Raw genomic sequence first — 126214 nt, 5'->3', positions numbered from 1 at the left:
AAAAAAAAAAAAAAAAAAAAAAAAGGCCGGGCGCGGTGGCTCAAGCCTGTAATCCCAGCACTTTGGGAGGCCGAGACGAGCAGATCACGAGGTCAGGAGATGGAGACCATCCTGGTGAACACGGTGAAACCCCGTCTCTACTAAAAATACAAAAAATTAGCCGGATGTGGTGGCGGGCGCCTGTAGTCCCAGCTACTCGGGTGGCTGAGGCAGGAGAATGGCGTGAACCCAGGAGGCGGAGCTTGCAGTGAGCCAAGATCGCACCACTGCTCTCCAGCCTGGAGGACAGAGCCAGACTCTGTCTCAAAATAAAAAAAAAAGAGGCCTTAGCCAATCGCGGCTGGGCAAAGACTTGGGAAGAGGGGAGGCCCCTTTGGCTGTGCCTTAAGCCCCCAAGGCCAGGATTTCTATGAGACCTGAGACCTGGAGCCTGTCATAGGCAACTGCAGTCAGAGAGGCCTCCCTGGCAGAAACCACTCCTTGTCCCCTCCCTGCCACAGGCCTGAAATGTCCATGTTATATGACTCTTGGTGGATGAGACCACCTGACACTTTCCCAGGGTACCCTGTGGCTAAGAGTAGAGTTGGGCAGGCAGTGCCCAGCACCACAGGGGGTGCTGCGGGCCTGTAGGCTTGGTTGGCCCAATTACTGCCCTAATGCCATAGGACAGTGCCTACCAGGGACTCCTTGTCTTGCCAAGGAAGGCCTTAGGCACTGTGCTTTAGACATTTCAAAGAGTTCTCATTCACTTGTGTCTCTGATCACACTAGAGTCCCCATTTCACAGACTGCTGCTCAGTGAATTTGTCATAGGTCACACAGCAAACCAGCAACTAAGCCCGCTGGTCCCCTAATCTGCCCCAGAAAGGTAGTTTCTCAACTGTTCTGAGCTTGACAGCATGACCATCCTCAGGAGCCACAGGCAAAGTGGGCTGAAGCTTGGCATTCCCCTCGAGGTCATCTGGCCATTCTGAATGCCCCTCCCCAGCCTGCTTCCTCCGGCTGAGCCATGTGTCCCCGGAACCCTTCTCAACTCTGTTGCCCACCCTTCCCTCCATCTGCGCCTTCAGTGAAGCAGTTTCTCAAAGGAGGGGTCCTTGGTACCGTGGAGGGACAGGACACCTCTGGGAATTCGTACCCAGCTGCGTTCATGCTGAGTTCTTCATGACCACTCCTTCCAGCCTCAGCTTGTGGATCCAGAGCTGGGTACTGAGCCGTACTGGACCAGTGGGCCCCCTCCTGGGATCGCTGGACTTGGAGCAGAAGAGTTCCTCCAGGACTGGACTGGACACACAAAACGTGGGAACTGTCAACTGCCCTGTTACTCACCTCGTGAAAAAAGCTGGATTTAAATGAGAGCGAATGGAGCTGACAATTCCCAGAAACTCGAATTGGGATGGTGAGATTTTAGTTCAGCCCAGGGCGGTCTCATGCGTGGGTGGTAAAGTTGAGCTTTGAGGTGGTCTTCAGAAGGAGAGGAATACCCTCCGCGGGCAGAGCTTCCCGGGTTCCGGGCCCTTTGGGACATCAACACAGGTCCAGCTGCCCTAAGGCTCCTCCGCACACCCTGGTTCCAATAATAAATCCCTTTCCTCTCTGCTGCCATTGGCCTGACTGGCTTCGGTTACTTGGCACAAAGAAACCTTGCCAAGCAAACGTCCCAGGTGCTGCTCCAAAGGAGACCCCTGTCCTCCTAGAAGCCCCTCCCTGAGGCCGGGTATACACTCGCCGCCCGCAACCCTCACCCTAGCTCCAGCTTCTGCTCCTTTTCCTGCCCACCCCGCCCAGTGAGGAGATCGGCACCCCTTGTATGTGTCTGTGTCTGCCGGGGTTCGTGCCTCACTGTCTCCAAGCCCGGCTTCTATTCCTAGTCCCTTCCTGTTCCCGCAACTCCTGCTTGCTTCCTTCTCCCCTTCCCTCCAGCGGTGGTTCCAAACCTTCTCTTCCATAAGACCCTCGATTCCGTTTCCCAGGGACCCAGGGGTACCCCCTCGCTGGGGGAGAGGCGCAGCCTGTAGTGGGTTTCCCTCCGCGCAGCGCGGGCAGTCGAAGGTCATTCCCGGTCACCTTGCCCGCTCGCTCCCATTGGCTCTGGGGATGGCACGTGACTCAATCCTGGCCAATGGCGTGGTGGGGCCTGTGGCTTGTAGCCGGGCAAGCTTTTGTTTCTTTTTTTTTTTTTTGAGACGGAGTCTCACTCTGTCGCCCAGGCTGGAGTGCAGTGGCCGGATCTCAGCTCACTGCAAGCTCCGCCTCCCGGGTTCACGCCATTCTCCTGCCTCAGCCTCCCGAGTAGCTGGGACTACAGGCGCCCGCCACCTCGCCCGGCTAGTTTTTTGTATTTTTTAGTAGAGACGGGTTTTCACCGTGTTAGCCAGGGTGGCCTCGATTTGCTGACCTCGTGATCCGCCCGTCTCGGCCTCCCAAAGTGCTGGGATTACAGGCGTGAGCCACCGCCCCCGGCCCGGGCAAGCTTTTCTAGGAGCTTCTGGAGGCTGTCCGGGGATCCTCGGCTGAGCGCAGCGTAGCATAGCAGAGATCCTGGGGACAACCAAGGTTGTCCCCAAGAGGGAGAGGCACCTCTCCTCTTGGAGGGAGGCAGAGGGAGACAACCTCTGCCTCCCTCGCCCCTTCCCCTCCCTGAAGGGGAGGACTTGGGGGAGAGGTTAAAGGCACCCGCTTTGGAGTCCCGCCCCAGCCTTGCCATTCACTAGATATATGACTTCCAGCACATTTCTATTCCTCAGTTTCTTAATCTGAAAAATGAACAAAACAACTAGCTTGGCAGAGCGCGGTGACTCACGCCTGTAATCCCAGAATTTTGGGAAGCCGGAACGAGAGGATCGATTGAGCCCGGGAGTTCGAGACCAGCCTGGGTAACATAGTGAGACCTCGTCTCTATGATTTTATATCAAATAATTAAAAAAAAAAAAAAACCTGCCTTTTAGAGCTGTGGGTAGAGTATGAAGTGAGATAACTTGTATAGAGGGCTTAGCACTTGTGTTCAGGGCACAGGCTCTGGGCCCTGCAGCCACTGAACTACAGCCCCAGCTCCTCCGCTCCCTAGCTGTGGGACCTCACCACACCAGGTTCAATTGGTAGCTTCACAGCCAACCTACTATGCAGTCATCAGTGCTGTGTGAACCTTCCTGCCCATCTCTTGGGGCACAAAAGTAGGAGTAAAATTACAGGGCCCTAGGGCCAAGTGCATGATCAGCTTTACTAGGTAATGCCAAAGTGGTTTCCAAATTGGTTAGCCCAAGAGTGTGAGAGGTCCTGCTGCTGCTCATCCTTGCCAGGACCTGGTACGGTATGACTTTTGTGTCTATCCAGTAGTGTGAGGTGGTTTCTTGCCCATTTCCCTGATCACGAATGAGGTCAAGCCATTTGTATTTTCTTAGACAAAACATCTATTTGTGACTCTGCTCCCTCTCCCTAACTCTTACTTTTTGCATTTGTCTTAAGAATAAGCGTTAAAAAGAAATCATTATGGGCTGGGTGCACACCAGTATGCCTGGCTAATTTTTATTTTTATTTTTTTATTATTTTTTTGAGACGGAGTCTCGCTTTGTCGCCCAGGCTGGAGTGCAGTGGCACCATCTTGGCTCACTGCAAGCTCCGCCTCCCGGGTTCACGCCATTCTCCTGCCTCAGCCTCCGAGTAGCTGGGACTACAGGCGCCCGCCACCACGCCCGGCTGATTTTTTGTATTTTTAGTAGAGACGGGGTTTCACCGTGTTAGCCAGGATGGTCTTGATCTCCTGACCTCATGATCCACCCGCCTCGGCCTCCCAAAGTGCTGGGATTACAGGCGTGAGCCACCGCGCCCGGCAACCTGGCTAATTTTTAAATTTTGTTGTGTAGAGAGGAGGGTCTCGCTATGTTGCCAGGACTGGTTTCAGACTCATCAAGTGATCCTCCCGCGTTGACCTCCCAAAGTGCTGGGATTACAGGCATGAGCCACCGCACCCAGCCACTCATTTAATCCAGCTTTTAATTTAATTGAAGGGTCTAGCTTGAGAAATTCTTAAGGTCAAGATATTCTCCAATATTTTCTTCTTAATTTGAAAAGGATCGGAGATTCATCATTTCTACTGGATGCCACTTCTGCCAGAAGTCTCCCAGGATCCCCGCCTCGCCAGCCACCGCGTGCTGTTTCCATCTCAAATGCCTCTGGGCCTGGTTCTGCCCTTCATCACTCAGCTCCCTCCTAGACGCGTCCTTTTAATTTCCATGTGGCCAGAAGTTGTGAAGTGTGATACCAATGAGTGGTTACCAGTGAAGTACTATAGTACCATTTTTTTTTCACAAGATTAAAAAAAATCAGCAATGGACGCTCAAGACTGTCCCAATGTCACCCTCTTTTTCTAGCATTTCAAAATGCCAGAGGCTGGGTGTGGTGGTTCACGCCTGTAATCCCAACACTTTGGGATGCTGAAGCAGAAGGATCATTTCAGCCCAGGAGTTCAAGACCAGCTTGGGCAGCGTGGCAAGACCTCATCTCTTCAAAAAGTTTTTAAGAAAAAATTAGCCAGGCGTGGTGGCATGCACCTGTAGTCCCAGCTATCTGGGAGGCTGAAATGGGTGCCGCCTGAGCCCAGTTTGAGGCTGCAGTGAGCTATAATTGTGCCACTGCACTCCAGCCTGCATGACACAGCAAGACAATGTCTCAAAAACAAAACAAAACCACATATATATGTATGTATACACACACACACAAAATAAAAAACGCCAGATAGGAAACCCTGCTAGCCTGACTTCACGTGGTTACCTAAACAGGTGTCGTCAGTACGTCGTCAAGGATGGCGGAGGCAATTACCAGTCCACACAAGGCCTGCCTCTCTGCACATCTTCAGAGTATGCCCAGAGGAGTGTGCATCATGGTAGAGAAAGGCTCTGGGGATAGGCCTGAGCTCCACTGGCAGTGCCCCAGGGTTCCACGCCCAGCAGGTCGCCTGGCATCACCTTTCTAGAAAAGCTTCTAAGCCCATGCCCTGGTGAAAATACATCCTGATTCTCAGAGGATGGCCCCCAAATCCATTAATCCTGGCCCCACCTTTTCCCAATTCCCCTCCCCTCCACCCACTGACCCAAGGCACCAGCCATAGTTCCCCAATGCCAGGTCCTTTGATGCCACTGCATTTCCGTATGTATTCATATGTACGTATGCACGCATGTATTCCTCTGCAAGAATTGCTCGTCTCCAGGTGCAAACTCTGACTCTTCCAGCTTTAACGTTACCACCTGTGGGAAGCCTTCCAGAAGTTCTGTGGCTGCTGCAGCTTCTGTCTCCCACCAGTGGTAGCCTGCTGTTCAGTCCCAGTGATGCTGTAGTCTAAAGAATCCATCTCCGTCTAGATAACCCTGTGGGTCCTCCCTTATCGTCTGACCCAGCAGGAGCTCAACAGGGGCTCAATCAAGGTGACCCGCTGGCCCTGTGCCTGCCAGGACACTGATGTGACATCACTGGAGTCAGTTCTGATGATAAGGTAATGCCGGAGAACCCTGCTAACACAGAAGGTAAGCTGAGAGTGAGCTCAGTGAGCCTTCCCTTTGAAGAAGGGGTGAGTGAATGGGAGAAGATTCAGGACAAATCAAGGGGTCAGGAGTAGTTCACTCAGTCCCCTTTCACTCTGAAGGAGCTCACCTCTCCCCAGTACTGTCCACTGGAAGGGCCACTCAAAGCAACAGAGAGACCTGCTTGTGTGAAGAGGTAGAGGTTTATTGAAATATAAACATTCGAGAACATGTAAGATAGAAAATAACCACAACATATACAGACACTTGCTGCAGGAGGACATCTGAGGTATTTATTCACTGCCTAGGCTACCCAGGTGCTATCACATTTTTCTGGTTAGAATACACATAAGATGGGGAGCAGGGAGGGGACAGAGCTGCCCTGGCTGATGGCACCTTCAGGGAAAGCTCTGCTTGGGCCAAGGCCCCACTCCTGGGGGTACCTGCTGGCACCCCCCATCACTCTCTGGGTGAGACCCTGCTGTTGTCCTTGAGGGCAGTGAGGGTCCACTCCAACGGTGTGGCCAGGCGAGCTGCCTGGGGAAAGCGAGAGGATCCAGTGACCAGAAGGACACAGTGTGTTGTCCCTGCATCCTCTGGGTGGGAAGAGTCCATCCTTTGTGACCAAACCCCTGAGAAAGACATACTGGCCAAATGTCTGAGACACCTTCACATGGGCCCAGTGCCAGCCAACTGGGCTCCTCACTGGCACCAGGTCCCAGATGCCCTTCTCTGCCCACACCCTGCGGGCTGAGGCTAGACGAGGTCAGCCCCCGGGAAATGGGGGGCGTGTGTGTGTGAGTGTGGGAGTGGGGGTGACCGCGTGTGGAGGGCTGAGAGAAGACGCAGTTGAGCAGAGCTGCAGCTTACCAGGCTGAGGTATCTGTTTGTGCCCAAGCTTTTGATTCCCTTTCCTCTCCTACACAGGACTGAATACAAGCTGCGCCACCACACACACACACGCCATGTGTGGTGTCTCCCACTGCCACAGCCCCATGTCCCAGTGGTGGTGTTCTGCTGAACATTCCAGGGCTTCCTCGACTGAGGTGAGCCGCACATAAGAACTGCCTTTTCTTTATAGCACAGGAGCTGCCTGCTCCCGCCCAGGGTTCAGGAGGAGCTGTGGAGTTCTTCATCTCCTCATACCCTGGGGCGGCTCAACCTCTGGCAAAGTCAGCAAGGACCCCAGCCTGCCTGTGCCCTGAGCTGGGAATGCTGAGTGATGGGGAGATGTCCTGCTGCCTCCCTGGTCAGCTGGGGGTGGGGGTGTGGCAGAAAACGGTCTTCAGAACTGGTGTGGTTTCAGGGCCCGACCAGCGTGAGAGCAGGCCTCTCCACTCCACGTTCCCGCCCCCGCGATCCCTGAGTCGTCTCCCCTGCCTGCCTCCACCCGCCTCCTCACTGGGCTTGAGGGAAGGGCCAGAGGGGCCGGGGTACCCAATCACTTGCTTGACTTTGGGGGTGATCTGTTTTCATTTCTTTGGTGCTACAACAACAATAAAAATTTTAAAATAAAAAAACAAAAGTCAGCAAAACACATATAAAAAAGATTTCAGAGATGCAAATACTTCCTGAAGACTCAAACATCAACAATTACAAATCTGAGGTATTTCAATGAACCTGACAGCGGCACATGTGGGGATGGTGAGGCCAAGATGGCCCCATAAGAAACAGAAGAGAGAAGAGGGCTGGGGAAAGGACGAGTGGGCTGTTCTTGGGAGAGCAGGCCGATAAGGGCAAGTGGGGAGCATGAGGTTTGGGGGGTCAGAGAAGGGTCCGTGTGAAGCAGGTGCCAGGGCTGGACAGCCCCAAGGTTCTGCCTTCTCATCAGCAGATGCCCTGTGGGCCCTGGCCCTCAACTGCCCTCACAGCCTCTTCCTTCAGATCATTAGAAGGGGGATCTGGGACCCTGAGGACTGATTCAAGACTTGCGTTTGAGGGACCCATACCCCAGGAACCTAACAGTAGGCAAGGTGGTCTGGAAGGGCCCCATCCCATGCTCAGCAGAGAAGCATGAAGGCATGCTCTTGGCTCCTAGCAGCCCCACATGGGACTTAAAAACAGGGGAAGAGACTAGTGGCCCTGGGGTCATGGCAGAAGGCAGGGGCAGGGAAATAAATTAAAGGGGAAGGGAAATGGAGGGCCTCCAGCCCTGTGTCGGCTGACAGATTGTCAATACACTGTGCCCCGAGCTGGGAGGTGGCTGGGGAACCCTGGAGGAAGCTGGACACCCACAGACCCCCACCCAGTTCTCCAGGACAATCCCTGATTGGACAACGCTGTCTGTCCTGCCCCTCTAGCCTCTCCCTGCCCCCAGAGTACAGCAGGACCTGAATGGAACCTGGACAGACGGGCACATCCAAACTCTCAATGTCTGGCCAAATGGTGCTCGTCGACGTGGGCTCCGTGAGATGAGGTAAATTCTGTGCATCAACTTCCTTCACTCTTGACAGGAGAGTGGCAAGTGGGAAGCTGGGTCCTGCCCATCAGAGGGACCAGCTGGTGGAGGGCTCTGCGCTGGGGGTGCCCCGGGATGAGGTAGGACTTGGTGAGCAGTGAGAGCTGCTGCTGCTGCTGGCGCTGCTGCCGAGGCTCTGGGGAGCAGACCCCGTGATGAGGTGGACCACAGGCTTCTGGGCAAACAGCACACCTTGGTAGGGGGGAGAGAAGCAAGTGTGGGCAGAGGAAGAGCGAAGGGGCGGGCCAGCTCCTTTCAGTAAGTATTCACTGCTGGCCTAGCCCTGTGCCTGACTCCGCTGTAGACACTGCATTAGGGGGTGATGGGAGAAGATCCAAATGCTGTCCTGCCTTGAAGTGCTGATGGGCTGGGGAGGGGGACAGATAGGTTGTCAGAGTAATTTTGCTAAAATGTCATAAATGCTCTGAGACAGGTGTACCCAGGGTACACAAAGAGGAACAGCAAGTCCAGGTGCGGTGGCTCACAACTATAATCCCAGCACTTTGGAACGCTGAGGCGGGAGAATAGCTCAAGGCCAGGAGTTTGAGACCACACTGGGCAATACAGGAAGACCCTTGTCTCTGCAGAAAAAAAAAAATTTTTTTTTTTTTTTTTTTTTTGAGATGGAGGTTCGCTCTGTCACCCAGGCCAGAGTGCAGTGGCGCGATCTCGGCTCACTGCAAGCTCCACCTCCGGGGTTCACGCCATTCTCCTGCCTCAGCCTCTGGAGTAGCTGGGACTACAGGCACCTGCCACCACACCCGGCTAATTATTTGTATTTTTAGTAGAGACGGGGTTTCACCGTGTTAGCCAGGATGGTCTCGATCTCCTGACCTCGTGATCCGCCGGTCTCAGCCTCCCAAAGTGCTGGGATTACAGGCTTGAGCCACCGCGCCCGTTTTTTTTTTTGTTTTTGTTTTTGTTTTTTTTTTTTCTGAGATGGAGTCTCGCTCTGTCGCCCAGGCTGGAGTGTAGTCGTGCGTCTCGGCTCACTGCAACCTCCACCTCCCGGGTTCATGCCATTCTCCTGCCACAGGGTCCTGGGTAGCTGAGACTACAGGCGCCCGCCACCACGCCTGGCTAATTTTTTGTATTTTTAGTAGAGACGGGGTTTCACTGTGTGTTAGCCAGGATGGTCTCGATCTCCTGACTTCGTGATCCGCCCGCCTCGGCCTCCCAAAGTGCTGGGATTACAGGTGTGAGACACCACGCCCGACAATGCTGTGCTTAACAAGTGTCAGGTGGGCTTGTTCCCAAGCTCATCCGTAAACCAATGAAATGGGAATGGGAAAGGGACTGCTGTTTTTATGAATACTAAGTTGTTTCTTTCTTTCTTTTTTTTTTTTTTGAGACAAGGTCTTGCTTTGTCACTCAGGCTGGAATGCAGTGGTACAATCATGGCTCACTGCAGCCTCGACCTTCTGGGTTCAAGTGATCCTCCTGCCTCAGCCTCCCAAGTAGCTGGGACCACAGATGTGCACCACTATGCCCGGCTAATTTTGTTTTGTATTTTGTAGATTTGGGATTTTGCTATGTTGCTCAGGTTGATCTTAAACTCCTAGGCTCAAGTGATCCTCTTGCCTTAGCCTCCCAAAGTGCAAAGATTACAGGCATGAGCCACCATGCCCAGTCATGAATACTAAGTTAAACCCTTGGAAAGACTCTGTAAAGGTGCGAAATCTACCAACCAACAAAACACTGTTGCCAAATTAGGTTTAGGAAGAGATAACTATAAAAGACTGGGGGGCGGGGACCTTAACAATGTAAGCTGATTCTGCTATACCGGGGTTCCTTTGCCTGTGTCTCAGTCTGCAAAAGGAAGAGAAGAGCTGAACCAGTCAGAGAAAGGCTGTGCATGAGAAGACGGGGGGATTGTGGGACACTGACTGACTGCTTCCATTAACGAGCCAACCACTGGTCTAAAAGGGTTAGGTGAAAGATTTCTGCCAAAGTGGGAGGGACCTACCATCCTGTTAACAATCCACAGTCTCTACGCGTCCAGAGGACCACCTAACCTTTGCAACTCTGAGACCAGGAAAAAGGAAGCCACCGTGGGAGGTGTTCAGACGGAGGGCAAGAGGCAGGGTCAGCCACAGAGCTGCGCTGGGGCTGGCTGCAGCCACGTGGGCCTCCCGCAGAGCTCCAGGGCCTCACCTGCGTAGGTGGTACCATCGATGTCCACGGACATGTTAATGCTCCCAATGCTACTCGTGGTCAGGTTCAGTGCTGCAGCCGAGGCCTCTGCTCTGTCTTCTGCTGGGGACAGGGAGACAGTGGGCCTGGTCAAGCCTTCCACAGCACTCCTGCTGTCCTCTCTGATGCTGCCTGGCCACCCCTGGTCAAAGCCTCACGCTGTCAGAAGGCACCTATGTAACCTTCTCCTGAGTGTAGGGTATGGCAGGAGATCCCAGTCTCGCTAACCTCCTGTTGCTGGCTTTTTCCACTGACACAGTTCATCTCCCCAATTCCCTCTGCTCCCAGAGCAAAGGAATCACAGCAGGCAAGGAGGCCGACCCCAGCCCCACCACTCTGCACTGGTACTTTCCACGTGATGGGCAAACCCTGAGCTACACTACACACCAGGCCCAGGAAATCAGAGATCAACGAGACCCAGCCCCAACTTTGAGGACCCACCTTGCCCCTTCTTTCCTTTGACTGAATCCCTCAAAGAGATGAGTCTATGTCCTCAGCCCCTCCCTTCCATTACCACCTGGGCAGCTGGCGTTTGTAGAAGGCTGCAAGTGCTGGCACACACGGCCTCTGCCTGGCTCACCCCAGACTCAGAATTCTTCCCAGTGAGCTGTCTTTTCTAACAGCCCTTTGCTTTGTGTAGGAGCAGGGCACCTGGCCCTGGGTGAGCTGTTACCTCTCAGTTTCTTTCTGCTCCCCAGGGGCAATGGGGTAGGGAGGGGCGGCCTGGGAATATGTACAGCTCCCTTCACACCTGGCTCCTTCCCACACATCTCATTCATGTTTGCTTTGAGATAGCATCAGGACCAGAATGGGAAAGAATGTGTATGAATGGGAAAAGGGGCGTGTGGCTTGGGGAAGAGAATGTGGGGCACTAGAACGACGTGAAGAGGAAGGGAAAGGATGTCAATTATGCTGCCAAACTTGTGTTTCCTCCTTCTCTTTATATTCCTGAGTCCCGCTGTCTAGCCCGGGGCAACCTGGCCCCTCGCTGAGCCTCAGGAACATGGGGTGTCTTCCTCCCCGACCTGCAGAGGGTGCCCTGCTCTTGCCTACATCCAGTGAGGTGCTGCGGTAAAGGCTGGTGGGGAAACGCTGCAGCTCTCTGAAGGCCTTTGGCTCCTCCTCTGTGAATAACTGCTTTTCCCTCTTATTAGAGAACAGAGCACCGCCTGAGGCAACATGTGGTCCCCTCTACTAAACAACCTCAGCTTGGTGAACTGAGATCTCAGTGCCTCTCTTCTGGGGGCCTAGAAGGCAGAACCTGGAGGGGCCTCTTCCAGGTCAGGAGTATGTGCCTCACCACCCCTGCCCCCAGTCTCAGGAGGCGTGAATGGGCGTAGGGTTTCCCAGTAAGGGAAGGCTCTGCCCTGAGCCTGGCTCACCCCTGCCGTTGATCCTAATCTTCATGGGGAGCTGTCGTGCCATGGTGAAAAAGTTGCGCTGGAAGGCCTGCTGCACCAGGCGCTGCTCCTCCTCGGACAGCCTTGACGCCTTCTTCTCAGCAGGCTCCCCTGACTCCAGCCGCTCCCTCAGCTGCTCCAGCGCGGCGGTCCGAGTACCAGCCTGCTGGTTTGCCAAGGTCACGGGCGCAGCCAGGCGATTTGGCACAGGCACTGTTGTCACTGGGGCTCCATCACCTGCGAAAGAACTGGAGCTGGACCAATCCACAATTGACCCTCTTGCCCAAAAACCCCAGTCTTGAACACAGGGAAACTGGCATCCCTTCCTCCCTTTCTTCCTTCTCCCCCAGGAGCCCTACTGACCTTTCCTGAGAGTGGTTGCTGGGGATATCCGAGGGCTACTGGTATTGCTGCCACTGCTGGAGCCAAGCCCAAGGATGGGAAAGCGGATCTTGGGTGGGGAGAGGAGGGCAGGGGCCCCGGCAGCAGCAGCAGCAGCAGTAGCCGCAGCAGGTGAGTAGCCAAAGAGGGAGGAGCTGTAGCTGGGCCGCCGGCCCTCCCTGCGGTTGCCATCAATGGCTGCCTGGAGCTCGGCTGGGGAACTCAAGGCTTTCTTCTCACACTCATAGGCATATAGATACTTCATGTACCTGGAGGAAAGGAAGCAAGCAGGAAGAATAATCCAAAACAGCACCAGAGATCACCCAGTTGAGGTTGGTGGATCTCTGGAAGCAGTCTCTGCTGGCCAGGACTCTAGGGCAAAGGATCGCAACCTTGGTGTACTTGGCAGAAAAGTCTGGGACGGCTGGACACTCTGCCCCAGCCTCCTCTAACTGCCACTCAATCCTAAATAGGCTCTACTTTGAAGGACCATTCATTAGGGGAAATAAATAACATCTTAGTTGGTGTTTCACATTTGTTTTGGTGCTTTTTTAGTGCCCTGGGAAAAATTAGGCCCATGTTTTACAAGGGCTTTCTGGCTTCTTGATCTTATTCAGAGCTGGGCTAGTCAGATAGGAGCAATTCTTCCTATTGTGCATGGGACCTAGACACTGTCATTCTTTGTGTCTTAGGTCCCAAGAAGCAGTTCTCTACCCAGGAACCTCGCCATTCTGGTTGTAGCTACACCATGCTACCTAACTGATGTCAGCTGTACATTGCATACTCTTCACAGAACAACTTCCAGAGTGCTCCAGAAGAACAGACTCCTCTCTGGCCCTCATTCTTCAGTGCTACTATTGGTTTCACCGCTTCCATCACCCATGTAATTAACTCAAATGCTGACAAAACCAGATCACCAATCCAAGGGGGCCTTCCTGCCTGCCTTTCTCTGGGTCCTCTGCCACTGCGTAAGCTGAATGTCAGGTAAGAGGAGCCACTGGGGTGGAGATGCTGTTTGGAAGACAATGTCCTGGAAGGGGCACAGGTCTTAGAGACAGAAGCTCAGGTCTGAATCTCAGCTCTCCCACTTACTGGCTGGTATGGCCTTAGCCAAATTATTTAACCCTGGAGACTTCATTTTTGTAATGTGGAAAATGGGGGCATACCTACTTTACAGGGTTGACTGTGAGGTTTAAATGAAATAGTAAAGTACCAGCACAGAGTAGACACTTGGTAAATGGCGGTTCTCATCACTACTTGGTTTAGTGAGGGATTAATCTCAGAAAGCTTCCCACTGTTTCGGGAATCCACTCATCTTGCTAACTATACAAAGGAATTTCCTTCCTTCCTCTCCTCTAGGTTACAACATCCCCTTTCTTTAGCCTCAGCTTCCTTCCCCCAGGCCCTGGCCACTCACTGGGTCCTGAGGGTGAAGGCGGCGCTGGTGATGGATGTGGGCAGGTTCAGGCCTTTGGTGATCTCCCTCCAGATCTTCTTGTTGATGATCTCCACCAGGCCCCCCTTCTCGGTCACCAGCTTATACAGCATGTACAGGTCTAGGATCTGCTTGGCCATGATGGGGATTCGGTTGATGGGGGTCCCTGTGGTTGTCCGAGAGAAAGAGACAGCGGGATCATCATCAGGCTGAGAAGGATTCCGCGTATGCCCACTTTAACTGAGCTGGAAACAATGCTCATGAATCTGTTTGGAAGTGTAGTTTAACTCAAACTCCCCAAGCCTGAAGACTCAGACTAGCTGTCAGGACAGGTCCAATGCACAGGCTATGTGGGCCTTTGGCAAAGCACTTAGACTCTCTGGTTCTGTTTTGCCGTCTGTAAATAAGAGGGCCAGACTAGATGATTTCAAAGGTGCTTGTTTTTTAGTTTGTGTGTGTGCGTGTTTTTGTTTTGTTAGCAGTATGATTCCAGACTATTCCTAGTGATCTGGCGACTTATCTCTGCAGCTTTCAGACTCCATTTAGAGGCAGCTTCCTCCAGGAAACCTTTCTCTGACTTCCTGAAGGGGAGCCCTGCCTAGTTACCCTCCTGGCAGCGCTCAGTGCTGCTTGTAAGAGTGTGCTCCTTGGCTGGGCGCCGTGGCTCACGCCTGTAATCCCAGCACTTTGGAAGGCCGAGGCGAACAGATCACGAGGTCAGGAGATTGAGACCATCCTGGCTAAGATGGTGAAACCCCATCTCTACTAAAAATACAAAAAAAAATTAGCCTGGCTTGGTGGCAGGCGCCTGTAGTCCCAGCTACTCAGGAGGCTGAGACAAGAGAATGGCGTGAACCCGGGAGGCGGAGCTTGCAGTGAGCTGAGATCGTGCCACTGCACTCCAGCCTGGGCGACAGAGCAAGACTCCCTCTTGAAAAAAAAAAAGAGTGTGCTTGTTTGCACATGCCTGCTTTCTCCTCTCCTGCTTGATGGAGAAATGGTTTCTTTCTCTCTCGTGTGCCCCGCTATGTCAAAGGAGCTGCTGGACACACCAGTCTCCAGGGGAATGAAAAGCCACTCAATTCTCTCCCCACACCAATCATTCTCCCACTCCCTGGCCTCTGAAAGGGGGAGGGTCAGAGCAGCTTCCGCCCAACGGCCTCGAGGGGAAGTGAGAGGAGCCAGGGACTTGATTAGGAAACCTGGCACCGAGCAGGAAGGGCTACTAATGAGCACCAGGGGACGTGGTAAGGGCGGGGCCAGTTCTTTCACAGCCAGCTGGGATGCTCGTCAGGAGGCGTGATGGATGACTGTCATTTGGCAGCCTCAGGATTAATGATCTGGAGGTCAGAGGGGAGAATTCCACAGGGAAGGGTCACCGTCCGGGGCAGGGTATGAGACTTGTTGCCTTTTGATGGCAAACTCCTTTTACTGTACACAGACTGCTGCTCCTCTGCCTTGCCCCCTCCCATTGCCCCAGTCTCGCTGAGGTCTCACTGGGCTGCCTGGTGGACCCTAAGCCAACCTGAGCAGGGAAGAGCTGTTTGTTTCTGCTCCATGAGCCTCTTTCCCTAAAGGCACAGCAGTTTTCTCAGCTCTCAATGGCAGCCTCAGCAACTCTTTTACAGGATGGTTCAAGCCAGAGAATGAAAAGGAAGCAATGTGGGCATGGATATGTGGGGCTGCTGCGGCAGGACCAGGCCTCTTCTTTTTCTTTTTTTTTTCAAAGATAGGGTCTCACTCTGTTGCCCAGACTGGAGTGCAGTGGTGCAATCATGACTTATTGCAGCCTTAAGCTCCAGCCATCCTCCCACTCAGCCTCCTGAGTAGCTGGGAATACAGGCGCACACCACCACACTCAGGGAATTTAAAAACATTTTCTGTAGAGACAGGATCTTCCTATGTTGCCCAGGCTGGTCTCAAACTCCTAAGCTCAAGCAGTCCTCCTGCCTCAGTCTCCCAAAGCACAAGGACTGCAGCGTGACCCACAGCACCTGGCTTAGGCCTCTTTCCTAAGTGTGGAGAGGGAGTTAGTGACCTTGAAGACCTTTACCTTGACCTGCTGGTCCTTGGAGGGTCAAGGACAAAGGCGTCATGGAATTAGACCCACAGATTCACAGGTAAAATAACAGAGGATTACCGGCATACTCCTAAGACACATAGCTCATGTGCTGGTTGACTTCTCCCAGTGCTGTTCTGGACAGTAAACCTTCCCCCTACCAGAAAGACAAAAGCCTGATGTGGGCCCCCAGCAGGACAGAGCTAACGTCGACCTCCTTTCAGAGGCCTGTCTGCCCAAACACACCCATGGCCTTGAGTCCACACCTTCCAAGGCATTACCTGGAGTGTCTGAGAGGACCACTCCCAAGGTCCCCTCACACAGGGCTCCTAAGCTCACATTTCCAGAAGCTCCTAGGGCATCTTCACCCATGTGACCCGTTTACTTCCAAGTCAGAATGTCTGTACTGGGCTCATCTTCATTCCCTTAAACTAGCTCCCTTTCCCCACACCTCATTTCTTCCCAGCAACACTACCACCCTTGGAAGTTAGGCAGGAAGGCAGGAACCTCGTGTCAGCACTGGCTCCTCTCCTCTCCCTATCACCCACTTTCAGGGTGCTAGAAGGCTTCATGATTCGTCCTTGGAGGTACCTCTCAAAGGCATCTTCCTTTTTGGCCTGCAGCCACCATCCTGGTCCAGGCCCTCTCTGGCCCACAATTAGATGCCTGCAGTAGCCTCTTATCCATACGATCAACTTGCACACTGCAGCCAATCTTATTAAAATACTACTTTTACCATATTACTTACTTCCTTGTTTAAAAACCTATGAAAACTCTTATTGCTTACCTAGCCCATCTCACATGTCCAATCGCATGACCCACGTTCCTCAACGCTCCCTTAAAAGATCACATATGAAGTATTCCTGGCATATCTGAGCAACTCACTTGCACTCCAACTCGCTAGGCCTTCTCCCTATTGCCCCCAAAACACGCTCTTTTCTGCCTCCAGTCAAATCCTCTACAATGTCCTTCCACATCCACTCCTTCCAGGAAGCATGTTCTCACTACCCCAGTTCATGTGGGTTTCTTCCCTCTCAGAATTTCTATCATGCCCCTGTAAGTTCAGCAAATTGTCCTTCTCTAATTGTTTCACGTCTGTTCATCCGACATCCCTGGAGGACTGTCAACTCTATGAAGGCAGGGGTTGTCTTTCCTTTACCATGCCTACCATGCCTTACAGCGTTTAATAAATTAACCTACCCAGCCATGTTTCTCAGAGTCGAAGCAACCAGCCCCATGGTAATTCAATTGAGAATCTTTTTCCAAAGTTTCTTTTTAGAGACAGGGTGTCACTCTGTTATCGAGGCTGGGGTGCAGTCGTGTGATCATAGCTCACTGTGGCTTGAACTCCCGGGCTCAAGCGATCCTCCCATCTCAACCTCCTGAGGAACTGGGACTACAGGGGCACACCACTATGCCTGGCTAATCTTTAAATTTTTTTGTAGAGACAGGGTCTCACTATGTTGCCCAGGCTAGCCTCGAACATCTGGTCTCAAGGAATCCTCCCACCTTGCCTCCTGAGTAGCTGGGATCTACAAGCTCCACTCATTGCACCCAGCTCTCAACTGGGAATCTTTTTTTTTTTTTGAGTCGGAGTCTCACTCTGTTGCCCAGGCTAGAGTGCGGTGGCAAGATCTTGTCCCATTGCAACCTCCGCCTCCCAGGTTCAAGTGATTTTCGGCTAATTTTTGTATTTTTAGTAGAGACGGGGTTTCACCATGTTGGCCAGGCTGGTGTCGAACTCCTGACCTTGGGTGATCCACCCGCCTCGGCCTCCCAAAGTGCTGGGATTATAGGCGTGAGCCACCGTGCCCAGCCTCAACTAGGAATCTTAAACACACTTCCCACACGCCTGTGACGTGCCTGCTGGGACCCTCACAATTGAGGCCAAAGGGGAAAACAGGTGTCAAAGAGCAGGCAGTGACCAGGTGTGTGACAAGCATAAGACAGATGTGGCGAGTGTTGAACCAGCATGGCAGGGCTTGCCCAGCTGAGGAAATGCTGTCCTACAGGTCACCTTGGACAGCTAGCTTTGAAACTCCATCTGCAAACAGCTTTCAGAGTTTGCACTATTTTCTTTTGAATCTTTTTTTTTTTTTTTTTTGAGATGGAGTCTCACTCTGTTGCCCAGGCTTGAGTGTAGTGGTGTGATCACAGCTCAGTGTAGCCTCAAAACCCTGGGCTCAGGTGATCCTCCCACCTCAGCCTCCTAAGTAGCTAGGACCATAGGTGCACACCATCTAGCTCAGCCCAGTTAATTTATTTTGTTTTTTATTTGTTTTTATCTTTTGAGACTGAGTCTTGCTCTTTTCCCCAGGCTGGTGTGCAGTGGGGTGATCCCAGCTCACTGCAACCTCCGCCTCCTGGGTTCAAGTGATTCTCCTGTCTCAGCCTCCTGAGTAGCTGGGATTACAGGTGAGTGCCACCACACCTGGCTATTTTTAATAATTTTAGTAGAGATGGGGTTTCACCATGTTGGCCAGGCTGGTCTCGAACTCCTGACCTCAAGTCATCCGCCAGCCTCAGCCTCCCAAAGTGCTGGGATTACAGGCGTATTTTTATTTTTTGTAGAGGTGGGGTCTCACTATGTTGCCCAGGCTGGTCTCAAACTCCTGGACTCAAGCAATCCTCCCACTTCAGCCTCCCAAAGTGTTGGGATGACAGGCGTAAGCCACTGCACCCAGCTGAGATTTTCTAGTGTGGTTCGAACCACCTCTGAAGGCAACTCCCCAGAGAGGAATTACAAATTCATTTTGAGTAGTCAATGGATTAACTGCCTGGCTATTTGAGATGGCATCTTTGAAGGACAACGTTGTTATAGATGTAGAAATTTCATTAAAAATTAGCCTCTTTATAGTCAAACACAAAGTGACTGTATTATATTAGACTGAGAGCTGCTTAGGGCAAGGGGGACACTGGCAGATACAGAACCTGAGGAGACAAGAAAGGGTCACAGTGGTGTCTGAAGTCAAGGTTGTAACCTAACTAATCAGTGACCTCTTCCCAGAGGGGAAAATGGACTCTTGTGGGAACTGTCATCATACCACAGAGAAACCGCAGGTAAGAGGCGCACTGGAAGCCGTGGTGGTGGCCCCTGCACCCTACCGTGTGGCCCAGCCCCACCCGCGGCATACTTCGGAAGCTGCTGTTTTCCTCACTCCACAGTGGACTCTCCTCACATAAGCCCCCATGCCCTGCTCAGGCACCCTGGTTCTGGAGATCAAGCTGATAAGGAGATTGGGAACATTCTTCCCTGTGGTTGGCCCTCTGTTAAACTGTTAAAGTGGCTCCCAGTGCAGGCTGGCCACTTGGTGCCATCAGAAACAAAGCGGAGGCTATGCCGAAGGCTCTCTCTAGATGACGCTGGGGCTTTCTCCCATCGGATAATCCAGACACAAAAGCCTGCTGTGTCTTTGATTCCTCTAACAACTGAGAGAGGCAGAATCTGCAGGGTGGTCTCAGCAGTTTGCTTTGTGCTTAATGGACCTGGTAGCCATTTCTCTTGTCCAAAGTAAATTCTACTATGAAGAAAGAAGGCCTTTAAGCTAAGTTTACCTGCTGAACAAGAACCAATAGGCAATTGACAGACTCAGGCCTCAGTTTCTGCAAATGTGAAGCGAGGAATTTGGACTAGATGATTTTCAGTTCTAAAGTCTATCAATAAAAAATTAAAACAAAATTCTGCTGATGTACCTTCAAGCCAGCAACATACAAATTGATAAACAAACAAAAATTGGTAGTTGTGATTATTACCAAAGGGAGAATGACTTGGTTTTAGGAACCTGCCTGAATGACAGAGTAATGTTGTCAAATGGCCTTGATACAGACGGTTTGAGATTTTCTCTGTGAAGGGCCCCTGGATTAAGACCAGATTTGTGAAGTTCACATCCACAAGCAATGGCTCCTTTCCCAGCCTTTGTGGGAGGGAGCAAGGGGCTCTGGCCTGCTCTCTGGACGGTTTTCTATCTTCCTCTAAGGAAGCTCTTCACCTGAGAGAGACAGGCCTCTGTCCACGATAAATGCAAAAGCAACCCGCAGAGCACTGGGAAGGAGGCAAACACCCATTGAAGAGAGTTCTTTGTGGGTCACTGGTGTTGGCCCTACAGGAGACCAAATCTCCACCCCCATCATGCCTCCCAGAAGAGGGTAAGCACCTGATGGGGAAGCCTGTGGACTGTCAGTCACTGCTATCAAAGCAGGAGCTAGGATTGAGGGTAATTAATCATGCTCTCTCTGACAGGAATCCAGGGCCTTATCTGCACCCCAAGAAGTGCCGCTGGTCTCCAGTTCCCTCCTCAATAAAGGAGACTGACAGTTGCAACAAAGAGGCCCCTTATCAGATTTCAGCCAGGGAGCCTGCAGCCCGAGGGAGGGACGGATGTAAAAGGCTTTTATGAGGGCCATGGACCCAGTGAAGCTGGCGGGACTCCTGGGGCTTTAACCCTTGTTGGTGGGAATGCCGCTGGGCGCTGGCACTAGCAGACCACAGCTGTGATCAGCAGCTTCCAGTGCAGATGTGGCCAAACAAAAGCTGCTCCCTGGTACTTTGTTTTCCTTCCTGCCGCTCAGACAACCAAGACAACCTGAGCTGGGGATAGGGGTGAGGGCAGAAGAAAAGATGGCCTCTTCTTGCTTTGGAGACAAAGATGAGAGATGGTAAGAGTGTTGAAGGGAAAGTCACTTCCTCCCCATTGCAGAGAACGGGCCGGTTCCAGGGAAGTCCAGAAGCAAACAGGGGCAGGGACCCCAGACAGACTCATATGGCTGCCTTCCTGCCCACTGTGCGGGGTGAGGGCCCAGGACCCAGGGTATGGCCCTGCCAGGGACCCTCACTGCTTTTTCCTGGCTTTGAGAAAGATCATTAATCATTTCCATAGCCTGACTGTCAAAGAGAGCTGACCAGAGAGCCTGGAGAAGTTAAAATCTGTGTTAAGCAGGGAATATGTGCAGGCAGGCAGGCTTCCTGAACATTCCTCTGCATCTTCATTCTTGCCCTGCTGCAGGCCTGCTCCAGGCCTGCTCCCCAGAAGCCAGTAGAGAAATGACTGCTGATTTTCCCCCATGACTTGTTCATATAGAGAATATCACAGCAGATACTGGCGACTACTAGAGGGGACAAGGGCTGAAAAACTACCTATTGGGTACTATGCACACTACCTGGGTGACGGGATCAATCATACCCCAAACCCCGGTGCCATGCAATATATCCATGTAACAAACCTGCACATGTACCCCTTGAACCTCTAACAAAAGTTGTAATAGGAAAGGAAAAGAGAAAGGGAAAGGAAAAGGAAAGGTCTCCCGCTGGGAAACCAGGCAGCAGTGTCTGGCAGTCGGCCATGCAGCTTGTAGTTGCCCTGTTCCACAAGACAGGGCAGAGGCAAGGATGTGCCAATATGCTAGTATGGACTGACAAGAATCCTTAAGCCTTCCACCTCCAGTTGCCCACTGAGTGGGTCTAACTTACATACAGTATAGTATAGTGCATTAACCTTAAACATACAGCTCGCTAGATGTGTACTTCCAAATACACCTCTGCAACCATCCCTTACATCAAAACATAGAACTTTTTTTTTTTTTTGAGACAGAATCTCAACTCTGTTGCCCAGGTTGGAGTACAGTGGTGTGATCTGGGCTCACTGCAACCTACATCTCCTGGGTTCAAGTGATTCTCCTGCTTCAGCCTCCCAAGTGGCTGGGATTACAGGCGCTTGCCACCATGCCTGGCTAATTTTTGCATTTTTAGTAGAGACGGGATTTCACCATCTTGGCCAGGCTGGTCTCGAACTCCTCACCACAGGTGATCCGCCTGCCTCAGCCTCCCAAAGTGGTGGGATTACAGACGTGAGCTACCACGCCCGGCCAAAATACAGAACATGTCCAGCACCCCTAGAAAACTCTCTCATGACTCTTTCCAATCAGTATCCATCCCTCCACCCTACCCACTCTGGAAATAAACTGCTATTCTGACATATATTTTTTTGAACTTTATATAAATGGACTCATATAGTATATATTCTGTGTCTGGCTTCTTTTGTTCCATATCAGGTCTGAGAGTCATCCTAGTGGTGTATAGCAGTAGTTCATAACTTTTTTTTTTTTTTTTGAGACGGAGTCTCACTCTGTAGCCCAGACTAGAGTGCAGTGACATGATCTCGCCTCACTGCAGCCTCTGTCTCCCAGGCTCAAGCAATCCTCTCACCTCAGCCTCCCAAGCAGCTGGGACTACAGCAGGTGCCACCACATCTGGCTTTTTTTTTTTTTTTTGGTAGAGATGGGGTTTCACCATGTTGCCTAGGCTGCTCTTGAACTTCTGAGCTGAAGTGATCCGCCTGCCTCACCCTCCCAAAGTGCTGTGAGTACAGGTGTGAGCCACTGCACCCGGCTAGTTCACAACTTTCTACTGCTGTGTAGTGTTCTAGTATGTGACTATGCTACATTTATTTATCCATTCTACTACTGATGGACATTGGAATTCTTTCCAGTTTTTGGCTATAATGAATGGAGCTGCTATGAATATGCTTGCCTGTATCTTTCAGTGAACACAAGCACTCATTTCTGTTGGGAATATACCCAGGAGTGCAACTGCTGGGTAACAAGGTCCAGGTATGTTTAGTTTTAGCAAACACTACCAAACAGACTTCCAAAGTAGATGTATCCCTTTACACTCCCAGCTGTAACGCATGGGAGAGCTGGTTGTTTTACAACCTTGGAGGCTAATTTTAAACTCATTACCTTTTTTGCTACTCCAGCTTCGACTAATCTCTTTAGGTGAAGTTCAACAGTAAATGTAATATTGTATTCTGCTATGCCTAATAATAAGATTATGGTGGCTGGGCGCAGTGGCTCACGCCTATAATCACAGCACTTTGGGAGGCCGAGGTGGGCAGATCACCTGAGGTCAGGAGTTTGAGACCAGCCTGGCCAGCATGGTGAAACCCCATCTCTACTAAAAATACAAAAATTAGCTGGGTGTGGTGGCAGGCGTCTGTAATCCCAGCTACTCGGGAGGCTGAGGCAGGAGAATCGCTTGAACCCAGGAGGAGGAGGTTACAGTGAGCCGAGATCGCATCATTGCGTTCCAGCCTGGGCAACAGAGCGAGACTCTGTCTCAAAACAAACAAAGAAACAAAAAAAAGATTATGGCTATGACAACTGCATTCAGAGAAACTGGCCAATGAGTCAGAAGGAGGTGGACTGCGGGGTCTTCCCTGCTTTGCCTGCCACTGGGCAGATCTGGCTGGCATCTCCAGGAGGGGAGTGGAAGGCTGGCTGGGCTGGGGCACACCTCATGGGCCTTCTGGCCTGAGCAGTGCATGGCTGTCTGAGTTTCCAGTGCTGTCCATGCCACTAGTCTCTCAAGACCCAGCAGAACTTCCCCATGGTGTAAGTAGGCCAAACACTCACTGTAATCTTTCCCTATACCAACTCTTAGATGATTTACTGAATACTGGCTCACTTTGGGACAAAAGAGGCAAAACTATCAAATAACTCAATTTTCCCGTGTGTTAGAAATACCAATAAAAGATTTTGAAGGGGAAGAGGCTGAATTTAATGACAAAAGCAGGCTATTCAAATTAATTGTGACTTTCTAAAACCAGATTCCCTTTCTATGTTTGTGGATAATGGGGTATTTATAGAGTATTATAAGGACTATTAAAAATGGAAAAAAACTATATATTTTTAACAGCAGCTGGGTCACTCAGAGAGAGAAAAAGATCTGGCCTCAGACAAAGGGCTAATCCAGACACTTAAAGATTTGCATTTTAGACTTTCATTTGGGGATAAAGTTAGAAAATGAAGCCCCAAAGCCTATTTCATCTGAAAAAGACAACATATTTTCATCTACCAGGAAGGTTGTCTAGGACACAGACCATTTACGGCAAGATACAAAGAATATACAAGAAATTGCCACCACCAAAAGGCAAAGCAATATATGTCATGAACATTTCCTTCCCTGAGATGGATAGATAAGCACACAACAGAAGGAAAAACACTCAAGTTGCACTTTGAAGCATACTAAGCCCTTTTCCCACAGTAAATTCTTTGTATATTCTGAAGATCCAACAATCCATTTGGGAAAACCAAGGTCAGTTTGCAGCCTTGAACAGAACTGATGGGGGCAGGAGGGCAGGTCTACAAGTGAGAGCTTGACAAAACTTGTCTTCCATGTAGCCAGGCAGTTCCTTAGCCTGGTGTGCCCAGATGGGGCAGGGGCAGGAAAAGAGAGCCTTGCTTGAGGGCATTCTGGGCACCTCCTGTGTCCCCCAACCCCTATCCCATCCTGCCTTGACAGATGGCAGCCTCTGTGCCACTCCGAGTTGTCACATCTGCCCCTCCCTATTTCTCTGAGAAACAGCCCTGATCCTGAGATGAAGACCCATCTTGCACATCAGGTTCTTCCCTGTGTTCATCAGCTAGATGCTCAAAAGCACTACTGGACGGTGGCCTGTGGAGGCAGGCCAGCACCCTCTTGGGGGCAGTGAATGCTGCAGAAGACACAATCCTTGCCTGCTGCCCCAAAGGGGAGTGATGGGGTTGCTGGCTCTAGGGAACAAGTTCCTCAAAGATAAGGCAGGAGAAGCAAAGCACACTGGCTTTGGAGTTAGGAGACTGCATGCTAAGTCTGCTCTGTGGCCTTAGGTGAGTCACTTAACCTTGGTCTGCTTCTTCAGGGTTACAGGTGATAACCTTTGCTCTCTCTACTTCACAGAGCTGGAGCTGAGGGGAGCAGGAGATCAGATAATGGGTTGAAAGGGTTCTGAAATGTGTATAGTATAATAAAGATGCAAGTAACATTAAAATCACCATTATCGTCATCATCATCCTGACTCTTTAATGAAACCACACTTTTGTTTCACTTCCTAGGGAATAAGAGAACAAGCTTTTCTTCCTCACTGATGAAGGAAAAATGAAATTGTTTATAATAGCCTTTGCTTACTAGACTTAGAAATTAGTTCCTCCCCTTCGGCACTGAGACTAAATGGAAAATCTATGAGGGAATGGTATTTCAGAAACTACCCACAGGGAGTTAAATTAGCCAGACAATTTTATTTAGAACTGTTTTGGCTTTACGTTTGACAAAGAAACACGTTTTTTGTTTGTTTTTTTTGACAGTCTCATTCTGTTGCCCAGGCTGTGGTGCGATCTTGGCTCACTGCAACCTCTGCCCCCCAGGTTCAAGCGATTCTCCTGCCTCAGCCTCCCGAGTAGCTGGAATTGCAGGCATGTGCCACCATGCCAGGCTAATTTTTGTATTTTTAGTAGAGATGGTGTTTCACCATGGTGGCCAGGCTAGTCTCAAACCCCTGGCCTCAAGTGATCCGCCTGCCTTGGCCTCCCAAAGTGCTGGGATTACAGGCGTGAGCCAATGCGTCCAGCCGAAACGTATGTATCTTTTGCACACACAAGGCAAAAGATGAGCCAAAAGGGGCATCACAGTTCTAAAACCTAACTAATCTTTTCTAGAGAAATACTCTGGTGGGAGTAGGGTGGTGGGGGACAATCAAGGGCAACGTGCTTAACTGAATTTGGCTTCAGTCAGCAAAAGAGGAAATACATTACACAGCAAGGACAGGAGAGAAGCATTTGGTCTCGGAGATTCCTGGTGTCGTTTCACATAATTACTTTGATAGAAAACTGCTAAAGGGGCTTTTCTTCTTTTGATTTTTGTTCATCAAGGGTAGCTCAATAGACACAATCATGGACACACAATACAGACAATAGAAACTTCCAAGACAACTTTAATTGAACCCTCTCATTCTATAGATAAGGAAACTGTGGCCGCCAGAGTGGGGAGGATGTGCTCAAGATTAGGAGAACGAATGTTAGCCCTGGCTTTGCAATATCAGTCCAGAGCTCTTTCCACCTCCACAGGGCACACTGCCTCATGCGACTCCATTCTTCTCAGGCTCCTTTATGGGCAGGCTGCTCTGCTGTTCAGGGAGGGGAGGGGGTCGCCAGGGTGTAAGTCACCCTGGTCTTGCCTAGAAACCAAGGTGCTGAGGGCTGAAAGGCCCATCTGTTGCAGTCAATTCGCCCAAACATGTTAACAAGCGAGAGACACAGCACAAACCAGCAGTTATGGCCTGTCCCTGTCTCCCAATGGACAGCCGTTTTATCACCTGCAGCTGCGGACATTTGGGGCGGCCTGCTGTGTGCTGCCTCCCTCAGAGCCGTCTGCTTCTTCTGTGGGCACAGCCTGCTGTGTCAAAGCTGCCGGTCCCTCTCACAGCCCAGTTGGGTGTCTCCAGGCCTTTAAAACTCAGGCTATTTTCTTTCTTTTCTTTCTTCCTTCCATTTCCCTTTCCCTTTTTTTTTTTGAGACAAGTTCTCACTGTTGCCCAGGCTGGAGTGCAATGGTATGAGCTCAGCTCACTGTAGCCTTGACCTTCCAAGCTCAAGTGATCCTCCCACCTCAGCCTCCAAAGTAGCTGAGATTACAGGCGTGTGCCACCACACTCAGCTAATAAAAAAAAAAAAAAAACGTTTTTGTGTAGAGACAGGGTCTCACTATGCTGTCCAGGCTAACTCAGGCTATTTCCAATGACTCCTGTGATATCTATTGCTTATCTTTCATATTAGCTATGGAGGCCAAGTCCCTGAACTGCTGCCGAGGTCTATGAGGCTTTTCCTTGGTCCCAGCTAACAAGATCTGCCTCCTGTGTCCCCCAGACACTCCACAAGTGACAAGTCACAAATGTCTAAGGGCCCTTGGTCTCACCATTCTGTTAAGAACAAAGACAGCCGGGCTCGATGGCTCACGCCTGTAATCCTAACACTTTGAGAGGCTGAGGCGGGTGGATTACCTGAGGTCAGGAGCTCAAGACCAGCCTGGTCAACATGGTGAAATCCTGTCTCTACTAAAAATACAAAAAAATTAGCCAGGTGCAATGGTGTGCACCTGTAATCCCAGCAACTTGGGAGGCTGAGGCAGGAGAATCACTTGAACCTGGGAGGCAGAGGTTGCAGTGAGCTGAGATGGTGCCACTGCATTCCAACCTGGGCTGCAGAGGAAGACTTCGTTAAGAAAAGAAAAAAAAAAAAAAAAAAGACAGGCCAGGTGTGGTGGCTCACGTCTGTAATTCCAGCACTTGGGAGGCTGAGGCACGAGAATCACTTGAACCCGGGATGGGGAGGTTGTGGTAAGCCAAGATTGACCACTGAACTCCAGACTGGGACTCTGTCTCAAAAGAAGGAACAAAGACAGCAAGCTTCACATGATTAAAAGTGTAATCTGAAGCCCAGAACAGTGTGGTGGTTCATGCTTGTAATCCCAGCACTTTGGGAGGCCAAGGCAGTTGCATCACTTGAGCCCAGGAGTTCGATACCAGCCTGGGCAACACAAGGGCCTCGTCTCCACATTAAAAAAAAAAAGGAAAACACAGAAAAATTAGCTGAGTGTGGTGGCGCACACCTCTCGGCCCAGATTCTCAGGAGGCTGAGGTGGGAGGATCACCTGAGCCTGGGGAGGTCAAGGGTGCGGTGAGCCATGATTGTGCCACTATACTCCAGCTTGGGCAACAGAGTGAGACCCTATCTCAAAAATAAATAAGATAATTAATTAAAATAAAGGTGCAATCTGTTCCCACCCCTCTTTTAAAATTTTCTTTTTTTTTTTCTGAGATGGAGTTTTGCTCTTGTTGCCCAGGCTGGAGTACAGTGGTGCGATCTCGGTTCACTGCAACCTCTGCTTCCCGGATTCAAGTGATTCTCCTGACTCAGCCTCCCAAGTAGCTGGAATTACATCTTCTTCTTCTTTTTTCTTTTTTTTTTTAATTATAGGTATGGGGTCAGACTGGGCGCGGTGGCTCATGCCTGTAATCCCACCAGCACTTGGGGAGGCCAACGCGGGCGGATCACGAGGTCAGGAGTTTGAGACCAGCCTGACCATCATGGTGTGACCCTGTTTCTACTAAAAAAAATACCAAAATTAGCCAGGCATGGTGGTGCATGCCTGTAATCTCAGCTACTGAAGAGGCTGAGGCAGGAGAATTGCTTGAACCTGGGAGGCGGAGGTTGTAGTGAGCCGAGATTGTGCCATTGCACTCCAGCCTGGGCGACAGAGCAAGACTCCATCTCAAAAAAAAAAAAAAAAAAAAAATTATAGGAATGGGGTCTTGCTATGTTGCCCAGGCTGATCTCAAACTCCTGGTCTCAAGTGATCCTCCCACCTAGGCCTCCCCAAGTACTGGAATTATAGGTGTGAGCCCCCATGCCCCACTCCCAATCCTCTTGAATCACTCACTCTAGTTCAGACTACCAGATAAGAGTTTTCTAGGAAGGAGATCGCTGGGAAATAACAACCTCTACACTATCTTCCTGCCTCAGTCTCTCCTTTCTAGCCCAACTACACACTGCCACAACAAGTTTCCTGAAAGCCTACGTTTTGCCTTCAATAACTTAGCTGTATCTATAGACTGAAGTACTAACTTTTTGGGCAAACATAGCCCTTCAGAGTCTGGTGCCAGCTGACCCATCCAGGATGGCCCCTGGCTGTGGGCCACCAACAAGGGTTCTTCCAGCTACACCAGGACCAAATGTGTCACAGCATTTTTTCCTCCACCTACATGGTTGGGTCTGATACACTAGAGCCACAGCTCGTCTCAGAGGCTTTCTGTGTACTCCAGCCCAGGGTGAGGTCCCAGCATTCACTCCTGTAGCACTCAGTCACAGGAAACAGCACTACCTGATATGGCTTGCTCTCATGTACCTGACTGAAGGTAAGATGATTTTCACAAAAATATTTTTTTTCCTTTTTTGATTTTTTTTTTGAGACAAGGTCTCACTTTGTTGTCCAGGCTGGAGGGCAGTGGTGTAATGTTGGCTCATGGTGGCCTCCAACTCCCCGGCTTGAGCAATTCGCCCACCTCAGCCTCCCAAGTAGCTTGGGACTACAGGCATGTATCACTTCGCCTGGCTAATTTTATTTTTTGTAGGGACAAGGTTTCACTATGTTGCCCAGGCTGGTCTTGAACTCCTGGACTCACCTGATCCTCCCGCCTCAGCCTCCCACAGTGGTGGGATTACAGACGTGAGCCACCACACTCAGCTAAGAGTTTTTCTTGCAGAGAAAATTTTACATCTTTATTCTCTTTCCCATCTTTCCATGCCAGAGGGTCTCAACAGGGGACAATTTTGTCCTCCAGGAGACATTTATGACATCTAGAGACATTTTTGGTTGTTGTGACTGAGGGACTGCTATTGGTATCTAGTGGATAGAGACCATGGATACTGCTAAACATCCTGTAGTAACCAGGTGCGGTGGCTCACACCTGTAATCCCAGCACTCTGAAAAGCCAAGGTGGGAGGATCACTGGAGGTCAGGAGTTCAATACCAGCCTGGGCAACATAGTGAGACCCCATTTCTACAAAACAAAGAAGTTAGCCAGGCATGATGGTGCCTACCTATAGTCCCAGCTACTCAGAAGGCTGAAGCAGGAGAAAGGCTTCAGCTCAGCACTTTGAGGCTACAGTGAGCTATGATCACACCACTGCATGCCAGCTGAGGCAACAGAGTGAGACTCTGTCTCAAAACTAAAAACAAAATCCTACAGTGCACAGGACAGTCTCCACAACAAAGGACTATCCATCCCAAAGTCAACAGTGCTGAGGCTGAGAAACCTTTTATTAAAGTAACAAGTAGCAGACAGAACCGTTTCCCTTCTGTTGGTAATGCCAGCAAATAGTGAAATACCTGACATAAGTGCTGAAGACAGGACAAAGATTTACTCAGGACCTGAAGAACCATAAACTGACATTATCAAAGGAAGTCACTCGCTCCTGCTTTGGGTTCACTCAGAAATATACTAGATGGCAATCTGGCAGTCCCAGTTGCCGCAGAACAGCAGGATATGCAGCAAAGACTGCTCTCTACTGCTGACTCTCAATTATGGGGCAGCTGGCTGAAGGACACAGATGCACCCAAACCTCAAGCAGCTTGAATACCCTGCATGTGGCAAGCTGAGCCGGGAAAACCAACAAGACTGCTCGCACAGCAAACATGTCCTGAGCACCTTCCTGCCTGGCCCTGTGCTAGCACTGGGGACATGAAAGAATGACAAAGTGGTCCTCCTTGAGGAGCTCCTAGTCTAGTGGGGACATATAGTAGTAAACAGTTACTGATCTTCACAATTGGCTTGGCTGATCTCACTTCCATTTTCCTTTAAAAATCCTTCAGGGAAGGGAGAAAAACAATGAAGTGGAAAATAAAGCAGTGGAGCTCCACTGCTGATTAAAATCTATATTACTATGGCAGCCCCTTTGAGACAGGATCAGCTCCTGGGTTTGCACCAGCTGGGCTTGTGGAGCTTGTAAATAATTAAAAGGTAATTGGAAGGGGAGACCAAAGTATTAAGTGGATTTCTTTCTCTCAGGGCAAACGGGGAGGTTCATTGCTGCCAGTCACATTATCTTTCAGGATTTCATATATATATATATATATATATATATATTTTTTTTTTTTTTTTCTTCTTTATTTTTGAATGGAGTCTCACTCTGTTGCCAGGATAGAGTGCAGTGGCAGAATTCTGGCTCACTGCAACCTCCATCTCCCGAGTTCAAGCAATTCTTCTGCCTCAGCCTCCCAAGTAGCTGGAACTACAGGCAGGCGCCACCACACCCAGCTAATTTTTGTATTTTTAGTAGAGACGGAGTTTCACCATGTTGGCCACGATGGTCTTGATCTCTTGACCTCCTGATCCACCCACCTTGGCCTCCCAAAGTGTTGGGATTACAGGCAGGAGCCACTGCGCCCAGCCTCAGGATTATATTCTTGTTTTTTACTGACACATGTAGTTCCAGGTAATAGCTGGAGGAGCAAACTAATGAGGGCTGCTCAGATTGCTTTGATGGGCTTAGAGATTGGGGAAAACTAAGATTCAAAACTTTCGATTGCCTTTTTAAGCAAACCAGCAGTAACAAACATGCTACCAAGAAGGCAATAAGGCTGCCAAAGGTAAAGGAGTGGGAGGAGGGAGGGAAAGAGACAGAAATGAGCTTAGAATATTTAGCTGCTGGGGGCTGCCATTACAGCTTGGCCCAGGATAAAGAGGAAGATTTCATTCTTAAGTCTCAATAAAGTTGTTGACACAGGCACCAAGGGATGCATGATCAGCTGTAACAGGATGCTGGGAACAGGCTACTTGGAGTAGTTCTCTCCTATGGTTTTGTCCTGCGGGTGATTAAGGTGGAGCCACACAGGTTGCTGAAGGCCTTCTCCTAGAGAGGCTGGGGTGCTGGCCATGCATTCTGAGGGCTGACTTGGCTGGTGAACCCATTGCTATGACTGAATACAAAGCCAGGAAGTTGAGTCACTCAGCTCTAAACTCAGTCACACCATAGTCTATAGTGGAGATGGCTCTTGGGTATGTGCAGGGAGTGAGGAGAGAATGAAAGAGAATTGGGAGGGTGCGTTATAAAGCAGATGGCGGCTGGGCGCCGTGGCTCATGCCTATAATCCCAGTACTTTGGGAGGCCAAGACAGGTGGATCACTTAAGGTCAGGATTTTGAGACCAGCCTGGCCAACATGGTGAAACCCCATCTCTAGTGGAAAAAAAAAAATACAAAAATTAGCCAGGCATGGTGGTGGGTACCTGTAGTCCCAGCCACTTGTGAGGCTGAGGCATGAGAATTGCCTGAACACGGGAGGCAGAGGTTGTAGTGAGTTGAGATCATGCCACGGCACTCCAGCCTGGGCAACAGAGTGAGACTCTATCTCAAAAAAAAAAACAAAACAAAACAAAAAAAAAAAGCAGACGCCTATGTACCTGACCGTTAAACTGCAGGAATGTTCTAACCAAGCCAGCAAATACAAACATCAAAAGTCAATGGGTAAGAAGAAAGTGTTGGCCTTTCCTTTCCAAGGATCATTTCAGACTTTTCCAAAATATCCTGAGGGGCCTCTATTCTTTCACTTACCTTTCTCAGTCTCCATGAGACTAGATACACCAACAAGAAGCCTTACATGCTAGATTAAGTGAAGTCCAGGGTAGCTTTAAGGCTTAAAAAAGGCATATTTGAATTTGAAGTGATTCCAGAGACCAGTTAATTGGAAGAAGAGACACAAAATCAGGCAGGGCCAAATGTGGACGATCATTCCATCTACTTTGCGCCAACGCCTTCTCTGTCCTCTTCAATCTGGCTATCAGTTATTTGGCTAAATCCAGAACCAACTGGCAGTAAATGCCTCTTGTCCTCCTGGATGAGGATTAGTGGTCCAGGATGTTTAACAGTGATTAGCACACAGTAGGCACTCTATCAGTATTCCCTGAATTGGAACGATGAGTAGATGCACACTCACCCCTCTTCTGCATAAAGACGAAGAGGTCATCCAGGAACTCTTTCCTTTCAGGATCACCGTCCAGTTCATACAGCTGCAATCCCAATCCCCCAAGAAAAACACACAATGAAAAATTCCATCTTGCTGAAGTCTTATACCAGTTACACTATGGCCATCTGAATCACTACAAATGCAACTCACTGGCTACTTCGGTCCTTATTTCTTGGGAAGCAGCTATAACAAGCCACTGCAGAACTGCCCCTATCTATATCACAAAGGAAATATTACAGACCTTGGCAAAATCTCGAGAGATCTCTCTTCCCCGGCCTCCATCTGCATCATCACTCCAGGCCAAACCACCATTCTAAAAGGGAACAAAACACAAAGTTGAGAGGGGCAAAGGAAGAGAAAGAGTTAGGATGGAGGGCAAGGCAATCATTTAGGGCAAAGATGAAGATGCTTAGCAATTGGGCTATCCTCACTCATACTATAAAAGACACCTCAGAAGACTAAATCTGCCACCCTTACAGGGACATCTTTTTTTTTTTTTTTTTTTTTTGCTTTCGATTTGGTTCCAAAATAAAGAGGGAATCGGGTGGAAGAATCTTCTTCATTTGTTGGAGAAGGGTGGGTGTCATTTATACTTGATAATCCTGGAAGAGGAAGACACAAAGGCCCACGTTGCTTAGAAGGGGCTCATTCCCAGCTGATCCTCAGAAGCCATCACTCTGAGATGCACCACTTTCCTGCAGACTGGGAAGATACCTCGCCTGGTTTCCTACACAACACTCTAAGTGATAAGGGTCAAAGCAAGCAGCACATACATCCTGAAGTTGGTCTCTTAGCCAAGCCTCACCATTCAAAACCCTAAGCCGCATGGCAAGAATTCATGGTGATACGAGGGCCACCATGGCCTGAGATTGTTCCCAAGGTACAGACTCTGTGCCACTAGGGCGAGAGTTCATTTTTATTAGAGAAACAATGAAAATCTAAGCCCATCTTGAGTGAATGGGTTGAAGCAACACCATTCAACTAAATAGGAAGGAATGGCAAATATTCTTTAAACTTGCTTCCCATCTTTATTCAGTCCAGTAACTCTTTTTTTTTTTTTTTTTCTGAGACGGAGTTTCGCTCTTGTTGCCCAAACTGGAATGCAATGGTGCGATCTCAGTTCACTGCAACCTCCACTTCGCAGGTTCAAGCGATTCTCCTGCCTTGACCTCCTGGGTAGCTGGGATTACAGGTGCATGCCACCACGCCCGGCTCACTTTTTTTTTTTTTTTTTTTTTTGTATTTTTAGTAGAGATGGGGTTTCACCATGCTGGCCAGGCTGATCTCCAACTCCTGACCTCAGGTGATCTGCCCACCTTGGCCTCCCAAAGTGCTGGGAATACAGGCATGAGCTACTGTGCCCAGCCAAGTCCAGTAACTCTTATTCCTCCAATCAGGTATCTCTTCAGCGGAAAGCCTTTCCTTCAACCATGGCTATACTAAGTACTCTAGAAGCAATCTCTGTTCACTTCTAGCTTAGATTTTTAACATATTATTTGGAAAGTATCTGTCATCCCCACCATATGGTAATCTCCTTGAGAGCAAAGGTGTCTTATTTATCTTTGTCCTCAGGCACATAGCACATTGCTGGTACACCAATTAAGCACCTCTTCAAAAAATATACAGATACCTTAGAGGGGGTTTAAAAAGTCTTTGTGCTAGTGAGGGTATGAACTCTCACAGGAGAACTCTGTTGTTTACCCCGACCCACCGGTCAGTGGAGGTCCCACACCAAATCTGTCATACTCATTTCTCCCATAGGACCACAGGCGCATGCGCACCATGCCACCCAGCTGCCCGGGGTATGTATGTGGTGAGGAAAGGACATGTGGAGCTGGGGAGCAGTGGTTTCTTGGGAGAACATTCTTTGGACTACTCAGGAATCTTCTTCTAAAACCATGTCAATGAAATAAAAGCTTGGTTGAATTCCATTCTCTTCCACCTTCCCCTTTAATAAAGCTTGTCTGAAAGGAGAAGGCATTATGCAGTTATATTTTGGGGCCATACTTTGCTTCACCTATTCAAAGTGGGCTCTGAGATGCAGACCCACTTTCTGATAGCAGCAGTCTGGCACACAGTGATGTAAGTATAATCAAGAAGTGACACTCTGTCAGTTAAAATGAAACAGACTACACCAAACTGTTTCTCTGCTTATCTAGTAAAAGACGTGTGTACGGAACTGCTCGGTAAATGCTGTCTGACCGTGCACTCATCATCTCCCAAGGCAGACATTGTTGGATCCCTTCCTACAGTACCTTCAGCTGAGGGGAGCCAATAACCAAGTGGGAGGAACATTGTTTAGAAAGAAAAAAAAGCTAAGGCTCATCCCACATTGTAATTACAGTCACCCTAAATCTGGTGTCATCTGGTGGCAACTAGCACAATGAATAATCAAGATGAATTATGCCTGTCAGGTCAGCAAAACCAGAGAGAGTTACATTCCCCCTTTCAAAGGATGCGGTAGGTTGCCCTAATGCCCAGTGATTTTGTTTGAGCCAGTAATTCCTGCTGGAAAGTCAATTATCCTGGGAGCCCCTATCGGCTGAAAGACATTTAATGGGGGATCATTGCCGCTTCTGTTATGTCAGCTGTTTACTGCCGCAGCTCAATTCCCAACTCTCTGGCCAGAGCTCTGAAGCTGATCTTGTTCACAGAAGGATTCTTTCTCTATCAGTCATCAAGAGATGAAAGCACCATTTTTTTTTTTTTTTTTTTGCTAATTATAGTAACTTCCAAGCACTCTGAATGCTCACTCAAAAACTATTCAACACTCAGTTGGGTGGAAAGGGTGGAATCCACAACCTAAAAAGTCAGACAGGGCTTTCCACAGCAGGAGAGCAGTGTGAAAACAAGCACGCTGCTGTGACCACTATGTGACTATGTGTGAAAATAAACACCCAAGTGTGAGAGCTCGGCTCCAGGCATGGAGAATGCCTTGGTAGGATGGGGGCTGGGGCCGGTAGGGTCCTCTTGACTTCTCCAGCTTTGTCCAACCTGCAAGAGAATCCGAGCAGTAGGATGGTGAGGCCTTGCACAGAGCCCACTAAGTGTGACCCACTTAGCTTGAAATGCCTTCAGCTTAGTGACCACAGAGATCAGGAAGACTTGCCAGAGCAGGAAAGAAATGAGACACCGAACTCTGAGTAATCCCACTGTTGGACCCATTCCACAGATAGGAACTGTCAGTTACTCTATTTAAAGAAAATGTGGTGAAAACAGTTGCCCAGAGAGGAGGTATTTTCTTTTGTCCAGCTCCAAGGCTAGGATGCTCCATTCAGCTGGGGCTGATGGAAAAATGTCCAGCGTGCATTCATTCTTTGTCTTAAGGCAGTTAAACTTTGATCCTGCTTCACAGGATTTTCTGGTTGAGGTGAGAGTAATTCCTTAGCCCTGCCTGCCTTTCACAGTCTAGCAGAGCCTCCTGCCTCTGCCCAGCAGGCAGATTCAATGCCTTTCTCCTCTGGGCTCTATCACCTTTGTTCAGTTACTTGTCTGTCTCCAGCCCTGAGCGCATAGAAAGCACTGACCGGCTGGGCATGGTGGCTCTTGCCTATAATTCCAGCACTTTAAGACCAACCTGGGCAATATAGGAAGACTCTTTCTCTCTCTTTTTTTTGAGACAGTCTTTCTCTATTGCGTAGGCTGGAGTGTAGTGGCATGATCTTGGGTCACGGCGACCTCCACCTCCCAGGTTCAGGCAATTCTCCTGCATCATCCTCCTGAGTAGCTGGGACTACAGGTACATGCCAGTATGCCTGGCTAATTTTTGTATTTTTGGTAGAGGTGGGGTTTTGCCATGTTGGCCAGGCTGGTAAGGGAGACCCCATCTCTACCAAAATAATAATAATAATAATAATAATAATAATAATAATAATAATAAAATAAAGAGGGAGCACTGACACATCTGCTAAAAGACAGAGATGGGCTCCCCCGTGGGATCTCCAACCCCACAGCTCCTCTCTCTTCCCCTCCCCCTTTCACTGCGTGGGTTATAGGCTTAACCAGTTATTTTCTTGGTTCTTAACTCTGATCAACTGTTGTGAAACATGGTCACTTATGCAATTCAAGTTTGTGTGCAGTAGCTTTCTCGGCTTATCAATAGGGTATGGGTGTGACTACTAGAAAATTATCAGCCCAGAAATAATTTTTTCTCGGATGCTGACTGTGGCTGACTGAGACTGTAATGGTGGAAGAAAGCAGGGAACAGAGGCAGATGGAGTGTGGGGAAAACAAACCCAAAAAGAGACAGCTCAACATTTTAGGGATCAAAAGAGGTTGATGAGGAAAGCATTTCGGTTGAAGGCTTGCTGGACGCAAGTTTAACCTGCCCAGGGAACAGACTTTGTTACACCATCAGCAGCAGGCAGCAGTATTATATAGCCCAGAAATGTGTGTGGGAAGTCAACAGTAGCCAGAGTGGCCACTTATTGCCATTTACAGCCTTCTCAGCCTCTCCTACTTGAGAACTGTCTTTTAACATCTTTGATCTCTCCAGGAGCTCACAGGAAACTGATAGTTTGCTCCCAAATACACACCCAAGACTAGCTTTGGCTACTATACCTACATTCAGCTAATTTTCCCCAGGAAAAGAAGGTGGGGGGAAAGGGAAAAGGTAGCAGAAAGCTAGTGTTTGTGTGCCTTCTGCATACCAAGGATTGTACCAGGAGCCTTACAAGCATTTTCTCACTTAATTCTATAATGTAGAAGTGGTTATTTTAGAAATGGGAAAACAATGGCTCAAAGAGCTCAAATAACGCTCAGAGCTTCTTAGTGACAGTGCCAGGATGTAAATCTAGGTCTGTTTGGTTCTCTCTGTTACACCATGCTGACTTGTAGTTGGAAAGAGTAACACTAAGTGTTCTGGGTAGGGAGATCAGGAAGGGAGAAAGGAAGAAAAAGAAGTGAGAATAAAATCCTCTGTCCATAGATTCCTGAAATGCCCAGGTCACAGCACTGGGCAGCTCCTATCAATGGGAGATTCTTTTATTCCTTGCTTTATCTCATGGCTCCACCTGGGCACTTTAGCCAAATGAAAAGCAGCCCTCACACAATGCTTGCCCAGGAGAGTTATCTGGCAGTTCTGAAATAAGAATTGCTAACTTTTTACCTCCCTCCAAAATAGACCATTCAAGTAGAATGAGCCCCATCTTCCCCCAGAAGACAGAGGATCAGGGGAGAGGGACAGAGAAAGAGAGAAGAGGGCTACACCTCTGAATGGACCAGAGGAAGATGGCAGCTTACACCGTGACACGTACACACACGCCTTCAAAAATAATGAATCAAGGTCTAACCTGACTGCTACTCAAAATTAGAATAATGCTTCCCCAGCATCTCAACCCTGGAACCCATTTCAACAGCATACAGGGGAAATAAACAGACTCACTATCTTTGAAAATCTAAAGCTAGTGAGTGAAAAGAAACTAGGCTTTTTCCTCCTTTCTTTCTAAAGCCCCAGAGGGCACAACTAGGGTGATAGGCAGAAGTTACCTGGAGGAAGATTTCAGGTCTACAGAAGGACTTTTTTTTAAAACAATTAGGACTGCCTGGTAATGGAGTAAGCTTCCCAGGAGGTGGGCAGTTTGCTGTCTCTGGACGACCATCTGTATGGCATGTCATGATGCAGAATCCAACATGAGGCAGGGTTGGAGGAGATGGTCTCTAGGGTCCCTTTCTGTCCTGAGAAGCAAAGACCTGATGACAAGTTTATTCAACACAGATTTCCTGAGACCCTACCCCAGGTAGGGCATTGTACAAGGTGCTGAGAATACCACTTAAAAAAAAGAGTTCCCACCACTGGGAGTCCACCATGCAGTTGGAAAAACAAACCGAACACATATAGCATATAATTGCAAGACAACAAATAGGAAAACCCAGGGTGCTCAGGAGGTAGAAGAAAAGGCTGGGTGGCTTAGAGGTGGAGGTTAAGCTGGTCTTGAAGAATGGGTTGAAGGGAGATTTACAGTTTAAATGAGCATGGAGTGGGGGATAAACAAGGCATGTTTTGACAGGGAGGATATAAGGACAGAAAGTCTGAATAGTTAAGGTTGAAAGGGGCTGTGAGATGCCTTGAATACCAGAAGGAAATTTAAACTCTGAACTGTGAACAGTGGGGAGGCAGTGGATGTTTTCTGGACAGAAAAGCACATGATTAAATCAATGTTTTAGACTGTTTAGTGGCACATTTTAGTTGAAAAAAAAAAACAGAAACATACAAATGTATAAAGACACCTAATTGGATTGGAATCATGGGGGATTTTCACTTTTCCTTTTTTTTTTTCATTATATTCATTCATGTACAAACATTTGATCACCTAGAATTTATCAGTTACGGTAAAAGGTTCTGAAGGAAAAACAAGAAGACAGATGATCACCTCATGGAGCTTACTGTCTAATGGAGAGACAGCCAGAGACAAACAATTACAAAACACAATTATGCTCATTTTGTTTTATTTTAAAAAACTATACTTTCTAGATTAATCTGAACCATTTGTCACAACTTATCATTTGCTTTCCATCCTACAATGATTTGGAACCAGGCTGCACTGAAATCATAGAAAATTTCTCATAGAACTGATACCTTCACATTATTTATTTAGTCTTTCTTTTTTTCTTTTTTGAGACGGAGTCTCACTCTCTCATTCAGGCTGGAGTGCAGTGGTGCAATCTGGGCTCACTACAACCCCCGCCTCCCTGGTTCAAGTGATTCTGGTGCCTCAGCCTCCCGAGTAGCTGGGATTACAGGCACATGCCACCATGCCCAGCTAATTTTTGTATTTTTTTTTTTTTAGTAGAGTCAGGGTTTCACCATGTTGGCCAGGCTGGACTCAAACTCCTGACCTCAGGTGATTTGCCCATCTCAGCCTCCCCAAGTGCTGGGATTACAGGTGTGAGCCACTGCGCCCAGCCTATTTAGTCTTTGAATTACAAGTAAGAAAGTAGTATGATTTTTCATTTAATCAAAAACATGTTTAATGCCCCTCAGTAATGACTTGTAATGCTGACAGATTTTGTAAATGGTATTGAAAAATTTAGAGGGAAAGGCTGCACTGGGGGTAGGTGACTGCGCAGTAGCCCAAGTTGAGAATGTGGGACTGGGGGAGATGGAGAGTAGCAGAACCAGGGAGAAATAAGTGCCATAAATAGAGAATCAGCTGGATCTGGATTGAGGGGATGAAAGAGAAAGAGAAAGATTAATCTGAATTCTTATAGTGAGAAAGGTATGTTCTGATGCAAACAGAGGCTGGACAGGGGATCAAGCAGGAAGCCTTTAAACACTAATGAAAACAGACCACTGCCCAGGGAGGTGGGGTGACAAAACCAATCTCACAGCCCTGGAAGAAGCCAGGTTATGAAACTTGGCAGCAGGAGAAGCCAAAGGCTTACTGCCAATGAGAAGAAAGGGGTAGATTTAACGAAGGTCTCCTGATCCAAGAAGACTACCTTGGACCTTTTCTTTTTACTGAGATTAAAAAAAAAAAAAAAAACCGACCATGCCTCTAAGATCTTAGGAGCCAGCCCTGCATTCCTTAGAGCTGTACCTCCCCAGAGACAGAAGCGCCTGACTTTAAAAGCAATTAAGTATCTAGGCTATTTTAGGATTACTCCTTGACCACCTGGAATATCTTATTAAAGCACAGCTCAGATGTCCAAAGCAATTTTAGTTCCCATACCTCATTCCTCCCCAAGGCAAGGGTTAACCCTTCCTTAGAGTTTAAAGCCCAGGGGCTAAGCTAACAAGTCTTCACTTGGGTTCCTGATATTTTGGAACCTCTCAGAAACTGCCCTGTCCTTAAATCACCATTGCGCATACTGACAACTTTTATAGAGATTCTTGAGAGTTCTCTGAAGACACAGAACAGGGTGCGGTGGCTCACACCTGTAATCCCAGCACTTTAGGAGGCTGAGACGGAAGGATTGCTTAAGCCCAGGAAACATATTGAGACTCCATCTCTACAAAATTTTTAAAAAATTAAAAATTAGCTGGGCATGGTGGTACATGCCTATAGTCCCAGCTACTTGGGAGGATGCAGTGGGAGGATCGCTTGAGCCTGGGAGGCTGAGGTTGCAGTGAGATACAATTGTACCACTACACTCCAGCCTGGGCAACAAGGCAAGACCCTATTTCAAAAAAATAAAAAATATTAATTAATTTTAAAAAAAGACACAGAACGATAATGTGTCTATTCTCTATAAATCAAATAGATTATGAATCCCAAGGTCAAGGATTTAAGCAAATTCCTAGGACGTGAACCTCAAAGTAATCATTAGAAAATCACTAGACTTCAGGCCAGGCATGGTGGCTCATGCCTGCAATCCCAGCACTTTGGGAGGCTGAGGCAGGCGGATCACTTGAGACCAGGAGTTTGAGACCAGCCTGGCAACATGGTGAAACCCCGTCTCTACAAAAAAATTCAAAAATTAGCTGGGCATGGTGGCGTGTGCCTGTAGTCCAAACTACTTGGGAGGCTGAGATAGGAGGACTGCTTGAGCCTGAAAGATGGAGGCTGCAATGAGCCATGATTGAACCACTGCACTCCAGCCCAGGTGACAGAGTGAGACTCTGTCTCAAAAAGAAAAAGAAAAAGAAAATCATTAGACTTCAAAGGGGCTGATCCCAAGCTCATGGATGCCAACTAACTGCTCCAAAATACAAAATGTAACTAAAGCATTTGGGCTGACTGTGGCTGTTGTTGTTTTCAATAAGCAACAAATAAACTAGCTTATCGCTGGCCAGATCCATGGCTCTGCAGGCATTACGTGTACCACATTTGTGACTGCTCTACTGCTGGCCTGATTAATGATGTAATGTTAAAAATCCAATTCTCAGATCTTGGTATGAAGAAAAGAAAAAACACTCTTTGCCCTCATATCAGTTTTAACTGATTTCAGGAGGTAATGAGACATGCACAAGGCATAATGGGCAGGATTACAGGAGAATCCTAAGAGGGGAGGGGAGCCCCAGGAAGTAAAACAGATACTGTTATAAGCAACACTGTTGGACTACAAAACCCTCTTGATAAGATCAGGATTAGTGCTCTTAACTAAACCGCTCAGGCCTTAGAAGCACTAGAGTTATAATTATCAGATGCACACCTTCCGCTGTCAGGTAACTTTAGCAGGAACCAGAAAGAGCCTTCCCACCTCTTACTAGCAGTAGAGATCAATTCAAACTCAGTGGCTTGGAAAAGAGCTAAAGGACACTTCTTCGATTAAGCTGTAGAAAGGGGGCAGAGTAGGGGAGGAAGAGAGGGCAGCGGTCCCACCTTTCCACTAGGCACAGAATCACCCCATGCAATGATCAAGAAGATTTCCCAGAAACAGGTGTTCCTACAAAAGGAGGCACAAAAACTAAAATGCATTGTTGGTGATGAGGACACCCTGATGCCAAGGCATGAACTGGCCCAGCCAAGTCCAAGTCTGAGAGCCACAGAGGTAAGTCGCTCCTTTTCTCTGCAGAATCTGACTTGGCAGCACTATGGCTTACTCCAACCCTTGAGCTACCACCTGAACTTCCACAATGGTTGTTGACATCCATTCACACCACAGAGGCTCCACTCAGAGTTGCACAAAGTCAGAGCTGGAGAGCCCAGCACAAGAACACTTCATTGGACCCACAGGTGACAGAAAGGAAACAGACCTAAGAGGTTGGGAAACTTGCCCAAAAGTTTCATAAAACTTTTTTCCCCCCCAAACAACACATTTTAAATGTATAGGAAGAACATTTTTAAAAATTGCTATCATAAGCTACTTTATAAAGTCAAAAAATCCCTCTTTTATTTTCAAATTTGGGATTCCACAAGTTTGGGTGTCCTCAGGCAGAACACAGTCACAGTTTGTGTTTAAAAGGCAGCCCCATTCACAGATTTTTCAGAGCTTCTCCTAAGGCTTCCTCCAGGTCCACACCCCCATCCCAGGATGCTACTATGGTATACACATTCCTTCTCTGATGACAACTGTCTCTATGCCACCTGCCACCTCTACCAGGCTGAGGCTCTCTCACACGGGAATAGTGACTGACTCCTCTGTGAGGCTGGTGCATCAAGCACAGGGCCTGACAGATGGTCGAGGCTCAAATGAATGTCGGTACCTGAAGAACAAGCCAACGGGAATAAACTTAGGAGACTCAGCACAAGCTAAGTGAGGAATCCGGGTGGGGGAAATCAGAACACACTTAAAAGAAGGTGGGCTGCTAGTTCTAAATGACAACCCTAGAAAGGGGTTCTAGAAGGCAATATAAATCATTTCCTAAAGATAGCAGGTAAATTTTAAGGCCCAAGAGATAAACATAAGATTTTGTGTTTTTAAAAAAGGGGCCCATGATTCATATGTAAAATTAGCAAAGTTTCAAAAAATGATAATTTTCAATGACAACAAGGGTTGGTACAATAGGATGTCCCATATTTCCATACTGGAAATATAAAATAGTATGACCTTTCTGGAAAGTCACTTGCCTTAAAATGCCTATCACAATAAAAACAGCAGCAGCAACAACTAATAATTGAGTACAGATGCTCCTCAACTTATGATGGGGACCAGGTGAGGTGGCTCGTGCCTGTAATCCCAGCACTCTGGGAAGCCATGGTGAGAGGATTGGTTGAGACTGGGAGTTCCAAGTTGCAGTGAGCAGCAATCACACCACTGCACTCCCACCTGGGCGACAATGAGATCCTGTCTCAAAAAACAAAAAAACACTTATGATGACGTTAACAACCCAATATACTCACCAGAAGTTGAAAATATTGGGCCAGGCACGGTGGCTCATGCCTGTAATCCCAGCACTTTGGGAGGCCAAGGTGGGTGGACCACCTGAGGACAGGAGTTCGAGACTAGTCTGGCCAACATGGTAAAACCCCATCTCTACTAAAAATACAAAATTAGCTGGGTGTGGTGGCAGATGCCTGTAATCCCAGCTACTCGGGAGGTGGAGGCAGGAGAATTGCTTGAACCTGGGAGGCAGAGGTTGCAGAGAGTCAAGATTGTGCTGTTGCACTCCAGCCTGGGCGACAGAGCGAGACTTTATCCCGGAAAAAAAAAAAAAAAAATACCGTTGTCGGAAAAGTATTTAATACACCTAGCCTACTGAACATCATAGCTTAACCTAGCCTGCTTTTTTTTTTTTTTTTTTTTTTGAGACGGAGTCTTGCCCTGTCGCCAGGGCTGGAGTGCAACCTAGCCTACCTTAAACATGCTCAGAATACATATATTAGCCTACAGTTAGGCAAAGTCATTTAATACAAAGCCTATTTTATAATAACGTGTTGAGTATCTTGTAATTTACTGAATACTACAATGAAAGAGGAAAAACAGAATAGTTGTATGGGTACTTGAAGTAGTTTCTACTGAGTGTGTATTGCTTTTGTACCACCATAAGGTTGAAAAATAGTAAGTTGAACCATCTTAAGTCAGGGACTCTGCGCCAACTACCTGCCAGGCACTATTCCAGCATTTTATGTGTATTGACATTTAATCCTCAACACAGTGCTCTGAAGTGGATACTATTACTATCCCTACTCTTCAGTTCAGAAAACCAAGGCACAAGGAAGTGAGTGACTTGGTTATAAAGTGACCAAATGGTGGAGTTGAGAATCAATTGCAGGCAGGGCAGCTTTAAGTCCCTGCTTATAACTAGGTCACTTTCTTAGTCTCCTCCTGATCTTGTAATTCTGGTCTACGACTCTATCCTAAGGAAATAACTAGAAATACAGTATAATTTTATTTATAAGAGTAAAAAATTAAAAGCAGTCTAAATGTCTGACATTAAGGGAATGGACAACACATGAAGGTGCTATCCATGTGATAAAACATTATGCAGCCATTAAAAATCATTAAAAATAGCAACACTCTTTGAACACACTTGATTCCTATTCATTCTATTCATCCTTCTCATTCATTCTAGATATAGTAAAGAGCTATTATTAAAAATACAACCATAAAGTATTAAGAATAGAGAAGAATATTTTTTGTAACCTTAGGGAAAGGCCTTCTCAAGTACGACAGAAACCATAAAGAGAAAAATCAATAAATTTAGCTACATCAAAATTTTAAACCCCTACTTGATTAAAGAACCACCAATCAAGTTGAAAGGCAAACTATGGGCTGGGCACGGCAGGTCACACCTATAATCCCAACCTATAATCCCAGCACTTTGGGAGGCTGAAGCACAAGGACTGCTCGAGCCCAGGAGTTTCATAAACATATGAAAAGACAGCAAAAATAAAAGGACTAATAACAACTAATGTTGACAAGGGTTTGGGAAAATATATTACCGGTAGCAAAGTGGAGTAATATCTTTGAGGGTGATTTAATAGTATATATTGAAAAGCTAATATATACATAGACACCTAATCAACATCTATAATAATCTATCCCACCACAGAAATATATACACCAGGGCATAGGGTTACACACACTACACACACATACACAAGTACATTCACACTCACATTCTGTGACTGCACACTTCAGTCAGTAAACACACAGAAACAGTCCTAGAAGCTGATTCACTCCTACTTGTGGGGTATAAGGACACAGGACAGGCAACAGGACACCATGGTATTTTTTTAACTACAAATTTTTACTCTGTATTTTTCTATATTGTTTTAATTTTCATGAACACCTATTCATACCCTTTATGTGATTTTAAATAATTATAAAAACACGAAAAATAGATCTTCATGAACACTCATGGAGGACTGCCAGAACACTGAGTACAAAAGAAAGTGGTAGAACAGACAAAATATACTTGTGAAAAGGAAACACTCTAAAAAGGTGTAGACCAAACTGTTAACAATTACACCTGAAGAGTCGGACTTTTATTTCATACGTTTCCATATTTCTAAAGTTATTTGAGTTATTATTACTTCTGTAATATAATTTGAAAACTAAAATATTTTAAAATAATACTTTAAATTGCTCATGGCCTGTTAGGTGATAAAAGTTAAGCACGAAATTGTATATACATTTTTTTTTTTTTTTTTTTTGAGACAGAGTCTTGCTCTATTGCCCAGGCTGGAGTGCAGTGGTGCAATTGTGGCTCACTGCAACCCCAATCTCCCAGATTCAAGCGATTCTCCTGCCTCAGCTTCCTGAGTAGCTGGGATTACAGGTGCGTGCCACCACTCCGGCTAATTTTTTTTGTGGTTTTGTATGTGTGTCTGTGTGTGTGTGTGTTTGTGGTTTTTTTTTTTTCTTTTGTAGAGACAGGGTTTCGCCACATTGCCCAGGCTGGTTTTGAACTCCTGGGCTCAAGCCATCCACCTGCCTTGGCCTTCCAAAGTGCTGGGGTTACAGGTGTGAGCCACTGCACCCAGCCTGTATATAAAATTTAAAACTATATCCATAGTAGGCATTTTTCTCTAAAACACAAAGAAAATACAACAAATGTTTATAGTTATATTAAATCTAAGTTACATGGCTGTAGTGATTATATTTTCTTCTTTACAAATTTTTATATTTTCCATGTTTTCTAAAATGAGCCTGTATTACCTTGACAATCAGAAAAAATAAGTAAAAATCATTTGTAGAGTAATAAAACCACTGAGAAAAGATTATTTTTCTCCTGTTCCATCTGGAAGGGAGCAAGAGGGAGTATCACTAGCCAGCTTCCCAACTGTGAGACCACAAGCTTCCCACTTGACCTTTTTCCTCATTTGTAAATAAAACAATCACATAAAGGGGATAATATTAGGACCTGCCTCACACAATGAAATGAAATAAAGTACTTGGCACATAAGAGGTCAAAAAGTCTTAGCTATTAAAAAACAAAAACAAGAAAACAAGCAAACAAAACTGTGAGTGAGGATAGTCTGATGTGAAGGAACGCCACCATCTCCCTCCCTCCTTCCCCAAAGAAAACCTCACATAGAAAAGCTGGATGACATTTAACACTCTACCCCTTGCACACATAGCTGAGCTTGAAACCCAGAAAGAAAGCAGAGTCCAAAGCAGCAGAAACAAAATGGTAGCAATCAGTGAGCAAGTGGCAAAGCTTAAGGGCTCAAGGGAGAACGTGACCTGAATAGGGTTCTTAAGAGCTGAGTGCTGAACTGAGAGCTGGAGACTGAATCAACCCCAAGAGAGGGGAGTCCAGGCTGTAGGCCCCTGCATGCCAGGAACCAGAACTGAAATAACTGCATAAAGCCAGAGGCCATGAGAGACTACATTCACTACCCGCCATAAACTGGGCCTAAAAACACTGCCCACCAGCCTGGCAAAGCTGCAAAGAACCTTGCCATCTGGCAGGAGACTCTTACTGAGGGGCTCTCACTAGGCACAGATGCAGGCTTCAAATTCACACTACCCAAACCAATGCAACTAGCTAAACTTGTGCAGCCCCAGCAGAGGGAAAAACAAAATTCCCCTTAGGAATGCTTCCACCATTCAAGGAACATGGGACTCCTACAGAAACAAATCCCCACTCAAAATGAATTTACACTGGAAAAAAAACAAAAACAAACCACTTCAAGAGGAAATAAATCATCATAAGGGAGACTAACATGACACAGGAGGAACCTGCACCCCAGGAATTAGAAATGATAATAGAATCCAAAAGCATCTTTAAAATAAGCATGTTTAAAATTAATGGCAGACTGTTGATACTTGTTGAAAGCTGATTAAAGAACACAGATGGTTCATTATCATTCTTTTTTTTTTGTATGTATGAAATTTCCATAAATGAGTTTTAGTAATTCCAAAATATAAAGTTTTAAAAAGTCAAAGATGTTCAAAGAGCTGAAGGAATAGAAACCATAGAGTAAAAACAGGCAGATTTTTAAATGCCAAAAAATTTACAAACACACACAATAATTGAGACAAACCATTTTTTAAAGAGCTATAAAATAGAAGAGAGACAGCTGAAGAGAGAATTAGAAATTAGAACATTAAATGTGAAAATAATCCTGAATGCAAGAGAATGACATAAACAGATAAGATTTTAAAAGAAAAGATGCACAGAAGATTGAATGAGAAGGTTCAAATACTTCTATTAGAATACTAGTTAAGAAAAAATAGTAACCAAGAAAAAAAAAAAAAGACACAAACCAGATTGAAGGAGCGGACAGAGACCCAAGTGGAATAAAAGTAAGCTGAAAGGCCGGGCACGATGGCTCACACCTGTAATCCCAGTACTTTGGGATGCCAAGGTGGGCAGATCACCAGGTCAGGAGATCGAGACCATCCTGGCGAACATGGTGAAACCCTGTCTCTACTAAAAATACAAAAAATTAGCCAGGCATGGTGGCGGGCGCCTGTAGTCCCAGCTACTTGGGAGGCTGAGGCAGGAGAATGGCGTGAACCTGGGAGGCAGAGCTTGCAGTGAGCCAAGATCATGCCACTGCACTCCAACTTGGGTGAAAGAGACTCCGTCTCAAAAAAAAAAAAAAAAAAAAACTATGTCGAAACCTAGAATAGCGTAGTTAAAGTGCAGAATAGCAGAGTCAAAAAGAAAACATCTTAAAAGCTACAAGAGAGAAAAAGATCCTCCCTACTCTCCCTACTCCCTTGGACACAACCATATCGAAATTAGGCCAATAATAACCTTGCAATGGCCCCTAAGTATTCAAGTGAAAGGAAGAGTTGCATGTCTCTCACTTTAAATCAAAAGCCAGAAAAAGATTAACAGACTGACACTAGATTTCTCAACAGCAAAAACAGTTGCTAGGAGACAATGAAATCTCATCATTAAAGATGCAGAGAAAAATAAAGGTCAACATAGAATCTAAAGCTATGAACAACTGTACAAAAGTGAGGGCAAAATAAAGAAAAAGATTTTTTTAAAGTTTCAAACATACCACAATTTTTTTTTTTTAAAGACAGGGTCTCACTCTCCTCTAGGCTGGAGTACATGGCACCATCACAGCTCACTGCAGCCTCCATCCCTTGGGCTCAAGTGATCCTGCCACCTCAGCCTCCCACGTAGCTGGAACTACAGACATGTACCACTCCACCTGGCTAATTTTTTTTTTTTTTTTTTTGTTAGAGACAGGGTTTCATGATGTTGATCAGGCTGGTCTTGAGCTCCTAGGCTCAAGCAATCCGCCTGCATTGGCCTCCTAAAGTGCTGGAATTACAGGTATGAGCCACCATGCCTGGCCCAAGACTTTATTACAAATAAGTCTCTGCTAAAAAAAAGTTAGTAAATAAAGAAAAAGGAGGCTGGGCATGGTCGCTCACGTCTATAATCCCAGCACTTTGGGAGGCCGAGGCGGGCGGATCATGAGGTCAGGAGTCCAAGACCAGCCTAGCCAATATGGTGAAACCCTGTGTCTACTAAAAAATACAAAAATTAGCCGGACGTGGTGGTACACGCCTGTAGTCCCAGCTACTCAGGAGGCTGAGGCAGGAGAATCGCTTGAACCTGGCAGGCGGAAGCTGCAGTGAGCTGAGATTGTGCCACTGTACTCCAGCCTGGGCAACAGAGTGAGACTCTATCTCAAAAAAAACAAAAACAAAAACAAAAAAAGAAAAAAGGAAAAGGAAAGTGAGCCTAGAGGGAATGAGTGGGATACAAGTAATGATGAGAAAAGAAATGCATAAACTTGGTAAGTTTAAATAAATAATAACTGCTAGGGGAAAAAAACTAATTTGGGGAGGGGTTAAAACAAATTAGAACTAAAATACTGGCCACTGTAAACTGGAAAACAGGATTGGAGAGGTAGATGTTAAAACTAGAATTTCTAAGGTACCAATGTTTGAAAGCACAGCCACCTCTTTTCTTTTTTTTTTTTTTTTGAGACGGAGTCTTGCTCTGTCACCCAGGCTGGAGTGCAGTGGCGCGATCTCGGCTCACTGCAAGCTCTACCTCCTGGGCTCACGCCATTCTCCTGCCTCAGCCTCCCGAGCAGCTGGGACTACAGGCACCCGCCACCATGCCCAGCTAATTTTTTTTTGTATTTTTAGTACAGATGGGGTTTCACTGTGTTCGCCAGGATGGTCTCGATCTCCTGACCTCGTGATCCACCCGCCTCGGCCTCCCAAAGTGCTGGGATTACAAGGCGTGAGCCACCGCGCCCGGCCTGCCACCTCATTTCTAACAGCACGTGCTCACTTCGTCTCTGTCACATACTGGTAATTCTCATAGTATTTCACACTTAAAAAAATTATTACATCTGTTCATGGTGATCTGGGCTCAGTCATCTTTGATGTTACCATTGTTATTGCTTTGGAGAGCCTAGAATCACACCCATATAAGATATCAAACTTCACTGATAAATGTTGTATGTGTTCAAACTGCTCCACCAACCACCCTAGCTGTTCCTCCATCTTTCTCCCTCTTCTTGGGCCTCCCTACTCCCTTGGACATAACCATACTGATATTAGGCCAATTAGTAACCTTGCAATGACCTCTAAGTATTCAAATGAAAGGTAGAGTTGTATGTCTCTCACTTTAAATCAAAAGCTAAAAATGATTTAGTGAGGAAGGCATGTTGAAAGTCCAGACAGGCTGAAAGCTAGGCCACTTGTGCCAAACAGTTAGGCAAGTTGTGAATGCAAAGAATTCTTAAAGGAAATTAAAAGCAAAACAGCCTTATTACTGACATGGAGAATGTTTTAGTGGCCTAGATAGAAGATCATACCAGTAACAACATTTCCTTATGCCAAAGCCTAACCCTAACTCTCTTCAATTTTATGAAGGCTGAGAGAGGCAGTAAGCTGCAGAAGAAAGAGTTTGAAGCTAGCAGAGGTTGACTTCTGAGGATTAAGGAAAGAAATCATTTCCCTAACACAAAAGTACAAGGTGAGGCAGCAAGTGCTGACATAGAAACTGCAGCAAGTTATCCAGAAGATCTAGCTAAGATCATTGATGAAGGTCGCAACACTAAAAACAGATTTTCAATGTAAATAAAAACAGCCTTATTTAGAAGAAGATGCCATCCAGGACTTTCATTGCTAGAGAGAAGTCAATGCCAGGCTTCAAAGCTTCAAAGGACAGAGTGACTCTCTTGTTTATAGCCTCACGCAGCTGGTGACTTTAAATTGAAGCTAGTACTCGTTCATCATTCCAAAAATCCTAGGGCCCTTAGGAATTATCCTAAATCTACCTTGGCTGTGCTCTGTAAATAGAACAAAGCCTGTATGACACCACATCTGTTTACAGGATGGTTCACTGAATATTTTAAACTCACTGTTGAGAACTACTGCTTAGAAAAAAGATTCTTTTCAAAATATTACTACCCATTGACAAGGCACCTGATCACCCAAGAGCTTTGATGGTGATGTACAAGTAGATGAATATTATTTTCATGCCTGCTAACACAATATCCATTCTGCAGCCCATGGATCAAGGAGTAATTTCAACTTTTAAGGTTGAACTTACAAATTATTTAAGAAATACATTTAGTGGCCAGGTACGGTGGCTCACACCTGTAATCCCAGCACCTTGGGAGGCCGAGGCGGGCGGATCACGAGGTCAGGAGATTGAGACCATCCTGGCTAACACAGTGAAACCACATCTCTACTAAAAATTAAAAAAAAAAATTAGCCAGGTGTGATGGCACATGCCTGTAGTCCCAGCTACTTGGGAGGCTGAGGCAGGAGAATGGCGTGAACCTGGGAGGCAGAGCTTGCAGTGAGCCGAGATCGCGCCACTGCACTCCAGCCGGGGTGACAAGGTGAGACTCCGTCTCAAAAAAAAAAAAAAAAGAAGAAATACATTTTGTAAGGCTACAGCTGCCATACACAGTGATTCCTCTGATGGATCCGGGCAAAGCAAATTGGAAACCTTCTGGAAAGGATTCACTGTTCTAGGTGTCATCAAGAATATTTCATGATTCATGGGAGGAGGTCAGAATAGCAACTGGGGCCAGGCATGGTGGCTCACGCCTGTAATCTCAGCACTTTGGGAAGCTAAGGCAGGAGGATTGCTTGAACCGGGAGTTTGAGACCAGTTTAGGCAACACAGTGAGACTGTTTCTACAAAACATTTTTAAAAATTAGCTGGGCATGGTGACACATGCCTGTGGCCCCAGCTACTCGAAAGGCTGAGGTGGGAGAATCACTTGAGCCCAATAGGTCGAGGCTGCAGTGAGCTGTGATTGCGTCACTGCACTCCAGTCTGGGTGACAGAGACCCTGCTTCAAAAAAAAAAAAAAAAAAAAGAGTCAATCGATGAAGCAAACTTCACTGTTGTCTTCTTCTATGAAACTGCCACAGCCACTCCAACCTTCAGTAACCAGCACCCAGATCAGTCAGAAGCCATCAACATCAACGCAGGACCTTCTACCAACAAAAAGATTACAACTCCCTGAAAGCTCAGATACTTGTTATTGTTTATCTCGTAATAAAGTATTACTTTAATTTTAATTGACAAATAATAATTATATATATTAATGAGGTACACAGTGTTGTTTTCATACATACAATGTATAGTGATCAGATCAGGGTAATTAGTATCTCCATCACCACAAACATCTATCACTTCTTTGTGCTGGGAACATTCAAGAGCAATAAAACATTTTAATTAAGGCATGTACTTTTTTTTTTAGGTATAATGAATGCTACTGTATACTTAATAGACTACAGTATAAACATAATTTTTATATGGGAAACAAAAAAATGTGTGACTTATTTTATTGCAATATTTGCTTTATTGTGGTGGTCTGGAACTGAACCTGCAATATCTCTGAGATATGCCTGTAGTGTAAAAAGAATATAAATTACAATCTAAAAGTAATCAATAGAAGAATAAAAACAGAAAGTATAACTTCTACACCAGTACACGAGACAAAGGCTAAATAAAGAAAACTCGATCAACTCAATATAAGACAGGAAAAGAGAAAACAAGAAAAAGTATAATTAAATTGAAAATCCAAAATAAGAGGGCACGGCCAGGCGCGGTGGCTCATGCCTGTAATCCTAGCACTTTGGGAGGCTGAGGCAGGTAGATCACTTGAAGTCAGGAGTTCAAGACCAGCCTGGCCAACATGGTGAAATCCCGTCTCTACTAAAAATGCAAAAATTAGCCAGGTGTGGTGGTGCATGCTTGTAATCCCAGGCACTTGCGAGGCCGAGGCGGGAGGATTGCTTGAGCCCAGGAGGCAAAGGTTTGCAGTGAGCAGAAATCATGCCACTGCACTCCAGCCTGGGTGACAGAGAGAGGTTCCATCTCAAAAAAACAAAACAGGGCTGGGCATGGCGGCTCATGCCTGTAATCCCAGCACTTTGGAAGGCCGAGACAGGTGGATCACCTGAGGTCGAGAGGTCGAGACCAGCCTGACCAACATGGAGAGACCAGCCTGACCAACATGGAGAAACCCCGTTCTCTACTAAAAATACAAAACATTAGCCTGGTGTTGTGGCAGGCGCCTGTGACAGTGCCAGCTACTTGGGAGGCTGAGGCAGGAGAATGGCATGAATCTGGGAGGCGGAGCTTGCAGTGAGCCAAGATCATGTGCCACTGCACTCTAGCCTAAGCAACAGAGCGAGACTCTGTCTCAAAAAAATAAACAACAACAACAAAAAATTAGCTGGGCATGGTGGCGCATGCCTGTAATCCCAGCTACTCAGGAAGCTGAGGCAGGAGAATCTCTTGAACCCGGGAGGCGGAGGTTGCAGTGGGCCGAGATCGCGCCATTGCACTCCAGCCTGGGCAACAAGAGCGAAACTCCATCTCAAAAAATAATAAATAAATAAATAAATAAATATTAAAAAACAAAACAAAGAGAGGGCAGAAATAGATCCAAATGTATCACTAATCCTAATAATGAAATGGATTAATATACATTCTCTCCAAGTACACATGGAACATTTATAGAAACTAATCACACATAAGGCCAACAAAAAGGAGATCTTAAATTTCAGAGAATTGACACCATGCTCGTTTTCTAACTACAATGTAATTAAGCTATAAAATAATACTGGAAAAGAGATAAAACCCACATATTTGGAAACCAAAAAATACTTTTAACAACCCACGAGTTGAAGAAGCAATTAAAACTGAAATTATAAAATGTTTAGTACTAACCAACAATGAAAGCGTTACACATCAGAAATTGTGGGGTACAGCAAAAGTGAGATCCAGGGAAAACTCTATAGCCTCGAATGCATTTATTAAGTAACAAGAATTTTGAAAAACGTGTTCAACCTACAACTAAAATGGCTTAAAAACAGATCACACACAAATGAGTACACATAAAACTGAGGAAGAAATCTAAGTAGGATCAGTAGATGATATCAACATCAACATCCAGGCGTGACAGCATGCTACACCTGTATATGCTGTTACCATAGGGAAACTGGACAAAGTGTACATGACATTGCTTTCTTTCAGCTCCATATGAATGTATAATTAGCTAAATAAAAATTTCAGTTAAACGAACCTGGCCAAAATCCAAAACACTAATAATACCAAATGCTGGTGAGGATGTGGAGCAACGGAAGCTCATTCACTGCTGATGGGAATGCAAAATGGTACAGCCACTTTGAGACACAGTTGGGCAGTTTCTTAGAAAGCTAAAAATACTCTTACCACACAATCTGGCAATCACGCTCCTTGGTATTTACCCAGATGAACTGAAACTTTTATCTACCCAAAAACCTGTATACAGATATGTATGATAGCTTTATTCATAATTGCCAAAACTTTGAAGCAACCAAGATGCTCTTCAGTAGGTGAATGGATAAACTGCGGTATGTCCAGAAAATGAAATATTATTCAGCACAAAAAGAAATAAGCTATCAAGTCATAAAAAGCTAAGGAGGAAGCTTAAATGCACATTACTAAGTGAAGAAAGCCAATCTAAAAAGGCTACATTAATGAGCCCACCATATAACATTCTGAAAGAGGCAAAACCATAGACAGGAAAAGAATCAGGGGCTGCCAGGGGTTAAGGAGGAGAGAAAGATGAATAGGTGAAGTGCAGAGAATTTCTAGGACAGTGAAACTACTCTGTGTGATACTATAATGGCGGATACATGTCATTACACATTTGTCAAAATCCATAGAATAGGCCAGGCACGGTGGCTCACGCCTGTTAATCTCAGCACTTTGAAAGGCCGAGATGGGTGGATCACCTGAGGTCGGGAGTTCGAGACCAGCCTGACCAATATGGAGAAACCCTGTCTCTACTAAAAATACAAAATTAGCCGGGTATGGTGGCACATGCCTATAATCCCAGCTACTTGGAAGGCTGAGGCAGGAGAATCACTTGAACCCGGGAGGCATAGGTTGCAGTGAGCCGAGATTGCACCATTGCACTCTAGCCTGGGCAACAAGAGCGAAACTCCATCTCAAAAAAATAAAAATAAAAACAAAAAATAAAAAATAAAAATTCCATAGAGTATACAGTATCAAGAGTGAACACTAAACTATGGATTCTGGGTGATAATGATGTGTCAATGTAGGTTCATCAGTTATAACAAACACACTACTCTGGCGCAGGATTTTGACAGGAGGTTGTGTGGTTGTGGGAGGAGGAGGGATATGGGAAATCTCTGCACATTCTGCTCGATTTTGCTGTGAACCTAAAACTGATCTCAAAAAATAAAATCTATTTTAAACAAACACAATGGAAGGCCGGGCACAGTGACTCATGCCTGTAAACCCAGCACTTTGGGAGACCAAGGAGGGTGAATTGCTGGAGCCTAGGAGTTCAAGACCAGCCTGGGCAACATGGTGAAACCCCCCCCTCTACAAAAAATAACAAAAGTTAGCTGAGTGTGGTGGTGTGTGCCTGTAGTCCCAAAGAGGGACTGTAATCCCTAGGAGGCCAAGGTGGGAGAATCAACCTGAGCCCAGGAGGTTGAGGCTGAGGTGAGCCGTGATCTTGCCACTGCACTCCAGCCTGGGCAACAGAGTGAGATCCTGTCTCAAAACAAAACAAAACAAATGGAGCCTTTTGCATTTAAAAAGGAACAGAATAAACCATAGAAAGTGGAAGAAACAAATATCTGAGTGTCTACTATTTGCCATCACTGTTGGGTGGCAGGGTACAATGATAAGCAAAACAAACACGATCCCTATCCTCTTGGAGCTTACCATCTAGAGTAGAAATGAGATACCAAAGAAATAAACAAAAGAACCGAACTGCACAAATATAAAAGTATAATGTTCAATGACAGGGATATAACAGGAGAACCTGATCTACACGAAGAGTGAAGACAGTGCCTTTGAGGAAGTGATGGTTAAAAGAGCGACCCAAAGGCTGAGTAAGTTTGCCTAGACAAGAGTATTCTAGACAGAAGTACCAGCATATGCAAAGGCCAGGGTAGCTGGAGCACAGTGATAGATCAGGAGATTGTCAAAGATAAGGCTGGATCAGTAGGCAAGGGTCAGATCATGCAGATTTTGGATTTTATAATTAGAGCAACTGACATCATACTTGGAGGGCATTAATGCAGTGACATAATCTGATTTGATTTTTAGAAGATGGCTCTAGCTGCTGTGTAGAGCATGGATTAGAATGGGGGAGGGGGTGGGCACAGAAACCTGTTGAGAGCTATAGTGGTAGGTAGGTAATCTGGGCCAGGTAGGTGATGATGCAGAAAGCAGGAGTGGCAATACTCTAGATACTTAGATGAGACTGCTGCTAAGACTTGGTGATGGACATGAGGAGTAACAGAACAGCAGGTATGAAACACAGTCAACTCTAAGGTTTTGATATGAATAAGTGGACAGAAATGCCGTTTACTGAGAAGGAAAATAAAGGAGGAAATAATTATAGGGGAGTAGGTTGGAAATCAAGAGTTCAGTCTCACAGGTATTAAACTTGAGATGCCAGTAAAACGTCTCAACAGAAATGCCAAGTAGGGAGTTGGGGATACCTTAGACTAGAAATGTGGGCTCAAACAATATACACTGGCTTATAGATAGTATTTAAAGCCATGAGAGTGAAACTGCTAAGGGAGAACATACAGAGAAGTAAGCTTAGTACCCTGCGGGAACTTGGCATTTCAGAGGCTGGACAGAAGAGAAATAGTTGAAGAGATAAAGGAAAATAAACAGGTCAGTGCAGTGGCTCACACATGTAATCCCCATACTCTGGGAGGCCAAAGTGGGAGGACTGCTTGAGTCCAAGAGTTCAAGACCAGCCTGGGCAACATGGTGAGACCCCATCTCACAAAAATAAAATTAGTCAGGAATAGTGATGTATGCCTGTAGTCCCAGCTACTCAGCAGGCTGAGGCAGGAGGATCGCTTGAGCTCAAGAGGTTAAGGCTGCAGTGAGCTGTGTTTGTGCCACTGCACTTTAACTTGTATAACAGAGTGAGACCCTGTCTAAAAAAGGAAGAAAGGAAGAAAGGAAGGAAGGAAGAAAGGAAGAAAGGAAGAAAGGAAGAAAGAAAGGCTGGCCGAGCGCGGTGGCTCACGCCTGCAATCCCAGCACTTTGGGAGGCCGAGGTGGGCGGATCACGAGGTCAGGAGATGGAGACCATCCTAGCTAACACACTAAAACCCCGTCTCCACTAAAAATACAAAAAATTAGCCGGGCTGGTGGCACGCGCCTGTAGTCCCAGCTACTGGAGAGGCTGAGGCAGGAAAATTGCTTGAACCCGGGAGGCAGAGATTGCAATGAGCCAAGATCACACCACTGCACTCTAGCCTGGGTGACAGAGCGAGATTCCGTCTCCAAAAAAAAAAAAAAAAGAAAGAAAAAAGAAAAGGAAAAGAAAGAAAATAAGCATAAGCAGAAGGAAGGATTATAGAAAGCAAAAGAAGAGAATGTTCAAGGAGGGAGTGCTCTGTATTCAATAACGCTGAGAAATCAATGAGGTCAGGGAAGGCTGGGCTTAGCAACATGGAACTTCCGGGACATGGAAGAAACAGATATCAGACTGGAGTGTGCTGAGGAGTAAGTAGGAGGTGACAAATGGAAATAAAGAGTAAAACCAATTCCTTTGAGAAGCTTTGTTGCAAAGAAGTGGGGGATAGTTAGGAACAGAAAAAAAGCTGGCAATAATGTGCAATCAAGAGGATTTTTAAAAGTCTCTCATTTCCTTGTTAACAACTGACTTAGGTAAAATTTAAGATTAAAGAAGGTTTTTGTTATTTGTTTGCTTGTTTTTAAGTCTGGGAGAGAGAAGATGCGTAAACGTGGAAAAGGCCTGGAAGAGAATGAGCCCAAAGAGTCAGGAAATGGAGGGTTCACTGATGGAGCAAGTCCCTGGAAACCTGGGAGGGGATGGGATCTGGGACACGTAGAGAAATTAGCCTCTGGTGAGAGGGATAAGGACCCAAGTCAAGTCAGTGATTGTGTATTTATAAGGACTTAGTATCCATAAAGCTTACTTCTACTTAAAGAACAATACACACATATCCCTATACTAATATGGAAAGATACAGCTTCAGAAGTGCCATGGTTTAAGCTCACATAATCCTGAAAGGTTTCAGACAACTTCAGAACACCAGAGTGTGGTCATGGCTCTAGAAAACCTAAAAAGCAGTTGTTTTAGAGTAGTGGGTAGGATTTATGGAGCATCTTACCTACAAAGGTCATAAAGACTGAAAAATTATGATTGACCCTTCAACATGCATTTGAACTGCCTGGGTCCACTTATATGTAAACTATTTTCAACCAAACTTGGATCAAAGACAAAATTTACGGGATGTGAAACCCATGTATATGGAAGATTGACTTTTAGTATATCTGGGTTCCACAGAGCTGACTGTAGGACTTGAGTATGCTTGAATTTTGGTATATGTGGGACCAATCCCCTCCATATGAGGGACAATAGTAGCTTCAAAAAGGACTTAGGTGTTGAAGAAAATTCGCCCTAACCTTTATATGGTTGTACACATCTTGCAAAGCTCTTTCACACTCATATTTTTCTTCTACCTTTGTAATATCCTTAAAATCACTTCCTGAGGATAGTGGGAGAGGATTATCATCCTCTGGAATAGATGTATGCATGGGTTCAGACAGGCAGATTAGAACACTTGTCCAAAGTACTAAAGCAAAAAGGTGGTGGAAGTAGGGTCTTAATCCACATCCTCTGGCTCCAAAACCAATGCTGATTTAATAATTAAATCTGTTACTAGGTAACAAGTCTGCCAAGTATTTACACCTTAACTTTTTGGGGTTAATGTCTAGAAGGGCAACCAAGCTCTCTTATACATCACCAATGATATCAGGGAGTGCTGGGCTGAAAGAATCACTGATAGAGTCAAATAAGTGATCTCAAGTTCTAGGCCCCAAACCTTTCCCAAGTGACAGTCTGTTCACCTAGATGACTAGAGGAAAGACAGGAGCTTGGCACAGATATTGAAAGCAGAAGTCAAGAAAATTCAAGGTTGCCAAACTCTCAGTTACTGAGACCAAAACACAAAGGAACAGAGTCTCTGGCACTGTCTGATGATAGCGAAGCTTATGTTCTCTTTCTGGTAACAATCTAGAGCACGGTTTCTCAACCCTGGCACTACTGTCATTTTGGACCAGATAACTCTTTGTTGTTGGGGGGCTGTCCAGTGCATTATAGGATGTTTAGCAGCATCCCTGGTCTACCCACTAGATGCCCATAGCACACTACCCCCTGCTCCAGTCATGGCAATCAAAAATGTCTCCTGACATTGCTAAATGTCCCCTGGGAAGGGGCGGGGGTCACCTCTAATTGAGAACCACTCAACTAGATGGATTCCACTGTGACTGTAGAAGGCAAGGGCATGCCAGGTAGCTCTACAAAGAACATGAGGAAAGCCTACGAACATTTTCTTTTTTGGGCAATAGTTTGCACAGCTTTTTAAAAAAGCCTCAAATGTTCCATAGTCATGCTGTATCTCTTCTTTTTTCTTTTTCTATTTTTTTTTTTTTTTACACCATCTCACTCTGTCACCCAGGCTGGAGTGCAAGTGGCGCGATCTCGGCTCACTGCAACCTTCCTGTAGTTGGGACTACAGGCGTGCACCACCACACCCAGCTAATGATAGTCATGCAGTATCTACCAAGAAAAGTAGGCCTATCCCAAGAGACCACACCTTACTTAGAGGGATGGCTTCTGGACACCAGTCAGTCAGTCAGTCATGACATTAGAAGAAATGGACAGCAGTCTCCACTAAATGCCCAGTAGGAAGTCGCCTCTCACAGTAAGATGAGACTGATTTTGCTCATGGTTAAGAATAGGGAAAAAAAACAAACAAACAAACAAAAAAAAACTGAAACTCCCTCTTCTCAAATCACATTCCCTTTGTCTCCCAGTGCCCATCTAACATGGCAATTCTTCCCATTTGCCATGGAGCTTCCTTTGCTCCTGTACTGCAGAGGTGCTTCTCCAACAAATTCAGAGAGAACCCACGCAGCTGTCATGAGCTGAGGGTGCCCCAAGCAGCCAGGAGGTGTTCGAAATTGGTAATACCCTGTCCTTGTTAATATGTGTGATTAGCAAGCTTTAGGACGTTAGGAATTCTTTAATTGCAAATATTCTGAAATTAAACCCTCCATTCTAGAAGGCAATCACAAAACAAAATCTTGTAAAACATGCTAGAAGGGGAAGGGTAGAGGAGGGGGCCAACATTTATTGTGCAATGGCTCCCAGTGCTTTGCACTGAATTGGCTGTGAACTTATGTTAAGCCTGTGGTTGGATCACAGCCATATGCAGTAACCAAAGTGACTGCCAAAGTAAGCAGAAAATCGTACACACGCACCCTGGCCCCACATGTCTGTCAAGCCATCTTTCTTCTTTCTATTCGATCGAAGGGGGTTTACATCAGTAACCCAGCTCTACCAATGGGCTCAAGACAGACCCAGCCTGTACTGCTTGAACCACCCTCTACCAGAGGGAGAGAACACCACCCCCAAAAGGCCAGCAACATCTGCCAGTTGGCTATATGATCTACTTTGAGAAAACGAACACTCAGTTCTTTGTCTGTTTTCTTGTTTTACAATTATTTACTCTGCCCATAGGAATCTGATGGGTTTTAGAACACTCGACTCAATGGTGTTATCCATCTTCCCATCACTGTGGTGTCAGAGAATAATACCACACCCTAACAATCCAGACCTTGAGAAGCAAATATTTTCTGAGAGTTTCTTCAAAGAGAATGCACGAAATAATTTTGACTTTACATGTTCTAAGTAAGGGATTTCAGATGCAAAGAATAATCTCTGGAACCCTTAAGCTTTCCCAGTTTCACTTTTCAGTTGGCAGATGCCTGTCCTCCTTTACCCCAAAATCTTGCAAAATACTTTTGGGTATCTCTGTTGGTTTGCCAAGCTATGCTATGCTGTAGACAAAATTAACTTTTTAAACTTTGGCATGTGAATGTTTGAAACAAAACCGTTTTAAAATATCTCTGCCATAGCACAGACTGGGTGGCTGGGCTCCAGTAGACTCAGGACAGAATCAAATTATTGTAACCCAAGTTCCAGTCCCCCTTGAGGTTCCCACACTGCCACTGCTAGACCTGAACTCCCTAAGAGAGAAACATGCCTTATTTCATACAGCACAGGTCTGGCACAAAGAAGCCTTTGTAAAAGTTTGTTGTTCAAAAGAACAAGATGGACGCTGTATCACATTAACAGTAAGATCTGTGTCAGGGTGGGTGCGGTGGCTCACGCCTGTAATCCCAGCACTTTAGGAGGCCAGGATGGGCGGATCACTTGAGGTCAGCAGTTCGAGACCAGCCTGGCCAACATAATGAAACCCTGTCTCTACTAAAAATACAAAAAAAAAAAGTTAGCCAGGCAATGGTAGCATGTCCTTGTAATCCCAGCTGCCAGGGAGGCTGAGGCACGAAAATCGCTTGAATTTGGGAGGCGGAGGTTGCAGTGAGCAGAGATCATGCCACTGCACTCTAGCCTGGGCGACAGAGCACGCTGTGTCTCGGGAAAAAAAAAGATCTGTGTCAACTGTAAAGGTCTTTGTAATTGTTGCTGGAGCAAGGGATATTCTATTTTCGCACTCCATTAAGTTACATAAAGAAAAGATTGTGAACAACAAAACAAGCCAGTCTAATCATTTGTAATAGTTTCTACAAGCTCTCCCCAAGAATATTATTTTTGGTCCTTCTAAAATATAACTAAAAAGAAAAGTTTAAAAATCCCCCAGCACATGATTTACTCCTTTAAAAGTAGGATTTATAGACAAGGAGAGCACAGACCAAATCAATGTTAAAAATTAAAGAGGAAAAAGAGGTGCACATCTGAGGGTTTAAGTCATTGCTACCCAAAGCCCCCCTATTTCAGTTCTTGATCTCCAAATCCTGGGGGAAGGTAAATTTCGGGTGATGGATTATGCCTCAGCTACTCTGGTATTTATAAAACATTTTGGCAGGTGCTCTGCCAGGCAGTCTATAATTAGTGAATATGCCTCAGAAACATAAAGTGAATTCAAAGAGTTTCAAATGCCAACAGCCAGCCCCCTGAATACTGAGCTAAGTGTCACAGGGCTGCCACCATCTAGATAACTTGGTGCTGGGTGCCCTGCCACGGTGTACACGTGTGCACATGCACACACCAGTTCTGAAGAGTCTTTTTTTAAACCTCTAATGGCTTGACCTCAACACCTGCTACACTTCCTGAAGACAGGCTCTGGAGCTCCACTTGTTCCTCGCATGCGGCTGCACTTTCTAGGAACGACCGCACACACACAGACGCTGGCCAGCTGCCAAGGCGGGGGCAGCCCAGCCGCCTCGGGCCTCGGGCCTGAACTTTCCCAGCGCTGTCAGGGCAGGATCCCGCTATGAGCTGACTCAGCGGCCGGTATGGAACTCTGCCAACCACAGTGCGGGGGCAGCCGGCAACTCACAGATGTTTTGCTAAACCAAAGCAATCAGTGGGAGGCGGGTCTGGGCTGGCGGCCAGGGTGCTGCTGTCGTGGAAGTTGGGATTCTCTGATTCTAGTCCTAGCTCTGCCACTATCTTCCTGAGTGATGTCAGCGAAAACCTCTGTGTATCTCAGTACCTCTCCCACTTCAGAGGCATGTCTGTGTGATGCAGGAGACGGTGGCACTGTTTACATAAAATAGCTCCCCGGGCACTATTACCTACCATGTGCCTGGCACTGGACAGGCTTTCACATGTGCTAGTTCGGTTAATCCTTACAACATCCGTGGGAGGCACTGGCATCCTTTTTATTTCACAGATGAGAAGACACAGGCTCAAAGCAACTCAGAGCCCTACTAAAAGATCACAAGGGCAACATTTAGAAGTGATGGGATTTGAACCCCACTTCTGGCTGCAAACACTATTGTTGTAAAACTCAGATCTACTGAGTACAGACCTCCTGATCCAAGATGTTTGATTTTTCAGGTTCCAAAGAACCTTTCTTACATGACTTCTCAGTTGCCCTGTGAAAACTCACAGCTTTTCACAAATGATTTCTAAACAGTACCACTGGATCACAAGAAGTGTGTGTGCTTCTGCAGGGTAACCATGAACTCCCTTCCCAAGCACCAACAAGTCACTTAACCTGGAACAACTTATCAGCACTCCCATCCTTTGGGCAAGGAAAAACTATATTGTGGGTCACAAAGAGAAGAGGAATCACAAGTCAAAGGCTTGGTTGAGAACAGATTCCCTAGGCTCCACCCTCCAAGATAATTCATTAGGACTCTGCAATCTGTATTTTTTAAAAAGCTCCCTCAGCCATTTGGAAGTCACTTCAGCTTTCCTTGACTAAAAAGGAAATTTTGAGGTCTACCCTTCCCTGTTGTCAAGGGGATGATGTAAGAGTGAAATGAAATCATGTCTACAAAGGCTCTCTTTTGGAAAATATACGCAACGCAAGTGCTTCTTGTCAGCTGTGTTTAGCTCCAAAACAACCAACTGTCCTTAAGAGGGTTAGCCTGGAGCTAAGAAACTGTTTTAGGCAAGAATGTTCTTTTACATTACTATTAGAAAACATTATTATTAGAAAAGCTGTAATTAGTCACACATCTCATTTTAGATATTCCTCACAACACTGTTGCAACTTCATCTTTCCTTTAAAAAACGAGATTGTATTGACATTCTTTCACATCAAACTTGGAAAAACCTATATTAAGAGTAACATAACAGGCCAGGGGCAGTGGCTCATGCCTGTAATCCCAACACTTTGGGAGGCCGCGGTGGGCAGATCATGAGGTCAGGAGATCGAGACCATCTTGGCTAACACGGTGAAACCCCATCTTTGCTAAAAATGCAAAAAATTAGCCAGGCGTAGTGGCATGCGTCTATAGTCCCAGCTACTCAGGAAACTGAGGCAGGAGAATCACTTGAACCCGGAAGGTAGAGGTTGCAGTGAGCTGAGATCATGCCACTGCACTCCAGCCTGGGCGACAGAGACTCCATCACAAAAAAAAAAAAAAAAAGAGTAACATGCATTTCATTGCTTTAATGAAGAAAATATTAAATAAGAAAAAAATCCAAAGTCTATTCATGTCTAGGCTGTCGGTCACTGAAGTGGGATGAGAAGGCACAGACTGGCACAGCCCCTGACCCTGTCAGTCCATTACCCCTCTCCAGCCTTTAAGAAGAACAAATGACCTCCAATACCAGAAAGACTGACCTGCTTGAGCTGCTCATCCAGATTCCAATTTGGCTGCCCTGCTGTGGAAACAGAAGGTGGGGCCTTGGAAGCATCTTTGGTATGGTCTTCTTTAGCTTGTTGTCCATGTGGTGGCAGCCCTGGTGCTGGAAGTAGATTAGACATGGGTGCCACTCTGGGATCTTGGCGAGCTACTTTCTGCACATGAAAATATTTTGAAGCAGCCTGGGTTTCTTTCTCAGCAACCTCCGCAACTTCATCATCCCCATCCTCATCTTCCAAACCTCCATCCTCTTCCTCAGGCTCTGAGTTCACGTTGCCCCGTTCAAAGACTTGGGCCACTGCTGTGGTGGGTGGAACTCTGGCTAAGGGACCTAAGGGAGTGCTGCCAGAAGGCCTCCCAGGTGTGGCGGAATGGAGAGTCGGCTGTGTGACCAGCTTTTGGGCATACAAGAACTGGGCTTCTCTCATCTGCTGGCCCTGCTTCTCTCTGGCATCCATCTGCAGAGGAGCCAGGTGTGGCTGCTTCTGTTGCTGCTGCTGCTGCTGCTGCTGCTGTTGCTGCTGCTGCTGCTGCTGCTGCTGCTGAAGTGGTTCCATTATTGCCTCAAGCTTCACCCACAGAGTGGCATGACTCTGAACCTGGGCACAGCCCACCAGGCACACTGGGTCTAAACCTTAGTGATTAACAGAAACCACAAAGAAGGAGAGGGAAAAAACAACTATGTAAAACAGGTATAAAAAGGTTTCCTTTTCTCCAGTAGAGGGCCATGAGTTCTGAACGCTAAACATATGCTCCTAAACCTGAGTTTTAAGATGAGTGAGTGGTGGGGGTTTTGTGGGTGGGTAGGAAAAGGTGTGAAGAAGAGAAACAGGATCTAAGAGGGGAAATAGGGAATGAATCTCAGTAGTAGTAGCAGACTGTTGAGGGCTTTAAAAGAAGTACATCCAGCCAATATCTAGTCTGTTAACATGTGTTCTGATCTCTCTTCCTCTACATTATCAAACATTAATCTGTTACTGAATTAATGTCACTGAACATTAATTACTGAAAAGGTAACTGGGTTTGCTCTGTAGCAAAAGCTGTAATTATGCAAACAATAATAATAAAGGAAAAGAAGGGCCTACCTGCAAAAGAGAGAGTATGTTCCCAAGCCCACAGGAGAAAGATATCACCTCTGAGCTAGACACAGAACTATCAGGCAGACAGTTTTACTCTCATAGAAAAAGCAAGACCAAGCAAGCTGCTCTTGGGTTTAAACTTTTCAAATTTCCCTGATCAAATTGCCAGCCTGCTTGTTGAGTGGACTGGGCCATACTAACTGGATATTATAGCCTCAAAAAGAATCCAATTTCAACAACATGAAAGAAACACGCAAGGAGGCAAGAGTCTCAAATTGCGATCGTCACTCAAAAGCAAACGGGGGAATTCCTCTGGAGATTTTAAAGTTAATTAATTTGAAACAGATATCAACATTGTCTGAACAAGTTAATGCTGCTTCTTTTTTATAAACAGCCAAGTAAAACTCTTTACATCCCCTTTCTTTCTGATTCATTTCTACTATGATATTCTCTGACAAATACAAAAAGAAAAGGCTTTCAGGCCAAAAGCATTCTGGGGGCAGGTTTATCTGCATTCTTACCAATCAGTCTCCAAACACACATCACTTTCACACCCTGTTCTCCTTTAATTCCCCCACCTCTCCCCTGCAGGCCCTCACCCCCAACAAACTTCACTTGAGTTATGTTTCTTCAGCAAGTCTCCATAACTGAATGGATTACTATGCAAGGGCAAATTTTAGGTGAACAGGACTTGCAACATGGCGTACAATTTTGTCATCACATGAAAGAAGCTGCAGTGCACATGTTGGGACTTGATATCTGCATTGTTCCAGTGTTTTAGGATTGGGTCGAAAGACAAAAAACAAAGTGTCTTTAGCATCTTCAAAAATTCACGGAGAAGTAATCACATCTTTAGCAATAAAAACTGCTTGGATTTAAGATTTTTTTCCAGGTTAGAGTAAAAAAGGGTACAATTTTTAAAGCTAGGCCAATTAGTAGAGATTAAACATTCTCATTTTCTGTTTATCTTATAGCCCTGTTTGTGCCTTTTGTGTTCTGTGAAAGATTCGCATTCCAATTTGCCTCTTACTGCCTTTACTTCCTCTCTTGGCACTTTAGAAAGTGTGAGTTACGCTTGCAGCCATACTTTCATTCTGCTTCAGCTCTTCTTACAGTGTAAAAAAGCATGACAAGATTTACATCCACATTAAATTCAGTTGGCAAAAGTGTTCATTTAAAATGAAAACAATTTGGGTCAAAGAAAATTACAGAATAAAGCAAATAATTCGGTGTTCATTTTAAATGTCCTCACAGTCATTACAGTCAATCAATTACGATTGGAATAATTTCTCAACCAAGTCCTGCCAGTCACTGAACAACTGCTTCTTGTCTTGTGGCACCATCTTCTCTGAATGCTGTCCCCAGCAGAGGGGGAGGTGTCCCTCCCACAGCCTCTTATAGTAAGACTGAGATGACTCAGTTCTACAACTCAATACACACACCCTCCCCCAAAGAGCCCATCTTCCCGCAGTCCCTAAGCAGCCAGCGATCCAAACAATGCCACCTGCCTACATTTGGAGAACTTATGTCTCAAATCTAAACCTCTTCATCCCTTCACACGGGCCCCTCCCCCATTTCCCCTAAAGTTCCCGGACCACCAAGCCGGGTGCAACGGACTGCCTGCAGCTTTGAACCCGGCCTGCGGACCATTCCCCTACCTTTCCTGCCGGATTCGTTTGGCCCTGGGCCCCTGTAAGCCCCACAGCCCACCTCCCCGGTCACCCCTGCACGCCTCCCCCCATTCTTTATTCACCTTCCCCCATTTAGCCCTATCACTTTTACCTCTACCAACCCTCCCAGTCAATCCGCTGGCTCTTCTCCGATGGCCCCCGCCCCACCTATCTGCGCCCACTCAGCTTCAGGGCCCCTCACCCTTCTTATCGCTTTATCTCAAATGCCCTAATGGGCACAGGGCGCTCGGGGCTCCCGCGGCGCTCTCACTTTCCTTCGCGGTCCCCGCGCCCCCGGCCCGCGCCTTCCCCTCTCTCTCCACACCTGCCTCGGCTCCTGGCCTCGGCCCCTCCACCTGCCGCAGCCTCCCCTCCCACCGTGCCTGAGGGAGCCGCGACCCGCACCGCTTACCTGTGCGGGGCGCTCCGGGTTTTCGGGCGGCGGAGGAGGAAGCGGCCGCTCAGGCCCCGGCACGGCAGCTGCGTCTCGGACTCCTCCGCAGCCGGGGGCCACAGCCGGGGCGGGGCCCGCACCGGAAGCGGCGCCGCGGGGACGGACCGCCGGCCAGGGGCGGGGGGCGGACCGCCGGCCAGGGGCGGACCGCGGGCCGGGCACAGGGGCGGGGGCGGGGCGGGGCCACAGGGGGCGGGGCGGGCCCGAAGCCGGAAGCCGCTAAAAAGGGACCGGGTTGGGGGGCGGGGGTGGGACGAGGCGGAAGTGGGTCCCACGGACTGCGCCGCCCGACTGAGTCGTGGGAGGAAGCAAATGCAAGCGGGCGGAAGCTTCGGCCAATGGCAAAGTGCGGACACAGAGGGGTTCCGGTGTGAGCACTTACGCGGGGAGTTGAAAAGAGCCGGGCTGGAGATAGTGTTCTCCGAGCGTTTTCTGTTGCGGAGGTTGGTGTGGCTCGGGCGGTTGGCTGGAAGGAAAGTAACTAAAGAGCAGAGGAGTGTAGGGTTCGGTCCACTACTCAATCTCCTGCCTTCAAGCCCGTCTTCCTCAGGGGTTCCCATGTTTAGATCAGCTTGTCTCTAAACTTCTCCGCTCCTTCCTGGGACAGAGACCTGGCTGTCCTGAGAATGTTGCGTCCCTTGAAAGCTTCTCACGTGAATTAGTATTCTCAGGTCTCAGTTTCCAGAGGTCGGGATTATGTGCCAGGTGCTGTCACCTCTTGTAAAAACACTTGCTTCTCCAACCCTTCCTCTTAGACTCTGTCACCTATTTCACCCCGTTTGGAGATAATCTGCCGATCTGTGTATCCAGCTCCTTGTCTATCTCGCGTCTGACCATCTTCTTTGATAATTTCAGAGCCTATGTGGCCAACCCGTTCAATATCGGGCCTCGTCTTTAGCGACCCTTATATCTGCCTCCCAATACCGGTCAAAACCTGGACCTTGTCCCTCGAAACGCTATTCAGTAATTTGAACAACCCTTTTTTCAACCACAGCCTGCTATTCTCTCAGCTTGACTACTTTTGAACTATAGGCCTGATACAGTAGCTCACGCCTGTAATTTCAGCACTTTGGAAGGCTGAGGCAGGCGGATCTCTTGGGCTCAGTAGTTGGAGAGCAGCCTGGGCAACAAGGCGAAACCCCATCTCTACAAAAAATATAAAAATTAATGAGGCGTTTTGGCGCATGCCTGTGGTCCCATCTACTCGGGAGGCCGAGATGGGAGATCACCTGAGCCCAGGAGAGGCGGAGGTTGCAGTGAGCCATGATTGTGCTACTGCACTCCAGCCTGGATGACAGAGATACTGTTCCCCCCTACCCCCCAAAAAATAGAATTACAGCATAACTGTATAAATGTTATTTCACTTTTTTTTTTTTTTTTAAGAAAGAGTCTTGCTCTGTCGCCCAGGCTGGAGTGCAGTGGCGGAACCTCAGCTCACTGCAACCTCCGCCTCCCGGGTTCAAGCAGTTGTCCTGCCTCAGCCTCTCGAGTAGCTAGGATTACAGGTGTGCGCCACCAAGCCAGCTAATTTTTGCATTTTTAGTAGAGCCAGGTTTTGCCATGTTGGCCAGGCTGGTCTCGAACTCCTGAACTCAGGTGATCAGCCTGCTTCGGCCTCCCATAGTGCTGGGATTACAGGTGTAAGCCACTGCACCCGGCCTCTTCTTTCACTTTATCAGAGCAGAGCATCTAATCGGTCGAAAGCCTCTATGTTATGTCTTATCCATTAATCCCCTCTTCACTTCCCTCCTTATCCATTTTAGATTCAGTGGTACGTTATTACAGCCCTGCCCCTACTTAATCCCACCACAACACTCCCTTTTCCCTAACGAAATCCCTCACCCTGGATGGACCTATGTGTTTCTCCTTGCTTGTACCTTGTCATAGAAATTTGTCCTGTTGCTGGGCGTGGTGGCTCACACCTGTAATCCCAACACTTTGGGAGGCCAAGGTGGGCGGATCACGAGGTCAGAAGTTAGAGACCAGCCTGGCCAATATGGTGAAACCCCGTCTGTACTAAAAATACTAAAATTAGCTGGGTGTGGTGGCGCATGCCTGTAATCCCAGCTACTTGGGAAGCTGAGGCAGAAGAATTTCTTGAACCTGGAAGGCAGAGGTTGCAGTGAGCCAATATCGCGCCACTGCACTCCGGTCGCGGCAACAGAGCTAGATTCCATCTCAGAAAAAAAAAAAAAAAAATTGTCCTGTTGAGGCCGGGTATGATGGCTCACGCCTGTAATCCCAGCACTTTGGGAGTCCACGGCCGGTCGATCACCTGAGGTCAGGAGTTTGAGACCAGCCTGACCAACATGGTGAAACCCTGTCTACTAAAAATACAAAAATTAGCCGGGCATGGTGACGAAGACCTGTAATCCCTGCTACTCCAGAGGCTGAGGCAGGAGAGCTTGAACCTGGGAGGCGGAGGTTGCAGTGAGCTGAGATTGTGCCATTGCACTCCAGCCTGGGCAACAAGAGCAAAACTCTACCTCAAAAAAAAAAAAAAAAGAAAATTGTCCTGCTGAACAGATTGGCATCACTACATTAATAATTACCAACTTTAAATGGACTGTGGGCCTGGTGCGGTGGCTCACACCTGTAATCTCAGCACTTTGGGAGGCTGAGGTGGGTGGATCATGAGGTCAGGAGTTCGAGACCAGCCTGGCCAACATGGTGGAACATGGTGAGACCATGCTGGCCAACATGGCCTCTATTAAAAATACAAAAGTTAGCTGAGCGCAGTGGCAGGCTCTTGTAGTCCCAGCTACTCGGGAGGCTGAGGCAGGAGAATTGCTTGAACCTGGGAGGTGGAGGTTGCAGTGAGCTGAGATTGCATCACTGCACTCCAGCCTGGGTGATAGAGCAAGACTCCATCTCAAAAAAAAAAAGGACTGTGAACTGTGACTAGAAATTTCATTATATTTTCTAGTCAACTTGCTCTCCACGATCTCTACAAATCTCTGATCTATACCCATACCACTTCCCCTGATTTCCTTATCATATAAGTAACAGAAAATGTAGAATGTCCTGAAACCGAGAAACCTACTTACTTGCGTTCCCATCCTGTCCTTCCCTCCTATTTATTCAATCAAAAATATTCACTGAATTCCCATTATATGCCAGACTAGGCACTCATGTAGGTGCTTACTGAGCAATGGACAAAACAAAAAAATTCCCTGCTTGCAAGTATCTTTACTAGTTTGGGGAGAGAAAACAAATATATAACATCAGGGATATATGCTATGAAAAACAGCAGGGTAGGGGTTAGACAGTGGTGTCAGGTAGCGGCTGTTTTAGATGTTAGGGAAGAATTTATAAGGATCCCTCAAGCAGAAACTGGGATTGACTTAATGGGCATGAGCCATGTAGATATCTAGGGGAAGAGTGTTCCAGGCAGAGGAGATAGCAAATTCAAATGCCCTGGGGCAGGAGCCTGCTTGAGGTGCTACAGGAATAGCAAGAAGATCACTGTGTTGATTCAGAGTGAGTGACGGGGAGAGTGCTAAGAGACCAGATAAAAAAGGTAGCTGGGGCCTTATCAATTATGGCAACAATTTTGCCCATCACCACTGAAAGCCCTGGAGAGTTTAGAACCGAAGAGTGACTTGATCAGATTTATATCTCTAAAGGGATCATTCTAGCTGTTGTGTTGAGAATTGACTACAAGGGTAGAGGGGTAAGAGTAGAAGCACTAATCTTGGCAGAAGATGATGGTGGCCTGAACTAGGTAACAGCAATGGACGTAGTGATAAGTGGTTAGATTCCAGGTGTATTTTGAAAGTGGAGCTGGCTGAGCGAGCCAGTGAGCACAGTGGCTCACGCCTGTAATCCCAACACTATGGGAGGCTGAGACAGGTGGATTGCTTGAGGCTAAGAGTTTGAGAACAGTCTGGGTTACATGGTGAAACTCCATCTCTTTCAGTAAATACAAAAATTAGCCAGGTGTGATGGTGTGTGCCTGTAGTCCCAGCTAGTCAGGGGGCTGAGATGGGAGGATGGCTTGAGCCCAGGAGATGGAGGCTGTAGTGAGCCATGATTGTGCCACTGCACTCCAGCCTAGGCAACAGAGAGAGACCCTGTCTCAAAAAAAATAACTAAATAAAAAGATAAGGAAGTGGAACCACCAAGATTTGCTGATGGATTGGTTATATAAACTAGAGAAGAGAGTGAAGGATGATGCCAAGGTTTTTGGCCCAAGTAATTTGTTAGAATAGTGGTATAATTTACTGACCTAAGGAATACCAGCAGAAGCCAAAAGCAATGGAATGTTAGCAATAAAAAGGAATAAAGTATTGATATATACAACAAGTAGGCATTATAACTGCATAATAATGAAAGGATTATGCCAAGTAAACTAAGTCAGTCTCAAATGACACTCATGCAAATACTGAAATTATAGTTTGGAGAGTAAGTCAGTCTGCCAGGAACTAAGGGGGTGGAGGGAATGACTGAAGAGACAGCAAAAAGGAGGATTTTAGGGTGATGGAACTCTTTTGAATCTGATTGTGGTAGTAGTTACCTGAATCTGTACATGTGTTAAAATCCATAGGACTATATATAACAAAAATAAAGTCAATTTTATTGTATGAAGTTTTTTTCTTAAAAGCTAACCTCCAGGTCGGGCGCAGTGGCTCACGCCTGTAATCTCACCACTTTGGGAGGTCGAGGCGGGTGGATCACTTGAGGTCAGGAGTTCGAGACCAGCCTGGCTAACATGGTGAAACATCGTCTCTACTAGAAATACAAAGATTAGCCGGGCGTGGTGGCAGTTGCCTGTAATCCCAGCTACTCGGAAGGCTGAGGCAGGAGTATCGCTTGAACCGGGGAGGCAGAGGTTTTAGTGAGCCGAGATGGTGCCACTGCACTCCAGCCTGAGCAGCAAGAGCGAAAACTCCGTCTCAAAAAAAACCAAAAAAACAAAAAGCCAAACTCCATATCTGTTCAAGTTTCCCTTCCCAATTCTTAGGGATCTCCCTTTAACCTCTTGCAATATTGGATCCTTTCATTGGTATTCAAGCAAACTCTAGTTTCACTCATCTTTTGCTTTCAAAAGAAGAAAAAAAAGCCTTTCCCTCAATCCCACATTCTGTTGACTAAAGCCTTATCTCACTAATTCCCCTTCCTGGCAAAACTTCTAGAGTTACTGTCTTCACTACAGCCCAAGTGATCAGATCTTTCTCCTTAAAATGCTCTATGGCTTCGTATTGCTCTTGGGATCAAGTCCTAAATTCCTTTATCTGGCCTACAGGGCCCTAAGAAGATCTAGCTTCTTGCCTACCTCTTTGGTTTTATCTCTGTCTCAAGGTATAGAAAAGGGCCTAGGAAAGTGGCCCTACTAGTTGACCTCAGTAGCTGAAACAGAAAGCATACTCCTCCCATCACAGAAATTTGATATAAGTAACAGAAAATGTCGAATGCCCTGAAACCTAGATGATTAAACCCTAAGATATATGTCCATTCATGTTACAAGGAATATCATTTAATCTCTACTTTGGCTTCTAAGGGGTAGTGGGTTGAACAGAATAGCCACAGTGTTTTTCAGCTTCTCCATTGCAGAGGTGGAGTCTGTTTCTTCATTTACTAAATCTAGGCTTGGCCATGTGACTTGCTTTGTCCTGTAGAACACTGGCAAATGTAAAGCAAGAAGTGTCTTGAGAAGTGATTACAATAGGGGCTTGCTTTCTCTTGCTGCTGGGATCTCTTCCACTACCACGTAGATAACTCCTGTTAACCTAATGGATGATGATAGACACATAGCACCCCACCTGACATCTGACCAACTGCCAAACATGTATGAGTGTGGCCCCTCAGACCAGCTAGCATGCCAGCAACCACCAGACATATGAACAAGAACATTCTAGACCATCCAGGCCCAACTGAGCTGGCCCAGACCAGAAGACTCCCCCAGCAAACCCACAGACTGATGAAAAAGAATAAATGCTTATTGTTTAAGAGTAAAACCAGTAAGTTTTGAGGTGGTTTGTTCTGCAGTAAAAACTGATACACAAAGCATGTCTTTGCATCTTTCAGGATGGATTTGTTTGGTGTAATTCTTGGAGTGCCTGAAGCTACCATACATCAGCTTCACAGAACTGGTCTATGTTACCTTAAGTTATTTCATCAGATTTCTCATAGTTTTGCTGATTTATAGCAAAACATGTTTAAGGCATAATAACACACATCAACTCTCTTGTTATTTCACTTGGTCAGTGATGGTAATTTCATTTGCAAGGTTTTCATTCATTTTATTACTCTTTTTGTTTTTTTTTTTTTTAAATTGAGATGGGAGTCTCACTGTACTACCCAGACTGGTCTTGAACTCCTGGGCTCAGGCGATCCTTCTGTGTCAGCCTCGGGGTCTCACTGTGTTACCCAGGCTGGTCTGGAACTCTTGAACTCAAGCAATGCTCCTACGTCAGCCTCCCAAAGTGCTGGGATTACAGGCACGAACAACTGTGCCACGATTTGTTACTCTTTTTTTTTTTTTTTTTTTTTTTGAGACAAGGTCTCTCTCTTTCACCCAGGCTGGAGTGCAATGACATGATCTTGGCCCACTGCAGCCTCTGCCTCCCAGGCTCAAGAGGCTTAAGCGATCCTCCCACCTCAGCCTCCTGAGCAGCTGGGACTACAGGTGTGCACCATCACGCCCAGCTAATTTTTGTATTTTTTGTGGAGATGTGGTTTCATCATGTTGCCCAGACTGGTCTTGAATTCCTGGACTCAAGTGATCCTCCTGCTTTGTCCTCCCAAAGTGTTGGGATTACAAGCGTGAGCCATCGTGCCTGGCCCTTGTTACTCTTTTTTTTAAAAAACAAAGGTTAAGGCCAGGCTCAGTACCTCTCGCCTATAATTTTATCACTTTGAGAAGCTTAGATGGGAAGATCACTTGAGGCCAGGCATTCAAGTTCAGCCTGGGCAACACAGCAAGACTCTGTGTCTACAAAAAAAGTGTTTTTTGGCCGGGCGCGGTGGCTCAAGCCTGTAATCCCAGCACTTTGGGAGGCCGAGACGGGCGGATCACGAGGTCAGGATATCGAGCCCATCCTGACTAACACGGTGAAACCCCGTCTCTACTAAAAAAATACATAAAATTAGCCGGGTGAGGTGGTGGGCGCCCGTAGTCCCAGCTACTCGGGAGGCTGAGGCAGGAGAATGGCCGGAACCCGGGAGGCGGAGCTTGCAGTGAGCCGAGATCTGGCCACTGCACTCCAGCCTGGGCGACAGAGCGAGACTCCGTCTCAAAAAAAAAAAAAAAAAAAGTGTTTTTTGGTTTTTTTTTTTTTTTGAGATGAAGTATCGTTTTTGTCCCCCAGGCTGGTGTGCAATAGCGCAATCTCAGCTCACTGCAACCTCCGCCTCCCGGGTTCAAGTGATTCTCCTGCCTCGGCCTCCTGAGTAGCAGGGATTACAGGCGCCTACCACCACGCCTGGCTAATTTTTGTATTTTTATTAGAGACGGGGTTTCACCATGTTGGCCAGGCTGGTCTCGAACTCCTGGCCTCAGGTGATTCGCCCGCTTCAGCTTCCCAAAGTGCTGGGATTACAGGCGTGAGCCATCGCATGTGGCCTCCCACAAAAATTTTTTTTTTTTTTTTTTTTTTTTGAGATGGAGTCTCAAATTCCTGACCTCAGTGATCCGCCTGCATTGGCCTCCCAAAGTACTGGGATTACAGACTGAGCCCCTGGGCCTGACCTTTTTTGGTTTTTTTTTGTTTTTGAGATGGAGTCTTGCTCTGTCACCCAAGCTGGAGTGCAGTGGTGTGATCTCGGCTCACTGCAACCTCCACCTCCTAGGTTCAAGTGATTCTTCTGCCTCAGTCTTCCAAGTAGGTGGGACTACAGGTGCGCACCACCACACCTGGCTAATTTTTTTTTTTTTAGTAGATACGGCGTTTCAGCGTGTTGGCCAGGCTGGTCTTGAACTCGTGATCTGCCCGCCTTGGCCTCCCAAAGTGCTGAGATTACAGGTGTGAACCACCGTGCCTGGCCAAATTTTTTTTGTATTTTTAGTAGAGACGGAGTTTCGCCATGTTGGCCAGGGTGGTCTTGAACTCCTGACCTCAGGTGATCCACCTGCCTTGGCATCTCAAAGTGCCGGAATTACAAGTGCGAGCCACTGAGCCTGGCCTAAATTTAGTCTTAAATGTACAGTGCATAAAAGCTAAGAAACAACAGGTAATTGGCCATATTATGGGATAATAATGTAACTAATGAGATCATAACTAATGAAGGGAAAATGCCTTCAGTTTGTGTTTATGACAGCCAGTGTAATTGTTGATGTAATTGTGTCTCTCTTAATGAGATTTGATGTTTTAGCATGAGTGGGTGTTAATTTTGGGACTCTGTGCACATATAAAATGTTTTTCCATTGAAATTAAGTAGTGATTACATTTTCAACCTGAATTGCCCAAGAGATTTTTTTAGGATTAACTACCCCAGGAAGGCAGGAAAGGACTGTCCTGCAGTCACGGTACCTTTTACTGTCATGGAAAATTAAAATGAAACCAGATGATTAAGGTTTCCACTTGTCCTGAGATGAAGGTGTAGCCTGAGGAGCCTCTATTAGCATGTGTAAAGCCTCTGCTGAGTAAATGGTATTAACTTGTGTAAAGAAAGAATGTGACTAGGGGGCCCAGAAAGGAGGTATATCAAGTCAACACATTCCTGAGGGTATCTCTCTAGCTGTGGGGGTGGATGTGCCAGTAAGTATCTGCAGCCTGAGTGGGCTTTCAGTGTGTTTTCCTGTGGGGAGGGGATACGACCATCAGGCTGACTACTGGGTGTCCTCTTTCACAGAACTGTTTGTATTTTAAGTCAGACAATTGGTATTTGGTGTCTGGTGACCTGGGTTATGTGATGTGTCAGCCTCCACTAACCACTAAACCCTGGAGAAATGCCAGTACCTAGTTATTGAGGCTCAAAGGTAAACTTTGAAAACTTTTTCAGAGCAACGAGCCCTGCTGGCAGTGGGAAGACCAACATTCCCCTGAAGATAGTTGCTCTCTTGCCACATTCTCTTTCCACGTGGCTTCACCGCAAAGGTCTTCTCCAAGCCTGGGACTCCGATTTGCCAACATGCTGATGAACTGACTTGACTAGAAGAGGTTAGACCTCTAAGGCCAATGCCAGAGTGACTCATCTTTGAAAATATTAGATTGTCTCACTCTCCCTGATACTTAAGTCAAAGCCATCTTTGCAAAGCGCCATCCAATTTCTGTAGTGGCCCCAGCACTCAATAGTCCCAGAGACTGCCAGAGCAAAAGGGAGCAGGAGGCAATTCAAGCCATCTGTCCTGGAATAGGACATCTGGTCACAGGCCTGTGCCTCTGGTCGGGGCTCTTTGGGAGCCATCTGGCCCTCCATCCCACAGAGCTGTGCTAAGCCAGACCCTGTCAAGTATTGGTGAAACTAAGAGGAGAGGGTACATAAGCCAAAGTTAGCCTGGCAGTGGTCTTGACTGTCTGGGAGAGTTGCAGGGCCAACCAATTCTCATAAATGTGTCCGCAGACACCTACACAGGTGTCTCAAATAAATAAATAAAATAAAATAAAGGAAGCTAATTATACTTTTTTTTTTTTTGAGAAAGAGTCTTGCTCTGTTGCCCAGGCTGGAGTGCAGTGGCGCGATTGCTCTGGGCTCACTGCAAGCTCCACCTCTGGGGTTCACGCCGTTCTCCTGCCTCAGCCTCCCGAGTAGCTGGGACTATAGGCGCCTGCCACCACGCCCGGCTAATTTTTTGTATTTTTAGTAGAGATGGAGTTTCACTGTGTTAGCCAGGATGGTCTCGATCTCCTGACCTCGTGATCTGCCCGCCTCGGCCTCCCAAAGTGCTGGGATTACAGGTGTGAGCCACCGCGCCCGGCCTCTTTGGTACTTTTTAAAAGCTACATAGTAAGGAAAATTCTACAGTACTTGTTAACTGAATATCATGTACTGAGCACTGCTTTATCATTTAACCTTCACGGTAGTCACCACTCAACAGGTGAGAACAAATGCTTACAGTTCAGCAACTTGTGTGAGGTTAAGTTACATGTTATAGGTAGTAGAGCTGGGATTTGAACCCAGAGCTGTCTCATTGTAATCATGCTGTTAGGTCATCATGTTATAGTCCTCCTACCTGTGTAAGTATTGGACTTGTACTCACTTGAGTTTATTTTTCAATATATATTTTACAATAGTAGACCACAGAGAATCAATAGAGTATATTAGCTTTGTAACCTGGCTAAAAGAATCTAAGGGAAGTCCTAAATTAAAGAATAGAACTAGATAATGCTGGACATGTAGCTGACCTGTCCTTTGCATTTGCAGAGTGCCAATTGAAAGAACTTGAATCGATCAGGCACAGTGGCTCACACTTGTAATCCCAGCACTTTGGGAGGCTGAGGTGGGCAGATCACAAAGTCAGGAGTTTGAGACCTGCCTGGCCAATATGGTGAAACCCCATCTCTACTAAAAATACAAAAATTAGCCGGGCATGGTGGTGGGAGCCTGATAGTCCCAGTTACTTGGGAGGCTGAGGCAGGAAAATCGCTTGAATCTGGGAGACAGAGGTTGCAGTGAGCCGAGATGGTGCCATTGTACTGCAGCCTGGGTGACAGAGCGAGACTCCGTCAAAAAAAAAAAAAAAAGAGAAGAAAGGAAGAAAGGAAGGAAGGGAGGAAGGGAGGGAGGAAGGAAGGAAGGACGAACTTGAACCAAGGACAATAGCAAAAGACTGTTAAACTAAATGTCCATCAGTAGGGAACAGGCTAAATAACATGTGGTACTTAAGCTATTCAAAAAGCAAACATAGTAGTATACTCCTATAATCCCAGTGCTTTGGTAGGCCCAGGTGGAAGGATCGCTTGAAGTCAAGAATGCAAGACCAGCCTGGGCAACAAAGCAAGACCCTGTCTCTACAAAAAATAAAAAATTAACTGGGCATGGTGGCCCACACCTGTAGTCATAGCTACTGGGCAGGCTGAGGTGGGAGGATCACTTGAGCCCAAGAGTTTAGGCTGCAGTGAGCTATGATGGCACCATTGCATTCCAGCCTGGGCAACAGTGTAAGACCCTGTCTCCCCCGCCAACGCCCCCCAGAAAAAGCAAAAATAAAATAAAAACAAAGAAGTTATTAATGTACTGATATGGAACACTTACCAGGACATGTAGTGAAAAACAAACAAACAAACAAAAAAAACAAGGTTCACTACAAGGATGTTTAGTATGTTACCATTAATAATTATTGTTTAAAAGGATATACATATATAATCATGTTGAACAAGCATGACTCATGGGGTGTGTATCAGTTAATAATAGGTTAAACTACTGTGACAAATAGATCGAAAATATAGCTCAGTAAAATACTTAATGTTTTGCTCAGCTAACAGTCCCAGGCCAATATTCAGGTCAATGAGGCCGCTCTCCTCCACCCTTTTCATTAAGGGGCCCAGAGGCTGTCCATCTATTATCCCCTGGATCGGGAAGTGACACACATTGGTTCCACTCACATTACATTGGAGAAAACCATCACATGGCCACACTCAGATTGAATGGGAGTATGGGAAACAGTCTAGTTGTGTGCCTAAAGAGAATAATGACTTTTGGTAGACAGCAAGGGTTCACTGCTACAGTCAGCCTCTCCGACCAGCAAATCTCATACTCACCCTTCTCCCAAGGGCTATGACAAAAACTTCCATTCATTTACAGCATTCATATCAGAATCTGGATTGTGGTCTTCTCTAATTGGCCTGAGTGAATTTCCTTATGGTCCAGCAATCTATGAACTGAAAGCCAAGTTTCTCACCACCCCAATAAACCCACCTACCCATCTACAATGATGAAGCAGGGTAAGGACGACGGCAATAGCAAATCCTATTTGGAAAAGGGAGAATGGGAAACACCCAACCTTCCTGCCCAGAGCAATTATGGAGTTCTGCTAGATACGTATTATGAAGACGTCCTTTCCTGGCAGTGGATGAATTTCCTACATTAGACCAGATTTTGCTCTTTAGGAAAAATTATCCTGTCGTTGTTCTCCTTCCACCCTTGTTCTGGCCTCTGGCAAGTTCTTCCTCAGCCATTGTTCTCCCTGGCTTTGTGTGAAGTGGGGTGCCTGTCCTCCTTGGGAACTACACAGCCTCAAAAGCCTCCTCAAAAGTTCCTGGTGGTGCACCTTTGGATTTTCAAGTGTTACTTTATGGTTTTACTTATTTATTCAGACTAAGTTGGGGAATTTTTTTGGCAATACAGTTCACTCAGAAACTTTTTGGATCTATTGGTCTCAAAGCAAACAGTGTCTTGTACCAGAGAATATTGTGTGTGTGTGTGTGTGTGTGTGTGTGTGTGTGTGTGTGTATATATATATTTTTAAAGACATCATTCCATCACCCAGGCTGGAGTGCAGTGGCACCATGTCAGCTCACTGCAATCTCCGCCTCCCGGGTTCAGGTGATTCTCCTGCCTCAGCTTGCCGAGTAGCTGGGATTACAGGTGCCTGACACCATGCCCGGCTAGTTTTTGTATTTTTAGTAGAGGCGGGGTTTTACCATGCTGGCCAGGCTGGATTTTTTTCAAGACATAAATATCAACCTTTGCTTATCTCTTTCTTCACTCCATGCCTCTCTCTTTCAACTTAATGGCAGTTACAGCGAGGCCATAGGAAACAATAGGTTTAGGTAGGAGAAAACATCTTTTTTTTTTTTTGAGACAGAGTCTCACTCTGTCGCCCAGGCTGGAGTGCAGTGGCGTGATCTCGGCTCGCTGCAAGCTCCGCCTCCAGGGTTCACGCCATTCTCCTGCCTCAGCCTCCCGAGTAGCTGGGACTATAGGCGCCTGCCACCACGCCCAGCTAATTTTTTTTTTTTTTTTTTGTACTTTTAGTAGAGACGGGGTTTCACCATGTTAGCTAGGATGGTCTCGATCTCCTTAGCTCCTGATCCACACGCCTCGGCCTCCTAAAATGCTGGGATTACGGGCGTGAGCCACCGCGCCTGGTGAGAAAACACCTTTAAACTGTTCTTTGCAGTAGTGCCGAATTCCTCTGTTGAATTGAAATACCTTAGTGGACCTGTGTTTCTCAAAGCCTTTTCAGTCTTTTTTCCTGTTGTTGGGGTTCAACAGCTTCTCCAACCCTATAAGACCCCATTGCTGGACTCCTTCTATTCCTTTTCGTTTCACCTGCAAATCAGTATGTTCTTACCTGAACTTACCTCTTACTATATCTTGTTAAACACAGCAAGGAATGACTAGTACACACTAACATTCTGACTCACAGGCCATGGCTTCAGAATACCATGGAAAGAGAACGTTTTCCTTCCCAATTGGTATCCCTGTTAAAAACAGAAACCAAATAAATGAGTTTCATGATCTCTTGGAAATTGCTCTCATTAAGCAGAGGCCCACACTAAAAACATGAGAAGAAATGCTTTAGCGGATATTTATACTTACAAGTTGCTCTGTCTGAGGTCTTTAAAAGTGAGTTCTTTTAACAACAGAATGATGATGAGCCCATGTAGAGGTTCAAGAATTCCATCGGCCGAGGCCGGGCGCGGTGGCTCAAGCCTGTAATCCCAGCACTTTGGGAGGCCGAGACGGGCGGATCACGAGGTCAGGAGATCGAGACCATCCTGGCTAACATGGTGAAACCCCGTCTCTATTAAGAAATACAAAAAACTAGCCGGGCGAGGTGGCGGGCGCCTGTAGTCCCAGCTACTCGGGAGGCTGAGGCCGGAGAATGGCGTAAACCCGGGAGGCGGAGCTTGCAGTGAGCTGAGATCCGGCCACTGCACTCCAGCCTGGGCTACAGAGTGAGACTCCGTCTCAAAAAAAAAAAAAAGAGAATTCCATCATCTATGCACAGGATTGGGTTATAAGATCCATGAGGACAGCCTCCATGTAGCACCAGAAACCTTCAAACGAACACTTACAAAAACCCTCCATAGAACAAGTTACCACAGTGGGGGTAATATGGTTTGGGTCTGTGTTCCTACCCAAATCTCATGTTCAGCTGTAATCCTTAATGTTGGAGGTGGGGCCTCATGGAAGGGCCCCACCCTTGGCTCATGGGGGTAGTTTCTCATGGTTTAACATCATCTCCCTTGGTGCTGTCACCATGATAGTGAGTTCTCATGAGATCTGGTTGTTTCAAAGTATGTGGCACTTTCCCACCACACTCAGTACAGATTCTGTCATATAAGACTTCTGATCTCACTTTGCCTTCTGTCATGATTTTAAGTTTCCTGAGGCTTCCCCAGAAGTGGAGCAGATGCTGCCATGCTTCCTGTACACCTGCAGAACGATGAGCCAATTAAACCTTTTTTTTTTTTTGAGACACAGTGGCTAAGAAACTAATGGACTTTGTATTCCCTATAGGGGCTATTCTAATTTAATTGTCTAATGATAGAGAAAGAGAAACTTATTTTACTGGGGCAATTATTCTTGAGCTATGTAAAGCATTGCCTGTCATGTCAAAGCCTCAATCATCTAGAAAAGTCAAAACCACAAAAGGAATACTAAAGCTTAAATTAACTAAATTATCAGACACACTTGAGTTCCCATGGCCTTAAGTACTATCCTTGGCTCTGTGACTCTCTGTTCTGCCCGTTCAGGAACCCATAGACTGTCTCCCTCTGATTTGGCCACTGGCAGGCAAGCCCATGTAAGTAGGAGTCTCTCCACCCATACTTGATTCTAATCTCTTACAGGCAGACATGGCTACGTTTTCAAGCAGCCTTCTGTGTTATTTTGACATGTCATTATCATTTTTTTTTTTTTTTTTTTGAGACGGAGTTTCACTCTTGTCGCCCAGGCTGGAGTGCAATGGCGCCACCTCGGCTCACCACAACCTCCGCCTCCTGGGTTCAAGCAGTTCTCCTGCCTCAGGCTCCCAAGTAGCTGGGTTTACAGGCATGCGCCACAATGCCCGGCTAATTTTGTATTTTTAGTAGAGACAGGGTTTCTCCATGTTGGTCAGGCTGGTCTTAAACTCCTGATCTCAAGTGATCCACCCACCTCAGCCTCCCAAAGTGCTGGGATTACAGGCGTGAGCCACTGCGCCCAGCCTCATTCTTTTTTTTTTTTTTTCTTTTTTTTTTTTTTTTTTTTTTTTTTTTGAGACGGAGTCTCACTGTGTCTCCCAGGCTGGAGTGCAGTGGCGCGATCTCGGCTCACTGCAAGCTCCGCCCCCCGGGTTCACGCCATTCTCCCGCCTCAGCTTCCCAAGTAGCTGGGACTACAGGCGCCCGCTACCGCGCCCGGCTAGGTTTTTGTATTTTTAGTAGAGACGGGGTTTCACCATGTTAGCCAGGATAGTTTTTTTCTTTTTTTTAAAGATAGAGTTTTACTCTTGTTGCCCAGGCTGGAGTGCAGTGGTGCGATCTCGGCTCACTACCACCTCTGCCTCCTGGGTTCCAGTGATTCTCCTGCCTCAGCCTCCTGAGTAGCTGGGACTACAGTTGTGCACCACAAAGCCTGGCTAATTTTTGTATTTTTGGTACAGATGGAGTTTCACCATGTTGGCCAGGCTGGACTCGAACTCCTGACCTCAGGTGATCTGCCCGCATCAGCCTCCCAAAGTGCTGGGATTATAGGTGTGAACCACCATGCCCATCCCATTCTTTTTTTTCTTAGAGACGGGGTCTTCCTCTGTCCTTCAGGCTGCAGTGCAATGGTGTGATCATGGCTCACTGCAGGCTCAACCTCCTACCTCAGTCTCCCGAGTAGCTGAGACTATAGGTGTGTGCCACCACACCTGGCTAATTTTTGACTTTTTTGTAGAGATGGGGTCTTATTTTGTTGCCCGACTGGTCTACAACTCCTAGGTTCAAGTGATCCTCCTCTCTTGGCCTCCCAAAGTGCTTGGATTGCAGCTGTGAGCCACTGAACCCAGTTTGTCATGTGTTTCTTTTTGCACAAATGAATATATACATGTGTATTTTCTTATTTACTCCCTTTTATTTCTTACCCAGAAGGGAAGGTAGCATACTACAAGATCACATACAGTTTTGTTTTGTTTTGTTTTGTTTTGTTTTCCAAGAGACAGAGTCTAGCTCTGTCTCCCATCCCCGAGTGCAGTGGTGCAATCATAGCTCACTGTCGCCTTGAACTCCTGGCTCCAGGGATTCTTCTGCATCAGCCTCTCAAGTAGGTGGGACCACAGGCACACACCACCATACCTGGCTAATTTTTTAAAAACTTTTTGTAGAGATGGTGGGTGGGACAGGTGGTCTCACCATCTTGTCTAGACTGGTCTTGAACTACTGGGCTCAATAGATCCTCCCACCTCAGCGTCCCAAAGTACTGGAATTACAGGTGTGAGGCACTGTGTCTACTGTGTATGGGCTTTTTATTATTCCTGTTTCTGTTGTTGATACTCTTGCCTTTAGTAAACTCCTTGTGTACAAAAATTACTTATCGACAGCCCACAGTCTAGCCAGATTCAGTTGCTGGGTTGCACTCACTTCCCTTTCGGTTGTATAATTCCTTTGGGTAGTAATTCCCTCAAATGATATCAATGACTTCATAATGAATGAAGTTATTATGAACTCTTAACATAATAACTAATAATCACCATCACAAACCTTATATTTCTAAGCCACCAATACCAATATTGTCATACCTAAAGTAGGACATTTTTGCTTACACAGAAATCAAACTAAAGGGCCTAAGGTGGGGACCAGTTCGTGTGTTCACATTTTTGCAGCATTGATAGCCCAGGCGAAGAATGACTGGTATGGTTTATCTTAAAAAATGCATAACCTATACAATTCTTACCACAAAGGCATACCAAAGCATTATTTTCAGACATTTTAAGTTAGTTTCAAACTGAAGTAGACTCAGATTCACTATCTTTGCCAGGATCTGTAATGAGAGTTCTGGATTATCCTGGCCTGAACCCAGTCCTAGGGGACTCCTAATGAGTGGTACTTGCTTTGTGGAATAAAGAACTGCTGGTTACTCCCTGAAAATTGTCGATATGTTTCTATTTATGGCAACTGATTCCTGTATTAAGCCGGGCGCGGTGGCTCAAGCCTGTAATCCCAGCACTTTGGGAGGCCGAGGTGGGTGGATCACGAGGTCAGGAGATCGAGACCATCCTGGCTAACATGGTGAAACCCCGTCTCTACTAAAAATACAAAAAACTAGCCAGGCGTGGTGGCGGGCGCCTGTAGTCCCAGCTACTCGGAGGCTGAGGCGGGAGAATGGCGTGAACCCGGGCGGTGGAGCTTGTAGTGAGCCGAGATCGCGCCACTGCACTCCAGCCTGGGCGACACAGCGAGACTCCGTCTCAAAAAAAAAAAAAAAAAAGAATTATTCACGGCCGAGCACAGTGGCACACGCCTGTAATTCCAGCAGTTTGGGAGACCAAGGTAGACAGATTGCTTGAGGCCAGGAGTTTGAGACCAGCCTGGCAACATGGTGAGACCCCATCTCTACTAAAAATATAAAAGTTAGCTGGGAGTGGTGGTGCCTGTGGTCCTAGCTACTCGAGAAGCTGATGCTGGAGAATTGCTTGAACCCAGGAGGTGGGGCTTGCAGTGAGCTGAGATCACACCACTGCACTCCAGCCTGGGCCCAGCAAGACCCTGTCTCAAAATAACAATAATAGTAATAGTAATAATAATAATAATTCAGGACCTCACTCATAGACCTTTTTGGTCAAAATTATCTAAAGAGAAATTCTTTTTTAAAAAAACAGGGTCTCAGCCAGGCGCGGTGGCTCACACCTGTGATCCTAGCATTTGGGAGGCCAAGGCGGGCATATCACAAGGTCAGGAGTTTGAGACCAGACTGGCCAATATGGTGAAACCCAGTCTCTACTGAAAATACAAAATTTATCCAGGTGTGGTGGCATGAGCCTGTAGTCCCAGCTACTCGGGAGGCTGAGGCAGAAGAAAATCACTTGAACCCAGGAGGCCGAGGTTGCAGTGAGCCAAGATTGTGCGACTGGACTCCAGCCTGGGCAGCAGGGCAAGACTCTGTCTCAAAAAAAAATAAAAAATGCGTCTCTCTGTTGCCCAGGCTGGAGTACAGTGGCACAAACATGGCTCACTGCAGCCTTGACCTTCTGGGCTCAAGTGATACTCCTGCTTCAGCCTCCTGAGTAGCTGGGACTACAGGTGTAGGCCACCGTGCCAGGCTAACTTTTAAATGTTTTAATGTTTTTTATAGAGATGAGGTCTTGCTATGTTGCCCAGGCTGGTCTCAAACTCCTGGACTCAAGCAATCCTCCCACCTCAGTCTCCCAAAGTGCTGTGATTACAAGTGTGAACCAGTGTACCTGGCCTAAAGGGAAACCCTTTCATTTCTTTCTCTCTCTCTGTTTTTTTTTTGAGACGGAGTTTTACTCTTGTTGCCAAGGCTGGAGTGCAACGGCGTGATCTGCAACCTCTGCTTTCCAGGTTCAAGCGATTCTTCTGCCTCAGCCTCCCAAGTAGCTTGGATTGCAGGCGTGTGCCACCACACCTGCTAATTTTTGTATTTTTTGTAGAGTGGGGTTTCACCATGTTGGCCAGCTGATCTCGAACTCCTGACCTCAGGTGATTCGCCTGCCTCGGCCTCCCGAAGTGTTAGAATTACAGGTGTGAGACACCGTGCCCGGCCCCTTCATTTCTGTTATAAGCAATTAAACCTTGGCATAAGATAATTTTAAAAATATTTTTCTGTCCTCAGACAGCTTCACACCATGCTTTACAGGGGGCACCTATATTTGAGAGAATTCTTCAAGTTTATGACAGTACAAATGACTGAAAGCTTAACAAAGGCCTTCTAAGCTTTAGACTTATTGCAAGAAGGCAGTCAGCCAAAATAGAGCACCCATAACGTGTTTTCTTTATCTCACAAAAAGGAACTTGTGCTGTACTGAGGGAAAATATTGCACTTGTATTTCCCAAGATGTCTCAGAGATTTTCAACATTATCAAAGAGATTAGAGAAACTTCAAAAAATTTCAAACTATAACAACCTGGTCAATATTCCTCTGTCTGGGCCAGGCATGGTGGCTCATGCTTGTAATCCCAGCACTTTGGGAGGCCAATGCAGGTGGATCCCTTGAACCCAGGAGTTGGAGACCAGCCTGGCCAACATGGCAGAACCCCATCTCCACCGAAAGTACAAAAATTAGCTGGGTTTGGTAGTGCACACCTGTAGTTACAGTTACTCAGGAGGCTGAAGTGGGAGAATCACCTAAGCCTGGGAGTTCGAGGCTGCAGTGAGCCAAGATCATACCACTGCACTTCAGCCTGGGTGAGAGAATGAGACTCTATCTCAAACAAAAAACACTTGTTTGTCTTATCTCCATACTTCAGATCAAAAAGAGGATATAATCTGTGAAAACTTGGATCATGATTTTGGTGCGCTTTCAAGTCCTTCCTTATTTTACTAGTTGTAGGCCGGGTACGGTGGCTCACACCTGTAATCCCAGCACTTTGGGAGGCTAAAGCAGGTGGATCACCTGAGGTCAGGAGTTTGAGACCACCATGGCCAACATGATGAAACTTTGTCTCTACTAAAAATGCAAAAATTAGTGGGGTCTGGTGGCGCACCTGTAATTCCAGCTACTAGGGAGGCTAAGGCACGTGAATGGCTTGAACCCGGGAGGCGGAGGGTGCAGTGAACCGAGATCGCACCACTGCACTCCAGCCTGAGTGATGGACTCTTGACTCTAAAAAAAAAAATTCTAGTCGTGTGTGTGTGTGTGTGTGTGTGTGTGTGTGTAGATATTATTATGTTAAAGTCAGAGTCTTCTGACCGGGCACAGTGGCTCACGCCTGTAATCCTAGCACTTTGGGAGGCCAAGGTGGGTGGATCACCTGAGGTCAGGAGTTTGAGACCAACCTGGCCAACATGGTGAAACCCAATCTCTACTGAAAATACAAAAAATTAACCAGGCATGGTGGCGGACACCTATAATCCCAGCTACTCGGGAGCCTGAGTGAGGCAGGAGAATCACTTGAACCTGGGAGGCGGAGGTTGCAGTGAGCCGAGATTGCAACACTGCACTCCAGGCTGGGCAACAAAAGCGAAACTCTGTCTCAAAAAAAAAAAAAAAAAAGACAGAATCTCGCTCTGTTGCTCAGGCTAGAGTACAGTGACATGATCTTTGCTCACTGAAACCTCTCCCTCCTGGGTTCAAGAGATTCTCCTGCCTCAGCCTCCCTAGTAGCTGGGATTACAGATGCCCACCACCACACCTGGCTAATTTTTGTATTTTCAGTAGAGACAGGGTTTCACCATGTTGGCCAGGCTGGTCTTGAACTCCTGACCTCAAGTGATCCGCCCACCTCGTTCTCCCAAAGTCCTGGAATTACAGGCGTGAGCCACTGTGCCTGGCATATATTTTTATGTTGTATTTATATACTGTCTAGCTGGTGTCCAGAATTTTAAACTCTACTATGTGTTGGCTGTCTCATCAGATGGTGCAACAGATGATCCTGAATCAAAAACAAAATGAAATCATGATGATCACCACAGCCACCATTTCACCCCCTAACGAAAACCATGTCAGTGGACTACATCTAGAGTTCTAGATCAGGGGCTAGCAAACTGTGGCCAATGGGTCAAGTCTGGCCCACCACTTGTTTTTGTAAGTAAAGTTTTATTGAAACACAGTCACAACTATTCATCTATGAATCATTTGTGCTGTTTTTATGCTACAACAGCAGAGTTAAGTTGTTATGATAGAGTCAGTAGGGCTCACAAAACCTAAAATATTTATGTTTTGTCCCTTTACAGAAAAAAAGTTGCCCACCACTGTTCTAGACAATATGTAAATGGCCTCTTCCATGACCTGTCAAGCAGGTGCAAAATGGGAGATGAGAATAGAAAATTCCATTCTTGCCTGAAAAACCTAGCTCATGTCTGCAGGCATTTACACAGGAAACTATAAGACGAATCAATATCAGTCTTGGACTGAATCACCTAGTCATCAAACCCTACATCAATAGGTCACCTGTTCTTGAAACCTGTCTAATCAGTGAGTAACCCTACTCACTTTGAGCCAAAACCAATCACTTACGTTTTCCCAAAATCCTGTATAAACCAATTTTTTACTTTGTTCACAGGGATTACATGTGTCTTTGCAGTTCTCCCTTGCCAGGCAAGAAATGAATTCTACTTTCGTTTTCCAGATTTGAAAGATCTGTGATTCCTTTAACATGAGCAAAACTAAAATATAATGGTTTAACAAAATAGAGGTTTATTTCCTGTTCACATAGTAGTATTGGACAGGTGTTTAGCTTGGTGGGGCAGCTCTCCTCTTTGCCATCATCCACAGACCCAGGTTTCTATCTGTCATCACTTGAGTCCTTGTCATCATCTACATTAAATTGGCAAAAGGCAAGAAAAAATAAAAGAGTTGTATGGGTGGGGGTGCGGTTATAGGCCAGTTCTGCAAGTCATACCCATCATATTAACCCAAAACTGTTTTGCATTTCACTGGAGAAAATTTAGTAAAAAGATTATATCCATGTGGGTGCGGTGGCTCACACCTGTAATCGCAGCACTTTGGAAGGCTAAGGCAGGCAATCACTTAAGGTCAGGAGTTCGGGACCAGTCGGGCCAACATGGTGAAACCCCGTCTCTACTGAAAATACAAAAATTATCCGGGTGTGGTAGTGCACGCCTGTAATCTCAGCTACTCGGGAGTCTGAGGCAGGAGAATCTCTTCAACCTGGGAAATGGAGGTTGCAGCGAGCCAAGATCTAGTAACTGCACTCCAGCCTAGGTGACAGAATGAGACTCTGTCTCAAAACAAAACAAAACAAAGATTATACCAACCTGCAAAGTGTGCTGGGAAATAGAGCCTAGCTTTGTGCCTAAAGGATAGAATGCTTATTAGTAGGGAGTCTCCACTACAGAGTATGAATCAGAAAAATCTTAACTTTTATCTTTCACTGTCCTTTTAATGTATTCTTTGGGGCTAGTTTTCCCCTGCCCCCTTAGATGAAACCTTGGTCAAATCCCTCAACTTTTCTGGTCACTCATAAGTATTAAAAGTCTTCCTAGGCTGGGCGCAGTGGCTCACGTCTGTAATCTCAGCACTTTGGGAGGCTGAGGCAGGTGGATCACCTGAGGTCAGGAGTTTGAGACCAGCCAGGCCAACAAGGCAAAACCCCATCTCTACTAAAAATACAAAAATTAGCTGGGCATGGTGGCACATGCTGTAATCCCAGTTACTTATAAGGCTGAGGCAGGAGAATTGCTTGAGCCGAGGAGGTGGAGGTTGCAGCGAGCCAAGATCATGCCACTGCACTCCAGCCTGGGTGACAGAGGGAGACTCCATCTCAAAAAAAAAAAAAAAAGTCTTGGCTGGGTGAGGTGGCTTACGCCTGTAATCCCAGCACTTTGGGAGGCCAAGGCAGGTGGATCATGAGGTCAAGAGATCGAGACCATCCTGGCCAACATGGTGAAACTCCGTCTCTACTAAAAACACAAAAATTAGCCGGTGTGGTGGCACACACCTATAGTCCCAGCTACTTGGGAGGCTGGGGCAGGAGAATTTGCTTGAACCCAAAAGGTGGAGGTTGCAGTGAGCCCAGATCACACCACTGCACTCCATCCTGGCAACAGAGCGAGACTCTGTCTCAAAAAAAAGAAAAAAAGAAAAAGAAAAAAAAGTTCTCCTGTCATGCTAGTTTCCCAAATATTATCAGTTAAGTGATAAAAAACTTCCAGCCCCCTCTAACATCCATTTCTGTAAAATTCATTTATACAGAGGCTCCACCCTCTTTCCCAGATTGGGCCTCTAGGAGGTGGGTCACCTACTATGGAAAAGGAGCATGTGGCCAACTTAGCTCCTTCCTTATTCAGTGCTTCCACTCTGCTCCTCTTGCTAGTCACTGTCTCTGAGACGCTCCAAACTGGGTGGCTGCTAGCCCATCCGGTGCCTCTGTAGATTAGGAATATGTTCCCCTTCTGGGTGTATGCAGCCCCATGGTGAGAGAACTGTACCTCTGTGTGAATTAGGAAAACACGGCTCTTCTTCCAAGTAGATACAACCCCATGCCAGGGCATACAGTTTGGAGAATGGAACTCAGACTGGGTTGCAGCCACCATATGCACCTTCATTCAGGCACCCTTTAGCAGTGAATGAATCACACAGCCATAAGGCCTGTTAAGGTTGGAACATATGGAGAAAGTAATAGAGGAGACGGTAAAGTTCACACTTGACTAGTACTGTCATGAATGGCATCTGTACTCTAGCAGGTGTTTAAGGCTTACTCTTTTTGTATGTGGGCTGTATGTCTGAGTTCCTTAAAGCTTCCTCCTCCCATCATTGGGGATCTCATCTCTGCAATTTCTTGTTTCTTCTTCCTTTTTTTAAGATGGGGTTTCACCATGTTGGCCAGGCTGATCTCGAACTCCTGACCTCAAGTAATCCATCCACCTTTGCCTCCCAAAGTGTGGGGATTACAGGGATGAGCCCCTGCACCCGGCCTGCAGTTTCTTCTGCATAAATGAATACATGGCTTTTACAGTTGTTTATTTACAATTCTTTCTCGAGACTCTAGGCATCTGGTGCTACGCCTCCACCTTCCTTCTGCTGAAGTCCACTTACTTTCCAGGCAGCTTTCTTGAACAGGATCCAAGGCAATGCTTCTCCGGAGCTCTTGCATGTTTGTATCATACTTAGATTAGAGAAAATATGTTCATTTGACCCATTGTTGCAAGTGCTGCTATATCCCAAATCACAGCCTCTTCTCTACCCCACAGGATGCCTGCATTAACCCTTAACGCTTTACACATCCCAGGCATAACTCAGACTTCAGCCCACTGTGCCTCTCAAAGATGAAGAAACACATATTATGTTCTATTATGTGATCCCAGTAAAATGCCTTTTATTAATGTGAGGTGAGGGGCATGTACCCCTTAGGGTGAGGTTGGGGTGGAGGCAATGACTCAGTGACTCAGTTCAGCAATAGCTTTTTCTAAAACCTTGAACCTTCTCTTTTTTTCAATCTCTTCAACATCTTTTGTAGGCTGGAGATGGCTAGTGAATGAAGATTGAAAACTGGTTTTCTTTCTTTTTTTTTTTTTTTTTTTGAGATGGAGTCTTGCTCTGTCACAGGCTGGAGTGCAGTGACGCTATCTCAGCTCACTGCAATCTCTGCCCCTGGGTTCAAGCGATTCTCCTGCCTCAGCCTCCCAAGTAGCTGGAATTACAGGCGCACACCACCACATCCAGTTCATTTTTGTATTTTTAGTAGAGACAGGGTTTTACCATGTTGGAATGGTCTCGATCTCCTGACCTCGTGATCCGCCTGCCTCGGCCTCCCAAAGTGCTGGGATTACAGGCGTGAGCCAGTGCGCCTGGCGTGAAAACTGGTTTTCTAAATTCTCCTTTTGCAAATCCTGTGTTGGTGGACTTGCCCGTAACTTTGAAGTATGACCTTATTGTTTTGGTGTCTCAGCCAAACTTGAGACGAGTGAGGTTCCTTTAAATATCCTAGGTATGACATATCTCTGGATATGCAACAGGAAATATTGGTTACCTTTGGTGGGGAATTTGTTGGCTCAGGGCAGCAATGAGAGGGAGAATTTTTCACATGTATACTTTTTTGAACCATTTTAATTTAAAATCATATGGTATGTAATATCAATTCAAAAATTTAAAGAAATGTACCTCTTAAATATATTATAGTCATACAATGGAACACTTGGCAAATCTTAAAAAGAATGAGCTATATATCCCAATGTACAAAAATCTCAAGCTGTTGTGGTGGTGTGTACCTATAGTCCCAGCTCCTTGGGAGGCTGAGACTGCAGGATTACTTGAACCTAGGAGTTTGAGTTCAGCCTGTGCAAGATAGCAGGACCCCCCCGACCCCCACCACCCCACAACTATCTCTAAGGAAAATAAATAATAAAAAGAAAGATCTCAAATATCTTAAACTTGAATCTCATTTCTTAACCACAGAAAAGGCTTGTTTTTTTTTTTTTTTTTTTTTTTGAAACAGAGTTTCACTCTTATCACCCAGGCTGGAGTGCAATGGTGCAATCTAGGCTCACTGCAACCACAACTTCCCGGGTTCAAGCGATTCTCCTACCTCAGCCACCTGAGTAGCTGGGATTACAAGCACCTGCCACCACACCTGGCTAATTTTTATATTTTTAGTAGAGACAGGGTTTCACCATGTTGGCCAGGCTGATCTCGAACTCCCGGCCTCAAATGATCTGCCCACCTGGGCCTCCCAAACTGCTGGGATTACAGGCGTGAGCCACCACACCCGGCCAGAAAAGTCTTGTATTTCTTGTACATGGGCATGTATAGTGCAAGATGGACAACTTTTCAGGGAAGGTGTTTGTGCATCTGGTGACTCAGGGATCCAGGCTCTTTCCATTTTGTGGCTTCACCATCTAAATGCATGGCGTTCACAATTGCTGCAGCAGGGGAAGAGAGAGCTGGAGAGTCATAAAATGGCACTAAATGCTTTGGTCCAAGAGTGCCCAATATCGTTTCTGTTCATAGCCCTTGAGCCAGAACTAGGCTCATGGTCTCAGCCTCACCGCAAAGCAGGACAGGAAATGTTGTCATCCTTTAGCCCAGAAAAAAGGAAATGAAATGAGGTTCAATATCATATGGCATCGTGTCTGCCACAAAGACATAAACAAGTAACAGGAGGAAGGATCCTGAGGATCTAATATCAGGAGATTTACTTTTCACTATACTATTTACTCTATTTCTTTCTCTTTTTTTGTGCAACAAAAAGTGAATATGTATACATACTCGTTCACTGTATTGTTTTGAATATTTTTTAACCATTGGCTTATGTATACTTTTTCAATTAAAGACTTTGTAAGCTTTGTAATGGATGCTAAGACTAGTGGGTAAAAGTTTTATGAGGAACAGGATATAGTCTCAAAATATCTCCCCGCAAGATACTTATTGGTCGGGCATGGTGGTTCATGCCTATAATTCCAGAGTTTTGGGAGGCTGAGGCCAAGTTGGGAGGATTACTTGAGGCCAGGAGTTGGAGATCAGCCAGGGTAACATAGCAAGACCTGTCTCTACAAAAAATAAAATATTAGCCAGGCCTGGTGACATGCCTGTCGTCCTTGTTACTCAGGAGGATGAGGTGGGAGGATCACTGAAGCCTGGAAATTTGAGGCTACAGTGAGTTATGATTGCGCTACTGCACTTCAGCCTGGGCAGCAGAGTGAGACCCTGTCTCTAAAAAAAGAAAAAATATATATACGTATTAACTAAAAATGGACAAAGAATAACTTTACAGTGGAAAGGCTGGCAGACACCACCTTGACCTAAAAATAAAAATTAACATCACCAGTAGTCAGTAATGTGACAAATAGATATCATGTGCCTCCTGATTTAATAAACCAAGAACACAGCATCAGTTTTAGAATATTCCTAAATTCAGGCTATACAAAAATGTATAGCCTGAATCTAATCATGAGGGGAAAAAACAGATAAACCTAAAACAAGAACCTCTTACAAAATATCTGGCCTGTATTCTTCAAGTAACAAAGGATCGTGGGAGGCAAAGTCAGATTGAGGAATTATTCCAGATTAAAAGAAACTAAAGAGACTTCTTAGCTAAGTGCAGTGTGTGATCCTGGATTGGATCATGAGCCAGAAAAATAATTTTTCTTTCTTGCTTTTGAGACAGTCTCACTCCATCGCCCAGGCTGGAGTGCAGTGATGCTATCTTGGCTTACTGCAACCTCCGCCTCCCGGGTTCAAGTGATTCTCCTGCCTCAGCCTCCCGACTAGCTGGGAATACAGGTACACACCACCACGCCTGGCTAAGTTTTGTATTTTTAGTAGAGATGGGGTTTCACCATGTTGGCCAGGCTGGTCTTGAACTCTTGACCTCAGATGATCTGTTCACCTTGGCCTCCCAAAGTGCTGGGATTTCAGGCATGAGTCACCCTGCCTGACTTTAGAAAAGTAATTTTTCTTTTTGCTCTGGAGAACATTATCATGACAGTGGAGGATATCTGAATAAGGTCTCTGGGTTAGGTAATACTATTATATAAATGTTTTTATTTTTATTTTATAACTGTGCTATTGTTATACAAGAGAATACAATATTCTTGTTTTAGGAAACACATACTTAAGTATTTAGAGATACAGTTTCCTCCTGTTTGCAATTTATTCTCAAATGTTTCTGGAAAAATAATTTCATATACATATATTTGTGTGTGTATATATGTGTGCATGCATATATATTACCAGTGCGTGTGTGTATATATAGAGAGAGAGACAGAGAGAGGGAGAGAGAGAAAAAAATGATAAAGCAAATATGGTAAAATGTTAGGATTTTGAGAATCTGAATAAACGTTATATGGGACCGGGCGCAGTGGCTCATGCCTGTAATCCCAGCACTTTGGGAGGCCGAGGTGGGCAGATCACAAGGTCAGAAGTTCAGGACCAGCCTGGCCAACAGGTGAAACCCTGTCACTACTAAAAATACAAAAATTAGGCGGGTGTGGTGGCACGAGCCTGTAATCCCAGCTACTCAGGAAGCTGAGGCAGGAGAATTGCTGAACCCAGGAGACTGAGGTTGCAGTGAGCCAAGATTGCACCACTGTACTCTAGCCTGGGCGACAAAGCAAGACTCCATCTTGGGAAAAAAGAAAAAAGAGGCCGGGCGCGGTGGCTCACACCTGTAATCCCAGCACTTTGGGAGGCTGAGGCGGGTGGATCACGAGGTCAAGAGATCAAGACCATCCTGGCTAACATGGTGAAACCCCGTCTCTACTAAAAATACAAAAAAAATTAGCCAGGCATGGTGGCGGGCACCTGTAGTCCAGGCTACTCAGGAGGCTGAGGCAGGAGAATGGCGTGAACCCGGGAGGTGGAGCTTGCAGTGAGCCGAGATGGCGCCACTGCACTCCAGCCTGGGCGACAGAGCAAGACTCCGTCTCAAAAAAAAAAAAGAAAGAAAAGAAAAAAAGAAAAGAAAATGATAAAGCAAATGTGGTAAAATGTTAACATTTTGAGAATCTGAATAAAGGTTATATGGGGCCAGGCGCCGTGGCTCACGCCTGTAATCCCAGCAGTTTGGGTGGCCAAGGCAGGTGGATCACTTTAGGCCAGGAGTTCGAGACCAACCTGGCCAACATGGTGAAAGCCCGTCTCTTAAAAAAAAAAAAAAAAAGAAAGAAAGCATGGGCGCTGTGGCTCACGCCTGTAATCCCAGCACTTTGGGAGGCTGAGGCGGGCAGATCACAAGGTCAAGGAGTTTGGCCAATATGGTGAAACCCCATCTCTGCTAAAAATACAAAAGTTAGCAGGGTGTGGTGGCAGATGCCTGTAGTCCCAACTACTCAGGAGGCTGAGGGAGAAGAATTGCTTGAACCCGGAAGGCGGAGGTTGCAGTGAGCTGAGATTGCGCCACTGCACTCCAGCCTGGGCAACAGAGTGAGACTCTGTCTCAAACAAAACAAAGCTACAACAACAAAAATACACAAAAATTAGCCGGGCATGGTGGCAGGTGCCTGTAATCCCAGCTACTCAGGAGGCTGAGGCACAAGAATTGCTTGAACTGGGGAGACGGAGGTTGCAATGAGGCGAGATGGCACCGCTGCACTTCAGTCTCACTCTGGGTTACAGAGTGAGACTCTGCCTCAAAAAAAAAAAAAAAAAAAAAGTGCATGAGATGTCTTTGATCTTTCCTGAAATCATTTTGTAAGTCTGAAATTATTTCAAATAAAAAGTTGTAATAAGCCTAGGTTCAGTGGCTCACACCTGTAATCCCGGGACTTTGGGAGGCCAAGGTGGGAGTAATGCTTGAGCCCAGGAGTTTGAGACCAGCCTGGGCAACATAGGAAGACCCTGTCTCTATAAAAATTTAAAAAGTAGCTAAATTTGTGAACTTTTGCATGAGATATAGTGCTTGTTAGTAAATTCTATTTGCAATAGAATTAAGGTCCAGAGTAATTATTTTTCACATAATATCTCACAGAATTATTGTGAGGAACAAATGTAAATATGTATGAATACAGTCTGTAAACCATTATTTGAATGCATTGTTTTCACTATTATTGTTATTATCATCATCATCATTTTGGTTAAAGTGGGTAATTCCCATTGGAGAGTAATGGGGGCTGGTGTCAGAAAGTAACAAGAACAATATATGGAAGAAGATATTGAATGCCAGCCCAGGGCACTTGAATTTTGCCTTCTGGAATACTGAAAAGTCATTGCTTACCAAAATGGCTGGGGAGAAAGTTGAATTCTTTTTCCTCTTTTTTCCTTTTTTTTTTTCTTTTTTAACAGACTGCTCATCTGCAAGAAAGTTTAAGTCTCTCTTTTTTTTTAGACAGGCTCTTGCTCTTTCAACAAGGCTGGAGTGCAGTGGCTCGATCTCGGCTCCCTGAACCTCTGCCTCCCAGTCTCAAGCCATCCTCCCATCTCAGCCTCCCAAGTATAGGCACACACCACCACATGGAACTATAGGCACACACCACCACACCTGGCTAAGTTTTGTATTTTTTGTAGAGATAGGGTCTCGCCATGTTGTTCAGGTGGTCTCGAACTCCTGAGCTCAAGCAATCCGCCCATCTCAGCCTCCCAAAATGCTGGGATTACAGGTGTGAGCCACCGTGCCCAGTGGTGAATTCTTAACAGTTCTAAAAGATATCCATAGGGATCAGATGATGGTTCAACCTCCTCATTTTTCAGTTAAGCTGGTGAGTTGGCAGAGGAAGCATGTGAATTAGAGTCTTGTGGATGAAGCTGTGCAGATTCAAAGATTGAGAGGGCAGAAGAAGAAAAACAAGGAGATAAGAAATGTCACATCACCAGGACCAATTACATAATTAGGAGGGCCCAGTGCAAAATGAAAATGCAAGGCCCAGGCCAGGCACAGTGGCTCACGCTTGTAATCCCAGCACTTTGGGAGGCTGAGGTGGGTGGATCACCTGAGGTCGGGAGTTCGAGACCAGCCTGACCAATATGGAGAAACCCCATCTCTACTAAAAAATACCAAATTAGCTGGGTCTGGTGGCGCATACCTATAATCCCAGCTACTCAGGAGACTGAGGCAGGAGAATCACTTGAACCCAGGAGGCAGAGGTTGTAGTGAGCCGAGATCACGCCATTGCACTCCAGCCTGGGCAACAGAGCAAAACTCCATCTCAAAAAAAAAAAAAGAAAAAGAAAAATTAAGAATTTCAAAACCATGAAAGCAGAACATTAAACCAAGTGTGGGGCCCTACTAAGTGTGGGCCTAGTGAGACAGCACAGGTTGCACACCCATGAAGCTGGCCCTAAACGTCATAACCCACCAAATACATTCACATTCAGTAATTCATCCAAGGTCAGCTAAGGTCCTACTAGTGAGGTGCTTTCAGTTCAAAGGGACAGAAACCATGATTCGAACTGACTTCAATCATAGGAAATGTAGACCAGCAGAAGGTTAGTTTTTAAAAATTATTATTATTATTATTTCAGACGGCCACCTACCTTGGCCTCCCAAAGTGCTGAGATCACACAGGTGTGAACCACCATGCCATGCGAAGCCTCAGATCACACTTTTATTTATTTATTTTTATTTATCCTTTTTTGAGATGGAGTCTCGCTTTTGTCGCCCAGGCTGGAGTACAGTGGTATGATCTCGGCTCACTGCAACCTCTGCCTCCTGGGTTCAAGCGATTCACATGCCTCAGCCTCCTGAGTATCTGGGATTACAGGTGCACACCACCATGCCCAGCTAATTTTTGTATTTTTAGTGGAGACAAGGTTTCACCATGTTGGCCAGGCTGGTCTCAAACTCCTGACTTTAAGTGATCCGCCCACCTCAGCCTCCCAAAGTGCTGGGATTACAGGCATGAGCCACTGCTCTTAGCCTTTAAATTATTATTAGTTTTGAAATGGAGTCTTGCTTTGTCACCCAGGCTGGAGTGCAGTGGCCCAATCTTGGCTCACTGCAACCTCCATCTCCTGGGTTCAAATGATTCTACTGCCTCAGCCTCCCAGGTAGTTGGGAACTATGCACCACCATACTCGGCTAATTTTTGTATTTTAAAAAATTATTAGTTTATTATTTCGAGACAGGGTCTTGCTCTGTTGCCCAGGCTGTAGTGCAGTGGCACGAACATGGCTCACTGCAGCCTCTACCTCCTGGGCTCAAGCGATCCTCCTGCCCTGCCTCTCAAAGTGCTAGGATTACAATGTGAGCCCTATGCCCAGCCAGAAGTTTGTTCTTTAGGGAGAGTATGATCACTGCCACTCCATGTCACCAAAGGCCCAGCTTCTATCAGGCAAGTCTCAGTGCTGTCCTCAGTGTGTGGGATTTGTCATCCAGCCTGACAACATCCAACATGAATAATGATCTACCTCTTCCTGTTCTCTTTGGCAGGAACAAGGATGACTTTCCCAGGAGCCTCTTGCATCTCATTAGCTAGAACTGGGTCCCATGTCCATGGCAGAAGGATTGTGGAACCACGATTGGATTAGGCCATCAGGACGCCCTTCCTGTGGCTAAGGTGGGGGCATCTTGCCCTGAAGCACAGGGCTATGTGGGGGAGAGTGGACACCTAAGTCAGGGCTCTGGTGGGAAAGGGGAGAAGGAGTGTGGGCCACAGTGTCTGACACACTGTTATTTCCACACTGCTGGTGCAAAGGCAGGGTGGTTAGCAATGCCGTGCTGTGTGAGAGCTGCTTTGTTAGTGGAAGGATGAAGAGCAGGGAGCAGTGGGATGGGGCTGGAGGGCTTGGCAGGGGCATGATCAGGGTGTTTCACAGTAGGCAGGTGGGCTTCATCCAAGAGGCCAGTAGTGTTATAATCGTAGGTGGTTCACAGAAGAATATTTTTATGTCTATAGGTATATGTTTATTCTTTTTTTTTTTTTTGAGACAGAGTCTCGCTCTGTTGCCCAGGCTGGAGTGTTGTGGTGCAATCTCGGCTCACTGCAAGCTCTGCCTCCCGGGTTCACGCCATTCTCCTGCCTCAGACTCCCGAGTAGCTGGGACAAAACAGGCGCCCACCACCATGCCTGGCTAATTTTTTTGTGTTTTTAGTAGAGATGGGTTTTCACTGCATTAGCCAGGATGGTCTCGATCTCCTGTGCTCATGATCCACCCACCCCGGCCTCCCAAAGTGCTGGGATTGCAGGCATGAGCCACCATGCCCGGCTGGTATATGTTTATTCTTATGTGTATTTTAAAAATAATTAGTGAGCAGAACACAAAATACACTAGTCATAAAGAGAAAGATTGGTAATTTGAATTTATTAAAATGAAGAACTAATCAAAAGATACCATTAAGAGAGAAAAAAGGCAAACCATAGAAAAGGAGACTATATATGCAATCCACATGTTCAACAACGAGCCCTTGTCAAAAATACATGCAGGCTGGTGGCTCATGCCTATAATCCCAGCACTTTGGGAGGCTGAGGCAGAAGGATCACTTGAGCCCAGGAGTTGAAGACCAGCCTAGGCAACATAGGGAGACCATCATTTCTCCAAAAACAACTTTTTGTTGTTGTTTTGTTTTGTTTTGAGACAGAGTCTTGCTCTGTCACCCAGGCTGGAGTGCAATGGCGCAATCTCAGCTCACTGCAACCTTCGCCTCCCAGGTTCAAGCAATTCTGCCTCAGCCTCCCAAGTAGCTGGGACTACAAGTGCCCGCCACCATGCCTGGCTAAATTTTGTATTTTTAGTAGAGATGGGGTTTCACCATTGGCCAGGCTGGTCTTGAACTCCTGACCTCAGATGATGTGTCCACCTTGGCTTCCCAAAGTCCTGGTATTACAGGCATGAGCCACTGCGCCCAGCCCAAAAATTGTTTTAAAAAGTACCTGGGTGTGGTGGCAGGCACCTGTAGTTCCAGCTACTCATGAGGCTGATGTGGGAGGATCACTTGAGCCCGGGAGGTCAAGGTTGCCGTGAGCTATGATTGCACCACCACACTCTAGCCTAAGCAACTGAGTGAGATTCTATCTTAAAAACAAAAACAAAAAATGTACATACACCTACACACCCACACATTTATGTGGGAGATTGGAGAAGACACGGTGTATAATTTGTGGCAAGCCCCAGCAGGGTCACTGGGGTTCTGGAACAAACCCATGCCATCTGGAGAATCACCCTTGGAAAAATACATGCATACACCACAATACTACAAATCAATAAGGAAAAAACAGACAACTAAATTAAGGGCAAGAAACATGAACAAGTGCTTCACAGAAAACATGAACAAAAAGCACAGAAAGCACTTCACATCCAATTGACTGATAAACATAAAAAGTCTTTCAACCTCATTAGTCATTAGGGAAATACAAATTAAAACCACAATGAAATACCACTTTACACTAATGAGAATGACTAAAATTAAAATAACTGATGATATCAAGTGTTATTGAGGATACCAAACAACCGGAATGCACATTCAGTGTTCTGGAGGGGGTAAATTGGTATAGTCATCTTGGAAAACTATTTGGCAGTGTCTAGTAAAATTAAACAAACATAATCTATGACCCAGCAATTTAACTCTTAGGTGTTTACATCCAGAAATGCATAAATGCGTATAATAAAAGACACTAACAAGAATGTTTATAGCAGCACTATTCATAACAGATTCAACATGGAAACAACCTAAATGTCCATCGCTGGTGGATGGAATAAACAGATTGGGATGTGATTATACAATGGACTACTATATATCAATGAGAAAAGTAAACTATTGCTACATGTAATAAGATGGATTAATTTCACAAACATAATGTTGAGGGAAAGAAACCAAACATAAAATAATACACATGGTAGAATTCATTTTGTTTATATGAAAAGCTCAAAAGCAGGTAAAGAATCTACTCGTGTTCACAGCAGTATTATTTACACTAAGCAAAAGGTGGAAGGGACCCAAGTGTCCATTGATGAATGTATGGATAAACAAAATATGGCATATAGATGCAGTGGAATTTGTTTATTATTATTATTATTTTAGAGACATAGTTTTGCTCTTGTTTCCCAGGCTGGAGTACAATGGCGCCATCTTGGCTCACTGCAACCTCCATCTCCTGGGTTTAAACCGTTCTTCTGCCTCACCTTCCTAAATAGCTGGGATTACAGGCATGTGCCACCACACCTGGATAATTTTGTATTTTTAGTAGAGATGGGGTTTCACCATGTTGGCCAGGCTGGTCTCAAACTCCTAACCTCAAGCGATTCACCCACATCAAGCTCCCAAAGTGCTGGGATTTCGGGCGTGAGCCACTGTGCCCGGCAAGATGCAGTGGAATATTATTCGGCCTTGAAAAGGAAGGAAATCCTGTCACATGCTATACCATGGCTGAAACTTAAGGATATTAGGCTATGTAAAATAAGCCAGTCACAGAAAGATGCATACTGTATGATTCCACTTATATGAAGTACTTTGAGAAGTCAGATTTACCGACACAGAAAGTAGAATGGTAGGTCAGGCACGGTGGCTCACGCTTGTAATCCCAGCACTTTGGGAAGCTGAGGCGGGCCGATCATGAGGTCAGGAGTTCAAGACCAGCCTGGCCAACAAAGTGAAACCCCATCTGTACTAAAAATACAAAAATTAGCTGGGCATGGTGGCGTGCACCTGTAGTCCCAGCTACTCGGGAGGCTGAGGCAGGAGAATCACTTGAACCCAGGAGGTGGAGGTCCCAGTGAGCCGAGATCCTGCCACTGCACTCCAGCCTGGGTGACAGAATGAGACTCTGTCTCATAAAAAAAAAAAAAAAAAGAGAGAGAGAGAAAGAAAAAAGAAAAAAGAAAGTAGGATGGTAGTTAGTAAAGGCTCGGGAGAAAGATAATGGGGATTTGTTTAATGGGTACAGAGTTTAAGTTTTGCAAGATGAAGAGTTTTGGAGATTAGTTGCACAACAATGTGAATGTGCTTAACACTGCTGCACTGCACACTTAAAACTGGCTCACATGGTAAGTTTTATGTTATGTGTATTTGACCACAGTTAAAAATTTAAAAAGCAGGTAAATGAGTCTATGGTGATAGAAGAAGGATAGTGGTTACCTTGGGGAGAGAGATTGAGAAGAGGAATAAATGGGGGTTCTGTGATACAGATAATTTCTACTTTTTGAGCTGGGTGAGTTCACCAAGTTGTATACTAGGATTTATGTTCCTTCATGTCTGTATGTCATTAAGAGACACATGGTGACGTGTTGCCCAGATTACCTTCAAGGAAGGACCTGCTGCCTAGCTGCAGAGAGAGGGCAGCAGACAATACCGGCTTTCAGTTCCTTCAGAGCCTGCCTCAGCTGCAGGGCTGCCTCACCTGAGGTCATGCCCTTCCTGGGGTAGCCCACATCTGGTGACTGAGCAAGGCAGAGGTATAAAGGTCCAGACATCAGGGCTTTTCTAGAGTGACCTGCTGATTGGCTGAGCTTGGTCGAGCCTGCAGCACAGGTTGACTTTCCCTCTGCCCAGTCCTGCTTTCTCTTCCTTCCTTTCACAGGTATGGATCCTTAATAAACATTTTGCATCCCAAACTATCTCACCATCTCCTTCTTGAGAATCTGGTCTTCTACAGCTGCTGCCAAAGTAGATGAAAAAGGAGATGGTAAGATGGGGTTTGGAACTGGTTCACCACCCATCTGGCGATGAGGATCCCATTAGTGGAGGTGGGCAGAGCACAGGCAAATGGCAGCAAATTGGGAGAATGTACCACTAGAATTGGATACTCTAAGGACACAATGTACCAGGTACTTGATATTATGGAGGGAGTAGTAGCTATGAGGATGATGGAATTGGTGGCTATTGCCAAGCTCCATGGATGTGCTACAAGATAATAAACAACTTAGGGCCAGTAACAGGCTATTAAAATCCAGGTTATGGGGCCAGGTGCAATGGCTCATGCCTGTAATCCCAGCACTTTGGGAAGCCAAGGGGGGCAGATCACCTGAGGTCAGGAGTTTGAGACCAGCCTGGCCAACATGGTGAAACCCCATCTCTACTAAACATACAAAAATTAGTCAGGCGTAGTGGCACATGCCTGTAGTCCCAGCTACTTGGGAGGCTGAGGCAGGAGAATTGCTTGAACCTGGGAGGAAAAGGTTACAGCGAGCCGAGATTGTGCCGCTGCACTTCAGTCTGGGCAACAGAGCAAGACCATCTCAAATAAATAAATAAATAAATAAATAAATCCAGGTTATGAAAAGGAAAAGGCCTCTTTGGTTTATATAAATAAGTCAACATCTCTTGCAGTGAAAGGGTGGAGAAAAGCAAGGACTAAGCCTAAGACTTAATAATCTAAGCAACTGACCAGGCGTGGTGGCCCACACCTGTAATCCCAGCACTTTGGGAGGCTGAGGCGGGCAGATCACCAGGTCAGGAGTTCAAGGGCAGCCTGGTTAACATAGTGAAACCCCGTCTCTACTAAAAAATACAAAAAATTAGCCGGGCATGGTGACGTGCGCCTGTAATCCCAACTACTCGGGAGGCTGAGGCAGGAGAATCACTTGAACCCGGGAGGGAGGCGGAGGTTGCAGTGAGCGGAGACTGTGCCACTGCACTCCGGCCTGGGGGACAGTGCGAGACTCTGTCTAAAAAATAAATAAATAATAATAATCTGAGCAACTGACTTCAGAGACAGTTAAATGTCCAAATAAGGCACATCTCTTTTTTTTTTTTTTTTTTTTTGGGAGAGGGGGTTTTTCTCTGTCGCCCAGGCTGGAGTGCAGTGGCCGGATCTCAGCTCACTGCAAGCTCCGCCTCCCGGGTTTACGCCTCAGCCTCCCGAGTAGCTGGGACTACAGGCGCCCACCACTTCGCCCGGCTAGTTTTTTGTATTTTTTAGTAGAGACGGGGTTTCACCGGGTTAGCCAGGATGGTCTCGATCTCCTGACCTCATGATCTGCCCGTCTCGGCCTCCCAAAGTGCTGGGATTACAGGCTTGAGCCACCGCACCCGGCCAATAAGGCACATCTCTTATGCTAAAGTCAAAGTCCTGGTTGGAAAAGCTTGGGACCCTGACACATGGAATGGCAATATCAGAGTGGATGCTCCTAAAGATTTTTCTTTTTGAGACAGAGTCTTGCTCTGTCTCCCAGGCTGGAGTACAGTGGCACGATGTTGACTCACTGCAGTGTCTGCCTCCAGGATTCAAGCGACTCTCCTGCCTCAGCCTCCCAAGTAGCTGGACTGCAGGCATGCGCTACCATGCCCGGCTAGTTTTTTTTTTTTGTATTTTTAGTAGAGATGGGGTTTCGCCATGTTGGCCAGGTTGGTCTCGAACTCCTGACCATAAGTGATCCACTCGCCTTGGCCTCTCCTGAAGATTTTGACTCCACAAATTCCTCTGAATCTTCTGAGCCTACAGAATTGTCCCACTCCTCCCTATGAAGAGTTACCACTCTCTTATGCAGTGCCTTTCTCCACAAAGCAACAGCTCCCCCACAGAATCTGCCCCCACATCCCCTCCTAGCCTATACTAGGTTAGCTGCAGCATAACCCAGCTGGAGAGGTGCTGGGTATGATGGGGTGGAAAGGGACTATATGCCACAGAAATAGCAAGACCTAGCCAGCATGTATTGTGAGGAGCTAGGGAGATATATGTGGAACTGGATTTTGAGAGTGTTTGATGAAGGAGAAGGAATATAAAATTGGATAGGGAAGAGTTTATTGACTTGGAAATCCCTCTTTTCCCCTTCCCTTTCTTTTCTTTTCTTTTCTTTTAAGATGGAGTCTCACCCTATCAGGCTGAAGTGCAATGGTGCAACATGTTGGCCAGGCTGGTCTCGAACTCCTGACCTTGTTATCCGCCCGTCTCGGCCTCCCAAAGTGCTGGGATTTCAGGTGTGAGCCACTGTGCCCAGTGGGAATCTCTCTTTCAAAATACAAGATTTAAAATCCTGGCAAGGACAATAGGAGATGGTACAATCTTACCACTAGGATGGATCCTAGAAGCATGGAAAAAGTGATGACCCATGCCAAAGAAAGCTTAAATGCTGGAACTGCTATGGCAGATAATGATGGTAGATTTAAAACACTCAGGGAAATAGGTGTGCCAGAATGGATAGACTGCAGGTAACCAGAGGATCTGCTAGCTAATTATGCCCCATGAGAAGGCCCAGAGAACACGTTTTCATCCATTTTCTGTTGCTATCACTGCATACCACAGACTGGGTAGTTCATAAGAAGTTTACTTAGCTCATGGTTCTGGAGGCTGGGGAGCCCAAGAGCCTGATGTCAGGATCTGGTGAGATCCTTCTTGCTGTGTCATAACATGGCAGAGAACATCACATGGTGAGAGGGCAACCAGAAAGATTCTGGTTACCCTTGCTTGCTTTTATAACAAAGCCATTCCCATGATAGATAGAGCTTGCTTTTATAGCAAAAAAACAAAGCTTGTTTTTATTACAAAGCCATTTCCTTGATAACGAACCTACTCCCATGATAATGACATTACTCCATTCTAGAGGACGGAACTCTCATTACTCCATATATTCATTCATGAGGGCAGAGCTGACATTAATCCATTTATGAGGGCAGAATAATTAAGTTTCTAACACACAGATTTTTAGGGGCCACATGCAAACCATAACAACACATTATTTGTCAGGACCATAAAGAATTTGCTGCCCAGCATGGTGGCTGATACCTGTAATCCTAGCACTTTGGAAGGCCGAGGTGAATGGATCACTTGAGGTTGAGGCAGGAGAATCACTTGAACCTGGGAGGCGGAGGTTGCAGTGAGTCAAAATTTTGCCATTGCACTACAGCCTGGGTGACAGAGCCAGACTCTGTCTCAAAACAAACAAACAAACAAAATATATATATATACACACATTAGCTGGGTGTGGTGGCAGGTGCCTGTAATCCCAGCTACTCGGGAGGCTGAGGTTCGAGAATTGCTTGAACCAAGATCATGCCACTGCACTCCAGCCTGGGTGATAGAGCAAGATTCTGACCAGAAAAAAAAAAAAAAGAAAAGAAAGAAATAATTTGCTGGTGAGAGGTTCACCAGAATCTCTAAAAAGATAAGTACTCACTCTCTTCTGTAGGCTAGGACTGATAATAGAAAAGACTAGTACAAAACTTGACTTACTGATGGCAGTGAGGATAATTGGACACTGAAACAAACAAAAGGCCAGATGGCAGTGCTTAACTTCCGAAAGTTAGTCAATGGCAATTATCATCATGGCTGGTGAGGTTTGAGTGGCAGCCAGGAGGACCTGGCCAATGAAGAGTTATGGAGATGACTAATAGAGCAAAATGTCCCCAGGGGCAAATTAGATGGGCAGTTGTTAAGGGTACTACTCAGCTTGTACTAGCAGAAGAAACTATGGAAAGATGACTAGAAGACTAAAGGCCATAGCCCAAGAAAAATTCATAATCCCTTTCCCAGTGTCTAGACTAGAGCCAGCTTCAGACTTGGAATCCCATGATTAAAGAGGTGGCTAGGTCCCTAGGAGGAAGGACCCTCAATACTATAAAAAGAACATGTGATAATGATCCCGTCAGTTCTTTCTCAAAGAGACCAATGGCCATTTATTTGGGTAACTGTGCACCTGGGAAAGAAAAATACCTAGACATATCAAGGTCTGTTGGATGTAGGGTCTGTGTTGACAATGATGCTGGAGGCCTGAAGCACCATCATAACCTCTCCTTGTTAGAGTGCGGGAAGCACATGGGGCCAGGTTGTAAGTGAAATCCTGTCTTGGGCCTGGCTTACAGTGCATCCATTGGGTCCTTGGAGCCACTCAGTGGTCATTTCCCAGTCTCTGGGTTTATAACCAGGATAGGTTTACTCCTGAGGGTCAAAAAAGGAAAGTGTTGAGATAGGTACAGCAGAAATTAGTTCCATCCTTAGGCTATAAAGGATACAGGGATGTTGGTTTCTATCATGTATCTGTTTAATTAATTATTCTTGACCCTATAGAAACCAAATGAATCCTGGAAGGTGACTGTAGACTACCATGAGTTCAACCAAGTACTATAGCCCCAATTATAGCCATTATGTAAGATGTAGTGTCTTTGCTAGAGCAGATTACTTTGGCCTCAGGAACATATTACACAACCACTGATTTAGCAAATGTGTTCTTTTCTATCCTAATCAGAAAAAGAAAAAGAGTCAGAAAAAAGTTTGCATTTACATGGAATGTGCAACAATATACATGTGAGGTTTTCCTCCCAGGGCTATGTCTCCCACTCTATGTAAAATACAGTCTGAAGAGATTTGGACCATCTCAACCTTGTCCAACCCACCACTTACAGGCTGCATGTGGCCCAGGAGAGCTTTGAAACTTTCTTAAAACATTATTATTATTTTTTTGAGACAGAGTCTTGCTCTGTCACCCAGGCTGGAGTGCAGTAGTGCAATCTCAGCTCACTGTAACTTCTGCCTCCCGGCTTCAAGCGATTCTCCTGCTTCAGCCTCCCAAGTAGCTGGGATTACAGGCGCCAGTCACCACACCCCACTAATTTCTGTATTTTTAGTAGAGAGGGGGTTTTACAATGTTGGCCAGGTCAGTCTCAAACTCCTGACCTCAGGCGATCTGCTCACCTCGGCCTCCCAAAGTGCTGAGATTATAGGCATGAGCCACCGTGCCAAGCCCCAGCATCCCTAAAATTTTTAGGAGTCCAGTTGTCAGGGACATGTTGGGATATCCTCTTCAAAGTAAAAGACAAATTATTGCATCTTAAACCTTCTCCCACAAAAAAGGAAGCACAATACCTGGTGGAGCTCTTCAGATTCTAGTCAGCATATTTTACACCTAAGGACACTGCTTTAGTCTATATACCAGGTGTCATGAAAGGCTGGCAGCTTTGAGCAAGGCCTAAAGCAGGCCCAGAGCATGACAGAGCTTTCCAGTAGATACAGGCTACAGTGTAAACGGTCCTACTCCTGGGACAATACAATTCAGCATACCCTATGGTGCTACAGATTATCAGAAGTGGGAGAAGATGTTGTGTATAATTTGTATCAAGCTTTGAAAGTGGCCTTGGGGCTCTGGAGCAAGACCCTGCCATCTGCCGTGAAGATTTAAACACCCTGTTGAAAAATAACTCTGGGCCGGGCGCGGTGGCTCACGCCTGTAATCCCAGCACTTTGGGAGGCTGAGGTGGGTGGATCACTTGAGGTCAGCAGTTCGTGACCAGCCTGGCCAACATGGCAAAACCCCGTCTCTATTAAAGATACAAAAATTAGCAGGGCGTGGTGGTGTGCACCTGTGCTCCAAGCTACTCAGGAGGCTGAGACAGGAGAATCGCTTGAACCCGGGAGGAGGAGGTTGCAGTGAGCCGAGATTGCATCAGTGCACTGTAGGCTGCGTGATAGAGTGAGACTCTGTCTCAAACACAAAACACCACAAAAAAACAACTCTGGTATGCTACTGGGCCTTAGTAGAAACAAAATGGCGGACCATGACCAAATGACTACACAGCTGAAATTTCCCATTATGGTTTGAGTTCTCTCAGAACAGCCAATTCGTAAGGTCAGCAGTGCGCAGCAACACTCCATCATAATAGTGATGTGATATGGGCCAGGCGTGGTGGCTCACGCCTGTAATCCCAGCACTTTGGGAGGCTGAGGTGGGCAGATCACTTGAGTTCAGGAGTTTGAGACCAGACTGGCCAACATGGTGAAACCCTTTCTCTACTAAAAATACAAAAATTAGCTGGGTGTCATGGTGCACGCTTGTAATCCTAGCTACTTGGGAGACTGAGGGGGGAGGATCAGGTGAAGGTTGCAGTGAGCCAAGAGGGTGCCACTGCACTCCAGCCTGGGAAGACAGAGCGAGATTCTGTCTCAAAAAAAAAAAAAAAAAAAAAAAAAATTGATGCAATATGTCTAGTATCAGTCACAAGTAGGACCAGAGGACCTGGGAAAGCTGCATGAGCAGGTAGCCCAGACTCCTATGGTCCCTACCACTGTAGAACCAATTACTCTCCCTCAATTCATGCCTTTGACTTTATGAGGAATCTTATATGAAGGAGCTGAAGCAGGAGAAAAAAGCCTGTGCTTTTCTACAGTAGGTCAGCTTAGTATACAGGTGCAGGAAACAAGTGGGCAATGGACAGCATTACTCTGAGATAGTCTTGAAAGACAATGATGAAGGGGAATTCTCCCCGGAGCAGAACTTTGAGAGGTGCACCTGGTGATCCACTTTGTATTGAAAGAAAAGTGACCTTAAACTAGAATATACATATATAGATTAACGGGCAGTAACAAATATCCTGACTGACTGGTCAGGAGACTGGAAGGAAAAATATTGGCAGATTGGAGACAAAGAGATCTGGGGTAGAGCCACGTGAATGGACATATGGGAGCAGGCCTGAAGTTTAAAGATCTTTGTGTCACATGTTAATGCCACCAGAGGACATCTGCTAAGAAGGCTTTACGTACCAAAAAGACAAAAATGACCCAGCCAATTGACCTTAGCCAGCCTCTGTTCCCTGCCACTCCAGCACTAACGGCACATGAATGAAGCAGCCATAGTGGCAGAGATGAGGCTACCCATGGATCAACAGTCTGGACCCCCAAGGCCATGGTGGCTCACGCCTGTAATCCCAGCACTTTGGGAGGCCAAGGTAGGCGGATCACCTGAGGTCAGGAGTTCGAGACCAAATTGACCAACATGGCGAAACCTTGTCTCCACTAAAAATACAAAAATTAGCCAGGCGTGGTGGCAGATGCCTGTAATCCCAGCTACTCCAGAGGCTGAGGCAGGAGAATCTCTTGAACCCAGAAGGCGGAGGTTGCAGTGAGCTGAGATTGTGCCATTGCACTCCAGCCTGGGTGACAGAGCGAGACTCCATTTTTAAACAAAACAAAACAAAACAAAAAAGTGGATTCCCACTCACCAAGGCTGATCTAGTTACTGCCTCAGCCAAATGTCCAGCTTTCCACTAATAAAGACCAACTCAGAGCTCTGGATATGGTACCATTCCTTGAGGAAACCAACTGGCCAGTTGGTGGAAATTTGACCACATGAACCCCTTCCCTCCTGGAAAGGCTAGAGGTTCGTTTTCATGGGAACAGGTACATATTCCAGGTATAGGTTTTGCCTTTCCTGCCCACTGGGTCTCAGCCACCACCACTAACCAAGGGTTTATGGAGTGTTTTTTTTTTTTTTTTTTTTTTTTACCTTGAGCCGTTTAAGAGTATGTTGCCAAAAACAAGCCCTGTTGCCCACGAGAATACTTTACTGTATGTATTTCCTACAAACAGCAACATTTCCTTACATAAGTATAATACAACCATCCAAACTAGGACATTGACAATGATGTTTTACTACAGTCGCATCCATGTACTCCACTTAAGTTTCACCAATTGTCCCAATAATGTCCTTGCAAAAGAATCCAACCCAGGATCAAAACATTGCTTTTGGTTTTCATCCCTTTTAGTCTTTTTTAGTCCGGAACAGTTCCTCAGTCTTTCCTTTACTTTCACGACCACGTTTGAAGATAATAGGCTAGTTATTTTATAGAATGTCCCTTGATCTGGGTTTGTCTGATGTATCCTCTTGTCTAGATTCAACATGGTGAAGATATTTAGATCAAATGAAAACCATGGGCTGGGTGCGGTGGCTTATGCCTATAATCCCAGCACTTTGGGAGGCCAAGGTGGGCACATCACTTGAGGTCAGGAGTTCGAGACCAGCCTGGCCAACATGGTGAAACCCCGTCTCTACTAAAAATACAAAAATTAGCCGGGTGTGGTGGCATGTGCCTGTATTCCCAGCTACTCAGAAGGCTGAGGTAGAATTGCTTGATCTCAGGAGGCGGAGATTGCAGTGAGCTGAGCTTGTGCTGCTGTACTCCAGCCTGGGCGACAGAGCCAGACTCTATCTCAAAAAATAAAAAAGAAAGAAAACAAAGGAAAAAAACAAAACCACGAATCTACCCCCAATACCTTCAATTCCAGTCTAATGCCACAGGGTTTATTCTAGTTTCCTCATTACTATATTCTTTCATTTTAAATAGAAACTTTGCTCCCATTATTCTCAAAATATTTACCTATTTGATCAATCTCTTGTCCTGCCCCTCCGTGAACCATTTCCTTACCTGGCTTGGACTCTGACATTCTCAGGTGGGCAGCTACAGTCACTACCCCTATTTTCCTATGGAAACTCTCCTCATGCTTGGGGTCCAGCACCCCATTCTTACCATCACCAATCCCCCTCTCCACACCACGGACTCCCTCTGCATTCCGTTGGGCTTTCATACTCTGAGCCCAGTTGTGAAATGGGACTTTTTACAACCAAAAGATTAGGAATGTGCACTATAAATTGTGACTCTGATGAAATCAGTCACATGTCTTCATATAGGCATGAGGACCAAATTAACTATATTCTGAACTTAGTTGGGGTTCTAAAAGGACCTGCTGGACACGCATGGTGGGTCACACCTGTAGTCCCAGCACTTTGGAAGACTGAGGTGGGTGGATCACTTGAGCCCAGGAGTTCGAGAATAGCCTGGGACAACATGGCAAAACCCTGTCTCTATAGAAAATACAAAAAATTAGCCGGGCGTGGTGGCACAGACCTGTCCCAGCTACTTGGGAGGCTGAAGTAGGAAGATCGCTTGAGCCAGGGAGGTTGAGGCTGTGGTGAAGCATGATTGTGCCACTGTACTCCAGGCCAGGTGACCGAGTAAGCCCCTGTTTAAAAAATATAAATATAAGTATAAATGTAAATAAATGAATAAGTAAAAGTACCTGCTATGTTTTAGTATTTAATATACTTGGAACTTATTTTTGTATGATATAAAATGGAGGTCCAATTATTTTCCTGATAGATAATATCATAATCATTTATTATATAATCCATCCATTTCCCACTGAATTAAAATTGCACTGTTCACATTTTATGTTCTTAAAAACAGATATCTATTCCTGGATTCTCTTTTCTATTCCACTGGTTTATTTGTCTATGCCCAGGCCAATATTATATTGATGCTATTGTGGTATTCTTATAGTGTCTTCTGAGATGCTATTGTGGTATTCTTTTTTTTTTTTTTTTTTTTTGAGACGGAGTCTTGCTGTGTCGCCCAGGCTGGAGTGCAGTGGCGCGATCTCGGCTCACTGCAAGCTCCTTCTCCCGGGTTCATGCCATTCTCCCGCCTCAGCCTCCGAGTAGCTGGGACTACAGGCGCCCGCCACCACGCCCGGCTAGTTTTTTGTATTTTTAGTAGAGACGGGGTTTCACCATGTTAGCCAGGATGGTCTCGATCTCCTGACCTCGTGATCCACCCGCCTCGGCCTCCCAAAGTGCTGGGATTACAGGCTTGAGCCACCGCGCCCGGCCTATTGTGGTATTCTTATAGTGTCTTCTGAGATCTAGTAAGCCAAGTGCACCCTTAGTGTACTTCTTCCTACATTTTTTGGCTATTTCTAAGTACTTTATTCTTTCCAAATAAATTGTCAGATAATTTAATCCAATTAAAAAGAAACCTGTTGGATACTATGACAGTTGCGTTGTTCAGCAAATTGAATCATGAAGAGATGTATACCATCTGTCTGATGTATCTGGGGTGGTTGGGAAAAAAAAAACTGTTGGGATTACATTGGAATTTTTTTCTTTTTTTTCTTTGCCCCAGCTGCTGGGATATAATAGGAATTTTATGAATTTTATACAAATTTGTAGAGTTGTCCTTTTTGTGATAGTGTCTTGATATTCAAGAAAGAAACAATGAAGGTCATACAATGCCTGCTCATTATTCAGATCTTGATTCATTTATTTCCCCAACATATATATTTGAGCACTACTACAGGCTAGGCACTATTCTAGATCCTGGGGATTCAACTAGGAACAAAACAAAGTTTCTACTTTTTTGAAAAAGCAAAAAGTAGGGGGAGACAGGTAATAAATATAAATATACACGCACATATATATGTAAATAAAGATGTAATATGTTAGATGGTATTAAATACTATGGCAAAAAATGAATCCAGCTAAAGGGGATATAGTGTGCTGGGAGGAGGGTTGTTTTTTTATTTAGTGCAAAAGATGATGTGGTGATATTTGACACAGATATGAAGGACATGAAGGAGTCACCTGTGCATTCCCAGATGGGAGAGACAGCAAACACAGAGGTGGGAGTGTGCTTGGTGTGTTATGCTGGCAAAGGAAGAGCAGGCAGCCCAGCATGGCTACAGCACGGTGAGTAGCCGGGAGAGGGGCAGGAGGTGGAGACAGAAAGGTAGCTGGGAGGTGCCATACTGAGTACAGCCATGGAGACCACTGAGTACTGTGGCTAAATAACTCAGAGAGAAGGGAAATTACCTTGAATTTTGAGCAGAGGAGTGACATGATCTGATGATCTTAACAAATCATTCTGGTGGACAGGAGTGGAAGTAGGGAGACCAGTTAGGACTCTGGCTTTGTCTTGCCTGAGATGGGGGTGGCTGGGAGGAGGGTGGGGGCTTGGGGGGTGAGAGATGGGGGATTCTGATCTGCCTGGCTTGCGTGCCACTGCAGGCCACCAGAGGGCACTACACATACGTCCTTGGTGAGGATGAGCTGTGACAGCCAGTCCTTCCCTCACCCTCCCCAAATGACAGGTTGTGATACCTTCTTATGCAGTAACCACCCTACCCACTTTGCTACTAGAATTTATATTCTGGTCCAGACTATGACATGCCCATACTCAAAAGACGAACCGTGGTAGTACAAGCACCATCTGAGTCTCCGTGATTGCAGTCATCTAACGCCACAGTCTTCCTTTGTTTCCAGGACCCTCCTATCTCTCCATGAACCTCTCCCATACACTTACCTGCATCAACTGAGTGCATTAATGTAGCTGGAAAAACAGGTTTGCTGAATGTGACTGGAGTTCTTTGCCATTTTGTCATTTCTTTGCCATTATGTCTTTCTTTACCATTATGTCTTATGGGAACACTGCCTTTTAAAACCTGTAGTGCTGAATGAAAAGAGTGTTTTTAGACCAGGCGCGGTGGCTCATGCCTGCAATCCCAGCCTTTGGGAGGCTGAGGCAGGTGGATTGCTTGAGCCCAGGAGTTCGAGGCAAGTCTAAGAAACATAACAAGAGGCTGTCTCTACAAAAATTAGCCGGGCGTGGTGGTGTGTACCTGTAGTCCTAGCTACTGAGGAAGCTGAAGTGGGAGGATCACTTGAGCCCAGGAGGTTGGGGTTGCAGTGAGTCAAGATTGCACCACTGCACTCCAGCCTAAGTAACAGAGCGAGACCCTGTCTGTACAAAAATACAAAAATTATCCAGGCATGATGGCGGATGCCTGTAATCCCAGCTACTCCGGAGGCTGAGGTGGAAGAATCACCTGAACCTGGGAGGTGGAGGTTGCAGTGAGCCAAGATCACACCATTGCACTCCAGCCTGGGTGACAGAGCGAGACTCCATCTCAAAAAAAAAAAAAAAAAAAAAAAAAGGAAAAAAAAAACCATACGCACATGTGGTTAGTGTGTGCTGTATTGGACAGGGCAGGCTTACAGTGTGTGGAAGAATGTCTTATCTCCCCAGTATTCATGCTTCTCTTTCTTTCATTATAGAACTCCTCCTCCAAGTTTAACAATGCACATGAATATCCAGCTTGAGACACCATTTACCAACCTCTCTCAGTTAGGTGTGGCCATATGTGTTTGTTTTCTATTGCAGTGTGACAAATGACCACAGACGTAGCAGCTTAAAACAACACCCACTTATTATCTCAGAGTTCTATACGTCAGAAGTCTGGGCTTGGTTGGGTTCTCTGCTCAGGGTCCCAAAAGGCTGATAGCAAGGTGTCCATGGACTGGGCTCTTGTCCGGAGGCTCTGGGGAAAAATCTACTTTTAGATTCATTCAGTTCGGCAGAAACCAGTTCCTTGTGGCTGTAGATCTGAGGTCCTGATTCCTAACGGGCTGTGAGCAGCAGGGGCTGCTCTCTGTTCCCAGAGGCTGCCAGGACACTTCATGTGGTCCCTACATCTTTCATTTTCTTTTTTTTTTTTTTTTTTGAGACAGAGTCTCACTCTGCCACCAAGGCTGGAGTGCAGTAATGCTATCTTGGCTCACTGTAACCTCTGCCTCCTGGGTTCAAGCGATTATCCTGTCAGCCTCCCAAGTAGCTGGGATTACAGGTGCGCACCACCACACCTGGTTAATTTTTGTATTTTTAGTAGAGACGGGGTTTCACCATGTTGGCCAGGATGGTCTTGAACTCCTGACCTCAAGTGGTCTGCCCTCCTTGACCTTCCAAAGTGTTGAGATTACAGGCGTGAGCCACTGCACCTGGCCGGTCCCCTACATCTTCAAGGCAGCCTTGGTGCAGTGTCTTTCTCATGCTTGGAATCTCTCTCTGATGGTTAATTTTAGGTGTCAACTTGACTGGATTAAGAAAAACCTAGAAACCTACTAAAGCATTTTTTTGAGTGTCTCTGTGAAGGTGTTTTCAGAGGCAAAAACTATCTATCTGTCTGTCTGTCTGTCTGTCTGTCTGTCTGTCTACCTACATATCCATCCTTCGTGTTGGTTCTGCCTCTCTGGAGAACCCTGATTAATACACTGTCTTCCCCTTCTGCCCAGCAGCCAGAAAAACTGTGATTTTCAAGGGCTTGTGATTAGATTACACCCACCTGGATAATCCTTTTGCTTTATAACAGAACATGAGTTCATGTTGATTTCTACCTACCCTCAAAGAGGAAGAAAGGGATTATACCAGGGCAAAGATCACAGGAGAATTCTTAGAATTCTGCCTCCTATGCCATGTGATTAAATTCTAGTCAACAAGAAGTTAATGGCAACTCTGTTCTTACAGTTGCGCAAGTCAAAATACTGGGTGTCCTCCTTGACCTCTCACTTCTCACACCTCACTGGTCAGTCAGCAAATTCTGTCAGCTCTGCCTGCAAAACACATTCAGCATTCAAGCACTTCCCATGCCCTCCTATTTCCCAGTGCTGGGCAGGTCACCATCATCTCTCATGAAGATTAGTGTAACTTCCTAGCTGGCTTTCTCCCCAGCATTCTGTTCTTTTCTTTTTTCTTTTTTTTTTTTTTGAGATGGAGTCTTACTCTGGTTGCCCAGGCCAGAGTGCAATGGCATAATCTTGGCTCACCGCAACCTCTGCCTCCTGGGTTCAAGCAATTCTCCTGCCTCAGCTTCTCGAGCAGCTGGGATTACAGGCATGCACCACCCATGCCCAGCTAATTTTTGTATTTTTACTAGAGACGGGGTTTCTCCATATTGGTCAGGCTGGTCTCAAACTCCCGTCCTCAGGTAATTTACCCACCTCGGCCTCCCAAAGTGCTGGGATTACAGGCATGAGCCACCATGCCCAGCCATTCTGTTCTTAATACAGCAACCAGAGTGATCCTGGTTTGGCATATGCCAAGGCATGTCCCTTAGCACTCTTCAGTGGGTCTCTATCTCATAATAATGACCAACATCCTTAATATGGACCACATGATTCTACTTTGGTCTCCATATTAGGTTTGTGATTTCAAAATCCTATCACTCTTCTGGCTGGGCGTGGTGGTTCACGCCTGTAATCCCAGCATTTTGGGAGGCAAGATGGGCAGATCACTTGAGATCGGGAGTTCCAGACCAGCCTGTCCAACATGGCAAAACCCCGCCTCTACTAAAAATACAAAAATTAGCTGGCACAGTGGCACATACCTGTAATTCCATGAATTTGGGAGGCTGAGGTGGGCAGATCACTTGAGGTCAGGAATTCGAGACCAGCCTCGCCAACATGGTGAAACCTTGTTTCTACCAAAAATACAAAAACTGGCTGGGCGTGGTGGTATGTGCCTGTAGTCCCAGCTACTCAAGAGGCTAAGGCACGAGAACCACTTGAACCTGGGAGGCAAAGGTTGCAGTGAGCCGAGATCTCACCACTGCACTCCAGCCTGGCGACAGAGCAAGACTCTGTCTCAAAAAAAAAAAAAAAAAAAAAAAAAAAAATCCTATCACTCTTCTCCTTCCCTTCACTGTAGCCTCATAAGGCTCCTTGCTGTTTTTTAAACATGTCAAAAAGTGCTTTAGGTCTTTGGTACTTGCTATTCTCTTTGCCTAGAATATTCTTCCCCAAGATATCTACATGGCTAGCTCTCATTTCCTTCATGTCTTAATTCAAAAGTTGCCTTTCAGCCAGGCAAGGTGGAGCATGCCTGTAATCCCAGTACTTTGGGAGGCTGAGGTGGGAGGATTGCTTCAGGCCAAGAGTTCAAGACCAGCCTAAGGAACATAGGGAGACCTTTTTTGGCTCTACAGAAAATAAAATAAATAACTGGCTTGGTGGCATATTTATGTAGTCTCAGCTACTTGGGAGGCTGAGACAGAGGATACCTTGAGCTCAGGAGTTTGAGGTTGCAGTGAGCTATGATCACGCCACTGCGCTCTAGCCTAGGTGACAGAGTAAGACCCTGTCTCTAAAAAAATAAAAAATAAAAAATAAGCCGGGAGCGGCAGCTCACACCTGTAATCCCAGCACTTTGGGAGGCCAAGGTAGGCGGATCACTTGAGGGCAGGATTTCGAGACCAGCCTGGCCAACAGGGTGAAACCCGGTCTCTACAAAAAAAAATAGCTGGGCGTGGTGGCGTGTGCCTGTAGACCCAGCTGCTCAGGAAGCTGAGGCACGAGAATCCCTTGAACTCGGGAAGCAGAGGTTGGAGTGAGCTGAGATCGTGCCACTATACTCCATCCTGGGCAACAGAGCGAGACTCCATCTCAAACTAAACAAACAAACAAACAAAATTCAGCTGGGCGCAGTGGCTCATGCCTGTAATCCCAGCACTTTGAGAGGCTGAGGCGGGTGGATCACCTGAGGTCAGGAGTTTGAGGCCAGCCTGACCAACATGGTGAAACTCGTCTCTACTAAAAATACAAAATTAGCTGGGTGTGGTGGGGGGCACCTGTAATCCCAGCTTCTCCGGGGAGCTGAGGCAGGAGAGTCAACTGAACCCGGGACGTAGAGGTTGCAGTGAGCTGAGACTGCGCCACTGCACTCTAACCTGGGCGACAGCAAGACTTGGTCTCGAAGAAAAGAAAAAATTCAGGCTAGGCATAGTGGTTCATGGGTAGCAGGATGAGCCACAGACAAAACTCCTCAGACACCGGATTAAAGAAGGAAGTGGTTTATTCGGCCAGGAGCATGGGCTGACTTGCATCTTAAGAGCCGAGCTCCCTGACGGGCGGATCACGAGGTCAGGAGATCGAGACCATCCTGGCTAACACGGTGAAACCCCGTCTCTATTAAGAAATACAAAAAACTAGCCGGGCGAGGTGGCGGGCGCCTGTAGTCCCAGCTACTCGGGAGGCTGAGGCAGGAGAATGGCGTGAACCCGGGAGGCGGAGCTTGCAGTGAGCTGAGATCCCGCCACTGCACTCCAGCCTGGCCGACAGAGCGAGACTCCGTCTCAAAAAAAAAAAAAAAAAAAAAAAGAAATTCTTGGCCTTTTTAAAGGTTTACAACTTTAAGGGGTCCATGCGAAAGGGTTTTGATAAATCAAGCAAGCATGGGAAACGTGACTGGGGGCTACATGCATCAGCTAACAGAACAAAGTTTTACAATGCTTTTTTTTCTTTTTTTTTTTCTTTTTTTTTGAGACGGGGTCTCGCTCTGTCGCCCAGGCTGGAGTGCAGTGGCGCGATCTCGGCTCACTGCAAGCTCCGCCTCCCGGGTTTATGCCATTCTCCTGCCTCAGCCTCCCGAGTAGCTGGGACTACAGGCGCCCGCCACCTCACCTGGCTAGTTTTTCGTATTTTTTAGTAGAGACGGGGTTTCACCGTGTTAGCCAGGATAGTCTCGATCTCCTGACCTCGTGATCTGCCCATCTCGGCCTCCCAAAGTGCTGGAATTACAGGTTTCAGCCACCGCGCCCGGCCTACAGTGCTTTTTTCATAAAGTGTCTGGAATTTACAGATTACACAAGTAGTTTAGGTCAGGAGTTGACGTTATTATTATTACTTGTTTTAACTCCTAGGGCCAGGTGGTGGTGTCAAGGTTGTCTGGCTATTTATCTTACTTTTGTTTTTTTTTTTCCAACTTTTTGCTTTGTATCTTTCCTCCAAGATGTGGGGAGGAGGGCAGCAGGAGTAGTAGTGGTCTCCTTCCTTAATGCCAGTAATCCCAGTGAGGCTGAGGTGGGCAAATCATTTGAGCCAAAGGAGTTTGAGACCAGCCTGGGCAACTGGGCAACATGGGGAAATCCTCATCTCTAAAAAATACAAAAATTAGCCCAGTGTGGGACATGTGCCTGTAATTCCAGCTACTTGGGAGGCTGAGGTGGGGAAGTTGAGGCTGCGTGAGCTGTGATAACACCACTACATTCCAGCCTGGGTGACAGAGTGAGACCCCATCTCCAAAACACAACAAAAATTTACCTTTCTAGTGAGGCTTCTCGTGGCTACACCACTTCATATTCTCCTACCCTGCTTTAGTGTTTTGCACCTTAGTACTTTTCACTGTGCAACATACTAAAGATTTTTTTTTTTTTTTTTTTTTGAGACAGAGCTCTGCTCTGTCACCCAGGCTGGAGGGCAATGGTGCGATCTCGGCTCACTGCAACCTCCGCCTACCAGGTTCAAGTGATTCTTCTGCCACAGCCTCCTGGGTAGCTGGGATTACAAGCAAGTACCAACACGCCCAGCTAATTTTTGTATTTTTAGTAGAGACAGGGTTTCACCATGTTGACCAGGCTGGTCTTGAACTCCTCACCTCAAATGATCCATCCGCCTCACCCTCCCAAAGTGCTAGGATTACAAGTGTGAGCCACCACTTCTGGCCCACGCTACAGATTTTAATTTCGCATCTTGTTTATCACTCCCACCAAAATGTAATCCATTAGCACAGAGATTCTCTCCCATTCCCTCCCTCTCCTCCTCTTTTGTTCATTACTGTATCAACTTGGCATGTGGTAGGCACTCACAAATGTTTGTTGAATTAATAATACGGTGAGAGGGAGATGATGAGAGTCAAAGCATTCTTTTTGGCCGGGTGCAGTGGCTCACACCTGTAATCCCAGCACTTTTAGAGGCTGAGGCGGGTGGATCACCTGAGATCAGGAGTTGGAGACCAGCCTGGCCAACAGGATGAAACCTTGTCTCTACCAAAAAATAAATAAATAAATAAATAAATTTTTAAAAAAATTAGCCGGGCGTGGTGGCCCATGCTTGTACTCCCAGCTACTTGGGAGGCTGAAGCAGGAGGATCGCTTGAACCCGGGAGGCAGAGGTTGCAGTGAGCCAAGATCATGCCACTGCACTCCAACCTGGGCGACAGAGCAAGACTCCATCTCAAAAAAAAATTTTTTTTTTCAGTAAGAGACAGGATTCCAGGCTGAGGTGTAGTGACACTATCATAGCTCACTGCAGCCTTGAATTCCTGGGCTCAAGCCATCCTCTTGCCTCAGCCTCCCGAGTAGCTGACATTACAGATGCGTACCACCACACCCAGCTAATATTTTTATTTTTTGTAGAGACAAGGTCTTGCTATGTTGCCCAGGCTGGTCTCAAGGAGTCTTCCTGGCCTCAAGAGGTCCTCCTGTCTCAGCCTCCCAATGAGCTGGGATTATAGGCATGGGCCACCATGCCTGGCTGGGAGTTGGAACATTCTAAGATCGTTATACTGTTTGGGAGGGAGGTGGTGATACTGATTAACTTTAGAGTTTGTTAAGCTAAATGTGCATGCTGTGCTTTTAAGGGACACCACTGAGAGAACCAAAATGGAACTATGACTTCAATGTGGATGGGAAGGGAAGGGCAAAAAAGAAAATTTGATTAAGCCAATGGGAGGCAGGAATGAAGAAAAAGCAGCAAAGATACAATAAAAAGAAAGCACAAAGCTTCCTGATTCTTGTGGAATAATGGCAGGTGCCTAAAATCCCTTCACAGTCCTTCACAAACCATACAGATTGACAATGAAAGCAAATTAAATCACCCCATCCCTCACGGCGTCACTAGGAGACAAGGCATACCTCAAACTTCAATTTACATGTAAATGGGGAGATAAATATCTGAAACCAGCAGAGCTAGGTCTAGAGCTCACTTCTGAACCGGAAAGTCAAGAGGGTTGTGTGGAAGACAGCAGAGTGCAGCCAGGTCCTGGAGGTGGCGGCACACTGATAACATTGGCTAGAATTAGCCCCAGAGGACCCTATCCTGAGACTTGGTGGATCAGAGAACTGTCTACTGAGTAATTGAAAGAAACATTCGTGAATTAGCAATAGCAGAAACAATATTCTCTGATCACAAAATGCAATACAATGACAAATTAACAAAATTAGAAGCAAAAAGACTTTTCGAATTATTATTATTTTTTTTTGAGATGGAGTCTCGTTCTGTCACCCAGGTTGGATGGAGTGCAGTGGTGCGATTTCGGCTCACTGCAACCTCTGCCTCCCAGTTCAAGCAATTCTCAAGCTTCAGCCTCCCAAGTAGCTGGGATTACAGGTGCCTGCCACTACATCCAGCTAATTTTTGCATTTTTAGTAGAGACGAAGTTTCACCATGTTGGCCAGGCTGGTCTCGAACTCCTGACCTCAAGTGATCTGCCCCACTTGGCCTCCCAAAGTGCTGGGATTACAGGTGTGAGCCACCCTGCCCGGCCTAGAAATTTTAAAGAACTAGATTAAGCAACTCTTGAATCAACAGGGTAATGCAAACCAAAATTGCAGAATTTCATAAAATAACAATAATGAAAACACAGCTTATCTGAATCTATGAGGTACTGCTTACAGTTGTCAGGAAATGTATTACATCAAATACATATATCAGTAAAAGTAAACATCTACTAAAAAGTTAGGAAAAAAGCAAAGTAAACCAAGAGAAAGTAGAAGGTAGGAATGAATATAGACATAAATAGAAATTAATGAGTTAGGGCCGGGGGCAGTGGCTCACGCCTGTAATCCCAGTACTTTGAGAGGCTCAGGCAGGTGATCACTTTGAGCTCAGGAGTTCGAGACCAACCTGGGCAACATGGTGAAACCGTGTCTCTACTAAAAATACAAAAATTAGCCAGGCACATGGTGGCACATGCTTGTAATCCCAGCTACTCAGGAGGCTGAGGCAGGAGAATCACTTGAACCTGGGAGGCACAGGTTGCAGTGAGCTGAGATTGCACCACTGTACTACAGCCTGGGCAACAGAGTGAGACTCCATCTCAAAAAAGAAAAAAAAAAGAAAGAAAGAAATTAATGAGTTAGGAAACAGGAAAAATGGTGTTTGGAGCTGGAGATGGCATGGACACTGGTAGAACCATTCTGGCTGTGGTGAGGAGGTGACCCCTGCCCGGTCCAGGAACTCTCAACTCTCCCTGCACCCTCCTTGGCTCCAGCCTTTGAAGCATGTCTGCCTGCCTCACTCCTAGTTTCCTGCGTTTCCTCGTCCTCTGCCCCTCTCCACACCATTGAAGGCAGAAGAATGGGGTGTTCCCCTGTGCCAGCTGTCCACGGGCAGCACCAATGGGCAGAAGGCAGTAGGTCTCTGATTCGCCTCTCTTGTTTTTCCATTCCACCTCCCCATCCTCCTCCATAAGAAGACTGGATGCCTGTGCTAATGCAGAGATTGAGAGACCCCAACATAAACCCTTGCTTGAAGGGTCTGATGCTTCTACCGGAGGAATGGATGAAAATGACCATGACAGGGAAACATGTTCCATTTATGTATTTATTTATTGGTGGTCTTGCTGTGGTGTCCAGGCTGGCCTCAAACTGCTGGACTCAAGGGATCCTCCTGCCTCAGCCTCCCGAGTAACTGTAATTATAGGCCACCACTCTGGGCTCTACTTCTTGGAATGCAAAAACTACCGCGAGTCTGGAATTCTATCATGGTCCAGAGAATACAGGATGGAGTGAAGCCATCTGTGTCCACAGCAGAGAGAGAGATGAAATCTTGGGAAAATGGGAAAGGAGCCCTGTTGAACGTTTGCATTAAAATTGTTTGTATAAATTGATACCCGCATCAACATGGACAAATATAATCAATATGCTGAGTGAGAGAAAACAGACTCAAAGGGCTACATAATGTATGATTCCATTTATGTGACATTCTGGAAAAGGTAAAACCTTAAAGTTACCAGCTGCTGAAATTGGGGATGAAGAGTGCTGAAAAAGAGGCATGAGTTATAATTGAATATTGATTGTGGTAGTACTTATACTATAGTGTATATATGTCAAAAATCATCATATTGTACAGTTAAAATGGGCAAATTTTATTGTATGGAAATTAGGCCTAAATAAAGTTTTTGTTTGTTTGTTTTTGAGAAAGGGTCTCACGCTGTCACCCAGGCTGGAGTGCAGTATCATGATCTCAGCTCACTGCAACATCCTCTGCCTGGGCTTAAGTGATTCTTGTGCCTCAGCCTCCCCAGGAGCTGGGACTACAGATGTGAGCCACTACGCCTAGCTAATTTTTGTATTTTTAATAGAGACGAGGTTTCAGCATGTTGCCAGCCTGGTCTTGAACTCCTGACCTCAGGTGATCCACCCGCCTCAACCTCCCAAAGTGCCAGGATTACAGGTATGAGCCACTGTGTCTGGCCATAAATTTGATTTTAAAACTAAAAAAAAACTGTGTAACTTGATGCAAATAATTTATTTTTTTCTCTTTTTCTCTCTTTTTTTTTTTTCAAGACAGAGTTTTGCTCTTGTTTTGCAGGCTGGAGTCCAATGGTGCGATCTCAGCTCACTGTAACCTCTGCCTCCCGGGTTCAGGCGAGTCTCTTGCCTCAGCCTCCTAAGTAGCTGGGATTACAGATGCCTGCTACCATGCCCAGCTAATTTTTGCATTTTTAGTAGAGACGGGGTTTTGCTATAATGGCCAGGCTGGTCTCGAACTCCTGACATCAGGTGATTGACCTGCCTCAGCCTCCCAAAGTGCTGGAATTACAGTCATGAGCCACTGTGCCTGGCCAAGAACATTGTTTTAATGTCAACTGACAATAAACTATCTATCTGAATCCTAAACCCAGCTCAGAAGAGTTTAAGTCATATGACCTTGATTGTTAAATATGATTCCATTTGAATAAAAAGTGGATTGTTTCAAAAAAAAGAAAAAATATATAAAAAACATAAATTAACTGAACTGCTGTTTCTTAGAGAAAACAAATCAGTCAAGTAGATGAACTGCTAGCTAACCTAATCAAGAACAAAAGGATATGTTCCCAACACAAAGAGATGGTATTTGAGGTGATGGATATCCCAGTTACCCAGATTTGAACATTACATATTGTATGCTTTTATGAAAATATCACATGTACTCCATAAATATGTATGGCTATTATGTATTCATAAATTTTTTTTTTAAAAAAAAGAACAAAAGAAAAAGGCATCAGCGTGCAAGATAAGAAATGACAAGGAGGACAACCACTGAAACAGAAGACAATTTACAAATCCTAAGACACTACTTTTCTCAAGTCTAGACAAATGCCTTTGAAAACCTCGGTTAAATAGATAATTTTCTACAAAAATATTATTTACCCAAATTGACCCTGGTAAACACAGAAAATTTAAATAAATTAACGAATTGCTCTTTAACAAGTCACAAGGCCCAGATGGATTCACAGGAGAATTTACCAAACCTTCACAGCTACTTAAAATGTTACAGAGCATAAAAAAAGAAAGCTTCTACTTATTTTTAAACGGCCGCATGCATTTTAAAGAAACTAAGAGGAAAAAGTAGTTTTTAATGTGTATTTACATATTTATAAATTTGTCCTTACTTCACTCACTTTGTTTAAACAAGGTTAGGCACATATTAACCATTTCCAATGCTCATCAGTCTTTTCTGAAAATTCCAGTTTCCATCTGGTTCTGGCAAAGGCGTGCAAAGGAGAGATGGAGTAGCACCTACAACTGGAAGACAAAGCTTTTCCAGATAACCTTGGCAGCGTTTTGCTGGCCAGAGAGGTCGAGGTCATCCCCAGTTGCAAGGGAGGTAGGGAATTGTAATGTTTTTGCTGGACACACTGTGATATGGTGTGGCTGTGTCCCCACCAAAATCTCATCTTGAATTGTACTCCCATAATTCCCACATGTTGTGGGAGGGACTTGGTGGGAGATAACTGAATCATGGAGGTGGTTTCCCCCATACTGTTCTTGTGGTAGTGAATAAGTTTCACGAGATCTGATGGTTCGATAAGGGGAAACCTGTTTCACTTGGCTCTCATTCCCTTCTCGTCTGCCGCCATGTGAGATGTGCCTTTCACCTTCTGTCATGATTGTGAGTTGTCCCCAGCCATGTAGAACTGTTAAGTCCAATCAACCTCTTTCTTTGTAAATTGTCTGGTCTCGGGTATGTCTTTATCAGCAGCATGAAAAATGGACAAATACACATTGCTTCCTCCATCAAATTCAGGGTTGTACTAGTCAAGAAGAAAAGGAGACTGGTCATTGGGTAGAAGGAAAGCAGTGACTGCCATAGCCCACCCTTGGCTATCCATCCTCACATGCACAGAATATACTCCCTTTCTAAGGGAGACAGTGCCAAAGTCTCACCCAGAGCCTACATCCATCTCAAAACCCAGAATCTCCAGCTGACATATAGCTTTCTCCCTTTAGTCCTGATGTGAATCTTCAGAGTCCAGTAATCTGTGAACTAAAAGGCAAGTTATCTTCCCCCAGCATGTCTCATATACAATAATGGAGGAGAAGGAACAGAATAAAACTTCAATGTAGGACAGGGAGGAGTGTGAATAAAGGAGAGAATCTCTCTGTTCTAAGCATGGCAAAGCTATTGCAAATATTGGATCTATAACAAATGTCAGATCCTGCTAGACAGGAGTGGCCATGACTCCCTTCCAGGCAGGGAGTAATTTCCTTGTTCAGTCAACCTACTCTCTAGGAGGAATTCCTTTCTCTATTGTACTCTGTGGTCCAAGTTCCATCTTCTTTTGAGACGGCTTCTTGTTCATTATCCTCTTTAACCATATCTGAAGTGAACTTTGGGGAGAATATGCTTTCTGTTGTGTGAGTCCAGGAGCCTGGGATTGAAAAATTATACGCTTTTGCTGGCCAGGTTTTTAAATTTTCGTTTTTGGTGATATGATTCCTTAAAAATTGTTGCAGGCTCTCAGTGTATTTGCCTCCGGTTGATCCTATGTTTGAGTCACCATAGCCAAATCGCCTATATAGGCATAGTCTTTTAGGCCTGAAAACCTTCCTTTGTTAGCTACTGGCCTTTGTGTCCTGCCTGTCCCTCTGGCCTTTAACTTAATGATTATTGACTTGAGACAATTTGAAACAAAAGATTCTAGTGGGAAGAAACCACTTTGCGGACTCCACTTCCTCTGTTGAGTGATGAGTTCTTAGAGGAAGGTGCTTAGGAAAGGCTCAAGACACCAACCAGTCTTACCTTCTTCCACCATATTGCTTGGCAGCCACCACTCCTATATGGAGAACAGAACAATTATCTTTTTTTTTTTTTTTCTTTGAAACAGGGTCTTGTTTGGCTCTGTTGCCCTGGCTAGAGTGCAGTGGTGTGATCATGGCTCACTACAGCCTCAACCTTCCTAGGCTCGGGTGATCTTCCTGCCTCAGCTTCCCAAGTAGTTAAGACTACAGGCACATGCCACCACACCAGGCTAAGTTTCTGTATGTTTTGTAGAGATGGGGTCTTGCTATGTTGCCCAGGTTGGTCTAAAACTCCTGGTCTCAAGTGATCTGCCCACCTCAGCCTCCCAAAGTACTAGGAATACAGGCATGAGAAACTTTGCCTGGCCCACAGCAATTGTCTTTTTCAGCCCTGCAATTCTCCAAATTATGAAATGCTCCTTCAAAGCAGATTTGCAGGCCATAGGCAGAAGTACTACTTAGTGAAGTAGCACTGCCTTCCTGTTTTCCTTCAGCCTGGGTAACTCAAGTTCACTGGTCTTCTTCAAGAATTCATTGAAAGTGGAATGAAGTCACCAACATGAGCCAACATTCTGAATTATTCTAGCCATTTACCCTATCACTACAGACTTGGTTGATATGTGGGGTGTC

General features: G+C 46.0%; 1 protein-coding gene and 1 non-coding gene across 2 annotated transcripts; one reads left to right on the top strand and one right to left on the bottom strand.

The window, feature by feature from the left end:
- Positions 1–7527: 7527 nt before the first annotated feature.
- On the bottom strand, positions 7528–66503 carry ARID3B (AT-rich interaction domain 3B). The gene is made up of 9 exons (XM_025390834.1): positions 66369–66503; positions 63186–63841; positions 32014–32085; positions 31743–31815; positions 13365–13548; positions 11930–12216; positions 11549–11803; positions 10128–10229; positions 7528–8165 (listed from the first exon to the last, which is right to left on the bottom strand). Exons 2-9 carry the CDS (start codon positions 63762–63764, stop codon positions 8002–8004), a joined length of 1716 nt encoding a protein of 571 aa, XP_025246619.1. The 5' UTR covers positions 63765–63841; positions 66369–66503; the 3' UTR covers positions 7528–8001.
- Positions 66504–111737: 45234 nt separating this feature from the next.
- LOC112628182 lies at positions 111738–111807 on the top strand. The gene has a single exon (XR_003120353.1). It is a non-coding gene; the product is annotated as a small nucleolar RNA SNORD77 (small nucleolar RNA).
- Positions 111808–126214: the final 14407 nt, after the last annotated feature.

The sequence above is a fragment of the Theropithecus gelada genome, chromosome 7a (genome assembly GCF_003255815.1).
Source record: "Theropithecus gelada isolate Dixy chromosome 7a, Tgel_1.0, whole genome shotgun sequence".
In the NCBI taxonomy this organism is placed as follows: domain Eukaryota; kingdom Metazoa; phylum Chordata; class Mammalia; order Primates; family Cercopithecidae; genus Theropithecus; species Theropithecus gelada.
This window is presented reverse-complemented; position numbering and strand designations above follow the sequence as displayed.

Bases quoted from the DNA above. Each gene is read 5' to 3' on its own strand.
- ARID3B (XM_025390834.1), bottom strand. From the start codon at position 63,764: ATGGAACCACTTCAGCAGCAGCAGCAGCAGCAGCAGCAGCAACAGCAG. The intron at 13,549-31,742 runs GTGAGTGTGCAT...GGACAACCACAG, and splicing joins CGTCTTTATGCAGAAGAGGG to GGACCCCCATCAACCGAATC. The intron at 11,804-11,929 runs GTCAGTAGGGCT...GTTCTTTCGCAG, and splicing joins AGCAACCACTCTCAGGAAAG to GTGATGGAGCCCCAGTGACA.